At 40.6% G+C, this 121,896-nt stretch overlaps 4 protein-coding genes across 5 annotated transcripts; 2 read left to right on the top strand and 2 right to left on the bottom strand.

The window, feature by feature from the left end:
* Positions 1-265: 265 nt before the first annotated feature.
* LOC116066585 (2-iminobutanoate/2-iminopropanoate deaminase) lies at positions 266-4,721 on the bottom strand. Its single transcript, XM_031322749.2, has 6 exons — positions 4,431-4,721; positions 3,251-3,356; positions 2,815-2,869; positions 2,631-2,699; positions 862-917; positions 266-756 (listed from the first exon to the last, which is right to left on the bottom strand). The coding sequence occupies exons 1-6, from the start codon at positions 4,493-4,495 to the stop codon at positions 697-699; spliced, it is 411 nt and encodes a 136-aa protein (XP_031178609.1). The 5' UTR covers positions 4,496-4,721; the 3' UTR covers positions 266-696.
* A 112-nt stretch (positions 4,722-4,833) lies between these two features.
* Positions 4,834-16,669, top strand: pop1 (POP1 homolog, ribonuclease P/MRP subunit). 2 transcript variants are annotated; one of them, XM_031322705.2, is made up of 16 exons: positions 4,834-4,979; positions 5,231-5,362; positions 6,122-6,260; positions 6,595-6,770; positions 6,875-7,135; positions 7,259-7,346; positions 8,709-8,887; positions 9,580-9,854; positions 9,972-10,065; positions 10,164-10,272; positions 10,401-10,520; positions 11,203-11,324; positions 12,204-12,395; positions 13,428-13,582; positions 14,643-14,864; positions 15,567-16,669. In XM_031322705.2, the coding sequence occupies exons 2-16, from the start codon at positions 5,234-5,236 to the stop codon at positions 16,258-16,260; spliced, it is 2,955 nt and encodes a 984-aa protein (XP_031178565.1). In that variant the 5' UTR covers positions 4,834-4,979; positions 5,231-5,233; the 3' UTR covers positions 16,261-16,669. The 2 variants fall into 2 exon arrangements, with proteins under 2 accessions (XP_031178565.1, XP_031178566.1); XM_031322706.2 differs by having other exon boundaries at positions 5,231-5,360; positions 6,126-6,260; positions 15,567-16,647.
* A 1,368-nt stretch (positions 16,670-18,037) lies between these two features.
* Positions 18,038-62,457, bottom strand: LOC116066580 (NIPA-like protein 2). Its single transcript, XM_031322741.2, has 11 exons — positions 62,185-62,457; positions 37,662-37,730; positions 36,481-36,649; positions 26,869-26,928; positions 25,503-25,624; positions 22,393-22,489; positions 21,975-22,110; positions 21,664-21,752; positions 18,960-19,023; positions 18,768-18,865; positions 18,038-18,563 (listed from the first exon to the last, which is right to left on the bottom strand). The coding sequence occupies exons 1-11, from the start codon at positions 62,266-62,268 to the stop codon at positions 18,463-18,465; spliced, it is 1,089 nt and encodes a 362-aa protein (XP_031178601.1). The 5' UTR covers positions 62,269-62,457; the 3' UTR covers positions 18,038-18,462.
* Positions 62,458-72,901: 10,444 nt separating this feature from the next.
* Positions 72,902-75,879, top strand: LOC116066576 (potassium voltage-gated channel subfamily S member 2). Its single transcript, XM_031322734.2, has 2 exons — positions 72,902-73,374; positions 73,748-75,879. Exon 2 carries the CDS (start codon positions 73,750-73,752, stop codon positions 75,187-75,189), a length of 1,440 nt encoding a protein of 479 aa, XP_031178594.1. The 5' UTR covers positions 72,902-73,374; positions 73,748-73,749; the 3' UTR covers positions 75,190-75,879.
* Positions 75,880-121,896: the final 46,017 nt, after the last annotated feature.

Raw genomic sequence — 121,896 nt, 5'->3', positions numbered from 1 at the left:
AACGATCATCTGTAAAAAGAAAAAAAAAACTATTTATTTTTTTTAATTTTTTTTTACAGTTTTAAGTGGTAATCCAGAATGAAAATCTACGGAATTCAGCGGACTATTTTTCTGCTTGCAGTGGAGACGTGGTAACATTCAGAGTTTTATTTTTATTTATTTAAAATCTGCAGAAAACTCTGGAATTCTGCTTCCACAGATTCTGTGTTGCCCTGGTGATCATCTACAGTATAGTTATGTTGACATCAAGGAAACAAAGAATCACTTAAGCGAATTAAAACCATTTATTATTGAGTTGTATATGATCATCCATCCTCTGGCACAACGAGAGACGATACACTGCTGGCTGGTGACGCCACGGCTGCTAGTGTAATTCAATCAGAGCAAACAAGCTTAGACATACTTTTCAGCTATTGTAAGTGGAATGTGAGCAGAGGGAATTTAAAATGCAGTATTGTCTCCAAACATGTCTCATCAATGTTGATGAGAGAGGAGAAAGTGTACTGCTACTGGCTGCTGTTAATCTGCAAAGTGACCCACAACATGTGTATGACAGGGTAATAATAGAAATAATTAGTGCTCTACAGGAAATTAGTTTTTTCAATTCATGACTGCTCTAGAAAACAAGGCACATACTATTATTGTCAGTGATCATGGGGTTTCCAGTTTGTATTTTTTTTTTTATAGATGTACTTGTTAGGAAGCATCGGTCAGAGGGCCTAATGCAGCAACTGCTTCTATCTCAACCAGTCCACCCTAGGATAGAAGACACAGAGAGAACATACAGTTTTCAGTTTGCTTAAATCCACTACACAGAATCAATAGAAATGAGCATACTGTAAGTCTTCATCAAATACGTACTCTGGGGAGGGCAGCAACCTGGTATGCAGCTCTGGCTGGGTAGTTAGTGCTGAAAACTACAGAGCAGCATATTTAATGGTATCAGGTTACCAACACACATTTTTAAACATGTTGATATTAAAGAAGACACATGGCAGAGCTTTGGCAAAGTTTGACAACTAGTAAGTGAGTACAATCTGATATAAAGACAAGAGTGTAACTTGAGATTTCTAAGAAGGGTGTTTTTTTTTTTTAATAATTACTCCAAACATTAGGCACAGCCTGATCTTTTATCAAAACTCTAACACACCTCTGCTTGGAAGTTTTAATAAGCAGCATGATGATATGAAATGCTTATTTTGCCACTGACTAATATAAAGTCAAAATCCATTGTTGTCGCAGATATTTTGACTGTCAGCAAGGAAAGCACAGGTGTAACTCATAACACTAATTAGAGGCTCCGCTCCATTGTCCCAGTGAGTGTGCACAAGCAATCGTTACCGTTATTATTTACACCTGTGCTTTCCCCGCTGAGACACGGCAGTGAAAAGGGTCTCTTGTTTCTAAACCTACATCCAGTTTATGAAAGCTTTTGTACTTGTTGTTCCTGACATTGAGTGTCTGGTAGATGTTAATTAAAAAAAATCCTCTCTACAGAGGAAATTATGTGTTTTGAGGCAACACTAACAGCATGGGTGAACACACATGCAAAGTCAAAATATGAAATCTTTGGGAAAACAATTAGCTTTCTCTTTGTGAATTAGCAATAGCTTTTCAAAAGTACATTGATTTCTCTGCACACACAGTACACTGTAATATTATATAATATATAGTTTATAAGATTATAAGCTAGTAACTAACAGGCCCACTACAGAAACTCAAACTTCATCAGTAGAAAATCCAAACCATTCTTTTTGTTTATAAAAAATAAAAATAAAAACTACTTCAAATGACAGTGGCGCATATGGTGCATGTAGATGAAAGTCATATTCTCCAAATTAAATATTTCTGGGTTCCCATGCAGGCTTTGTAAGTACAGTTATAGGATTTCTGGGCGTCTTTGGAGCATCAGATGTGGCATGTTGTCTGACATTTACTTTAAGGGTTAAACCACTGGCAGCAGCAGCTCAGGTTTCACTCTGCTGAGGGACCGCCTTTAGTGACATTGAGCAAACATCGGCAGTGTGGTGACAAAGTCAGCTTGTTTCTGAATATTTGTTTTATACTAAGTGTACTCTCTTCGCATATTTACAATATGAAGAGGCAAATTCAAGGATAATTCTCTTCTCAAGGATGTGGCCAGACAAATATAGTACTAAGATTGCTTGATGTTAACGCATATACAGTGAATGAATAAAGAGTAGATAGATAGATGATAGATAGATAGATGATAGATAGATGATAGATGATAGATAGATAGATAGATAGATGATAGATAGATAGATAGATACTTTATTGATCCCCAAGGGGAAATTCAAGGTATATAACCATAGCTGAGCAATCAAAACATGAATAAGGCAGGTTGAGAATAAGGCAAGGATGCACAAAGACAATGAATAGAAAGCTTAGCTTCAAGCCAACCAAGTAAATGGCACCTATTTACAGTGGTAACAAGCATGTTTGCCTGGTTAATGCAGGTTCCCTGAATTTTGCTGACACCCAGTGGCAAAGTCTATATTGCAAGATGCAAGTGATGGTCCTAACAAGGCCTATTACAACACATTTTTATTTTACCATGGCTTTTAGCAGCAATAAAAAATCCCACTGATGAGTGAATCCATGATACTTACACTGCTTGTAAATGTCGTTGACATTGGTGAAGTCATTCATGTCAGCTAAGAGCACTGTAGTTTTGACAACTGCAGGAAATGAAAGTGTATATGAAGACCTGTGATAAAAGAATTCTCCCCCATGTAAACTTTACGTGATCAATTCAAAATGCAGTACTTTTCGGACAGCGACGGTTTTTCTCACCATTCTCATAACCACACCCAGCTGCTTTAAGGATTTCACCCATATTTACAAGAGCCTGTGAAAAAAGAATTTCCAAATGAAGGTGCTCTGTCCTTTAGACATTCATTTTGATTTGCTCGTTTGTAAGACAAAGCAGACAGAGTGATGAAATGAGATTAAAATGAAATGAGATGAAGCTCCTGAAGAAAGGATACATTTAATCACAATAATACATTCTAATCATACACTGCATTTATTCAAACTGTAGCAGCCTCTTGATGAATAGAATATGAGAAACCTAAAAAAGATCGACTTAGTGAACAGAATAAAGTGGAATAACAAGCAACCACATCATTACAGTAAACACCTTAAATAATATCTCAGATAGTTTCTAATTTTACATTGCTCTTGGTTTATGAATGACTGAATGACAGGAGGGTATTTTATGGTGGGTCACCTGTCTGGTTTGAGCCTGAACGCCCCCTTCCACCAACTGTCCACTGGCAGGATCCATCCCCAGCTGTCCTGAGATGTACATGGTCCGGTCTACCACCACTGCTTGGCTGGGAGGCACACAAACAGGAACAAAGAATCATTTAAATGGGATTAAAGGCTGGGTTTGAAATCTTCTTGTCCTTTCGAGTGTTTTTTGTTTGTTACAGGACAGCAGACAGACAGTATGCAGTCATTTGGTTAGAATTGCCAAAGTTACTGATAATGCAGCCCTTTTGGGGTTATCTTTATTGTTACTATAAGTGCCACGGCGCATCATGCCAACTGCTATAATTATTATGAATCATATTTCTGTATATCTGTATCAGTGTCTCTGTGTCCCAACCGGCAGCGGCAGATGGCCACCCACCTAGAGCCAGGGTCTGTCCGAGGTTTCTGCCTGTAAAAAGGACATTTCCTCACCAAATGCTTGCTCGTGGGAAATTGAAATTGTTGGGTCATTGTAAATGACAAAGTGTGGTCTAGACCTACTCTATCTGTAAAGTGTCCTGAGATAACGCCTGTTGTGATTTGACACTATAAATAAAATTGAATTAAAAATCTATTTGTATTTGTATTTATTGTTGTACTTTGTAATATCACCATTTGATTTGCTTTTCTTTCTTATCAACTCCCAGAGTTTATATAGTTTAACTGCTTCCACAACTGCAAGTCTAGGTGTAGAAGCTGTAACCTACATTTTGACCAAACATTTTAATGCAAAGTTATACTAAAGATACAATTTAGTATAACTTCCCTTATAAGGATAACTGCATGAAGAACACTTTTAACACTAAACTATGTCCATAGTTTACTGTTGATCTTAATAGTTTAGCCTTTCAATGGTTTTCAAAGTTTAAAGTACAATCCAAAAAACGTGTACTTCGCTCCCAAACCATGCAGTCTCATTCATTGAGTGACTACTGGCCTACCTCCAACTACTACTGGACGACACACTGCACTCCCCAGTGCACAAAACACAACTAGGCTATGTGCTTAAATTGAGGGCAAATATGAATAGCCACAACTTTCTAAACATCTTACCAACACTGTTAAAATATGGTTTATGAATGTTATTCGGACTACTGCGTCAGCTGTGTGCCAGTTGTAACTTGTTCCGACTTCAGAGCTCTTCTCATTCTCACCTGTACGGGCCGATAGCAGCAGGAGCTTTTGTTGTACTGATAATCCTCCTGATTAATGCAGCCATTTTATTAGGAATATCTGTGTAATCAAAGTCAAACCAAAACAACTGCTGTGACAGAGCTGCTGTAGAACGAAAAGCTGCAAGAGCACTGGATGACGTAACGAGAGCTGCCTTACTGTAAGTTACGTTTTAGACGCGCAAAAACATTTTTTTTCTTCCATTTTTTTGTACGAGTGAGTGCATACTATTGAAATAGTGTATGCTCAAGTCAAGACTAGTCATGCCCGTTGTTATTATTATTAAACACCCATGGTCGTGACCAAAGAGGACATAATATAAGAGAAATTAGGTTGGTTGACAGTATAAGTTTTTGTTGCGCCGATATATTACGTATCCGGAAGCAAACATTAGGCCAGGCCAATCAGCGTGAGAAAAGCAAAAGACATGGAGAAAACTCACATGTGGTAGCAAACTGGAAAAAGAGCAAGAGTGGGACGCACATTTGGAACAAAGTTTCTGACGTACAATCATACTGGGGAATCTAAAGGTGAACACGAGCTATGTAACCAGTCTGTACCTTTATTTCTTTTCTTTTTTCTAGAGATGTTGTATTGCTGTTGTTAATTAAACCAACATCCCAGCTAAACGCGGAGTAAAGTAGCTAGCTAGCTAACGTTAGCAACAGCGGATATTGGCAAGTCATGTAATGTTAGCTAGGTCAGCTAGTGTCAGCTTTTTGGTTAGCAATCAGGAAGACTGTCAGCTGGCGTCTAAAACGTGCCTTCTTGGTTTCTATAGAAAATGTCTGCAGCTAAAGTGAAGATGCGGGGGAAGAAGATGAGGAACCAGCCCGCCAGTGTTCAGTATCCATCTTCTCTCCTTAATGCGGAGAGCAGCCCAAAGAACGGAGGAGACACCCCTGTCACCGGTAACGATTCTATGCTGTAATGGTCCAATAGTTAGTTCTTGGGATGCTGTAACGTTATGCGTCCTTTTCACTCCTCTCTCTCCATGACCTCGTCTCCTCTTGCTACTGCATGGTCAGCAAACTTCAGTCAGTATCCTGTCTGACATCCTCAATTATTCCTATCTCTGTCAAGTAATTAACGTATTATTATTATTATTATTATTATTATTATTATTATTATTAACAAACACATCGCTACAGGACACAGTCCTTGTAAGCTCACTGCCAAATATACTTTCTTCAACTTATTCAAACCATGCGGAGGCTGAGTAAACAAAAGGGAATAATGCTTGTATGAGCAACATTTATGGTCGAATGAATGCATTAGGGGGGACTCTGGGTAAAAATGAGGTGTGGGCTCCTATGCTGTAATAATAGTCTATCCTAGGTTCACTGCGTCAGTTATATAATCTCTTTTTTTTGAGTGTGCAAATATTGTGTAAGCATAATAATAAGAGAAATTAAAGGTTAAAGCCAGATTTTGACACAAGGCTCTTTTTAAAGTCAGAACCACAGGTTAAATATACTGTATAGGAGCCACCTTAAGACCTTATTTCTAATTTTATCGTGCATTATTAACGGACACATTTTTAAATAATGCGCTTAAGACAAAGTTATGGCTATAGAGACGACAGCCCCTGAGGGTCTGTGGCCCAAGAGCAGTTGTTTCCTTATTTTTTTTACCTGTGATGGCCCTGAAATGACAAAATAATGACCTTCCCAAAGGTGTCCATGAGGGTCCATCTGATGTCCATCCATTTACAGCAAGGCCAAAGAACCCTCACCAACGGGGTGGGTGGGTCCGAGGACACCAGAAAGATGGTGGAGGCTACGCCAAGGAGATGTCCAAGTACATCACTGGTAAAGACACCTTGTCCTACTCTTACTAATTCACACTGTACTGCCTACTGTAAATAAGGTGTTTTTGTTTTGAAAGATTGCATAATGACTTCACTACCCTGTGTGATTGTCCAATAAGAAATCCTGATAGCTATTGAGATCCATCTTTCACCATTTATTAGACTGCAGGGCATGGAGAAGTGATGAGATTTTACTTTTTAGATCCATTGCTTTCGTGTGGTGCAGATCTTCAAGTCGTCCTTCAAGTAAACATTAAGTTATTGCAGTGTCACAGTGACGTGACATTTAAAATTCAGCGCAGTCACCCATCTTTCCTGCTCCCATTCCTATTCAGCTGGACCTTTTGCTAGGGCCAGGGCGGCAGAGGTGAGCACCATGCTGAAAGCTGTCACCAAGACAACGGGCAGCTGCCATGTGTTTGGAGCCCTGCCCAAACACATGAGGAGACGGGCCATGAGCCACAACACCAAGCGGCTCCCTCGCCGACTGAGAGATGCAGCCAACAGAATGGTAAAGCTTAGGATAGTTTTTCTTGAAGCATCTTAATGTCCTACTTCAGATTTGATGTTTCGTGTTCCATAGACAGTGACATTTCTGTTCCCCTCCTCCTCCAGCGGGAGAAGAGCCTCCAGGCCGGCTCAAAGAAGAAGAAGGAACAGGCAAAGAGCAAGAGTCGCAAGGCCCGCCGCCGGCACGGGAATCTGCTGCTGGAGTTCAACCGCCGCCAGAGGAAGAACGTGTGGCTGGAAACGCACATTTGGCACGCCAAGCGCTTCCACATGGTTAAAAAGTGGGGCTACTGCCTCGGGGACAGACCCACATACAAATGCTACCGGCCTAGCTACAGGGCAATGAGCAGCCACTGCCTGCTACAGGTAACCATCACAAAATTAGAGTGTGTGTTGTGTAATTGTTTTGTCACAAAATTAGGATCGTAATGGAACAGGATTACACTGCCAGTAAAATGAGCCTGACCTCCTCCTTTTTCCCCAACACAGGACCTTTCTTACTACTGCTGCATAGAGCTGCAGGGAGAGGAAGACAAGCTGCTGGCTTCTCTGTCACAGCTATGCAGCAAGGAGGCCGGTGAGAATATGCCCTACCGCAACCGCAAATACTTACATTTTGTCTTTGAGCAACGCGTCATACTCTGAAAGCCATGCTCACCGGAGGGGAAAAAGAATCGGCACCATGATATTCAACAAAGGGCTAAAAACGCTAAAGAAATGCCTTTTAAAGCATGTCAGAGGATTATTTTAGCAACCTATGTCTACCAGAGATAATAAGTTAGCTGACAGTAAGCTGATGTTAGCAATGTGTTAGCAAGCTAAGGCACTTGCAAACACAATACTGCAGAGATCTTCAACAGGAGGCTCGGGACCCCTAGGGGGTCCTCAGAGTTACTGCAGGGGGACCACCAAATTATTGTTAATAAAAAAAAAAAAAGTCTAACACGAATCCAACCTATTATTATAAGCAAATATAAATCAGTCTATTTGTGAAAAAACACATTGATGATAGGCTTACTAGCCTATAGGTAAGGTAGTCATCCACAGATGCAGTTATTCCTACAGATCTAACATTACTGTGCCCAATTTAACAATGAAACATGATTAATACAATCATGCCAACAGTTTCTTTTATTTTAATAGCTTTGTATTTTTTGCACTAAAAAGAAATATATAAAAAGTCTTTAGGCCACCCACATGTTATTGTAGGCCCAATTTAATATGCAACTTAATTTTGAATAATATATGTAGTAGGGGGTCCCTGCTCCATCTCTCTCTCTCAGTTCAGGGGTCCTTGGCTTAAAAAATGTTGAAGACCCCTGCAATACTGCATAGCTTTCTGATTTATCCACATTCCACTATAACACAAGTTGCATCCTGTCAAAATGCTGACATTTGTCATCACATGTCAGTGCACGTCACATTAGGCATACTGAGTGTCATGATCCCACAGTTTTCCTGTTCTATCTGCTGATGCGCAACGTTTTATTGCCTTTGTCCACATTGTTTCTTGCATGTTTTCTTAAATGCTCAGTTTTTCGGTTCGCCAGCTTATAAAAACGTAGTTATGGGTTCTCTACCCTGTTGTCAGTGCATCCCATCACACAGCAGCTTGTAGGCATTTTTGTGTTTGCTACCAGAGGGAATTGATAAGGAGGCACCTACACGCAATACAAAGTCAATGGAGAGTGGTGAATTGTTTTCCCTTCCGGTGTGGGCGGGACTTAAATGTGTATGTCTGCGTATGTCGACCTATTTTAAACATGCATCCTTCCTCTGTGAGTTTTCAGTGGTAATCTGTGTACTGTTAAGAACCGCACAATTGAAAGACGAGTAGATCAGTACTTAATATCTAAAAGTTTAAAATTCAGAATTAATTTCAATGATAACAGTTTAATTTGAATGTTTAGAGTAATATGGAAGTGGTGTATGATTCCAGGTCCTACATTTGCTGCAGCAGTGTGTCTATCAGGGCGAAGACAGGGCAGTGTGGTGGTGTACCGAGCAGGACTGTACCCCTCGCAGCCCCTGGGCCCTGTCACCTTCCTCTGGAGACCCCGTACACAGGGCTCAGCTCACAGGCAGCTGTGGATTTGGGCTCATCCCAATATGAAACAGGTACGGTGGAATGTAGGGGTGGACGAGACATGAGATTGGGTTCACGAAACGAAATTTAAACACTAAGAACTTAAATGGTGAAATATGACTAGAAAAATACAAAATGAAAAATGAACACTGTGAAAGGTTTTGCCACAAACTCAAATGGTTTCTCTCCTGTATAACTAACCTCTTCAGACCTAATAGCTGTGGCACCCATAAATTGCTCTTCTTTAATGTTGTATGTAAAGCACTTTAAATTGCCTTGTTGCTAAAAGGTGCTATAGAAATGAAGTTCTCTTGGCTTGCCCTACAACCTCAGCCAGTCAGTCAGACACCAGGGCATATGAACACTTATCTTTTGCCTGTCAGTCAGTCACCAGGGCAGTAGAGAACACCTGTCTGTCTCCGAAGTGTAACATTAACTGCACGGCGATCTCGCTATTATATTATATTGCAGCAAGCGGTGTCTGCGTGAAGTTTTGAAAAGTGTAACCATACTTGTGTCCGCTTTACCGGCATTGCATTACTGAGGCACTAAAATTTGGCACAGATTGATTTATGAATTGGTCCTCGTTAGTACCGACATAATTCTGCACTTGTGTAAGAAATATTGTTACGTTTTAATCTCGTGGGACAAGATCTTGTCACACCTCTATATGCTAGTGCATGTAGAGACTGTTAACTCCAGTAACTGTGTGTGCTCCTTGCAGGACCTTCTGCCCGAGTTACAGGCTGTGTGCCAGTGTTGTGAGGCTGTAGTTCCCCCAGTTCTTCCAGTGGTGACACCTGCTGAGGTTGTTCCGACCGTAGAACCAGAGCCAAAGCCTGAAAAAACTGCTGAGGCCAAGCAGGTGACTGGAACCAAGAGAAAGCGAACATTCAAGGATGCCGGTGGACCTCCTGCCAAGAAAATCCTGGGAGATGGAACCAGATCTCCCACCACCTCAGTCACCTGGAAGTCCAGCTCAAATGGAATAGTTATAAAGTTAGTAGTTAGTGAATTTTGACTTGGAAGAATTGTTTTCACTCCAAATGGGAATGGTGATTATTCATTTATTATTTTATTTGACATTTCTGTATTCCACTTGTGGATCTGTTGCAGTGATCTCACCATGGAGATTGTACGCTATCGCCTGATTGGACCACAGTCCCATTCTGTTCTGGCAGAAACTATGGAACCCGCTACAGACTGTGATGTAAGAATTATGGTGTTGACAACATGAAAAGCAGAAAGCCTCTGGCACATACTTGCACTTCACTCTGAAGAACCCTGTCGTCGTTGTTTTTCTTTAAGGAAATGAATAAATCCCAGCCCTCTTCCCTCTGGTGGCCTGAGCACTGCAAAAACCAGAGCAAGATGAATCTGCATCGAGAACAAGCGGATGTCTTTCACATACTGAAAGGTCTTTCGTTATTTTATCGTCAATGTGAATGAGAATACTTTTGCTTTTTGTCACCTAGTACTTTATTTTTGCTATGTGGTTAGGTATGTGTATGCTTGTTAATCTAATCATGACTGTAATTCATCCAGGCCTCTATTCCACTGGAGAGCTCCCCTCAGGCACAGTGCTGGGTCTGACTGTAGATGACCCCAGGCTGACTTTACCAACAAAGAAGGTCAAAGCTTTGCCCTGTGTAAAGCAGGCACAAGGTAAACTCTGACCTACCAGACAGACTGTGGAGGAGTGTGGGCACTGAGCAGTTAGTTTACAGATACACATAGTTAAAAGCACTTTTGACTTTGTCATATGTCATAGTGTGCAGATTGATCTAATGTTCCTTTTTACTTATGCCAGCCCAGTAATACGTTTAATTATATAGCACATATCAAGAGCAGGTAACAGTAAGTGCTTTACAACAGAAAACAAAATAGCAAGGCGGTCATATCTGTAGTTGAGCATAGAATCAGTCTGTCGTTTCTGGTCATGAGGTCGTTTCAGTGAGTACACATCTGGTTCTGTGCTCCAGGGGGCCTCTGCCTGGCCATGCAGATGTTCCAGGTTCGAATCCTGGCAGGACCCTGTACTCCAAACACACCCTCAGTGACAGACAACAGCTGATTCAGTGGCTATGAGAAGATACTGAAAAGATAAGGGATTGGTTTCAACCAGGGCCTTTTATGTTTCTAGTTTGCACGTTTCTAGTTTGTTAGCCTCAATTTGCTCAATTCTGATTTTATAAAAAAAAAAAAGAAAAGTGTCAATCCCTTCACTGTAGAGCTTTTCTGTTTGCACATTTCTAGTTTACAATAATGTTGGGCCAAAAGAAATCCAGTCAAACTAGGGATGCTGGTCATACAGGAGCGTGCCATGTGTGTGCTGTGTTTGTTTCAGAGGTGGACGAGGAGAAGACGAGGGAGCTGATGTTGCGAGGAGTACCAGAACACTGCTGTCAGAGCTACCTGTGGGAGCAGTCTGTCCGGGACAACGTCACTGAAAACAAGATATCCGAGCAGGTAGTTTATCATTTCCTTACAACCATAAATGTCATACAGCACTTTTCAGAAATTGGTATCGTACTTTTGCTTACAGTGTATGTGCCTTATTTACTATCTTAATGCTTTTTCTATGTCTTAGCCCAACAGCTCTATTTCTAGAAGCAGAGATAAGTAGGGTTAAGTACTGAACTTTGATACTTTTTAGGCACCGACCGAATTGCCTCCATAGTCTCGGGGAGAAAAAAAAGCCTCGTCATTCAATACCAAATTTCAATACTTAATGTATTGTACAGTATGTGTCAATATTACTATTTGTCTACTGAATGTTTACCACTGCATGTCTATTTGTTGAATGTATAGAGAGTTAACACCTACCAAAGTCCAATTCCTTGTGTATCTAAGTATCCTTGGCCAATAAAACTGATTCTGATTCTGAAAAATCTCATCAGCCTCAGTGAGCCAATAAGCTTGCAGCATGCTTCTACCAAGATTTAATAATGCTGATGATTGGCTGTCTAATTTTACACGTCAAAGAGGCATGCAGGAAAAACTACGCTACGCACAGAGACAGGGCTAAAATACAGCACAGAGACGTGTGCTGCTGTTGTATTTTGAGAGGCTTGACTACACTGTGTGTCACACAGGTGTAAAGGAGCTGCTGAACAACAACAAAAAAGATTTGTACCATAATGTGTAATGTAATTTCTTTTTGTTAAAATGGATTTTTATAAAATTGCTATCGAAAAAAGTATTGTTCAGGAACCGGTATCAATGTCATGATAGCGGTAATGGTATCGGTACTTATACCGGTATCGAAAATCTTTAAACAATACCCAGCCCTATAGATGAGCTTAGATGTTGCTCTTACCTCCAGCATTTTCTCTGTATTGCCTACAGGAGTTGAACCGTATGAGGAGCGAGGTGCTGGTGCCGGGCTCTAGGCTGAGCCCCACCCCCCTGCAGGGCAGAGTCCCCGTCCTGCTGGTTCACCAGCCGGGCAAGCAGCTGGGACATGAGATGAGCTCCTGGGGTGCTGGGTGGGACCTGCTGCTTCCTAAAGGATGGGGCATGGCCTTCTGGGTCCCACTAGTACGTAGCATGGACAGTTCCTTTTTTTGGATTGAATTTCACTTCATCTTTTCATTTCTGCCAGGAAGTAGCCGTTTTGTAACTATTTTATTTTCCCTACAGTAGTAGCAGTACGTTTGGTTTAAAGGGGCAATAGAATGATTATATAGGGTATTTCACACTGTTCCTTAAGGTCTCCTAATAGGGTATGTAACATTGGTTGGGCTGAAAATGGCCCGGGTGCTGGTCTATGCTCACTAATGCAACCCTGTGAAAGAGACCTGAATGAAACGAGAGGTTTTCTCCCTTATGCCTATGACTATGTTCAGAAGATTGTGGCGTCCGGCGACTTTCCCGCTGAGAAACTTGAGTGACGATAATGACCTCTTCTGAAGAGTCCATCATGTTTTTTTAATCCTCCGTGTCCTCCTTAGCTACTAGCAACTGTGTGGAGGAGGGGTGGGGGTACGTGCGCGATCACAGAAGGCTTGTATCATGTGGACGCGCCGACAGTGTTGTTGTCATTACTTAGAATTCCTCATGGGGGCGACAGAAACTACTCACTATAGCTTTAACTTTGGTCAAAACATTTTTAAAATAGCCATTTCATTCTGATGAGCTGTGATGTTGAAACCAGCATAATTTCACATATACTGGCTGATTTAGACAATAATACATATCAGCCATATAATATCAGGTAGAGGGAAAAGGCCTAATCAGTAAGAAGATCTGGGGGATATGGATTTTTATAAAACAAATGTGTAGGTTTCCCTGTATTTCACAGCAGGTGCTGTGAGGCTGCATGTACAGTCTACAAGCCAGGGTATAATACAGTGGATGTCAGAATAGAAAGCTCTGTGAAAGATGTTTTCATTATTTAGTTGCCCCTGTCCATGTTTTGAGGCAGTCCCATTTTGTTTGGACAAGCACTGTGAAATGTTAAATGTACCTTGAAATTTAAAGGCGGACTAGAAGCCTTCAGGTTTGCTTTATTTGGCAAGTTCCCTAAAATCCAGTGTGTACTCTGTCGTGTCTTGTTTCTCCCCCTGCCAGGTGTACAGAGGAGTTCACATTGGAGGGCTGAACATGAGTCTGAAACACTCTCAGAATAAAGGAGCCCCCCACTTCCCCCATGATTACCCAGACTGCCCTGCAGGCGTTCGTTTTCAGGAGGAGCAGGAGACACAGCTCCTGGACAAGTTCAAAAGGTCAGCTGTAAACTGAGCAGGAAAGGAACCAAAAGAGTGTGTGTGTGTGTGTGTTGATTATTATTATCTTATATTATTATATATGATTTTCTGTGGGGACATTTTGTGCTGCCAAAACTTTATCTTGTAATATTATTTTGGCATGTCAGCCTGCTGATAGAAAACAGAATCTTAAGAACTTTCCCAGAATATAGAAGGTCCAATTTACTGATGGATGTGTTGCAACAATATATTTTAATCAACCATTGGCAAACTTTAAATGATCCTTTTTTAAACTGTGTTAAACATTAATTCATAGCATGAAAAAAACATAAAAAGTAAGGTGATAATGAGACGGTGTTGGAACTAAAGATGCTTTGTAGTGGCCTTTACTGTATGACTGTACAATCGTCTGCTAGGAAAAGTATAATATAATATTCACTAGCCTGAATGCATGTACATTACACATTTTATCATGATACCATATGTCGATTCTTTGGACAACGATATCATATTTGCTTATATCACAAAGTCTGCCACACAACCATTTTGATTTGAGTCAATTCAAGGGGCCTGCGATCGATATTAGATTATATCATATCATTTCTATCAACTCACAAAGAACAACTAAAATATGATTGGCAATTTTTATTACTGAGACATTTAAATTAAAAACAAACTATTCTTTTTAATAAAATAATTGTATATATTAATAAATGTAAAGTGGAAATTTCAAAATAAAGGCGCATCTCAAAGAAGATGTGTATCAATATTTTCACTTTAAAGCAACGATATTGGATCGTTAATCATTTAATCGATACATCGATCTGGATTGATGTATCGTTCCTAGCCTGCAGCCTAAGTGGTGAGAACATCAGTGGATTAGAGGTTTAGATAAAGGGAAGCACTCCAAAGCTCTGACCCCACTAGATATTACCCAGCATGCAGACGAGATGGTAACGAGGCTGCATGCTTCTCATCCACTACTATGTGCTGCGCAGCAGTTGTGATCCGTTTCATAAATTGGCGGGGTTGCGCCCAACGTTCTGACAAGGGTTTCACCTTCTGACCTCTCCTGTAGGCGTCCGCCCGCCAAAAGGACCAATTACATTAAACATGGCTGTCTGGCTCCGTTCTGTTGCCCGTGGCAACAGCTGGCTGAGGAATGGGAGCTTATCTCGAGGCAAGGAGGAGAGGAGAGGAAAGGAGACCAGACCCAAACTACAGCAGAGGCTGATGCGCTGATGACATCACATGGAGATATCCCTGTAACCAAGCCTCCGAGCCGAGTCACCGTACTGAGGTAAATGATTGTCTTTACTTCTTTTATATACATGTTTGTTATATATATATGCGCATGCGCGGAAGATTTATTCCTTTTTTTTATCCCCCTACATGTCATTATTAACTCAAAACACACATCCACTTCAGTTTTACGCCAAACTCCCTTCAGACATTTTTAACATCCTGCACATCTAAATCACACTTCTAACAATATTAATGTAGTTGACTTTTAAAGGTCCCTTGAGCATGAATGTGCTCTTTTTTTGTTTTTTCTGGGGCTGGGGGGGTGTTGTGCTCCAATCATCACGCCGTTCCTATTTTTTATTAAGAGACGCCAGCGCAGCTTTTGACAGGCTTGATGCATGGTGCTTCTCCAGTTTACCTCCCTTTCATCATAATGTCCCTGATGAGAATACCCAAAGTCCATCCAGCCTCAAATTGCTGCAATACATCACAGAGATTAGTATGGGGGAAGAGTTGCATCTATCCTCATAAAACCATCACACAAGCTTTGAGTAATGACTTACTTTATGAGAAAAAAAAATATTGGATTGATTTTCCCTGTCCATTGGCTGCCTTTTTGTTTTCAGCATTAGAACTTAAAAATGGGCTTCAACCAAATTTTATGTCTCTCAGGGTGCTTAATGGGGCCACTGCAACTTTTCTTTTGAATATGAATCATTTGATATGAATGGATATTGGTTGTTTTTATGCTTCCTAGGAACAGAAAGTCACTGAGGGTGCTCTCCGGTTGGTGCAGACCCACAACCTCCAAAGGCCAGAGGCGGTGCCGTGTCGGGGAGGTGCCCCCTCTCGACCGTTTGGCTCTGACATCGTTTCTTACGGCGCATGGGATGAGTCTGGTGTGGGTGCGTCTGTCAATACTGTCCAAGGGCAAACCAGAGCTCCACGCCATGGTGTGTGCACCAACCGCAGAGGACCTGAAGCTGCTGAAGAAAGAATCGTTCAGTGGCCCCCAGGAGCCCACGCACAAAGATCACTTTAAAAGTAGAATCAGGCGCCGAAAGAAGGCCCCCAAGAAAGCCGCTACGTCATCTTTGTGTCGTGATAAGGCTGAGGGCAAAGAGTCAGAGCTTCCCTCTGCCTCCGAACCCAACCCCGCTACATCCGAAGACGCCAAATCCTCCTCCCAGTCTCCTTCGCACCTCGTCGTCGGGCTGTGGCCGGATCCTCTGCCGAGTGTCACCGCTCACTGCTCCCGGGTGACTCTAGGCTGGGTCACTCAGGGCGACTTCTCCCTGTCTGCAGGCTGTGGGGAGGCTCTGGGGTTCGTCAGTGTCGCCGGTCTCCTTAACACCCTCCTCAACCAGCCGATGGAACACAGAGGAATGCTGCTGCTGCGCGACCCCACATCCCTGCACTACCGCTTTGCTAAAATCAACATAGAGGTCTGATAGAAACATCTGAACACTTCTACTTAACTTCCAAAAACCTCTGAATTCTTGGGTAACGGAGAAAGATCGACACGACTTCTGGCCTGCAAAGGCCTGAAATTATATGTAATTAAGTCGCATGATTCCTGATTCACTAAGTGATCCCTGTGCCTTGGTAGTCTACGTTGGCTGAAGACTGATGACTTCAAGCTACCTGGTGGTGGTGTTGAAAAGAGAATTTTTAGTTGTGCGCAATTTACTCTGGGAAGAGGCACCCTTATTGTTTTAAAGTGCTCATATTATGTTAATTTTCAGGTTCATAATTGTATTTAGAGGTTGTACCAGAATAGGTTTACATGGTTTAATTTTCAAAAAACACCATATTTGTGTTGTACTGCACATTGCTGCAGCTCCTCTTTTCACCCTGTGTGTTGAGCTCTCTGTTTTAGCTACAGAGTGAGACCTCTCACTTCTGTTCCATCTTTGTTGGGAGTCGCACATGCTCAGTAGCTAGGTAAGGACTACTAGCCAGTCAGAAGCAGAGTATGAGGGCGTGCCCTGACAGTACCTAGGTAAGGACTACTAGCCAGTCAGAAGCAGAGTATGAGGGAGTGCCCTGACAGTACCTAGGTAAGGACTACTAGCCAGTCAGAAGCAGAGTATGAGGGCGTGCTACACTAGCAGCTAGGTGAGCATTATAACGTGTTACAAAGTGACCACATTTGTCTCTGAAGTAAAGGCTGGACTACAATAGAGCTGTTTGGAGCAGTTTGTGAACAGTGTTTTCTGTTGGAGATGGTAAGTCCCTTTGGGGTGGACTTTGGGCTTTTTCATTTTGTAAACCTATAACATGCACAAAAAAGATATATAACACAATAAAGGAAAGGGGAAAAAAAGCCAAAAAGCATAATATGAGCACTTTAAGAAAGGTTGGTTGTTTTCATACTAATGCCTTTGTCAGAGGGATGCTCCACAAAGCGATCAGTTAAATACAGTTTTCTTTTATCAACTGGGTTTTCAAAATGAATGAATTAATGATTATTTAACATCCCTCTATATCCATGTTAATAATGTCAGGAGTATTTGTTGGTGCCATTCTGTTATTTTTAATAAGTCAAAATAATGGCTTTGAATTTGAGAAGAGTGTCAGTTTCTGTTAAAAACGGCCCTGCATGAAAAGGTTTGGTTTGAACATAAGCTAATAAAATACCCATACTGCACCTGACAGAATTGTTGGTCTGTGGGTAATTACTGTCCATTACTGGACCATACAGGTGTTAGATCACACTGAGTAATTAAACCTCCATTAGTGAAGAATGCATTATGGCCTGGCCTTTATAAGGACATGCATTGAACAACTGACACTTTAACATGCATTCTTTTTAAAGTTGCACTGGCATGAAAACTGGTTTCCCACACATCCCATAATGTGTAGGCGGCAGATAAGTTTTGTTGCTTAGCAACGCTAAAGTTTGGTAGCAGTTGAGTAGTCTGAGGTTACTCTGAGGTAAAGAAGGGCGAGCGTTAGTGTTTTATAGACTAATAATATTACGGCTTTCAGAGTGAAGCATGCTTAAGTACACACAAATTCAAACCTGCCAGAGAAGTGTGAGCAATTAAAAAATCTAATTAGCCACAAGGGAAGGTTTATATAAGTACTAACTACAAACTGCTCTTGTGTTTGTCATTTCATATTAAGTGAATTCACTTCACAGATCAACACATACAAAGAGCTTCCCCTGCCATTAGAGGGCAGTAGTGCACTTACTTTCCTGTATGACATGGAATCTCCAGACTGTTGAAATGTCAGATATATTGTCCTCATTTATTGACAACTGATCGCACATAGATACATTTATTCAATTGATTAACATAACACGTTATATTGGAAGGCCTACTGGACCTTTGGCATTTGATGTTGCACTGTGATCCTGAGGTGTTTCATTGCATTCAGTACATTTTTCCTCATCAGTTACTCCCAAAAACCCTGCTGGAAATACTGTTAACTCAAGAGATTTCTAGGATATTGAAAGAGATACTTGCCATTTTTGACATAAATCTAAAACCAATATGGCCACCAATACTGCCGCTCAGCTGGCACTGGTTTGTATTGATGCCATGCATTTATTTCTATAAATAGAGATATTATTGAAGTACCCGGGAGGAATGATGCACGTGCGCACACACACACCAAAATGAACCTCCCAACAGATGGAGCTGGTCCTATGAATCGTCTGTCTGGCCAGCTCTGTTGCACATGAGTTTGGCTGCCAGCGATCCGTATGTCGTTGCCTCAGGCTGCACTTTGTCTGTGTGCCCTCTCCCTGTGAACACAGACAGCAGACCTCATTAGATGGAGCCTGCTGCCAGGGCTGTAGACATTGGCAGTCAGATAAATTCAGGGTCACTGCCAGCAGATCCATAGTGTCAACGCTGGCTAATCAATACACCATACTTGATACAAGTAGGTCAGTAACAAACATACTGTATTATGAAGAAAGCTGATTAAAAGTTGATCAAAAACTTACTAGGGATCTTATCCATTGCGAGAAAATTGGGATCTTGTTGCTTTATTTTTGGCCTGTTTCGGGCTATCAGGAAAACTCCAAGGAAAGACAGAAGACAACTGGGAAGAGAGTTTCAGGGAGGACTGATGCCATCTTACAGTAAATACCACATTTGAATGAGCTGCACATACTGGTGTGTTATTGATTACTTACCCAAAAAGAAACATAAAAATGTTTAGTAAAGCCAAGCCTTCAAATTCCTGGTAAAATACTATCCCTGCAAAATGACAAAGCACAGTGAAAAGTATTTTACTTTCTATAGAATAGCAGAAAAAGTAGATCATTTCAAGTGCGTTGTTTATGAAACAAAGCCCTGAAAATCCTGAGCACACGTTACACTGGGATGCTGAGAGGAAAGAGTTTGATTATTAACTGAAGAGTGTAGTACCTACAGGTAAGTAGCAACACTGAAAATGTTGGATGGATCACGGACGAAGCCTCAGAGTATCCTAATAGAAAACATTTTCCTCTCTGTGACCGTTTAATTGGGTGGAAGTGTACCTTCACTTTTGCTGTGCTCACTTCACTGTCCACAAGTCTACTGCTGTGACCACCTCCCACCAAAAACAATCATTTTCTTTAATGCGGAACAAAACTAATCCTAAAGGAGTCCACCCCCAGATGTTCTTAAGCTGCCAGATATAATACATCAGCAATTTGTTGTTCAATGCAGTCAATTGTGGGTTATATGTGTAGGTGGAGAGAGCAATAGTAATACCGAGAGCACTATCAGAGCAGGAGATTCTCAGAAAAAGGTGAGAGTAACTCAAATCATCAGATGCCTTGTGGCTCTGCCTCCTCTATGATGGATGTCAACCTGGATGATTATAGGACATCAGTGCAAATGGTGGAAAGAGACTGACACCATAAGATGATGTTTACTGTTGATGTTTTGGACCACTGGGACATTTTCTGTTATCACACTCCACTGAAGCTGAATTGGAAATAGCTAGAAATGATGTCATGTCACCTGCAATTTATCTATTAGAAGAATAACAATAAAGATAAGGGATTTAGTAAAGTAAGGTCCATTGTCAAACATGCTATAAACACTGCGGGGCTTTTGCTGAACAAAGACTCCTAAGTGGTTCACATATACAGGAGTGAATCACCATCTTACTGTGGATTATGATCCACTGTTTAGCGTCATCATGAATCAATTTCATCTACTGTTAGACAAACATCTTTATCAGAAAGAGGGTTGAGTTTGAGTTGGGATTTGTTTTTCATATTGCCAACAAATCAAGATCAAAAGCAACGATGCATATTTGTCTCGCAATACTTTCTGACTACCCTTCCCTGTTTGTGACACTCAGCCCATTGGTTACTACTGAAGACATGAGTCTTATTCTTATCGGTCATAATTTATGAGTCATTTCATAGAATTTTACTGGAAAGAACAATGTAATTTAGTCCAAATTATAGGGAAAATTGGAATGTCCTTGAAAGTAAAGCTCATTTTAAACCCAATTAAATCTTCATTCATTATTGATTTATAACTGGAAACTTTATTTATATGTTGAATAGTGTGCTTTCCTGTAGGTACATTTTGCATGTTCAGATGACCACACTAAAAGACTAATGCTGCTAATTGTAATTCATTCATTAAAAGTATACCAATTTGTCTCCTTTTTAACCTGTTATAGTGAAATACACACTCATTAAAAAAAACTTTAGCCACGCAGCAATGTTGGCCTGTTGGTTAGGTCAACCACTTGGGTCCAAACTAAATATCTTAAAAGTTATAATATGCAGTGTTCCTAATGAACAATGTATAGACTAATACAAAAAAAACCTGTCAATCATCAAATATTAGAAGTGTGTTTGTATTTGCAGAGACCCTGCCCTCTGCCTGTATTTTCTCTTTTCTTCTTATATTTCTGAATGTGGGACGTTTCTGGGCGTCAGCAAAGAGCTTTTTTTTTTTTTTTAGCACTGCTGCATTGCCCCTCATCATCTCGTTGACACACACGTCTAACTGACACACACACAGAAACGGACAGGATGAAGCTCTGCATTCACTCATTATCCGACAATGTGCCACCTGCCCGCGGACGTGTGGGTGTGTTTATTTGGGCTTTAGAACATAACTGCCGTGAAACTAATTTTATAGTGGTATTCCTCTGATCCACTTTGTTTGCGCTCCCTCTTTTCATTCACACTCTAGCTCGCTCGACCTCTCTCTCTGGCTCTGAGCCAGGGAGGAGGGGCCAACTTTGAACACTGTGTTTACAGACTGACAGTAAAGCGATAGTCACATCTTACACCTTTAACAATCACATACTCATTTGTCCAATACCTGAAAAACTGACATTCCCATCAGCCTCAGTTGTACTTAGTGCTAATTAGCAAATGTTAGCATGCTAAACAAGGATGGTAGACATATGCTTACTAAACATCAGCATGTTAGCATTGATATTGGGAAATATAAGCATGACATCAGCATTTAGCTCAAAACACCATTGTGCCTAATCCAGACAAGGCCGTGAGCATATCTTATCTAATAACGGGGCACTGTCATTTTTAATGAACACTACTCAACATGAATCAGTTATGCATTTGTTGGGGACTATTCAGCCACAGATTAATACATATTTAGTTTGCTAGTATTTGTGGCGCCAGGACAATGTATGTGGGATTGACTCAAAATAAACTACAGTGGCTATAAAGGATACATGTCACCTGTTTGGACGACAATGTTATATCAGGCTATGCAGAATACCAGTATTGGATCAATTCATAAGTTGGTGTTGGTCTTTTCATAGGATTTGTTGACAATTAGAAACATGTTATTTAAATGGGAAAACAGAAGGCAGTGAGTAAAACACAGAAAGTGACAGCTTTATGGTTGACATACCTGCAACAATGGCACTTGCGGTGAAAAACACAAAGTTGATAGGAACCACCTCTGTCGCATCAAACATTTTCATTGCCTGATTGAGAAATCTGTAGAGAGAGGAGAAAAGAAGACTTGAGAGAAGCAGTGAATAAAATCACCTTGGTTTTAGAGACACCATAACGGCCTATTCATTGATATCATTGATCATAATAATGTAGGAGCGCTGCAGGTTCAAAGTCTCCATATCCAATTGGAAAGTCAAAATTAAACATGAAGGATTTGAGCAATAAAAAGGTACACAGAGCAAGAGAGAGAAAACCTTGACTAACTTGATCTGGAAGGCACAGGTGGCGATCATGATGACAAGCATGACATAGAAGATGGGGTAGATGAGCTGCAGCTGGCCTTTTATCGACTCTGTGATCATCCCTGACACAGCTTTGACTGAGATGACTGTCTGAGAGGCTGCAGCGACACAGAAGCAACAGATCACCTCAGCATTTAGTTGTACAACTTGGAGCGATAAAGGACTTCCTCATTGGTTCATGGTGATTTGTAGGGGTGGTAGTGGTTTGTAAATTGTGAGTTTTAGTGAATTATTTTCTTCCATCACGCTCCACTCAGCTCAAACGATAACAGACCAAGAGTCCATTTTTGGTAGCCAGGCAACAAAGCAACCTCTGACTACATAAAATGGTTTATTCCATAACCTCTGCCCTCAATCAGACAGCTTGTATTTGGTCATACCTAGCAGGGCCACCAGCAGCATCACAATGATGATGTGCTTCACATTCCTCCTCTTGTACACATAGAGCAGGATACAGAAAACGACAATCTCTAAGAACTGTTGAGAGAGCGTGAGAGAGAGAGAGAGAGAGAGAGAGAGGATACACATTAATTCATTCCATTACCTCAAACTTTGCACAGAAAATGAAAATCTGAAATTGTTCTTTTACTGACCATCTTATCTATGTAACAAAGTGCTGTATGCAGGCAGTGAGCAGCGTGCTGTAATTGAAACAAATGACCGTGGCAGAAAAATGAAATGAATTGCTAGCTTTAATGAGGGCAGCCTAGGGCTGTCCTTGTGAGTCCAATAGCATTTAGTCATTCAAGGACCTCTGATATTACACCACACACAGCTCCAACAGATGGAGAATAAGAAAGAAGAAAAGTAGAATTTAGGGAAAGGGGCAAGCTGACCTTTTAAATGTCTCTTAAAAACCACCTGTATCTCTGTAAACATGTTAAATAGAGGGCTTATTTAAATGGATTTAGAAAGAGCTGGGTCATTTGCTATACCATTTAACACTACACACACTGTTAATAAATCACTGTTGATGAGAAGACAGTGATAGATATTTCTTTTCCTGTGATTAATCCCCAATTAGAGTTTTGCCCGTACAGTTGGAGGTTTGTTTCTCCGCAGGCTGATAAGTATTCACCATGCATCGCCGGAAATGGAAAACAGCATACCCTTTTACACAGCATCAATCACTGCAGCCAGAGGCAGCAAGACTATCTCATTCTGAAAACATCTGTTCGTCCATCTGTATTTTCCTAAAATCAGCTTGGACATTTCTCTTTTTTTGTTTTTCATCCAGCAGTTTTTTGTTTTGTTTCAGCACAGCATAGAAGAATAGATTCAAGAGTGAAATGTGGTTGAGGTAAATGCTGTGCCCTGAATAATAATGGCACACATTGACTGTTTATACTATTGGCTAGCACCCCTGATGAGCATCCCCGTTATCCTTTTAGGTTCATCTCTGGCTGCCTGGTTTGATGGATTATGTGCAGATAATCGGTTGTTCCACAAACAGTAAAAGGAATATTTAGAGTGTTTTGGTGTGATAAAAAACAGTTTGTGGCTGACAAAATAACAAGTTGAATCAACACCTCTCAAAAATGACTATGTGCTTCATAGAAGGATATTTTTTTACTCAGGGGTGACTTTGTACATCTAATGGTTTATAGAAGTAAATACCGTATAAAATGAAAAAAATATATCAATATTAGAACTGCAATAGGCTACATATCTTCAGTGGTGTTCAGGACTTCTACTAGTAGTTTCCTGAATAACAGATCAAAGGTGTTAAACTTTATAGCGCAGAATATAGTGATTCTCTTTACACCTCATTCTTGAATTACACAGAGCGCTGTATTTCTACAAGAGAAGTTTAACCTGAAAAGTGGAAAACACAGAGCTCCCTCTCTTGCTGGGAGTCCTGGCATCAATGGAAAAGCAGCAGGATATGACCTTCTACTGCACAAATCTTCCTTTAAAAAAGTCAAAGTTGTTATCGACAGAGACTAGTGTTACCATTTGCATTTTTGTAATGAGCAGGTTTTGAGAAAAACACTTTGGTTCAGCTCTGTACCAGATCCGTGACTATGGTAACAGCTATGTTTATGCCATCCCTGCCTGCGGCGAAATTGGAGTAGGAGAGCATAAGGGGGAGTGTTAATGCACTTGCAGACCTTGAGGTTGGACCAGTGTTTTTTTAATACTAAGTGCAAAAACATAGACAATCTTAGTTTTAATGGACTTGCTCCCCACATGACAAACTCCATAAAACACACCAGCCGTACAGAGAACTGACCTCATCCATATTAGTCACAAGAACAAGAAAAACAGGAGATATTTCCTGGGGGCAAGGATTAATTACATCATTCTCTGAGGTCAGGGCATTCATCAACTTTACTTCAGCTCTTTGACAGAGGATTAATAAAAATTCAATACTTTAATTAACCCTTAAAAGTAGGCTAACCCTCCTCTTGCTCCTCTCCACAGGGAGGTTAACGGTATGGATAAGGTAACCAACAGCAGGACAGGAGCTAGTATGTATACTGTGACAGCTGAGGACATTTCAGTGGTGTGATGCTATAAGTAAAATATACAGCAACCATAGCCTGTAAAATAATGGATAAAGCTTCTGGGCCTAAAAAGTGAAGTCAATGCTGAAGTGCCTTAAAACCCGCATTCTATCTCATTTCCAGCAGGGGGGGCGACTCCACTGGTTGCAAAAAGAAGTCCGTTGCTATACAAGTCTATGGAAAATGGCCCTACTTCTCACTTGATTTATTACCTCAGTAAATATATTGAGTTTATGGCCTCATTTGCTAGTTTCAATTCTTCTTAAATTGAGCATGATGTTCATTTTGTAAATTATGGTCCCATTTATTTTAAAATGGAAGATAACGCAGGGGATGCTTTAGGGCCCAGCTACACACTGACCTGTCAATCATGATAGAGGCTAAGCAATGCTACCCATGGCACTGTGTACATTTAAATAGACCTGAACTTGTTTTTGGGTGTTGTCCGTGTTTTCGTTTTAAATTTTGACCCTCTCACTGTGTGTTTTCACTTTATCAAAGTTAGCTGGGACATTTTGATCACCCAGAAATGCCTTATTCAGTGTTCTGCTAACCAAGCTAGCTAGCTGTTGCTAGCATTAGCTGGTAACTTAAGGGAATGTTTTCTTCTTTTCTGTAGCCTACTGCCGTACATGCAGATGAACGGCGCCAGTGGAAAACTGGGAGGTCCGCGTTTACTCTCTTTAGTGTTTAGCTTAGCGCTGTGCTATGGAAACTCAAACAACTCTGGCTTGGCCGCGTCATCCTCCCCAGCTCCAACCTCTTGCCATAAATCGTCGCATCTGGTTCCAAAAAACCAAGATCGCCAAACTCGAGGCTTTAAAACGGCAGTCCTCAAACCAATGGGTGACGTCACGGATGCTATGTCTACTATTTTTATGTCTATGACAGCAATCCATTTGGACATACAAAAAGTAGCTCCAAGGAAAGAAAGAACATGCTTACACATTACTAGACTAAGGCAGTTCTAAAGGGTTACGTACAAGGTAAAGCAGGAAGTGCCAGCTGACGGCGTAGTACTGGACCAGATGGGCTGTGATGTGTGTGGAAGTGTGGGGGGCAAAGGTCACCAGAACATATGTCCCTGTTATTGCCAGGGTGCCACCTATAGGAGAAGGAGAGCGGAGAGTGATGAGATTGTAGTGAAATAGTTTTGTTTCAAATTCATATGTGATTGCAGAACTAGTCGCAAAGAATTTAAACTTGCCTGTTTTAGCAGGCAATATTCTCAGATTCTGGACAGCAAATATATGGCTGTTTATAATGAAGGTAATACAAGTGATATAAACCGTCACTCTAAAATAGAAAAAGATTTTTCAGATAGGTTGGTTCAACCTTTGAAACTGGCACTAGCCAACAGATGATCAGTGCCCTTCTTTTTAGTAATTGAATAGTTTTAAATGAAATATGACTTGACCAAGAAGCATACACTCAAACATTTGTTTTAGAAACAAAGTATTTTACTTAAAAAGTTAAAACATCCAGTCTACATGTCTGCTAGTTTGGACTATGCTGATGTCATTAACCACATTCCTTTGCCTGGTACAGCCCCTATATCACAGTGACATTCATTCTATTATTGGTGATATCACTATATGTGATACATATTTACATCCTGTCCAATGGGCATGAACAACCCTTTTTTCTCATAACCATAATTGAAAACTTACGTACATATTTTACCAGCCTCCCTCAGTAAAAAAAAATTCTAAAACTTTAGAATTAAAACTAACCTTCAAAAGTGAGCTGGTAGTTACTTACTCTGTCAAAAGAATGACCTTTAATGAGTTTAAATCCTTTACTCTCGGGCTTGGAAAACTCAGTTTACCTCATTCACTGAAACACTACCACAAGCTGAATGGAGCTGTCATTTTTAGTTTTCATCCGTTTTTGTCACTCATCTTTTACATCTTATCTGTTGGTTTGTATAATCCTTTGCAAACGAGGCACTGCTGAAAAACAAAGCTTGCTCAGTGATTTCCCCCTGTATAAATAAATGTTTCCAATATGTGGCTGCAATTACAAGACAATAGTGAGGCAGGCAAAACAATTGCTGATGATTTATCCAGGAAACCAACAGTATGCAGGGTTGTGGGGTGCTGATATAAATGTCCAATCTAGCGGTTGTGACTCATAATGACCATGTCATTTTGGAGCAGACTTTACAAATTGTTATGAAAAACAATATTATATATATGAAATAGATTTCCTCTGTCACAAGATTTTTTTTCTTCACACTGACATAATCTTTAAAGTACCTTTGATATATCTGAATGTTACTTTTCAAGTCACAGCAGCAATCTGAGGGGACACGTACTGTATGTCCTTAATGATTGAGTGTTTGCTTACCAACAATGTCAGAGGCGCGCACCGTCTCCTTGAGGAAAACCACGGATATGACAGCGCTGGCTGGGAAATGAAAATATATTCCTGTTAGTTTAACCACCAACAGAACATGCCACAGTTCAAATTCAGTCTACTAGAATATAATCTGACCTGGAACACAGTTTTATCTCGCATTTAACACGGTCTCGACGTCAAATAATTTGCTCAACTTGCTCTCTTTGGTTTATCACAATAACATACCAAACACGGCTTGTCCCTGGAGAATTAAATCATAATTGTTGTTCAGACATTTTTTTTGTTGTTGTCATAGTCTGGATTGATTTCTTTTTTGATGCAACAAGTCAGTTTAATCACAAGCAAGATCAGATAATTAACTGAATATTGACTTGATAAAAATACCAATTACATTAATAGTGTTGCAGACAGACTGGCTGTATGCATTATTATTGGATAATAGTAATTAGATTTTACTGTGCAGAGTGAGAATATCACTGTCATTTCTCACATATATATTGTATGTACACACAAATCATATGCATTTACACATACACACAAAGCACTACTACTTACAAGTGCATGTCTGCATAAATAGATACACACACAATACTTGACATGTTTATATTGATGAGCCTGATGGAATCTGTCAGCTTGCTTAGATAAATGGAGCTCATTAGGACATCATAACACCAGCATCAAATTATGGCAAGATGTTGTTCCATGCACATTTTTCACCAACTCATTTATCAATATCATTGTCAAAAACTGAAACGCTGAAAAGCAATCAGTTTCACATGAGCTAAGGCTCAGATTAGTCTTCTTAATGTTTCCACGGGATATGCAATGAACCAAGGGGGGACGCATAAACATACAGCATTTGGCTGTCACAGAGACAGATAGTGAGACAGGCAGATACGCATGCCAACACACAGACATGCAGATAAACAGGCAGGTACACAGATGGATGGCCACACAGGCGGACTAACTGGCTGAGACAGAAAAACAAACTAGAAGACAAATAGGCAGTGGACAGACTGACAGGGAGCCAAATAGATATGCAGGTGATGGCAGCCTGTCAGCGAAGAGGTCAGTTTACATAACACACTGTGGCTGACATGTTGGAGGTGCTCAACACTTAACAACACTATTGAGTACCACTTTTTCTTTTTTAAATAATTTTCTGTCGTATTGTTTGTTATATATTCCACCAATATTTCAGCAAAGCCAGCTGTGGCAGCTTAATTTGCTGGGAGAATTTGGAGACACCTGCAATGAAGGACTGCCAGCCAGCCAGGCAGCCAGACGGGCGTGCAGGTGATGGCACGCAGACAGAGACAAATTGAACGGGAACATGACTGGAAAATACAAAAAAATAGACAGGCAGGCAGTTTGAGTGTGTGTACAGGCTTTGCCACCATCATAAGGAGATTGGCTACAGAACACAGATAGCTCAATATGCCAGAGACACACAGCGTGTCACGTATTGGATTACTGTGGTGTTGCGGCATGACAGACAGGTTCTCAATGTGGATGTTAAACATTGACTGTAGAGCACATTAGCAAATGCTTCCACCTGAGGGTCGATTTTAGGCAACGCTAATAAACCCTAGCCCAAAAACCAAGCTTTACTTTAACACAAAAATAGATTTATTATAATAATAATGTTCCTCAAGTATGCTCATTGTCTGTAACTATAAACAAAATATTGCTGATAGAGTGTCTTTAGGAACAAATGTGTGAAACTAGGCAAGGGTGTGCATGATGCCCCGGGGACATTACTGCCAAATTGGAAGTTTATAAAGACTCTCCATGAAACAGTCAGTTGTTTCATACATTTCATACAGCGAGCGTGTTCGCATATACATTTATGACTCCTCCTTTGCCTCTGGGACCAGCTGGATCTAACACGTAACCATAGCAACTCTGTACAAAGAGAGATTCACACAGCTAGATAAAATGAGAAATTTGTGTTTCTCTCTCTCTCTCTCTCTCTCTCTCTCTCTAATAGGAACCTCCCTTTGGGAAAACACACCATGTCAAACATTCCTTTACCACACGGATACAACGTAAACTTATGAAAGCAGCGAAAGCTGAGCTGGCATCTTCCAGAGAAGCTCAAATAAAAGAACTGTTGCCACATTGCAAATATTGTGTTCACAATGTCACAAAATATGGTGACTTTTAAACACTCTCTTCTCCCGTTAAAATGCTGGTTTCAGAAATTCGCAAACAATATATATCATGAGTTTGAACATGTAATATTAGTTATTATAAAATCAAAAGTTCTTGTTCTGACCTGGAATGACAAACCAAACTTTCTACAATACTTTAACAACCATGGTGAAACGTGATTTTTCACAATTTTCCGATGTACATTTCCTTAATTAAAGCCAAATATCTATTTAAATAAATAAAAACTTCACACAGTGATAACACATCTAAGTCAATGATACAGTGCTGCAGGTCTGACATCTACAAGCAATGCTGATGGAGTGTGTGAATCAGGTCTCTGTTTATTTTCACCATTCCAGCCTCCCTCCGTTTTTGCATGTGATGACATGGTATCTGACGGAAAGAGCTGATGCTCTGCTCCATATAACAGCATTTGGGATGAAGCTAATAGAGACCGATGGGCTCTTTGGATGGAGACAGTAGTTATTGCTCTCCATGGAGTGTCAGTGTGTGTGTGACATGCAGGGACAGGCGGATGACAGCAGCGTCATCAGTTCTCCCGATCCCGTCCCTTTCCTCCTCTGCCTCGGCCGTCTCTGTATATATCTCTGCCTGTTGTCTTATTTGTCATATCCTTATTCTTTCCTCTTCCTTTTCTTCCTATCACCTCACCATCTTAGTATCCAAGATCACAGAGAAAGTGGTAACTGAACAATTACCTGGCATAAACTAAGGACAAGCCTCACTCCATCCCATGCTATTCGGTTTTGGAACAAACCTTGAACTGAAACGGCTAATTGATACTAATATTCATTGGAAAAAATAATTAAAAAAATAGACAGTGGGAGTGCTGTAGGGGCTGTATTTATGGACTTGATAAAGCATTTCATACAGTAAATCACAATGTTCTTCTAAACTGTCCAATTTTAATTTATCTTTAGATGTAATCAAATGGGTGGAATATGCACCATAGTTAAAAACAAGACTTCATCGTTTGTTGATTGGTCTGTTGGTGTCCCGCAAGGCTCAATTCTAAGATCTCTTGTATTTAGCTCATATGTGAACGACCTGCCACTTGTATGCTGTTGGGTACACGTAGGGGTACAGATCAGATTATTGGCATATTATCAAAGATGTTTATCAATATTAATAAAGTTATGAATATGGTTATTAATAACTTTATCAAATCAACAAACAATCAAAACGGGGCACCACCCTGAAACTTCAGGGGCCAATATTGAACTGTGGAATAGTCTCATTTGTCAGTGGAAGGGTGAAATCCGAGCACTGACCTGTGTTTAACCAGCAGTTAATACAATAATACACAAATAATCACAAACAACTGCTAATTAACGTATAGTAGAATTTATTAACTTCAAAATTATCAATGGCCAATCAATAATCCTTTGATCAATTAAAACCAATATACGTTTCTTTTAAGTACAACAAAACAAAGCAAAAACAAAACAGCATGTGGGGAGACCCTCTGTGTGTGTGTGTGTGTGTGTGTGTGTGTGTGTGTGTGGGTGTGAAAGATTAGGGGGGGTTGACGAGGTGTAGTCTAGCCAAAGACTACAAAAATGGCTACTCCTGTGAGCTGAACAAAACTGTTTCACCCCAAGAGGGCGGTATTGATAGGCTAGGCCCAAGATTAGCCGTTAGCTCATTCAGGCTAAGCTATGTGCTACCAACAATAGGCTAGCTGCTAAGCTAACGTGTCTGCACACGTGTGGTTGACAAGAGGGAGACACCGGAGCGCAGAACTGTGGAGCGGTGCGCGCTCTGCAGTTTATGTGACTCGCTGTTTGGCCAGCTGTTCACCTTAGCGCGTGTGTGTAACTAGCTATGTGTTCATATATGTGTGTGTGAGAGAAAGGTTAGAGAAGTAGGAAAGAAAGATATATATATACTTGGATCTAACAGTACCTAAAACTCCTCAGCAGTGGGAGAAGCAGAAAATAGCATTTACAGCCTGAACAAGCTAGCTACATATTCAACACAACATATCAACAATGCACCGTGATCAGAGTACATTCACAGAATAGATTTGACTCAGCGGTCACAATCATAGATTAATACATTACACGCGCAGCAGTAGCGCTGTATTAATCAGATCACATTAATGGTAACACAAAGTAACAGCAATAGCAAATTACTCATTAATAAAACACACTATGTATCTCTGCCCAGACGTAAGCCTTCTTACTGTGTGTTCAGTCCGTTTGTCCGTAGGTTTCCACGAAAGAAACGGGGGTCCGTGTCTGCTCGTCAGCAGATCAGAGGAAGCTTTCCTTCCAAAAAGAGCAGACGGAAGGGAGCTAGAGTCGACTTGAGAAGACAAACGTTGTTTCCTTCTCCTGCAGATATGAAAACACTGGCGAGTGGTTTCAGAGGATCCACGGTGCTCCCAGCACCGAAATTAAATCCACTTTGTTTCAAAAATGGAAGTTTTAGCACAAACTTGTCGTGCTGACCTGTTGTCAACTGGAGTTGAGGTGGAAAGCATTTGTTTCTGCGTGTCATGCTGTAGTGACCAAAGTCACAGGGCAAAGACGAGAAGTGGGGGGTGACATGGAGTTTTATAGCTCAGGCCACCAGACCTGGCTCCATGCTGGTTTTATGGTACCTCTGAACCAATGGGAGAGTCAAAGTGACGCTGAAAGTGTCGAACCTTATCTGCAGGCCCCTCCCTGACGCCATTTTGCGTCTTTCTTAGCTCCTTTCCTTCATTTAGGAGTTTGGAGCAAGGGATGTGGACTTTACCGTAGGCCAAGATCCTTTGTCTGAAAGACCACATGGTCTCTGGGTCTTTTGTCTTTGAGTCACATGTTGACTGAAAACCCTTTGCTTGAAAAAGATAATGTTTAACCTCCTCGACGGTCCCAACAATGCCTTGTCGAAACCCAAATGTATGCTGATGACACTGTTATATTTGCACATGGTAAAGACAGAGACGAAGTGGCAGCTAAATTAACATCAGCAATGGCCAAAATTTCCGATTGGCTCTCAGAGTTTTGCTTGACACTTAGTGTGAGTAAAACCGCTTATACAGTATGAACTTTTATATAAGGAAAAATGGAAGTCAACCAGATATTTTAAAGGGTGAAAGGATTCAGATTGTTTCACATTTTAAATATCTGGGAATCTTTATGAGTCTGAGCTGTCCTTTAAAAAACATGTGAAGCAGGTGAGTAGCACTATAACATTCAATCTAAGTTTTATCTGAAACCAGCTACCCTTACATGCAGCAAAACTGTACATGCACTCAATGATTTTTTCACACATCTCATACTGTAACATAAGCTGGAAAAACAATACTTGCTCCGGTTCAAACACCAACTCTCAATCATGTACCCATCACGCATAAACGAAAAGACTCTTAATTTTGGGAAATGTTGCTGTTGTTGCTGATGATGTTATTGTTGTTGTGCATTGGATATGTACTGTCTTGTAATTGTGTTTTTATTCTATAGTTAATCTTCTAAATAGAGATTGTATTTTCTGTTTCCTGCCAAGAGACTACAGACGTAAATTAGCTTATAGCAAATTCTGGTACAGCTAAGAAGCTGTGCACTGTCCCTGTTAAAGGCAGAGTTGGTAAAGTTGAAAAGCTAGCAAGATATCAAAGTCTCCTCGGGCCTCCGACCCACACACAGATGTAGACGAGCACCGCTGCGTCGCTGCTCCAGAGCAGAACGAAGGAAAGACCGCAATTTTACTTCATGTCTTATTCACCAGTAAGCAAACACCTCATATTATTATACCGAATGTTTAAACCAAACATAACTACTGTTAGCAATGCGAGCTCAGGCTCGGGGCATGGAGGCATTTCATTGGTTCTTTCCAAGCGGATCGCGAGGCAGTGATTGGTGGGCGTTTTTACAGGATTACAGCAGCTACAGGTGACGGATCTTTTTCGCCCCTTTTTCAGAGCCCATAAGTTATTTATTGCTGTCAGGGTGTAAAGACCATTTCATACTATATATTAGTGCTGTCAAACGATTAAAATATTTAATCGCGATTAATCGCATTAATTTCATAGTTAACTCACAATTAATCGCACATTTTTATCTATTCTAAATGTCCCTTGATTTCTTTTTGTCCCATTATTTTTTCTCATTTTAATGCTCTTATCAACATGATACGATACTTTTAAAACGGTGCCTGAACCGAAAGATTTATATATATATATATATATATATATATATATATATAATAAAAAGGAGCACCTTGTTCAATTGTATTTGTCTGTTCTGTATGTTCAAAAATATAAAACAATAAAAAGTTAATCTAAAAAAAAAGGAGCACAAAATGGCGAAAACATCCACTGGATGGGAAAAGAGTATTTTACAATAATTTTGAATATACCACGAGGCTGGCGAGGTGAGGCTGAGTCTGCGTTTTTCAGACAACGGTAGCTACAGTCTGGTGTTCGAATCCTCTCCAGTGAAATACAGACACACTTTACACCGTTTAGCTGTCAGCATTTTAACCGTGTTTACTCCAGCTGCTAGCTAACGGTAGGCTAACGTTAGCTGCTGCTAAGTGTAGTGTTGACTAGCGTCACGTGCAATGTTTCAATTCCCTCTAACGTCCGTTTTCGGAGCATCAGAGAGAAGCGCAGGCATTTCAGTGGCACCGAAATCCGCGTTGCTATTCGGTCCGGTAGATAACAGTCGTTAAGGCACCAGTGCCGTATTAGCACTGGGTCTTGGCCCCCCCCCCCCCCCCCTTTCACGTGGATGACATTTTACCATTCAAAACAGCGATTTTCGCCGAAAAGTGACTAGTTTGCAGGTATGTACTACTCTTTGGCCGGCTCGCAAGCCCAAACAAGTGTGTGCGGCGTGCCTGTTGTTTAGTTTCCGGTCTAGCTAGATCCGGTGTGGTGTTGTAGTTTTTCTAACGTTACTAGTTGTTGCAACAGCATGTGAAAAAAACTACAAAGTTTGCTAGGCCAAAAAGAACGTTAATTTTGTGATAAAAAATTTGACGCCGTTAAATTGGGTTTGCGTTAATGCCGTTAATAACGCGTTTAACTGACAGCACTAATATATATAAAAGTGTATATTGGAAAATGTTACCAACCCTGCCTTTAAATAAACAAACAAACAAATAAATAAATACATATTTTCCTCTCAGCATCCTACCTCCTTTCTCCTCTCTTCTACCCAGCCAACCACTTGCCTACCTCGTGTTTACTCACCCAAGGCCCCCTGTTGGAAAACAGGCACAACAGCACCACAGGAGGGGTGTGTGTGTGGGTGTGTGTGTGTGTGTGTAGCATCTCTGGTGGGAAAAATCTGCTAGACCTGGGTCTTTTTACACACCACTACAGTTACGAATGCATTTGTGTGTGTGTTTGCTCATTTGCCTACAGTGTGAGTCAGCGTGAGGTGAGAATGGAGTCATGATGGCAGACAGCAACCAGCACGTTTTCTCCTCAGCTCCACTTGTCAGCTCTGAGGAGGACAGACTGTGTCACAGCTGCAGGCATCTTCCTCTCCGTCCTTCCCTCCTTTCACCTCTTCATCTCTACCTTCATTAATTCTTCAAGACATCCAGCTGCATTTTATTCATGCCCACTCCAATGCAACACTAGTGTCTAGCAATTAGTGTTTTTTGTAGGGATGATAGTAATGATAGTAGAAAGGAAATAAGGTCGTGGCTTTAAAAATACCCATCATGTCAGCTTTACACACACCGGCGTAGCAGTGAGAGGTAGAGACTGCTCACTGGAGCAAGTACGACACCACGCAAAACAGCAATGAACAAGAGGTTCCGCCTTCTTAACGAGATTTGTGGTTTCATGCAGGGCTTTATTTAAACCATTCATCCACTTGTGAGACGTGACTATAGGAAAATCATTTAAAGCGTTGGGGTAATAGCTGTCATTTATATCCATGACTCACCACCACCTCCAGCGCGGTGAGTGATGGTTGGCGGGAGGTAAGACGTGAATCTGCTCAATATTTAACCTGCGTTTAGAGTGTTTGCCCTGAGCAGCTGCTAGCTGTAGCAACCAGGCAGGCTTTGTTTTGATTGGCTAATGGTAGTTCATGACAGCTTTAGTTCACACTGTGGGCTGTACAAATGATCATTGTTGGATTTATAATGTCAGAAGTAATTGGGACTTCTTTAATCACCCATACAATTTGAAGTGTGGAAATGTATTCATCTTCCGGGTCCAGTGCTTGATATAAACTAGGAATTGGAAGATTAAACATTGGAAGATATATAAGCTACACACAGACTTGCTGTGTAAGGCTGTAAAGCAACAGTTGGAAGTTTCTTTTTGAGAGCAAGTCTGTGCGTCAGAGACTTCACTGAATGAGGTGAAGACCCATCAGCCTCGTCAGCGAAGGTAGATGTGCAGTCGTGATACACAGGATGGAAATAGCACTGCTACTGCAAATACCACTACTACTGCAAACACAGAACTTCATTAATGCACTTCATTTTCATGTCATGTTATTTGAAGAAGGTGCTGATAAGATTTTGATTTGTCCATATCTATTAACCAGGAGATGTACTGATATTTAAAACCATATAAGAGTTCCACCACAAAAAGAACAGAGGCATGGTTGCAGTTTCAAGCTTTTGGTTGTCAACTCTCAACATCATGTAAACACATTCAGTTCTATAGAAACTGTAAGACCACTGCTCAGGGAAGGCTTATATTATAGATGTCCTAATATTTACGCCGATCATTTAGGTATTAGGTTGTATTTTCGTATATTGTCGATTACCACCCTGGGGGTCGGGACCCTTTCAAGAGGTTGTGTGATATATATGAGGGGCCATGAGATGATTAATGGGACAGAAAAGCAGATTCATTTTTTATTTATTTTATGTTTCTTTTTAATTAGATACTTCCAAATTTTTTGACACAGATCTTTTAAGGATCTGTTCTCCCAGTATGTTTCAGTAAATGGTAAATGGATATTGGTATTGTACTGATATGAAAATTCCCAATGAAAAGGTTGTGATCAAATTATGGTTCAGAAAAACCTTGCAGTATAAACATGATAAACATGCTGTTTACATGCCCCTCTGTTACTGCTAATGTGTTTGAAGAAAAACTGAAAGCTTGTAACTGCAACAATGGCTCTTTTTCATTATTTTTTGGAGTGGCCATATCTATAAAAAAAACTACATCACTGAGACTTTGTATGGAAATTTTGGAAATGTGCAGTATCTGTACTGCACTAGCTCCAATACTGTATGCATTTGAGTGAGTCACACAGTGAGTCACACACAAGAGTAAAACCTGTCAGACATTCAGCTCATAATGTAAGTGCTTGGCATAGAGAGGACTGTTTATGGCAAGATCAGAAGAAAAACCCAGACTTCACGTGGCAATGCTTCCTGTTATTCCCAGAGAAAGCCACCTTTCTCCTGCCTTCATGCATGGATAATGTATGAGGGGAAAAAGGTCGTACTTACCTATGACAGACACACAGCCTAGCGGGGCTATGAGTGATGCTGGGGCAAAGCCGTAAGCTGCAAAGTTCCCCAGCTCCCCGACACCCATGAGAGCCACACCGCACCACCACATCACAGAGGTGTAGTAAGGCTTGGAGCCACGCTGAGATTGACGGACGTGGGCATATTTCTGTCAGGAACAGAGGGAACAGGAGCCGGAGGCATCAGTCAGATTAAGCAGCTCTAATAACTGGAGAGCTGCACAAGACAAACATACACCATACAAATCATTTTACAGCCTTACAAAGCCAAATATATAACACTTGAAAAATAATGTGCACTTTAAGCGATAATACAGCATTACAAGCCGTAACACTGTATGCTGATGAGCATATCATCTCAGAAGAGGCATGACACCAATTAAGCAAATCGATGAGGTGGGAAGCTGTACAAGGCAAACACAAATGTATACTTCATAATCATTAACAATTCTGTCTTTGCAAGCTTACACTGGCTAATGAACAATGGTTAATAGCCTTTTTCAGCACTTTTTCACATTAAGTTGATGCTGTCACGCCTGCTCAGTCTTACACACCCTGTTTGTCGCTGCCACAAACACCCCAGTTTCTGCACCTGCATCAAAAGAGGTTTTGCATGTGCTAAGCACAGTGTAATTTAGCAACAGACATTATTTTGTATTATCTGAATCACAGTGGAAAAAAAGACATGATCATACCTCAGCCTCTAAAAGCTCTGTCTGGTAGAGGCTATAGAGGGTGTATGCTTGTAGTTAATGAATGCATTTACTCTCTAAATTAGTGCTGATAAGGCATCAGGGAGCATCATTAGTATTACCATCAGGTACAGACAAGTGCAACAAATTTGCAGTTTGTTTGCAGTAATTAACTGAACAATTGTATTGCTACTCACAATAATAGACTGAAATACATTTCTGATGTTTAAACATTCACTTCTATTAATTCTAGTTCAAACTGGCTTTATTTATTATAAAATACAAAGCCATTTGTGCCGTCAGCTGCCTACGTTTACAAAGATCCTGATGAAAACATAGTCTGCTAAACAGAGCCAACTGTCAGGAAAAAGCACTTCTTCGAGAGTAGAAAAAAAAGAGTCTTTACAGCCATTAAGTGCCTGCTGTGTGCAGAGTGCCTGCCGTACAGCTGGATTCCAGCGCTTCCTACCTGAATGTTGAGTGAAATGCTGATGAGGATGTTGCCACATATGGAGATTATGATTCCCAGGAGATAGGTCTGTGGGAACAAACAGTAAACAGGCACAAGATTAGGTAACGCTCTACTTGTCAAACAACAACTCCAAACACCCCATAATACTCCCTGAAGTCTTCTCTCCAGCTGTCACATCTGTCATTTCCATGACAACCACAGATACTGTTGTTCCATTGGTGCTCTGTTCAAAGGCACTAGTGTGTGTGTGTGTGTGTGTTAGCATGTGTGTGTGTGTGTGTGTGCACATGGTGTGTGCTCCTGTGGAACAGAGGCTTTTAGCGTTTTACAGTATGATATCAAACATTCATTTCTCACACACTCATGCAGTAAAAGCAACAGACACATACACACAAGCAAAAACACAAACACTCCCTCACCCTCTTAACTCTCACACTATATACAACACCTCACAAAGGTCATGATGCAGGTTGGTTGGTACACACCTTGCACCCTGAATCATGACCCATAAGCATAGTTTTGGGAATAGAAGGCAAGGTAATGTAGCATGCATTGTTGGTAGAAGTTGATAATGTGGACAAGATTAAAGTTTCACAGCTTTAAATCAACAAAACTAAGAGTCTACCAGTGGCTCTGTGAGGCTGCACTTACAGGCACAGCTAAATGATATAATGTCAGCATGCTAACAGGCTGACAACAACAATGCTAAGATGCTGATGGTTGGCAGGTAAAATATTTACCAGGTTCACCATCTAAGTATATCATGTTATAATGCTAATAATGCTATAATTTCCCAGTTAGCACTAAACACAAAGTACAGCTAAGGCTGATGGGAATGGCATTAGTTTTGCAGGTATTTGGTTAGAAAGCAAAGTATTGGACAAATTACAATTTTGACCTGATGATGGCGCTAGATGGAAAGTTAAAGATCACAAAATTCAGTAGGGCTTTATCCTTTGTAGACCGTGAATGTCTGTATAGAGTTTCATGGCAATCCATCCAATAGCTCTTAAGGTATTTCGGTCTGGACTAAAGTGATGGGGCGACACTGCCATCCCTGAAGCCCCGCAGCTAGTAAAGTTCTGGAGAAATGATGCCCTCCAAAAATGCCTTGTATAATGAGATTCTTGGGCAATATGGGCATCTTTTTGTAGCCAACTCTCAGCAGGAATGCATAATTGGTGTTTAAGTGATAGAAGGAGAAACAGGATCCATTCCCTTTAAGTGTTTCAAGAATACGCCAGGCTACTTTCCCCCATATGCTTGGAAAATTATTGCCAAGAGGAAATTTAATTTTAGGTCATAAACATACCGGTGGCTGTGGGCGGACAAAGTTTACAAAGAAATGAAAGCGTGCAGTGGGGGTAGAATGTGAATGATGAAAACCTAAAGAAAGAAACTCAATCAGTGTAGAAGAAGTAACAGCAGCCAAGCACATCCAAGTATTCATCCCTTGAAAAAGCATTATGCAAGAGAGAGGGAGGGTAGAGAGAAAAGAGAGAGGGGATATACAGTGATGGGAATTAAAACAAAGGAATAGAGGGGCGGAGGAGCTGCAAAATGAGTGGGAGGGAGAAAGAAAAAGTAAGAAAAAGATGGGAAAGAGGGCATCAACACTAGATAAAAAAAATAGAAAGAGAGGAGAGAGAGTCAATTCTCAGGTCCAGCGGTCTATTCCAAGAGATAAGACGGGCAGTCAATAATATCCATCTGATATTGTTGACAATGAGATACTAACAGCACTGTGGTCAAAGGCTACCAGAATGAATGGAGTGTAAATTAATTCCCCTGGTATCCAAACACTGATCACTATCACACAATCCAGAGGTTGTCTAGCGTTTTCTCAGGGCACATTATTAGACATCCTTAGGGAAAAAACGAAACCACCACTGAGGGGAAGGAGCTGTCATTATAGCATACTCTTAAAGTCATTAAGCAAAGACCAAAGTCCATTCTTTGAACAAGAAAAATAACTGTAATAGTCCTCTGATCTTTCTGTCAGCCCCAGAAACCACCACGCATACAAAGGAACGCCAGATGAAATAATGATGGTAAAGTTTCTCGGAACACAGTTTGGTAACCTTCCTTTTAATGAGACCAGCAGTATAACAGGATTGCATCCTCAGGTGTGCTCTATCACAGGTGCAAAATAGGAGTTTGGAACTGTGTGGATTAGGTGCAGGTCTGACACTGAACTTCAAGATCTCACATCCCAGCTACAGAACTGTTGTGTACTTCATACTTTTAAACACTCCCCCGCCCAGATAGCTCAGTTGGTAGAGCAGGTGCCCATATATAGAGGTTTACTCCTCGATGCAGTGGGCCTGGGTTCGACTCCGACCTGCGGCCCTTTGCTGCACGTCATTCCCCCTCTCTCTCCCCTTTCATGTCTTCAACTGTCCTGTCAATAAAGGCCTAAAAATGGCCAAAAAAATCTTAAAAAAAAAACTCAGATCATGTATTTTGTTTTTACTTGAAACTTACAAATTGTTAAATAATATTGTGTAGAACACTTGCATTGCTTATTTGGGTGTATTAACTTTCACTAGGGACATATCAAGATAACCACATTTCTACTTGTTGGCAGCTCAGGATCAACTAAAATCAACATTTGCACTTCCTCAAGACCTCCAAGGTCTTCGGGATACTGCCCTTTACTGCTTACATGGGATATTTATGTAACTGACAGGGCTCAAAGTGAAAAAAAATCCTGAGCCTGAAACTTGCTCATTGCGCAGTATGCAATATGCAATATGCGCAGACTGTTTTTTCATGTTGACTGTGTTATTCCAGATCTGCATCACTAACTAGACCACAACCTGCACTAACTGTATATTGGCTCTTGACTACGTTTTAGCTTCTTACAGACTGTCTATCTATGCATATTGCGTTATAACTGTTCTAAATCACTAACTGGTCCACAATTTGCAATATCTGTATTTTGACCCTTTAAGAGATGATACAGACTGTCTATTAATGTATACTGTGTTATCACCATATCACTTTCGCATATCCTTCGGCTTACTTACACCACATGTTTGTGCCAGCTTTGTAATGCCTACTTAAACTGCACTTTATGTAGCCTTTATGTAGCATATTGTATTCTGTACTCCTGTATTGTATTGAATATGAAACTGTATGTTGTTTCGCACGCTTACTCTTTTCTTGGCCAGGTCGTCATTTCAAATGACAACCTGTTCTCAACGTCCTACCTGGTTAAATAAAAAAAATAAAATAAAAAAATGTAAGTGAATTTGACTGTCAAAATAGTTAATGTCCTTCTTACATTACACAATAATAAAAGTCATAATTTTTAAGAAGTAAAAAGTTTTGGATCCATTTTTACTTCTTCCAACCATACATAAATTCAATGTAGATTTACATATTGCAATAATATCATAATCCTACAATGAATGCTTGTGAAAACAAAACTTTCTAGATATTGTGTTGATGCTTTGGCCAGGTCATCATCAAAAAAGCAAACAAGTACATTTATGATTTTGTCCATGTTGAGATTAGTTGCTTCATGTATGTTTATTGAAAACTTAAATATTTTTAGCTTTTGATATAGACTCTAAACTCTGGGACAAGGCTGTTATGTTTAAATACCTGCCATGCTGATTCCAAACAGACAGCTTTATTAAGGCAGTTTGGTCTTCAGATAGCTTTTACACAGCGGCCATCGTTAATGACAAATCGTGTTCCGCTATGAACATGCACACGTGTATTGTTTTTATCACAAACACGGTCGGTCAGTGAAGGCGGAGTCGCAGCGGTAGCGTTGGCCGTCCTTTCTGGTAACGTACTTGTTTGATAGAGTGCACGGACCGAAGCTTTGTGACTAGCATCTAGCTAATGCCTAGCAAGCATTTTATTAACACTGCTGCTATAAAGTGTCTTCCTTGAACATACGCTGCAGAAGTAAGCACCCGGCTCCCTCAATTTGAGGCACCAGTGCTGAACGGCTTCCCATCTCCACCCTTCTCCTCTCGTCTTCTTTTCATGCCCAGCACCATTTGTCTTTCTCAACTAAAGCTGTTTCTACATGCTCCAAATTTGATAAACTTTGCCTCCATTTTTTTTAGCCACTTTACCACAGAGACCACACCCATAGACTGTATATAAGAATGGACCAACAGATCCCGTTGCTCTGGATGGAGACCAGTGAAGGATATTAGTATGGAGCTAAAAGAGTCTCAATAAAGATAAATGCACACACTACATTCACATATGCACACACAGGATTCATACATGCACACACATGATTCATAAATGCACACACATGATACACAAATGCACACAGAATTCACAAATACACACACAAAATTTAAAAAGCACAGAAGATTCACAAATGCACACAAAATTCATAAATGCACACAAAATTCATAAATGCACACAAAATTCAGAAATGCAAACAACATTTACAAATGCACACAAGATTCAGAAATGCACAGGACAAGATTCAGAAATGTATTTCTGATGCACACACAAATATATCTTCATTTACAAACTGCTTGCGGTCTGTGAACTTCACTGCATTTGTGTGTGTGTGTTTTTTAAACAGGGAATGTTCTGCAACCAATCAGATATCTCCCTTGTTTTAGCCAATCACAGGAACGCACCCAAGCCAATCACATGAACGCATTCACACAGCGCTATATTAATGTGGTGTAGGAGTCATTGATCGAACTTATAAGTCACGCCCACTGCCAACTCGGAACTTGCAGACGGAGCAACAACCAACAATGGGACATTTTTAACAATTTTCACCATCTTATTCATTATTAAATTCACTTCTGGCAACATTTTAGGCGAGAAATCAACTACGTAGAGGTCAAATATGGGCCGTTTTACGAAAATTGATGGCTAATTGCAAATTTTGTCCGACTATGTGTCGGGAGTTCAGCGGCCAGTGCTGCCTGTGTTGCTGCCTCGCCACCCGGCCTGCTGGGAGGTAGATGGAGCTCCGTCACGGCTGGCAGCCCACGGTGCTCCATACCCGCGCAAAGTCACTGTTTTTTGGGTTAATGGACTACCAAACGCCGCTGCCCTGACAGAGCTCCTCTCTTCCTGCTAAATGGCCACTGTGTGTGAGTGAGAGCGCGGTCAGTGAGCTTGTTACGCCCGCAATCTCTTACCACAGGTTCCAGTTAATCTCATAATGGATATGTGTGTTGAGTTATTTAAACAAACGATCATGGAAATAAACGCCTTTTGTCCGCGAGTCTCATTGATAGAGCCTGCGGCTGGATTGAGCTCTATCAATGAGAGCTAGCTAGCCTCCTCTTAGACCTCTGAAACGAAACACCTAATGTTGACAAAAAAGCATTACATTGAAATCGGACACCATTGTTAGCTTTATAAGACCTTGGGGTAGATGTTCTATAAGTGGCATAACGAAATTCAAACTGTAAATATACGAAAATTATGCCGAAAGTGTAGCAACGATCGTTCCCATAAAATTAAATGGGACACATAGCTAGCCTAGCTAGCAGCTCCTCCTAAGGATTCCCCTAATGTTCACAAAAATGCATTAAATTGAAATCGGACACCATAGTTAGCTTTATAAGACCTTGGGGTATATGTTCTATAAGTGGCATGACGAAATTCAAACTGTAAATATACGAAAATTATGCCGAAAGTGTAGCAACGATCTTTCCCATAGGATTAAATGGGACACATAGCTAGCCTAGCTAGCAGCACCTCCCAAGGAGAGCCCTAATGTTCACAAAAATGCATTCAATTGAAATCGGACACCATAGTTAGCTTTATAAGACTTTGGGGTAGATGTTCTATAAGTGGCGTGACAAAATTCAAACTGTAAATATACGAAAGGTATGCTGGCAGCTGGCAGCCAGCCAGCTCCGGAGCTCCGCGGAGCCCCGGTCGTCCAATAACCGAGAAACGGTGACTTTCACTGGGTATGGAGTTTGCTGCTTTCTCGTCAGACTGTGTGGAGCTCCTAAAGTTGAGCAAAACATTACGTGAATTACTACGAGAATGGATGACTCCACCCACATTCATATAGCGCTGTGTGAACGCGTTCATGTGATTGGCTTATAAGTTAACAATCCCCCACGTGGGGTGCGTTCTTGTGATTGGCTAAAACAAGGGCATTTGTGTATCCTGTGTGTGTATTTATGAATCATGTGTGTGCATGTATGAATCCTGTGTGTGCATATGTGAATGTAGTGTGTGCATTTATCTTTATTGAGACTCTTTTAGCTCCATATATTAGAAGCACTTTTCCGGTGATGGCTGAGCGTTACTGAGCAGCCTCCAACTGAGAGAGACGACGTAAATGTGACATGAGCAACCTGTCTGAAAGTTGGAAGTCTTCTGGTAGCTGTGCCAAGAGAAATCTCAATCATTCCGAATATTGCAGAGACGGAGAGCGTAGGTCAGTGGTGTAGTCCAGGGTATACGCTGGTATACGGCGTATACCTACTTATTTTTCAGTCAGCATTGCGTATACCCACTTCTAAATCCCCCCTGATGCGCACCATTCAGTAATATCTGTGAGCCAGATTGCCCATTTTTTCCTCAAGGATAGTGAAGCCATGACCCACCCTCCTCTGCCTCTAATTGGCGGGTACTCGCTGCTTTCACTGATTAGATTGGTTAACTTTAGGCATGAGGACTGATGAGCCAATCAGAGGCAGAGTAGGGCGGGTCATGCCGAGGAAAATATCGCTAATACCTCAGGTGCCAGTGAAAAAAAACAAAAAAAAACCTCAGGTGCCGGTGCCACTTGACTACGATAACGGCAGCAGACCAAACAACAGCTGAAGAAATAACACAAGCGGCGGTGTGCCACCCCAGTTGATGGAAGACATAATTCTGAGGTAAGTTTTAAGATGGTTTCCAAATGAATCATTATTTTAAACTACTGGCAAATTGCCAGTGGCAATATGACTGCACATTTAGAGGAGAAGAGATAACACCATGTTTGCCTCATGATAAATACATTTTACATTCATCCAGGCTGCTTGTGTGACCAGTAGTAACTACAAACTGCTCCTAATCAAGTCATGATCATTTTATAATAGTGAGCAAGTAGAAATGACAGATTTTTGGGTAAACTAAATCATAGTCTTACATGTCACTGTTTCTAAAACAGGGCTTTTTTCTGGACTACTTTAAAAAAAAAAAAAAAAAAAAAAAAAAAAAGGTGAAAACTGAGAGTATACCCACTTCTCCAGGGACCACTACACCACTGGCGTAGGTATATGTAAGGAGATAACATAGGCACAGGCTAATTATTGCTAACTAAAATGCTAGTTAACATTAGTAATTACACTTAAACAGCTAATGTGAGACGAAACTGCCTGCGCGCTTCTCCTGTACTATACGGTAATTCCTCTACTGTGCGACAGTAAGTCCCGTGGTAATGACACAATTGTTAGCCTATTTTTATAAAAACGTCTGCTACGGAGCCATAACGTGAGGTACAAGATAATGGAGCCTTTTATACATTGTCGTGTTTCTTTAGAAATAAACAATGGACAAATAAAGTCTTTAAACGCTTCAGATGTAAAGTTATTCGCTGTCAAAGTGACGTCAAAATGAATGGCAGTCAGTGGGATGCTAACGCGAGGTGATGGCTTGGTAGCATCAAAATGGCGCCATAGGAGGTTCACGGTCCGAGGAGAAGCTTACCCCCTTGCAGAGACCACACTGCACCAAGCCCCCAGGAAGAGCGCTGAGTATAAAAGCCACCATGGGCTTAGCGGATAACGGTGGTACTGCACCCCATGGCCCAGAAAGACTTTTCACATAGACTTTGCATGGCGAAAGAAACGTCTATATTTCAGTGGATCATTTGTTTCTGGGTATATCAACCTACCACCCGAACACTGAAAGGGTCCTTGTTTAAAACGTTACATTTTTAACATTTTTAACATTCACTAGAAGCGAATCCAGAATTATTAAATTTGGCATGATGAACGCGCATAGTGGACGCGAGCAGAGCCGCGGGACTGCGCCCGCCCGCTCACATGACTGTTCTCCCAAGCTCATGTAGCTAGCTGTAATAATGGATATAGCTAATGGTTGTAGTTCACCATGTGTTCTATTAATACGTCCATGGTGTTATCTTATGAAGTCATGATACATCCCAGGGATGTATGTAGCTGCTGTAAAGCCTGTTAGCTACGTGGATGTAACGTCATTAGCGTTTCCCAAACTGGCAGGCTATCGGCTAGCTAGCTAGTTGCTAACATCAGGGGTAGCTAGCATGGCTGTATTAAGATCTATAGCTACATAGCTAACTATATGCCTACATAACGTTACTACAGACATAGTGATTACATCGCCTTGGTTCTCTCTTATGATACATCCGAGGGCTGTATGCTGTAAAGCTTGTAACGTGGATGAGAGCTGAAGCCATGGATGAGCTCTGTTCACGAAACTGCAGGCTAACTGCTAGCTAGTAGCACAACATAATTATTAAATCTCCTTGGTTGTCTAGCTAAATACATCTATCGTTTATTTAGCTAAGCATGTAAACGATCGGGAACAACGAAAACAGTGTTTAACGTTAGTGAATATTTTAGACAATGAAATGGCGAGTTCATGAGTTCGCCACTTGTAAGAGACACGACAGAGAAGCACGAACGCGCATGTTGCTACCGGTTGCTACGACAACGCAAACAAATTGTTGCTAGTGCGCATGCCCATCGTGAGCCAACCAGCGTTATGGGCCAACAATGCGGAAGAGCCGAGCTCCATGTTTGCTTTATGCGCTTTTGAGCACTCTCATTGGAACGTACGGGGCTTCCCGCCGAACACTGTATCCAGTTCTCTTAATACATCCATGCACTGCACCAAAGCCCGTCTACGGAAAGCCGTTCCACTCCCTATTAAGCCCCATTGTACCTACTTTGGTTGCAGTTCCACCAGAGTTCCACTGGGGGTGATCACGGTCCAGTGCAAAATGAATGGGACCCTATGGAGCTAGATGGCAAAATTTGTCTCTTTCGCCTGATTGTCGTTGAGAAATCTCAGATTTGATTGTAGTTTTTGCAAGTTCAACATGGATTATAGGTCAAAAGTTGAATGAACGAGTACTTATGCCCTTTCGATTTGTTACAGGTTGAGTTGCCCATAACACGCTAGCATTCTGCTAATGAATGCTGATTGGTCAGTGAAGGACTGATTATGATCGGAGATCCCGCTTGACGGCATCCGAAGCAGAACCAGAATGCCAGAGTGAATATTTCGGCGTGGTCTTTAAAACATTAGCAAACCTCTTTCTAGCACGTGTATTGACAGGGAGAGCCTAATCTGTCAGCTGTGTTGTCGATGCCTCGAGAGAAAAAAGGAAGTGACTCAGAGCTCGCCGTAAAGCAGAATCTCTGGCCGTATATGTGTATGACGTCATTGACATTTTAAAAGGCTTTTTAGAACAAAAAAGCCACTTTAAAAAAATCTAACACCCAGCAGTGTGTATTTTCTTAGCCTCCCCTTTCAAATGCAACATTCAAATTACTAGACAAAAAATTATATTCTGAGAAAAGTGGATTTTGAGGGGTATAGCTCCATAGAGTCCCATTCATTCTGCACTGGCCTGTGAGCGCCCCCTATATGGAACTCTGGTGGAACTGCAACCAGTTCAGAAGCCGGAAGTAACGAGAGAGTGGAACTTCTTCCCATATTAGAAATTCTTTGACTGCACTCTCGCTTTTCGGCAAAGACCCGCCCTACTTTGCATCTGATTGGCTGATTAGAACTTGTTTCATTGGTAGTTGGAAGTACAATCATTGGTTAAACCCAGTGAATCAAAAACAAATCCCATGTGGACTTTTACATTTTTTTATTTTTGTTTTTTCTAAGCCCGACGGTCCGCCTGCGGCTGCAGGACCTGGAGCTCACTGCCAGTGTTTCAGTTTGACTGTTAAAAAGTGTTTAGATAATTAAAAGGTATTTATTTAGAAGTGGGCTGGCTGGTTAGTTAGCTAACGCTAGCATGCTATTCCACCAAGCTTCCATGCTACATAAATAAGTCCCTCATCTGGCGATAGAAACCCTGCTTCCCCGTTCTGTTGGCTCAGAGCACCACAGCCTAAGTCCACAGGTACAAATTAGTTTTGCACCAAATGTATCGCCAAAAGTGTTGCAAAAGTCGAGGCGCGCAGATTCACCACTTCGTGATGCGAGAGAGCACATATGTGAAGTTGCAGTGACAGATTCCAGAGGTTGTAATCACTGAGTTGTGGTTGTGATGGAAAATGAACCCGAGTAAGTATATAAGTAAATGTTGCATTACAAGTTTGCAGCTGTCATTGTGTTCATGTAAATATCAATCTACACATTCTGTGACTTCAGAATACAGGTGTGTGAACATTTTCTACGAGTGCAAATTTCAATTTACAATTTCAGATTTTTTTTTTTACAAGCTCTCATGTGTTTTTTTTCTTTGTGTGACTTCAAATTCAGATCACGTGTGTGAATATTTTCACACACGTGTGTTTAAGTGCAAATTTTAAAATACACGTTCCGATTTTTTGTTCTGCAAGTTCTCACATCGTATTTGACAAGCTCTCACATTTTGCACCATATTTACCTTCATACAGGTGGGGCCAGCTGGAGAAACATTAATGCACATATTCAGTGGACCGCATATCACATAAATAAACCTGGAAGCTTAGAAACTTTTTTGCCGTATGCGCCACTGAGCAACTCTCATAGGAATTAACCGGGCTCCGCCTCGAATCCAGGTCTTATTATACATCCATGGTACTTAGTCATAGAGTACTGGACAAATTGAACCTGATGATGGCGCTAGAGGGAAACTGAGAAGATCCCTAAAATGATTACAATTCACCCTGAGGGTGGCATTAAGGGGACTGAAATCCATCCAATAGTTGTTATCCAATAGATATTTCCACTTAAACCCACACGTCAGTCTCATGGTGGTGCTAGAGGAAGTCAGGGATTGCCAAAATCAGTAGATTTATCCTCTGCGGATAATAAATGTCTGTCCACAAAGAACAACGAACCGCTATTGCTATTCTTAGAGCCGTAGCCCACAATACCCGGCTAGTGTGGCAAAAGAATTGTGCCACCACAATTTTTTTCAAATAAAACCAAAACATAAAGTGATGTGTTTCATCAAACCCATTAAATAAAACCCAAGGTAGGTGGCCAGGGTTACCTAATATTCTATTGTCCAATATTGTCCAGAAAAATACAATGACAATGACCGAGTCCCACATTTGCATCTCATTTTGGAGTTTAATTAGGGTCTAATTTGCAGTCTTCTGTCAACATTTCTAAACATGACAGGAATACACACTATCACTGTAACCTGTGGCTATATGTTTGGTGATACATGATGTAACACACCACTACTGCCGGGGGGCAGGTAAAAAATTGCGAGGGGGCGATTTTTTTTCACAAAGTAGGATAAAATCAACTAATTTACCCAGGCTTTACCCGTGCTGCCGCAACATGGTCAGCACTCGCAAATATGGCATTTCTTAAAGCAGTTAAGGTGTCCATTTTTATCTATTTTTTAAATAAGTACGACTTGACAAAGTAACTATTTAAAAGTCAGTTTATGAGCTTTAGGCTTTCATTAACGTTACAGATCACACACACACACACCCACACACACACACACACACACACACACACACACGCGGCTGTGACTGCGCTCTCCCAGTGCGTGCTCCCGGTTGTAGACATTTCCGTCCAGTAATGGTTGAGCCGACACTTAAGAATAAAATTAAAGTCATAGACTTATTAATGAAGTGAGAGGACGGCTGGAGCGCTCACTCTCTGTGTCAAATATCGCCGCAGATGGGATTACATTGTAGTTAGTAGTTGAAAGCCCCCATGCGATGTAGACGCCAAGTAGAACTTGTAGCCTAATAGTAATTGTGTTGTTGTGTTTGTACGTTTTATGGATGTATGATGCTGAAACAAGGGGCCAGAAAATACAACTGAGGGGGAAAAGCCCCCTTGTGGCGCCGGGTGTGCTGCCACGGGATCCGTAGTCTGAAGAAAAGAATTACACAAGTCCTTTCCTCACTTCTAAGCACACAGTAGAGGTGAATAAATGACCAAAGACTTACCTACAGCCCATTTTCAATTGGTTTTGAATTATCTGATCATCACCCAACCTAATTCCACCCAAAAACCCACTTTAAAAGTAAAACCCCTTGTGTTGTTCCCTCTTTATTGCATAACACAACTCATCTTCTCCCTACCAGCCTAATAAAGAGTTTAAGCCTAGTGGATTTCTGGGTAATTTTAAATTGAAAACCACCACATACACTCCTCTATTTCAAAGTCTGTCTATCTTCTGCTCACCTTGATTCCAAGTCTGATGACTCCACTGACCTGTAGGTAAGCAGGATTTTGACTCCAGTGTGTGTGTGTGTGTGTGTGTGTGTGTCTGTATATATGTGTGTGTGTGTGTGTGTGTGTGTGTGTGTGTGTGTGTGTGTGAGAGAGAATGTGTGTGATGCTTGCAGTGCATCAGAGAGGTAAACAGGATTTAGGAGGAGGAGGTGGGGGAGCAGAGGGCCGGCTCGATGATGAGATTCCTAGGGGACTGATATCGCAGCAAGGTAAAAAGTGTGTTTGTGTGTGTGGGTGGGTGTGCAATCATAGATTCCATCCTCAATTGTGAAGCAGACAGACAGAGAGAGAGTGTGGTGGGCTGACAGTATTGTATAAGAGATGACTACGGCGCTGTGGTAATTCATGATCAGACAGATGGCGTCATCCATCAGGCCAGCTGTGCTCTGTTCACTAAACCAAGATCAATAACCTTGTCGAGCTTTACAGGAGAGAGTGTAAGTGGCCTGCTGCGCTGCTGTTACTGAGCCAACATGGAGGCTGCTGGTTAATACGGAGAGGGCCAGGGGGCAGAGAAACAGTGTGTTAAGAGTACAACGTGGTGGATGTACAGCCTGAGGATAGTTTATTCCGCAGACTTCACACAGGAGATGTAGCAATTTGAAGTGTGAGGAGGGATTCATCTCACCTTTCATTGGATTCATTTACGTTAGACTGAGCTTGCCAGCAAGTGAATTCAATCTAATTACAGTAACTTGTTACCCTGGAAATCCAGAGTTCTCGCGAGAGCACAATTTGAATTAGCTCAGCCAGTCACTCTGGCATTCAGTAATGATGCTCATTAACTATGCCCTTGTAGCCGAGCTGCACCAATCACATCGGTATATCTGATATAGGCGGGCCAGAGGCGAGCTAAACAGATGACGACAGTTTAATCTACCAGTTAGCTCCTCTGGTAGCTAAGAGTTTAATCTACCAGTTAGCTCCGCTGGTAGCTAAGAGTTTAATCTACCAGTTAGCTCCGCTGGTAGCTAAGAGTTTAATCTACCAGTTAGCTCCTCTGGTAGCTAAGAGTTTAATCTACCAGTTAGCTCCATTGGTAGCTAAGAGTTTAATCTACCAGTTAGCTCCGCTGGTAGCTAAGAGTTTAATCTACCAGTTAGCTCCGCTGGTAGCTAAGAGTTTAATCTACCAGTTAGCTCCTCTGGTAGCTAAGAGTATAATCTACCAGTTAGCTCCATTGGTAGCTAAGCGTATGGGGCTCTGGATACGTCACCCTGTGTATTGTTGTGATTGGTCGTAGTGTTATCCAATTGCGTGCAGTGAGATTTTCAAATGCATGCTTGGTGCTGCCCCTCGAGTTGGGCCATTTTCATTACTCAATGCCAGACCCTTAATCTTTCGGATTTGGTTCTGGATTTCCAGGCTAGTAACTGGTTATATTTTTGGTTTCTTTGTTGTCTAAGTGTTGGTGGGAGAGAGGGCGCATGCATATGTAGTGTATGGGTGGTCACAGCAGGAACCCCGCGCATCACCAAGCCAGCGGGAGCCTAATGCTCTACCCACCGAGGAAGACAAATCCACACAAGATAGTGTGTGAGAGAGGAAGATAAACAGGGAGAGGGAGGAAAAGAGTTTTCCTGTCACAGGAAGAGCAAACAAAGCAGGCAAGGCAGGCGAGGCTGGTACACTGGGAGTGCCTTTAGCTGGTGGCTTACTTAGCAAACATTACACACTTGACCTAAGAAAAGCATGAGACTTTACACAACAAAGCTCCCTGTGTTGCATTGTACTTTTTTTTGATTTTTCTTTCTTTGCTATTAGACTTTATTGTACAGTCGCTGCACGGGAAAGATTAGGCCACTTCATATATGCAATGGTGGAAAGTAACTGTGTACATTTACTTAACTACTGTACTTAGGTATTTACATGAGTATTTTCATTTTATGATGCATCCACCTGCAAGGTTGTCAGCTGTGTGTCTGCCTGGCATACTCTGTGTGTAGGTCAGTCCTGAAGGAATCCTAACCAGGAGAAACTGACAGCAATGACAGCATTGCTCCATCTTTTCTTTGTTTTGATTGAGAGAACCCTAGCGGCAGAAAATTAAACATATTGTATGTTTAAGTATCTATATTTCGACAGTTGTCCAGTTGGTTTAGGGTGGACTTTTACTTTACCAATCCAGTTTGTGCATTTGCAGTCTTCAGTAAATTGTAGGATTGTTTCAGGCCAACCACATGAGAAAGCTAATTATACTTTCTTTTAGCTTTGTCAAAATGTAATTAATTTGTTACAAAGGGGGGTTCAGTTGAACAAAATGTCACCAGAGAACAATTGACACTAAACAACTGACAGCTTAACTGGGAAACATCACAGCACACAATAATACAGACTGCAAAAGAGCATGGTTATTTTTAAAAGCTGCTGCCAGAGTCTTAACAAGAGAGAATCAGAGAATTGGATTCTTTAACCTGACATTGATAGGGATTGTGAGGAAACCAGGCAACAGATCAAAGAAAGATCCCAGTGTTTTTTTAGTCGGCATTTAAAGGTCATGATGACACAAACTCAAACAGGAGACAATTGTAGTCGAGCAAGTTTAATTGTTGAGCAGGTCAGTGCTCGAATTTCACCCTTCCCGTTGACTTTATAAATATGAGATAAATTAATCAACTTAATTAAGATCTGTATTTTCAAAGAGAACACCACCTATGAGACAGGGTGGTGCCCCGTTTTGATTGTTTGTCAATCTGGTAAAGTTATTAATACACATATTCATAACTTTATTAATATTGATAAACATCTTTGATTAATTGTGTTATATGTGTATATATGTGTGTTAGTGTGTGTGTGTGTGTGTGCCACATTTTTATGTATGAAAAGTGCTATATAAATAAAGTCTGATTGATTGATTGATTGATCTACAAGTGCAAGTTAAAACTCTACCATGCAAAGCGAAAGCCATATATCAACAACACCCAGAAATGCTGCCGGCTTCTCTGGGCCCGAGCTCATCTGAGATGGACTGACACAAAGTGGAAAAGTGTTCTGTGGTCTGACGAGTCCACATTTCAAATTGGTTTTGGAAATCATGGACGTCATGTCCTCCGGGCCAAAAAGGAAAAGGACCATCCAGATTGTTATCAGCGCTAAGTTCAAAAGACAGCATCTGTGACAGTATGGAGGTGTGTTAATGCCCATGACATGGGTAACTTGCACATCTGTGAAGGCACCATTAATGCTGAAAGGTACATACAGGTTTTGGAGTAACATATGCTGTCATCCAAGCAATGTCTTTTTCAGGGACGTCCCTGCTAATTTCAGTAAGACAATGCTAAGCCACATTCTGCATGTGTTACAACAGCGTGGCTTCATAGAAAAAGAGTGCAGGTCCTAGACTCTACTACTGTGGATGCTACTAGGAGTTATTTTTGATCAGGATATATCCTTTAGGTCAGTGTAACGCTTATCAGTTCAATTTTCTAAGCACAAACAGACATTTGGAAAAACAGAAAAATGGGTTAAAATATCCAATTTTTCCTTTTTTTCCACCTAGACAAATTTAAAAATTGGATCTTTAAACTGTTTTTCCAATTTTCTGTTTTTATTCAGAGGATCAGAAATTTAGAAAATTACAAAATTGCATCTGGGCTCCAATTATTGCAATATTCTCTCCCTTGTTCCACCTAGCTACGCCCCGCCCCCCACTCAAGCACAGCAGCCAGACCTAAAGACAGAATCTGCCTCGCTGTGTCTTCTCTCCTCATTTCAGTGTACACTGGAGTCATCTGTGCAAGTGCACGTCTGACACTTCTCTCACCTAACCGGAACCCTGCCGCTCTCAGTAAACCGGTCGTCATCCTCCGCCCATACACCGGACCACTTGAGACTGCCGCAGACGCGACAAGTTGATGTGTTCCTTCCCTTCCTAGTCTTGCATAATCAAGCCTGTGTATGTTGTGCTCTGTGCAAAACTTGTATACTGACGAGATGCTTGCCCCCCTGTTCAGTCCAAAGTTCGTCTGTAAGAGGTTTTGCACTTGCCCGCAAGTATAACCTAAATTCTCAACAAGATTCCAAATTATAGTCTCATAATTATCCAGCGTTAACATGACTGCCCCGAGTCTTCTTGAATACCCGCCTAAACACATCCAGACACACCCACGATAATAGCCAACCAATCGTTGGCAACTAGGTGGAACGAGGGAGAGAATATCATTGCAGTATTGAATAATTGGAGCCTAGACACAATTTTGTAATTTTCTAAATTTCTGATCCTCTGAATAACAACAGAAAATTGGAAAAACAGGTTAAAGTTCCAATTTTTGAATTTGTCAAGGTGGAAAAAAATGAAAAGTTGGATATTTGAACTAATTTTTCTGTTTTTCCAAATGTCCGTTTGTGCTTAGAAAATTGAACTGATAAGCATTACACGGACCCCTTTAACGCCCACTTAAAACAAACTTCAAGAACAGCCTTTTTTCACCTTCATAACATTGCCAAAATTAGGAACATCCCATCTCAACACGATGCAGAAAAACAAGTCCATGCATTTGTTACTTCCAGGCTGGACTATTGTAACTCCTTACTATCAGGATGCTCAAATAAAACCCTTAGGACTCTCCAGCTGATCCAGAATGCTGCAGCACGTGTTCTGACAAGAACTAAGAAAAGAGATCATATTTCTCCTGTATTAGCTTCTCTGCATTGGCTTCCTGTAAAATCCAGGATTGAATTTAAAATCCTTCTTCTGACCTACAAAGCTCTAAATGGTCAAGCACCATCATATCTTGAAGAGCTCATAGTACCTTATTGCCCCACTAGAGCACTACGCTCGCAGAATGCAGAGTAACTTGTGGTTCCTAGAGTCTCTAAAAGTAGAATGGGAGGCAGAGCCTTCAGCTATCAGGCTCCTCTCCTGTGGAACCAGCTCCCAGTCTGGGTTTGGGAGGCAGACACCATCACCACATTTAAGAGTAAACTTAAAACTCTCCTCTTCGATAAGCTTATAGTTAAGGAGTGAGGAGTTGCAGCGTTCAGCCAGACCGGCGGGGGAGGTTGTAACGCTACAGACATGGCACCCCTTCTCTTCTCTGCTTCTCTTTATAGTCGTCAGATTAATCTACCATATAATCAATGATATAATCAAAGTAGAGGGAGGCAGGCCAGTACAGCCCGATCCGGCAGGGGAGAGTTCTAGCCGGGGGACTTCCTTGTGTGCATTCATGTCCCAGAAATGCTTGTTACTAACCTAGCTCTGGGGAGCTTATTCCCCGGAGTCCTTATGTTTTTTTTTTTCTCCCAGCATGTTTCCTTGGATTAGGGTGGCACCTAAATCATGGTTGCAGCATGGTTGTCGCCGTGGTCCTGCTGCGCGCCCTGCCATGCCCTACTACACCCTGCTACGCTCTGCAGTGCCCTGCTACGTCCTGCTACGCCCTGCTACGTCCTACTATGCCCTGCTGTGCCCTGCTACGTTCTGTAATGCCCTGCAGTGCCCTGCTATGCCATGAACTACTACAACTACTATTTCTAGTCACTGTTCCATTATCTTTATTGTGACTATTACTGCCACTATTCATCACACCCCCAACCGGCACCGTCAGACACTGCCTATCAAAAGCCTGGGTCTGTCCGAGGTTTCTCCCTAAAAGGAAGTTTTTCTCACCACCAAGGTTTTTTCCTAAAAGGGAGTTTTTCCTCACCACTGTCACATTAAATGCTTGCTCTTGGGGGAATTACTGGAATTGTTGGGTCTTTGTAAATATTAAATATATATTGTAATATAGAGTGACCTACTCTATCTGTAAAGTGTCTTGAGATAACTCCTGTTATGATTTGATACTATAAATAAAATTGAATTGAATTGAATTCATTTGTAAATTACTAGTACAGAGCCCGTTGAAAATGTGCCTGTTTGGAATGGGTGATTGCTTGGCCTGTGGTATTGCTGCTTGTAGAATTCTTCAAAACCAAATTGTACCCCAAAATGACTTACAGAAGGACCCCAAACCACTTAATATGCAACTCCACTGTATAGCCTACTACTGACTTACAGGGTAGGCTACATCTACATCACTACATCAGAGGAAGACAGTGTACTACTTTATTTACCTGACAGAGAACGGGGCAGATTCAGAATGTAATCACAAAATATCACAATGAAAATATGGAGTAATCAGACATTAGCGTCAGGGACTCATGGCAGTGCGCTACCAACCCGGCCTGTTATGAGAGCTAATCAGCACATATCTGCATTCATCAACCACCAGAACCGGACCTTTTGTGTGTGTATGCAGAGAGAGAGAGAGAGAGAGAGAGACACAGAGAGACAGAGAGACAGAGAGAGAGAGACGGTCTCGTGTCGTATGATCGTTAACTAATTTAACATTTCAGCAGAGGTGTTAATTCCCATACATGTTTAGTGGCTTGACAGTTAACAGTGAAGTATGGATTTGATTCGTGGGGGTATTTTGGCGACGGTAATGTTATTAGTGTTGTAAGTTAGCAGTAGACTTAATTAACCCGACGCAGGGTGAGTCTGGATAGCAACAGCAGGAAAAGAGTCAAGTGTAAGGTTTGTAAGTTTTATTTTGTAATTGATGTTTATTTCTATTCTTTATTCTTTTTTAGTGCTTGTTCTTTTTACTGTTCTTTTGGTATTAGTTCTAGCAATTTTACTCTTTTCATTAAATAAAAGAATTAAATAAATGTATTACTATAATATCAGTATCAAGAAACGCAAAAGTCAGCAAAAACTCTGGGAACTGCATTTGCACAATCATCATAAGGGCACAATTAGGGACACGTGTCACATTTCGTCCACTACAGTTTTTTCTGTTTTCTGTCATGTGGTGGAATTACTCTACCTCTGTATCTTTTAAATCAAATTGCAGTCAGCGTATTGTGTAAATTCTATTTCATAAATGTCAGAGACAAAGTCAATTTGTCTTTTTAGTATTTTTTTCCCTGGAAGTTTTTCAACCTTAAGGTACAAACTTTACATAAGTCATGGAAAACTGAAAATGGTGTTTGGTGTATTACATACGGTGGCCAAGACAGTTCAACACAAAAGCTACAACACAAACACAAAAGCTACAACACAAACACAAAAGCTACAACACAAACACATAAGCAACAACGGAAGTGAGTGTGTTGTTGACAAACGGAGCCGGTGGATGAGCAGGAGGAAAGTTCTTGCATGTTTGAGAAGTGAAACATGGTTCCTTGCTAATTATGATTACTGTCGCTACGTGATTGTCACAAATAAGCAATGTTGTTCAATATCTTTTTTGTTTTCATATGTATGTACTCGGCCGTTTAGGCTACGAAGCTACAGCTATAACGTTATCTAAATGGCGCCCAGCGTCTTTTAACGCCCAAGTGCTACGTTTAAAGTCTATAGTTTGTCACGTTCAGTGAAGCTGTTTAAATCACACAAATATATATCCCACTGGTACGTGCTTGTAACTTGTTAACCATATCTACCTGGTTATTGATCAGCTCCCAGTGGCAAGTGTGTGTGTGTGTGTGTGTGTGTGTGTGTGTGTGTGTGGTTATGGTAAACAGATGTTTAAAGTGAATGCTAATTGTGTTACCTTCCGTATTCTGCCTATTACAGTGTTAGGGACGTAATATGTCATACATACACACATACACGGTTTTTACCATTTGTACAGTCTATGGTTTTGTTGCATGTCCTCAGTCTTACCCCTATAAATAGGCACACACACACGCACGCACGCACGCACGCACGTTTGTGTTGTAGCTTTTGTGTTTGTGTTGTAGCTTTTGTGTTTGTGTTGTAGCTTTTGTGTTTGTGTTGTAGCTTTTGCGTTTGTGTTGTAGCTTTTGCGTTGTAGCTTTTGTATTTGTGTTGTAGCTTTTGTATTTGTGTTGTAGCTTTTGTATTTGTGTTGTAGCTTTTGTATTTGTGTTGTAGCTTTTGCGTTTGTGTTGTAGCTTTTGCATTTGTGTTGAACCGTCTCGGCCACCGTAAATTACAGGGCTGGACTGAGCATCAGACCCTGAATACAAACAATAAATGTTTCACCTGAAACTTAATCTATATTTTTACTGTAACTTTAATCCTGCACCCCACATCTAACCTTTCAAAGACATTCATCATCCTTATAAAGGCATGTAAGGCAATGTAATACTAAACACACGCAACTTTAGTGACAAACAATTTTTCATAAGCGTGTACTTGCACAAAGCAAACTGGAATCACTGGATTAGAACAGAACACTAAACTTTGAACTCATCTGAAAAGCATGTATAGCTGCCAACGCAAGTCTGAATCTCCTGCCTAAATGTAAACTAAAGCTGAAGCAACTGACAGCACTGATCCTCCTCCTCCTTGCTAGGACACTGACCCAAAGACAGAGAGACAGACAAATACACAGCATGGCTCTTTGTGTCCACTGACAATGGGGATCTGTCCCTCCCCAGGATGGGCTGATCTCTGGATGAAGCCCGGCAGTTTCTGCTCAGATGTGATGGTGCAGAAGAAGCAGAGTCTCAGCTCTGAGACGTAGATAGGACGAGAAGGAGAACCATACAGAGAGAAGAATGAAGATGGACTATTTATGTTGACATCCTTATTATTATATTGTATTATATTTATGAGGTCAGTTTTAATGTTAGATTATAGAGCTGCAAAGTAGTAGTAGTAGTACTATTAAATTAATCACTTAACTATTTTGATAATCGATTAATCATTTTGAGTAAATATTCTTAGATTCCAGCTCCTTAAAATGTGAATATTTTCCATTTCCTTCACTTGACAGTAGACTGAATATCTTTGAGTTGTGGACAAAACAAGACATTTGAGGACAGCATCTTGAGCTTTGGGAAACACTGATCGACACTTTTAAACATTTTCGGACATTTTATAGACCAAACAACTAATCCATTAATCGAGAAAATAATCGACAATCAAAATAATTGTTACTGTCAACCCTATTAGATCATATCAAATGATTGGCCTGACAGCAAATGTAAGCAACATGCTCACAAATATCCTCAATGGGTCCCTCATAGATTGCATCAAACTTGCAATATAATGTACATCCAATAATACAAAGACCTTGGAGATGATGAAGAGCATACTAATAATTCTGCTAACCTTACAAGTAGTCAGGCTAAGAAGAGGAAGTGCAATGGGGTCTTTAAAATACAAATGATTTATTGGCCTGGGAACAAGACTGTACTCAGCCAATTATATGGCAAAATGCCCATTACATTTTCATATATCCTGCGTACAAGACATGTATCTTGGCTTGAAAATAGCATATTTAGTACTAACAGGGGATCATTAAAGGTATTTACATGAATCTTCTGGGGATTGTGAATATCCATGTAGTTCCTAGTAGTAAAGGAGGGAAAAAATGACCTGCTCCAAACCAAGGCGATGGACAGACAGACCGACTCCCATGTCTGTTACCTGGACAAATATTAACTCAGCACAGTGAGGTGGGGGGGGGGGGGGGGGGCAATACAGCATAGGATCAGGATTTTCCATTGCAATACTGTATTGGTACATGGATGCCAAGATTCAATCTTTTATTATATTAATTGCACATGACTATTTTCAATCAATCAATCAATCAAACTTTATTTATATAGCACTTTACAGCAACCAGCAGGTATCCAAAGTGCTTAACATCGAAACCAAGAATAAAAACACATATCATACAAAATAAAGAAAGAACATGTAAAATCAGAAATAGTTACAGAGAAACAGAAGAATGAAATTGTCACACCACTGCTACGTATTAAAAGCCTGACTAAACAGATGCGTTTTAAGGTTGGACCTAAAAAGAGCTACATCTGTAATAGTGCGGATATCAGGGGGTAACTTGTTCCAGAGTCTCGGAGCAGCAACTGCAAAAGCCTGGTCACCCCACCGTTTATATCTAGACCTTGGCACTTCTAAAAGTCACTGGTTTGAAGACCGCAATGAGCGGTTGTGCTCCCGCAAAGTTAAAATTTCGGACAAATACTCCGGGGCCAGACCATTTAAGGCCTTGAAAGCAAACAATAAAATCTTAAAATTGATTCTAAAACACAAAGGGAGCCAATGAAGGGTGTAGAGAACAGGAGTGATATGTGCACGTCTAGATGTGTTTGTTAAAAAGCGAGCGGCTGTATTTTGTCTAAATGACTAATTTCTTTACAACATTTATGACATTTTCATGACAGTGTTGGTCAGTTTGTCTCCTGCAATCCCATTTTGCAGCAATAAAAATGAAGTGAGATGAACAAATCTTATTACATCTACATCTTCTTAAAAGATAAAAAAAAAAGATGTTTGGGGAGATAATTTGAAGTTGGAAAAAAGGTAATAAATTGCAATATATATATAGCAGAATATCACAATTTGCTTAAAATCACTATAATATCGTATTGTGTTGCCTCTGGTGATTCCCACCCCTACAGGGATTTTATTGCAGTATTATTTTAGATAAACAGTTCACTGTCATGGTAAAGTTGCTTCACCCACCTTCTTCCCCTCCCATGGAAACCAGCAATGTGGTCTTTAGTAGCACAGTAGCTCTTCAAGCAAATTCTGCACAAATTTGACCCATTTGCACTAAAAACAAACTATCAGACTTAACCACATACCACACTGAAATGATAAACCATTGAGCTTTAGAGATGTTCCAACATTAGCGTGCATCACCAGAGCCAGTTTTATCTTGGGGACATGTGGATAACTTCTGTTCTATGTTCTCATCCTATAACAAGTGAGCCAACCAATGGGACAATCTCTCAGAACTTTGGTGTCCTCCTGAAACATCAACAACTTCAGTCCACCAGTGCAAACATTTTCAACTCTGGGAAGCAGTTAAAAGTGTGAGACAGACAGATATTGTCCCCTGGAAGTCGGGATGTTCTCTGGGATGGTGGGTAGCTGGGACCATTAGCCAGTTGCTCGGGACTCTTACAGTAGAGCTATTCTCTCACAACCCACCCATGAGCCATTACTCATTATTGACGCCTCCCATTCCGCCTCTGTTACTCTCTGTCTCTCTGCCCCCCACACACACACACACACACACACACACACACACACACACACACACACACACACACACACACACACACTGGTAATGTCACACAGAGGGAACATGGCAGAAAGAGAGAAACACTGAGAGGGAAAGATAAGCGTGAGGAGAATGTGTGTCTGCATACGAGAGTAGGAGGGCACACATAACCAGACATTAGCAAACCAACACACAGTGGAAGAGAGAGACTTTATATCAACGTACACAACAGATGTGCACATACTCAACTTAATGCATAGTCGGGAGAGTCCACTTACAAAGTTCAAAAGAAAGAAAAAGGCCTTTTTAACACAACGACTTAGTCATGATCATTTTCGAAAATAGTTGTTGTAGGTGCCAACCCCGATAGATCTCTGCACTGTCTGGCTTCCTCATCCACACTGAGTGCTCATTACCCAAAGGGCTTTGGATTATTTGGTTATTTTTTGACTTCTAACATTTTTTTTTCAGATTAACTTAATCCCCTCCTGGACATTAGTGTCCACTTTCCTTCTCCAAATTGAGTTTAAATTCCTGAAAGTTAACACACGCACGCACAAAAAACCACACAAACTTTCCTCTTATCTCTAAAGTCTCAGTTCTGCGTGTTGCAGTGAAGCTGGTTCAGCATGATTTACATCACACATAGGCTACAGTAAGCAAAGGAAATAACTCATCTACAATACAAATAGGCAAAAACCACTGCCCTTGTCCAGTGACATTTGGCAAACTAAAGTAGCCTACTTATGGATGAACCAGCACTCTCCAGAGATATTTATAGAAATAGTGCAGAGTACAAGTGTAGCCTACTGATTATTTTTGTCTTCGATTTAATATTTTTAGGAAATGTTTGTAACTTTTTTTTTAAATAGCGCAAAAGTTACTACACCCTGGAGTTGAAAAAACCCTCAAATCAAAACCCTTCAAATTATTTGATCAAAGAATTTATTTTGGTTTATCTCACAATTCATTCGTGGTTTTATAAATATTATTATTATTATTATTTATAAATATTATTATTATTAATCTATAATAAAATCTCAACTACAACTACTATGTGCTGTAGCGACGATAAATGCCTCACGTGACACTATTTATGCTCCACTTTGTAGCCTACCTATCTAGCGTTTCTCCTTTACATGAGCGAACAGTTGGGAACTCACCTGGAGTGGGTTTTCCAGGATCTCGGCGCTGTGAGGCTGAGGGGTCATCTGAGGAGCCGCATGTGAAGAACTTGAATTCGCCATGTTTTCCTTATCGTTTGATAAGGAAAAGAAAAATATGTTTCTGGATCACAACTCCCACTCTCTTCTCTTCACATCTTTTTCCGCTTCCATCCCACCGCATGCATCCCACGTCCCCTGTCGCTTCAGTGGAAACTCGGAAGGGAAAGTTCCTTATTGTTGCGAGGCGGATCAGGAGTTTGTGCTGACTTCAAGTGCGGTCGGAAAAATGCAACTTTTCAATTAAGTTGTGAATACATCTGGGGTACTGTTTTTAGTTTTTAAAAGCTATGTTTATTGGTTTAATAGAGGGGGTGTATTACAATGAAGATACTAAAATATCAAAAGCTTGCCTGATGAAAAAAATCTCTAACTTCTAACTTTGTCCGTATTCATTGTCGATCAACTGCTCCGATGTACGACATTATGAGGTGTACTTGAAGGCAGCATATGCGAACAGGTGCGTAGGTGCGGTTCCTGATGCGCATGTAAAGATCCGCCTATTGGCGTAATGAACTAAACATTTATTTGCCTGCCTAACATTTATTTGCCTGACGCAACACTTGTAAGAAAGAAGCCGTGCCAAGCCTTCCCAGACTTGACTTTGGGTACCAGCTTGCTGTAGTTGGTGTTAAACATGTTGCCTCCTGCTGGGCACATTCAGGATGACAGAGAGATCTGTCTGCAGTCTCCCAGATGGCTGGACCACACATCTGATTTAGAAGATAGTCTCACCTACAGCTGACAGGTGCAGCATAGAAAATATGCTTAGAAATATATATAAGAAATATTGGATAGGATAGAACAACATAATGTAATTCTGCTAAATAAAACATCACATTCATTAATAGTTTCACTTGTCTTCATTTTAAACAAATTGTATATCCGAGTACAATATATGCTCAGTCTGCCACTTAAAAAAAAAATCCTGTCCTGGCTCCATGGTATCAGAATTTTGGATAGTCATCATGTTAACATTAATTGGTCATGTGACAAGGGCTGGTAAAGGTGGCAGAACAGGCAGCCAAATGACAGACTCTGATCCAATGGAAATCACAATTGTCTGTGTGTGTGTGTGTGTGTGTGTGTGTGTGTGTGTGTGGTGGTGGGGTAGTGCCACTGGACAGGTGTTTCATTGTGTATGAATCTGCAAATGTATTACCATCCACTCCTCGTCATCGCTTTTGGAAACCTCATCAGCAGCTGAAAGGGAGATGGAAAATGAATCATCATAACAAGCGATGATACAAACAAGGCCGGCTTCATCAGGAAGACACTATGTGATCTCCATTCAGCGTTGGTCCAGCTGTGGGTATGTGACGTCCCAGACAGTCAAAGGAATGAACTGAGATACATTGTTGTGTTGTCTTTTATGGGAGCTCATTGATCCAGCTTCCTTTCTGTGAATAGATAAATGATGAATCCTTGTTTGTTCTTGTGTGCTGATCATGAACAAAATGATCATGTGCATTTCTTTCAAATATGAACAGCCAATGCTGACACACACACACACACACACACACACACACACACACACACACACACACACACCTACTGTACATTTGTATTACAACCAGATAACACCATTTCATATTCCAAGTAAATTTGCATAAGGATCGACATATAAAATGCATTTCAAATGATCTTCAGATTTATAGATTAATACATAATATTGTAAGGGACTCAATCTTCAGGTATACTGTACATGACAAACCTTTGTGAAATGAGTGAGAATTTCACAGGCATCTGTACTGCCCATGCAAGATGCTTGCGTGCAAGGGAGGGGTTGGAAACCTTTGAATTGAGGGGGCCAGGCCGAGGCATAGATTTAAGGGGGGGGGGGAGTAAAAATGCATTAAGACTCAAATTTATAGCCCTGATCCTTGGCAAAAATAAACTGTACATTATCGATAGTAACATTGTTTGTTCAGTGTAATAAATGAATGCCAAATAAACAAAATTAAATATTAAAGTAAATATAATATTATATAATATCAATTAATAGCTTTGTAACTCTAAATAGCCTACAGCCATGGACAGATTATGACACAATGGGCCCCTGTAAAAGGCCCTTAACACCCAGACTGGTCGTTTTGTATCTCTTTGTGGACATTTTGCATCATTTTGTAGTTGTTTTGCTTATCTTTTTAGTCGTTTTGTGTGGAAGATTTGCGTGTTTATGCAGTCATTGTGAATCTCTTTGTGGACGTTTTGTATCTCTATATTTTGTATTTCTTTGTGAATGTTTTGTGTGACTGTGTGGTCATTTTGTGTGTCTTTGTGGATGTTTTCTATCTCTTTGTAGTTATTTTGTGTGTATTTGTTGTCATTTTGCATCATTTTGTGGTCGTTTTGCGTGTTTTTTAAGTCATTGTGCATCTCTCTGTGGATTTTTAATTGACTTTCCAACAAGAAATCTTAACAGTCACTTTATTCAGAGATTTCTTGAAACTGTGTAGCAGTGGGATAACTCTGAGGAACAACTTTGATTCAGATGAAAAAGAAGAAGGTGAAAAGTCTGCAGTGTCTTAATGCTAGATGTCCTTTCATCCCCAGAGGGTAAAAGACAGTCAAAACAAGTTGTGTGTTCACACTAACCAGTGAATGTGAAGAACACAGTAGTCTGACTCTGAGTTCAGACCTGACTGTCAAAACTAGATGAAGCTGAACCACAGAAATAAATTGCCAGTAGCCATACAATGCAGTGCCATTTATTGTATGAGCAGACTCCTATACCTTTAACACAAGTTTATCTAATTCTAGTTCCAATTATCATGGAGCTGCCTCTGTGTTTAGGTCACCCTGTTGCTACTGTTACACAATATTGCTTGACATCAGAGGCAATTAGTGCACATCACTTCGAGCACAGACTCCAGTCAGATTGCCGTTGGCGTAATCATTTGTTAATATGTTATATGTTTAATTACTGTCCTGAAACTCATATTCCCACTCTCAGAGCTGGAAGCTGGAGAATCTGCTCCTCCAGTTTCAATCTATACTCATCCTGCTCCTTCTGTCTGCACTCTGTCCTGAGTGAGCCAGCTTTCTCTGGCATAATAATCTAGGCCCATTTGATGTGATTACCGTGGCGTGAAGGGCATCAGGAGAGACGAATGTAAGCACATTTTATGTCATGCATTTGAATAACATGACTAAACAGATTCCCCTTTTCTTTTCTTTTCTTTTCTTTTTTTTACTATTTCTATAAATCTCTCTGGAGAGTGCTGGATCATCCATCAGTGCTTGGCAGGAATTCAGAATGAGCTTTGACTGACAGCTTTTGTCATGGACAGCGTGCCGTGGCATTTTCCCCAGCAGTTTCAAGTCCCCTGGCAATGCTTCAGATGACACAATATTGTTTTCAGTCAAGGATGAGGTCAACATATTATTGAACCTTGACCTCATGTTGGAGGATTGAAGCAAGGAAGTATGAGACACACTGTAGGAGAGAGGATAAGTAGTGGATATAAAAAGTTAAGAGAGACACATAAAGACAGCGAGGGAGTGGGAAAGAAAGCAAGGGAAGGAGAGAGAACGATGAAGGCAGCCGTACAAAAGATAGGGAGCAGCAGATTTAGTCGACACAAAAAACTCCTACACACTCTCACTTGCGCCCTCAGGCTTTGAAGGAGAGAGAGATAACCACATCCTCTTCCTACTTTCTCTCTTCTTGGCTGTCTCTTTCTCATTCTGCCCTCTCCATCCACCCTTTATCTACCCCTTCCTCTATCTCTCTCATTCACACTTACTAAAAGTCTGAGGAAAATATCATCTTTACTCTCTGAAGGGGATAAATGGGCTGATTGATTGTTTCCTCTTGACCGTGTGGGTCTGATAATAAAATGTGAAATTTGAAAATGGAGGAGTGAAACTGTTAGGATGATTAAAAACTCTGCAATTGATTGCACCCTTTAGAACTCAGAGCAGTTTCTCATCGAACGACGTTAACTCCATATCTCAGTCTCAACACACCTACTATAAATTGTCTTAAAAGTTCCTTTTAAAAATCAACTTAACTGAAATTTATTGGCACCAAAGCTTCAGTTTAACTGTGTTTGACCCCACTAATGCATTGTTCAATTTAAAATCTACGTTGTTTAACGGGGGCCAACACAATGGTGTGTTTCTTATGATTTAAGGTCAGAGCTTGAAATGTGTGCGATACATCATTTGAATACTGGGGACATTTTATTTCCTGTATCTACTCTTCAGCTGTCGGGGCTGAGACACAACAATAAAGCTGGCTATTGCTTCATAGTTACATCTATACTGGGGTTCTGAAAAGGTCTTCATCAAAAGATATGAGTTGGGAATGAAAATCAGCCAAGAGTGTGCAGAATCTAAATGATGGTGATTAATAATGCAGGAGGTATTTTACTGTGACCAAAAAGGTTCTGGATACACATTTCTGTCACAGTTTTTGCAGCCAAGAGTGCAAAAGCATGATTAGTACAGTCGTTGATTGAATTGAACTTGAGTAGAAAAAGTTAAAATAATTGGGACTCTATTGTTTTGAACATTACATTGTTGGTTGCAATGGTAAAAAGTTACTACATACATTAATTCAAGTACTCTTAAGCCCAATTGGAGATACTTTACTTGAGTATGTACATTTTATGTTACTTCATGAATTTACTTCACTACATTTATTAGTAGTTTATTTTACATAAAATCAACATATGATAAACATATGAAATATAATGCATTGTTAAAGCTGTTGTTCCCAACATTTCTGTCATGTTTTAAATGTCTGAGTTGTTAGCAATTTCACCAAAGAGACATGTTCCCTCTAAACTTCTTAAGTGCAGGGTTTCAAAAAATGGTACAAGGCCCAAAGAGGTCAATATATACAATATTTCACACAAAAACATAAAAGCCCCCAAAAGGAATACAAATCAGAGTTGTTTGTATTTATTTTCTACCCCTCAGATTTATCTGGACTAAACTACCTAAATAGATAGATAGTTATTGTCTATCTATCTATTTAGGTAGACAATAACTAGAGATTTGTTTTTATAGTCTGTTTCATGCACATGACAATATACACGGACAAATGCATCAACAGATAACATAAAGACAGGTAGATAGACACATAGAAACAACCACATTTACGATAAAGACACCGGATCTATACAAAGTCAGCAAGATGGTTTGTTCAGCAGCGCTATGGCAGAAGCAACAAAACTTCTGCCAAAGCAAGTCCTTCTACACCTCAGTACAGCAGGATGGGTTGGATTATGCTTTTGTAAAGTAATGACAAAAGAAAGGTCTGGGGCAACAGAAAGTGCTCTGAGTATACAGATGACATCTAACCTCTGCTGAGATCGTTTGTGGAAATCGGTGATGTGTTGATGAGATTATTGTCTAAAAGGTATTTTAATTTCTTGACCTGTTCTGCTATCTTTTGATGGATGGTGATGGGAAACAGTCCAGTGTTTGGTGCATTGAAGACCAGTTCTTTTGTTTTCTCTCTGTTCAGATGGAGGTAGTTGTCAGTGCACCACTGTGTGAAACGAGAGATGGAGTGTTGATAGGCTGTAATGGAGTTGTTATCACTGAGTAGACCCAGTATGGCAGTGTCATCTGAATAATTATAGTATGTGGTGATGGGTGAGGGTCTGATTTGTGTACAGGGTGTAGAGAAAGGGACTGAGAACACAGCCTTGAGGGGCTCCGGTGTTGGTGATGATGGTTGGTGAAGTGACAGCTCCATTTCTTACAGCCTGTGGTTGGAGCCAGTGGAAGCCAGTGGAAGAGAAGAGGTGGGATGTTGAGCTGGTGAAGTTTCTTGATCATCTGGTGGCATTGAATCGTGTTGAAGGCGGAGCTAAAGTCAATGATTAGGATTGATGCCAAGTTGCCAGGGGAGTCCAGATGTTGGAGGAGGAAGTGAAGGAGCCATGCCACAGTATCCTCTGTTCCTCGCTTGGCCCTGTAAGCAAAACTGATAGGGGTCCAGCTGTGGTCCAACAGCTGACAGGATGGTGTGCAGTATCAGTTTCTCCAGGCATTTCATCGTTATGGGAGTGAGTGCAACAGGCCGGTAATGGTTAGGTTCAGAGGGGCGGGATTTCTTGGATACCAGTATAATGGTAGATATCTTCCAGAGGGTAGGAAATGAAGCTGTCCTGTAGGAGTCCCAGACGATGGAGAAGAGGATTGGGGAGAGTTCCATGGGACAGAGCTTGAGCAACCTGGGTGGGATGCCATCCGGGCCCGGGCCGGATGCCAGATTTACATCTGCTCAGCTGTAGTCGGACATCCTCCATTGTGAAGGGTTAGGGTGTGAGGGCTCAAGACATGGAAGAGAGCAGTACATGAAGTAGTTCAAACTAGCTCCACCTATCAGCTAGTAATATGATACTTGCAATAACTTTTGCTTAAATAAAGGGTTTGAGAACTTCTACCACTAGTTGTTTATAATACATAGCAAACGTGTCATGATAAAGTGAGCCAGAAGGATTTATTTGAAAACCAAGGCCAGCTATCAATAAGACAACAGATCTAAGGAAACTTGTTGAGGAATCAGCTATGAGGAATAGTTCCTCCTCCACAAAGCAGCACATTAAACTCAACCATGTGGGAGAAGAATTAATCAAAAGCAGCCAGGTTCAATGAAAAGCAGACAGTGAATAATCTGCAGATGATAGTCTGGTTAGCCCAAATCATTTAGAACTAACAGCCTCAGTAATCCTGAACAAAGTCCTGATGACATTCGTTATTACAAACATCAAGCTTCTTCACCCATGCTAATGAAATCTGAGGAGGTGTGTGCGTGTGCCATCAGAGATACCATTCAGGACTGATGAAGCTTGCAGAGCGAGAAGACACCCATAATGTTCACCTAAATCTTGCACAGAAAATGGATTCCCGGCAGGTAAAGGATAAACACTGACTGTCACCTAATAATGTAATCCTAAAAGATGTGATATCTGAACGCCTTCCAAATGTGCCATAGTAAAAGCACGTTGTTGCCTGCATGGGATTATAGGACATTCCTACACAGCAAGAGGAAATATGATGAGAAATTATCCGAATAATACAGATCCCAAACATCAAGGAATCTCAGTGAACAGAGGATGATACCCAGGCACTCAATAATACCCTGCTGGACGAGTATAATGATAGACTAAATAGGATTATAATCACTGAACGACATTCCCACACAACCACAGATGGATTTTTACAAGTGAGGGGCATTAATAAGAAAAAGTCTGTTATTTCACAACATTGTAATCAGCAGAGAGTGGTTGTGTGTGCTTTCAAGGCTCTTGTTAAGCTTCACAAATCCTACAAATCTGCTGTGTGAGGGTGTAGAGGATCTGTAGAGGCCCATGACATAATCTATTATACCATATTGGGAGCACCTGAAGAGCATAGGTTTTAGTTCTCATTAAACCCCTGAAAGCATCCAGAATAAGGAGATGCCCTGTATGAATACGACTGTAAAGACCCATTCTGTACAGGCAATCTCATGGGTTTACATGCTCATGGTAAACTCCAGTTGTTAGGAGAAAGAAATGTGATGAAATATTAATGTGCTGGCTGGCCGGGAGCAACAATCTGGGAGTGAAAGATCCTATTTAGGAGTAAACAGTTCCAGTGCTGCCTGCAGCCGTTGGTTACAAACAAGTACTGCAATACACTATAGCAAGTAGGAAATTGCTTCCAATGATTCAAATGTGTTTTCAAATGCAGCTAAAGCCTGGTGTCTCAAACAGGGTGGCCAGCAAATGATATGGGAAAGAAGAGATGATCACAGTAGCACAGCCTGAGGGAGGAATAGCTGCTATTAAAGCTTTCACTTTAGGTCTTCTCATAAAATAAAAATGAAGTGATGGTGACCACCTTTATCACGGCTCCTAAAAGGAGAATGTCATCCCCTCAAAAACGCCCACATAAGTCGTTTGTTCAAGCAGCAATTACGACCTATATTAAGCAAAGAGCAGGGCGCCAAATTTATGCAAAGGAAGTAGGTTATGGGGGTGGTGGTGGATGGGTCATACAACAACACTTTCACCCAGGAGACCAGGGTTCAAGTCCCATTTAAAAGTAAACAGTGAGTTCTTTTTTAACGTTACGTAAGAAACGGAGCTACGTCACGTTCTGTGTCACGTGCGTAACCAAAAGTGAAGTAGCGTCTGATTTTAACCCAAACCACGATCTTTTTCTAACCTTAATTAAACTTACACTATTAGTGTTAGTTCCGAAACACAACCAAATAGTTGTTGTGCCTAAACCCAACTAAACTGCAACTGTTTCACAAACCGCGACCGTTATGTTCTCGGATTTAGATATAAGGTTGCATTTCCTGCCATGCTCCTGTGGGTCTTACATTATTAGAGGGTAGGAATAAATGACTGGTTTGGAGGACTTTTTGCCTTAAAAGCGTGTGTTAAAGGAGAATTCCGGCCAATTGCCAAAGCCTACTACTCACCAACACCAGATCTATCACACAAAAAATGGATGAGGTACAAATACACACGGAACTGCTGCGTGATATTTGCTTGATGGTGTTTTAAGCCTCCAACGTCGCCTTCCAAGCAGCTAACCCTAACATTAACCGTAAACATAACCATTGTCGCGCTGCCTGGAAGGAGACATTGGGGGCAAAAAACACCAAAGACCGTGATATTTTGGCTGAACACACTTATCACGGACGGCAGCTAGCAGCTAACAGGGCGAGCTAGCTACCAGCAGAATCGAGACAGGGTAGGTGAATTAAAACAATGTCTGTGTTGAAAAAGCATCTTGTTGTCACGTAAGGGCCCTGTTCATGTTGCCCAGACATTTTAATTGCATTTTGTGTCTGTTAAGAGGCACAAAGGCACTCTAAAACCTGCCCCGACACCTGCCGTTTTAGCTAGAAGCTTGTACACATAGCTGCAGCTACTCCGTGTAGCCTGCACCGATTCGGGTCGGGTTTTTTTCAAATGAAAGTACACGCATACTTATAGCGATCAAGATTAATGTAAACATTGGCCGGAATTCTCCTTTAAGACCAAAAATGAGCTACTGTGTATTTCTGTATTTTTCAAATGCTCAAACAGCACAAACAAAGAGACCCCTAATTTTCTCTACAGATCAGACTTGCCATAAACTCATTCATCAACAACGGTATCAACATTTTTTTCAGCATCATACCTTTCTTTTGTGCACTAACAAGCATACACCCAAGATAATTTGTATAAGGCAGCTTTTGTCTGCAGCCGCTGTCACCTTCATTATAGACACATCGGGACATGACAAAACAAAACCTTCAGTGCTTAATCAATAAAAGCAAGGCTGTTCAAGGCTTTAACGCTGGCTTTATGTTCTGCCAGGCAGAGCTGTTAATGATGCAGCCACTGAGTTGATAAAAGGAAATGCAGGTGATGGTGGAGATGGTGGTTGTCAGCGTTGAAGGCACATACATTCTTTTCTTGGATCAAACAGCATCATGGTTCTGTAGTGAGAATTAGTAAAACAGTATTTTGTGAGGAGACATTGGCATGGCTTGAATGTCATTCTATTGATCGACAACATGACAGTGACTGTGTGGGATGGATGACCGTAGACTCCACAATCAATTGTAACCTTTACATGAAAGCATCTGTCTTCACATGTAGCACTTACAATTTTTACATAAAAACTGTAGTGTTTGTCACTGGTGCATCAAAGACATCACTATAAAACCTACGGGCATTCTCACAGGACACTTACACTGTTTCTATGCTACCTATTGGCTTCATTTGATGAGTAATATTAAAGAACACCAGTGATTTTAGACATAACAGTTAGAGGATTACTGAAGAGGAAACAGTTGTATAATGTCTCCTGTCCGAAAATAACCCCTGATGATGTCATCAGGGTTATCTCAGCGTAGGTTACACAGTTTTAACAGAAATCCTGCATTACAAACTGTAGAAGTCAGTTTCAAGGCGTTTACCAGGCAGGGTTCAGGTTCAGCCAGGAACACTATTTTATGTTACTCATTCATTTCCCCCCACCCTCCCTCTTCTCCTGCTTCCCCTTATCAGCTGATTAGGTGCATTTACTCTTTTAGTTAAATCAACCAGATTTAGCCAAAATCTGTATAGCCCCAATCACTTCTTTGCTGTCAATATTTAAATGTTCTCCTCTCCTGATTGAAATTAAAGATGCAACTGAGTTTTATCATGGGAATTGTAGGATTCAGATTTTTTGGAGCTTGATCCATACTAGGGATTTTAAAGTCAATATATCTCGACCTCTGCCGCACAGATTTTGACCATTCTTTTTTTTAAATCTCTCTTCTTCTTCTGAGTGAGTCCTTCAACTTTGTGGAAATGCAATATTAAATCGATGTAGTACCCAAGTAGTGGATCGTATTAGGCCAGTATAATGTTTGTTTGTTAAATCACTGTAATATATCATGCAGTAATATGCAGTTTATGGATCTAAGGTTTCTGGCATAAAGCCGTTATTTTACAGTTACAGAAACGCATCATTGTTTATATGTTCACTTGATGTCGTGCCAGTGCTTTCCGTGTGTTGGTTACTTGGTGACTCCTTCTCCTCCCGGAGCTGCGCCTCGCCCCTCAGCACCGTGATGCGGAGATCAGTTCGGGAGGGCGGTGCAGTGGGAGAGCTACGTGTTGCTGCGCAGCAACAGATAGAAAGGAGAGAGAGAGAGAGAGAGAGAGAGAGAGAGAGAGAGAGAGAGAGAGAGAGAGAGAGAGAGAGAGAGAGAGAGAGAGAGAGAGAGGAATTCCCTAGCACAACCAAAAGCGGCTGCCAGGGTGTGCTTATCAGTTCCTATGGCTCCCAGAATTCACTGTTATAAATGTGGCCGTTACCTGCCACCGAAGGAGATGTAAAACCATGCGGATGCAGGATGTAAGGACTATACCAGCTACAACAAGCCTTCGGGTATATTTGAGGAGGGACCAATTTATTTCTGTCTGGAGGCAACATCATATGTGCGCCGACTCCCTTTGGAAGAGACTTCCTCCTCTTCTGCCCAAGCTGAGAAAATCAACCTGACAGAGACGCTCCTGTCTGTTTTCCAGGGGACAAGCGTGTCTGCGTTTATTATAGGGCCACAACAGTATCCGGAGTTGAAATGCAGTCTTTTCGTAGTGGGGTTCAGTGAACTGGCAGCGCTTTAAAGTAAGTTCCTTGTTTGTTTTTAGTTTATTTAAAGCCAACGGTTTAGGTCTAAATCATTGCTTTTCATGTAAGTGTCTGTAATTTGGGAGAAAATACGTGGCTTTAACAAATCAGCATTTAGTCTTTTACTTTAAAAGCAAGTGTGGCATTAATTCAAAGGATAATAATACATCTAAAATAACTCCCTTTCTCATTTCTCTCTCTCTCTCTCTCTCTCTCTCTCTCTCTTTCTCTCTTTCTCTCTCTCTCTCTCTCTGAATGTGCGTGTCTCTCTTTGTGCTGACTGTCTCTTTCTCTTTGTGTCAATGTGTTTTTGTCTCCCACTCTTTTCTTTCTGTGCGCCGTGCGTCTCTGTGTGTGTCCCTCTCTCCAGACATGACAGGTCAGGCCCTGGGGAAACCAGGCAGCGGGGCTCACATGGATGACAACGCCGCCATCCGCATCAACGTGGGCGGCTTCAAGAAGCGTCTCCAGTCGGATACGCTCTCCCGGTTCCCTGAGACCAGGCTTGCGCGTTTACTCCACTGTCAGTCCAAAGAGTCCATACTGGAGCTGTGCGACGACTACGACGACACCGAGAAAGAGTTTTACTTCGACAGGAACCCAGCACTCTTCCCCTACGTGTTGAATTTCTACAACACGGGCAGGCTGCACGTCATGGCCGAGCTGTGCATCTTCTCCTTCAGCCAGGAGATCGAGTACTGGGGCATCAACGAGTTCTTTATTGACTCGTGCTGCAGCAGCGCCTACCACTGTAGGAAAATGGACCAGGACCGGGATGACTGGGAGGACAGGAGCGATGAAGGGAGTACTACTTCATCTTTCGACGAACTGTTGGAGTTTTACAGCGACGCCACCAAGTTTGACAAGCAGCTGCTCGGGAGCGCGCGGAGGCGCGTCTGGTTAATGCTGGATAACCCCGGCTACTCCGTGGCCAGCCGGATCATCAGCATCCTCTCTATCCTGGTGGTGCTTGGCTCCATCGCCACGATGTGCATGAACAGCATGAGCGAGTTCAGCCTGTTGGACAATGAGGGGCAACCCACAGAGGACCCCCGTTTCGAGACTGTCGAGCACTTTGGCATCGGCTGGTTCACTCTGGAGCTGCTCGCCAGGTTCACGGTGGCGCCGGATCTTCTGCATTTCTTCGAACACCCGTTAAATATGATCGACCTGGTGTCCATACTCCCGTTTTACCTGACACTGCTTATAAACCTGGTGGCGGAGAGCAGCCCGACGCTGGCCAACCTGGGCCGTGTTGCACAGGTGCTGAGGCTGATGAGGATTTTCCGCATCCTGAAGCTGGCCCGTCACTCCACGGGGCTGCGCTCTCTGGGGGCCACCCTCAGGAACAGCTACAAAGAAGTGGGCCTGCTGCTCCTCTACCTGGCCGTCGGTGTGTCGTTTTTCTCCGTCATGGCCTACACGGTGGAGAAAGAGGACAGCGAGGACCTCTCCACCATCCCGTCGTGCTGGTGGTGGGCCACCGTCAGCATGACCACCGTCGGGTACGGAGATGTTGTGCCGGTGTCCATAGCTGGCAAGCTGACCGCCTCGGCGTGCATCCTGGCCGGGATCTTAGTAGTTGTGCTTCCGATTACGCTCATTTTCAATAAGTTCTCTCTCTTCTACAAGAGACAAAAACAGCTGGAGGTCGCAATGAGAAGCTGTGATTTCGACGAGGGGATAAAAGAGGTTCCCTCGGTCAACCTGAGGAACTATTACGCACACAAAGTCAAATCCCTCATGGCGAGCTTGTCAAACATGAGCCGGAGTTCACCCAGTGAACACAGTCTGAATGAATCAATACACTGAAACAGTTGTATCAAGGACACGCGGTCAGGTTGGGTGACACTTCCATTGATGTGGCTGCATGAGGAGCTGTCCAGGGTGCTGAAACCTCTGTCTCAGAAGCCCACTTCCTTTCACTGATGTCTGACCGTTTGCCTCTCTGTAGCTCAGTGCAATAATGTGTTAATCTGTGTGTCAGTCACAATGAGAAAGTAAGCAAATGTACAGGACAGCCTGAATATGATAGTTCGCTGTGCATTATTATGGCCCCTCACCAAATAGGCCAAAATGTGACCGCGTACGATTCAAAAGATGTAGTTGTTTGCAGTCCTAGACGGTGTCACACTGTAGTCCATCCTCCAGCTATACTTGTTGTGATCAAATATGTCTGAAAGTAACTCCAGCTGTACCTCTTTGGAAAGAGTGTTGATGTGTAATTGTTATGTTGCAACAAGATTACTTCAGATGTGTGGTTAAAGCAAACTATTAAACAAAAAATGCATAACACACTTCCTTATGTTTTTCATGTGCAGAGCGAGGGTCTTGTGGCGTCTTCCTAAGTGTGTCTTACTGATAGAGATAACACATGTTAGCCCGAAGGGGGGAAGATGGATTCATAGTAGTGACTGACACAATATCTGAAACAGTTTGACAGGCATCGCATCAACCATTCAGAGATGACATGTTGAATAAATCTATTGCATTTGTTTGTCATTGGCATCACCATTTCAGTTTACAAAAACAGTTGTTTACTATTAATCAATATGTTTTGCTAATAAACTGTCAGGTATTTCGCAATTAATTGACAGCCACAAACATGGTATCATATTGGTAGCAAAAACAGATTATATATCTATGGCCATATTAGAAGTTACACGTCTTCATGCTTTCTGCATACTACATTTACCTTCAAGGAGAATTGAGTAGAAAATATTTGAAATAAAATGTAAGATGTGGCTACCACTGCCTGTTCGTATGATATCGTACGAAAACTTATGCACACCAATTTGTATGATATCCTTTGAAATTAGGTGACTGCCGGCTGGTCACGTGACGATTGGACACATGACAGTCAAGGTTAGCGTCTCTTCAGTTTAATTAAGCCGACAAATGGTTACTGGGAGCCGGCTACAGAGCACCGTGAGCTGCCGGTCGTTTCAGAGGCAGTTTCTAGTTAAGTTTAGCTGACAAACGGTGACTATGAGCTGGGTATGGGCACTACGAGGTGAGGGTCCTTTCAGGGGCCGTGGCAGTTAAAGCTGTGGTGCGCAACTATTTTTATATTAGTGAGCATCAGTTAAATTAAATCCTTTACCAAATGAGTTGATACAAAGCTAGTCTATATCGACGATGTTTCATTTCCGGGATTGTTCAGGTGCCGCCAGAAATTCCGCCGGATGTCCCTCATTTTAGCTGGATGTCCGTCACCTTCTGCTTTCTTTGTGATGTAATTTTAAACTCCGGTGGATTTGTGAGGACTATGGTTAACTGCTCCTCAGATCTCTGCAGGGTAAATCCAGACAGCTAGCTAGACTATCTGTCCAATCTGAGTTTTCTGTTGCACGACTAAAACTACTTTTGAACATACACGTTCCACCAAAACAAGTTCCTTCCTGAGGCTATTTTACAGCAGCACCATGGCTCTGTCCGGCGCTTAGCGATTGAAGACGATTGTGATTGGTTTAAAGAAATGCCAATAAACCAGAGCACATTTTACTCTTAAAAAAAACTAACCTCCTACTTCCCTTGCTCTCTGTGTATTGTTGCCATCCTTTGTTCCAAATAGGTAATCTGACCTTTGACCTATTCATAGGCGCATACTAAAGCAGTGGTTGGTTAGTGATAAGTTGAGCAATTAGTGTTTGCACCTGTGAGGAGAGTGTGTGTGACGCATGGCACGTTCAAACAGTGTGCAACATGACATGTTTTCTCAGAAAGGTGTTACAGTAAACGGCGTGCAACCACTTTGAGATATGTTTTCTGTCGTTTGGTGGCGTTGTCCCAGACTCACAGGTGATACCCAATCAGCAGAGACGTGTCTGTAAACTCATAGTAATAAAAAAGGCAGAGCGCTTGCACACTCAACAGGGTATTCAACGCACCCCCATTTCAGTTTAAAACAAACGTGTTGCTAGGTTTTATTGGGGCTGAACATGGCTATGGTGAATAGGTGTAGCATTTTGATTGGTTGTGTTTGGAAAAGGAAAGCAAGTCACTTCCTATTAGATTATTATTTTTTTGTGTCTTAGGTAGAGAATTGTGTAGTGTTTTGAAAAAAGTGTTTTATGCAATTGAAAACTGAGTGAAGGAAGGGCTGAGAAATAGCTTATGGTTTTGGAGATTTGGTGTGTAGTTTTGCTCTTTGAGTGAGAGGTTTCAAAAATCGTGTGACATGTAAAGATTTGGCTGTAAGAAGTTGTAAAAAACGGTAAATATGCAAATAAGGCATTCTCTTATTAAATATATGTTAATTTTGGACTTTTGGAAATATCTTTTTAATCACTCCATGAATCTGAAAATATTGTCACAGCCTTAAAAATATCAATTTGGCCTTCTGGAATAAAATGTTTCATAAAGCCGTCTATGAATGATATACATACAGTATAAACAAACCCTGTAAAAACCTTCAGAATAAAGACAGCAATACAACTACTTTGATGTAAGTGCTATTGAAGGTCAGATTTCTGGATCAGAAAAAAATCATTTTGAGAAAAAGGCCTTTAATGGCTTAAATATTGTAAAATATACTTATATTCTATACCTTTAGGAGAAATCTACAGACGCAAATAGACAAAGTGTAGATAAATAATCTAAACTTGTATTTTGATAGTTTTCAAGCGTCACGATTCAAAATCCTCCCACAATGAGGAAACTCACAATGTTGCAACAGCAAGGGATAGGGGGAAAAGTACAAGACACAGAAAATCAAACAATAAATAAATATATAAATATAATAATAGTCCAGAGGTGCCCAAATTTGTTCATATGAAGGGCCAAAAATGTATCAGGATGGAGGGCCATGGGCCAAAAATAAATGATGACATGAGAAAATGTAATATATTTTATAGAAAATGAACATTTTAAATCTAAAATAAAAATTTCTAAACTAACACTGTTCTACTAACTAACTGCTCTTTAATCTGCATACATCTTATATATTACCGACCTTTTACAGTCATTTATCACTTGCCACAGTGGGAGACATGAAGCCTGTCTTTGTTTTTCAAGTCTTTTACAGTAACATTAGGGCTCCAGCTGACTTAATAAATGTTCTTAAAAACATACGTACTGTACGTAATTTAATAGGGAAGTTTACCAGCACTGTGCTTTACATTGCAGTAAAATTTAGATTAAGTACTTTTTAGCTGCACAAAATGTACATTTCCTAGCCAGTATGGTTAGGATTTTACAGCAATTTCAAAATAAAAGGAGAATAGGCATGAGCATGTCAAATGCAGGCGGCCTTGCACTAGTCTGAAAGAAGACATGTAAGGGAAGCAAAATAACCCAACATTTTAAAATTTACCAGAGAATAAAAAAAAAAAAAATGTTTTTGCCTGCAGTGTCTGGCCTTAAAAATCCCAAATTCTCTGCGAACACATAAGAGCTTTTGGGTGTTGTTGAGGATTTATGTCTAAAATAAGGCCCTAAGGCCTGTCAAATCTGACTACAGTTTATGAATTTCCGCGCCTTCTTTCATCGGACTTAAGTTTACCAGAACACAAGGATCAATCTGAAACAAAGAGTTCAGTTAAGCAAGTTTACTGAAGTCCAGCATTTAAGTTAAAACACACGTGTGGGTACACAAAAAGGATCCTAAGTTTCCCTGGCTGCAGACAATAGTATATAGGGTTCAGGTCCACTCAGTCTCTCCCAAAATTGTGAAACCCCTCTTCTTCCTTGATGGCGTCTTCCTCTGTCTCCGGGCAGATTTCTTCAGTTCTCACACACACACACTGACCCAAGAGCCACCCCCTGCTGTTCCACCTCTCCGCCTGGTACTAAAACACAGTTTCTAACATACACTTCATATTCCTGAACTATAATGTAATCAAAGCTTAAGCTAGCCATCTGTGGTACGAGTCTATACATTGTACAGGGAATTCAAATGACTACACACAACTCACATATATTATACACTTTTATACAGAGAATAACACATCTAGATTATAGACATATTTCTACATATGAAAATCATAACACTGAGGTTTGATTCATTCAAGGGATGATTGGAGAAAAACTGAGTGGCACAGGGGTAATTTGTAATGTACTTCAGCAACAAGGTCATGCTCACTTGGAAAATACTAATGAGAAATTCACGTATTGCAGGTTGTTTTCAAAGTATATCTGGGGAGCTCATTTGAAATAATATTTACCCTCGGAGGCCAATTATATCAGTCTCCTTTTGTTTACTCCTAAACCTTTAAAGGCTTTCCCCCCAGGAGCAAATCCAAAACACCACGCAGTGCCAAACTAGCATGGAAAAATCAGTAAATGAGTTCACAGCGACAGTGGGTGACATTTACACATATCAATAGTGGCATACCAACACAGTCAATCTTTTCCAACTTAGGAAGAGGAAAGTAATCATAGAATTTTGAAGTTTGAAATCTACTTTAGGAGTGTAGGCATAGGAGAAACAGTAACAAAATTACAGCACTAGTAGATTTAGCCAATGTCATCCAAGTCCAAAAGGCAGAGCTGTGTTTGTGCATGTGTGTGTGTGTGTGTGTGTGTGTGTGTGTGTGTGTGTGTGTGTGTGTGTGTGTGTGTGTGTGCGTGTGTGTTTAGGTCACTGTGACTTCTGAGGTGGAAGATGGAGATGTCTGGCCCCTCTACAGCCTCGGTTGGCTCGCCTGTATCATTACCCTCTGACTGTGGTGATAGATGTGAAAAAGGCCCAGGGCCTGCCTGGCACACAGCTGAGTGCAGACGGCAGCAGCTCAGGTCATTAGAGGAAGGCCATGGCAAAAAGTCTGCTGTCCTCCTTTACACCAGTAACCAGCAAAGCTTAAATCCATTCCTACCATTTCTTTTGATCATTAAGACCCAAATGTGTGACTCATCATGCAGAAAGAAAAAGTGTTGAAAAGAGTTTTGGGGGAGTTTTTTTTTGAAAAAACGTGTCTCACATGTAATCATCAAAGCTTTTAGGGGTGCAATTTATAACCAGGATTGGTTAATTGTTTTATTTGAATGATTAATTACTAAATCAAAAAAGTTCATCTTGATCAAACTTACAAAAGTTAAAAGAGTCTGGTTCATTTGTTTTCTCTGTTTCTCAACAAAGGCAGGAGAGGAAGATCATGAAAAGATGCTGAAAATGTTGTAAGAATACTGAGCTCATTAAAGCAGAGCTGACAGGGAATACGAACTATACGGTGTACTTGCTTATGTGTGTGAAGGCATACTATACACACAAACATAGCAGACAGCGTGTCTAATGGGGAACTTATTGAAGCTGGCAGCACAAGCGTCATCTCCAGTCTGCTCTGTATTGGTGATATAAAACTGTTACTAAGCAGGCGTTCCGTGTTGTTGCACATTACCATCTGCTACTATCCCTTTGCTTTAAACAGTGTGGGAAGATTGGATCATTTCCGTATGCTTGTTTCTATCCCTCCCCCCTTTTCTGCCTCTTCCCACCATGTCTGATCTGTGAATATCTCCAAAAATAATCTCTCATTACATGGATCATGGCATAGCTAATTATCACCTACAGATCTGATGCAAATGCAGAATCCACATAATGCCCAACAAGGATGGCTGTTCCTATTGCTTAATGCCACCATTAGAAGTGGAAGACAATCGGGGCATACTTGTTTTTTTACATGCAAGTTTCGCATTATTCACCTGACATCTTTATTTAGAGTGAATACTTTAGTTCTAATGGGCATATTTTTCAGATAAAGTAGACTTTTGTGCTCATTAAAATTGCAAGGAATATTATGATGAAAAAACAAAAGCCATCTTGGATTCAAATTTCTTAGAACAAGACTAACAGCCTACAGCCATGCAAATGGCTCTGTGGGGCACATTGGTGCTAATTGAGCTAAATGCTACCATCAGCATGCTAACAAGCTCTAAATGCTACCATCATCATGCTAATAAGCACAAAATGACCACATGATTTGCAGCAGGTATTAAGTGTACCATGTTCACCATCTTAATTCAGTGTATTAAGTGTATTTCAGTCAAAACCACAAATGTTTGTTGGTGCTAAAAGAAAGTCAGTGAAGAATATATAATCTGGGAACCATGAATGTCTGTACAAACTATTATTCCAATCCTTCTGGTAGATATTGAGATATTTGAGTAGCTTTGACTGCTGCTCTTGATTGTAGAGGAAAGGTCTGGAGCTCACCAATGTCATTAGGCTTCGTCCTCTTGGGATCATGAATGTCTGTAAAATATTTCATGGCAATTAATCCAATGCTTATTGACTTGTTTCAGTCTGGGCCAAAGTGGGGGACCAACCAACAGACTGTCATGGTCATCCTTATAGCCACATAACAACAATGTGAGCACTACTTATGTCTTAAGCCAGTCTTATTTTAAATGTACTAACATCACAACGTATCAAATCATCAAACATCTTCAAATACTAGTTCACACTGAAACCACAGCATTAAACCTGTCACCCTGCACAAAACCTCCAGCAGGTAGCAAGGCAGCAAGTTGGCCCTTCACCAGAAACCACATGCACGTGATGATCAAAGAACTTCTGAAGGACAATAATTCTAGACAAACGGGAACATTCAAGCCCCCTTTTTTCTTTTAATGCAGCACTCTGTCTGTGCCCATTAAGTGACTCATCCGGAGAGACAGATGTTTTTGGATCTAAATCACAATAGTGTTCCCACAGGATTTGAATGGAAATGGCCCAATGCAACACTTAGCAAGTGCCATCCTACCTTTTATCAATGACTTTTATGAAAATCAGCTTTAAGATTTATATTGAAACTCTACAGCTAGTCCTGTTTAAACAGCCTGAAAAGGATGGAAATGCAATTTTGTTCTTACCAGCCAAGCAGAGTAATGTGTACTTTGGCAGTTTTGTTTGGATGGCACAGAGGTTTTAATTATAGGAGCCTGTATATTTCAGGACTTTCTAAGTGCAAGCAGAGGAGATGAGCTGAAGCTACATGCAAGTCGGATGCCTCAGTGATTTCAAAACACTTTACATCTAGGAAGGCTGACTTTACTTACGTTACCTATTGAGCTTGATGATTTAACAGTGGGAGCTCGACCAGAAGAAAACATTGTCTTGCAGTGTTTGCTGGAGTTTCTCTATATGTTCAGGTTTTAGTGCCTTACTCAATGGTAGTTTGACAATTTGGGCAAAAGCTTGTACAGTACATTCTCAACTGCTTAGAGGATTTACATGACCATCCAGCCCCAAACTTGCTTTCCAAGAAGTCAGGCTAGGGATTCTTAAACAATTTCAAATCAAGCGACTCATCAGCAGACCCAAACATAATTTGCGGATTTCTTTTTACAGTTTTCAGTGGTGATCCAGAATGAAAACCTGTGGAATTTAGCACACTATTTTTTTGCTTGGGGTGTAGATGTGTTAAGATAACAACAACAAGTTTTATTTTTAATTTGTTCAATATGTTTAAAATCTGTGGAAAATTGTGTGGAATTCTGTGGCCACAGATTCTGTTTGACCCTGCTCATCAGCTTCTATGGATTGCATAAAGGGCAAGTCGTCCACAGTGCACATGATCATACATTATAAGTGGGAGCAAAACCTACAGTAGGCTGAGACCAGTGTTGTAATATAACAAAGTACAAATACTTCACTACTGTACGTAGAATTTTTACATTTCTGTACTTTACTTCGTTATTTATATTTCCGGAAACTGTTACTTTTCCTCCACTACATTTCCCCTAAGCATCTTAGTTACTCGTTACTACAAAATATAATCAGAAGAAATGTGTTACACTGGAAAAAAGCAGGTTTGGTGAATCATTGCTCCTAGATTGCCAAGATAATGTACGCTCCGTTCCAGTTGGTGACCTGATGCCTGTTTGTTGCCAAGCAAAAAAAAAAGAAAAAAAAAAAAAACTAAAGAAGAAGAGGAGGAAGCATAATAAATGATAGTGTCATGGAAGCATCTGGTGCAGGCTCTGCCGCCATGGTAACAGACGATGATCACCTCGACGACAGTAATGAAGATAACGTTACACACCTTTGGCCATAAAGTTCATAATCTAAGTTTTTCTTTACTTTTACTTTGAATACTTAGGTACATTTAATATCAGAAAATTACTTTTGATACTTAAGTACAGTAAATATCAGATCCTTTAAGACTTTTACTCGAGTAATATTCTAAAAGGTGACTTTTTCTGCTACTTGTACTTTTACTCAAGTATTGCTTTCAAGTACTTTACACAAGACTGGCTGAGACCATATTTTTCCTACAGATTATCTGGAATGAGGAGTATGTACAATTTCCCCAGAGTCCTTCATAAACCACAGTAGTAGGCTGCACACACACACACACACACACACACACACACACACACACACACACACACACATCGGTGTGTGAATATATGTGTATGTTTATCTGTTTATCTGATGAGCAGGTGGCAGCCTCGGCAACAGTGTATGAATGTGTGTGAATGGCTCCTGTACTATGTAAAAGTGCTTTGAGTAGTCGTTAAGACTATAAAAGCACTATGTAAATACACACACACACACACACACAGCATGATCAGCGTTGTTATTATGTCATACATGAAATCATCCAGATCTGAAAAATGGTCTGCAAAAGAAAGATTTACAATGCCTCTTTACCTCACTGAAATGTTTCTACTCATAAGTCACACGTACTCCTCTGTACCTGGAGCATGACTTACTTAATTTCTGTAGCAGTGCAGCTAAACCAGTCCTGGTGGAAACATAACAAAGCGATGGTTGCCATGTGAGGGCTAAGAATGAGACAGAATCCCTATATGTATGTAGCGACCCTGTAACCCTGGCCTGACCCTCAGAGGAGAGGGAAGATATTCAGCAAGCACAATGCCAGGAACCCTTATGTCAATTACAGAAAAAGTCTCCTAAGTCCAGAATGGGGTTGTGAAGGAACATGCATGACAACACACACCCCCACACATACACATAGCTCAGAGTAATTTGAACTATTTTTTTTTTCAGACACTGCTGCTCCCACAGGTGACACAGACAGTCAGACTGACTCAGATTGGATCCATTATTATGCTGTTGGGGGGTCGAGTCAAGAGGACAGACATCATCAGTCTTTTCCAAAGTTCAAATTGAGAGGAGAAATGCTTGGGAGATACATACAGATCACGTATCTGTCGGTCTGCCTGCGTGTGTAATGTGTGTGGCTATGTATTTGCATGTGTATGCAGTTTGTGTATGCTTGTGTGTGTGTGAGTGGGTGTGTGTCATTACTTCCCTCCGGAATCAATTTCCTCTAGGATGTGCCAAGGACAGCGGTGCAGACAGTTTGATTTGTAAAGCTTGAACCGAATGTGTCTCTGTGGCAGTCCACCTGAGCCCAATGGGATGATGTCAACAATACCTTGAAAACCCCTGATATTTCATGGTGTGTACTTTCAGAAAAATAAACAATTACACTGTGGAAGGTTCTGCAACAATGATACAATATGAGCGAAGGTGTAGGACTATCAAGCTGCCTTCAACCACAAGGCTCATGACACTCCCGAGCGTGATGAAAAATGTCTGTAAAATGCACAGAGGCAAAAATACTATTCTTGACAAAAAACTGTTAAAGTCAGGGGCACAGGCACCAAGAAATATATGTTTTGATTACATCGAAGTGGGGACTATGCAGAAGAAAAGACAAGAATACAGATGCTGGTTCAAGAAGAATCAGTTGTTGGTAATATGTGTCATCTGTGTCAGGAGGCAACACACACAACATGTGAGAAACAGTGAAAACGGCCTTCCTAAAAGAAGCAGGGGCTGTGATAACATAGTGTGAGACATGATGTGAATATAATAGCACAATGAGTCTATTTCTGTTTCTTAGAACTGCAGCCCCACTCCCTTTTTTTTCTCTCCCACTATCTTCCTTTTACGGCATCGACCTTCCTGGATCATCAACTCGCTAAATACTAAGGGCTACATTCATCCCCCTATAGCATTGGGGAATGGTAAAAATTGCCTAATTTGTAATAATTGCAGCGCTGTACTTTGTCTGGTGTGGTTAATTGCCTTTGAAATCCACCTGGTGTTCGAATTATACCGTGCAAAGTGCTACAGCCGCCCCAGGGGGACTGCACTGTCTAAAGGAAACTGATTATGGAAACAAACTGAGCTTGAGCCTGGCGCTGTACAGTGGCCCTATGTTTTTCATTTGAGCTTATCCCAGGTTAGCTTGTGGTGGAAGCAGTTTGTTTACAGCTTTTTATTTTTTATTTTTTATTTCAGTTTATTTTAAAAATGTTAAAAAGAAAACAAACAAACAAAATCCTCAGCAGGCATATCTTTCAAAATTATAGTAAATTATTCAAATAAGGATTCCACGTTAAAAAAAGGAGTAGGAAGAAGACAGTAAAAACGTTTCTGGTCACAGTACTAAGGTATTCCTTCTGACAGATAAATGTGATCTGTGTGTTTCTTTGCTGGTGTGAACTACTGCTACTAAACAGCACTAGCCAGTTGCAGTTTCTGCATTTTAAGGCAAAAAACTACAAAAGGGTATAGCTTGCTAATTCTGACAAAATAGTACATCATTTGACTATTTGATTAAACAAACAAATAACAAATATTGCTCTTTTTTGAGGCTGCGAATGTGATTAATGTGGATAAATATGAACATTAACAGATGACTGTAGTACTTTGGGTTCCCTAAATGGCATGGCAATAACTACACAGGGATGGCTCAAAATAACTGACTGACTACCAAGTAAATTAGATGCAATTTCAATGTTATTGGAGTGACCAGTAATTATGGAGTAATATCTGTTAATTATAATAGCTTTCACCAGTTGTTATTATTATTATTACTTAGTAATATAAATCATTTTCAACAGTAATTAGGTTCTACAGTAATGCTAGTTGCATTCAATTATGTGTTTGGCCACTTGGGGGCAGTGCAACAAGCTGTAACAGCAATATTTAAATATTATCACCTTGTAAAGCTGTTATGGCTTATGCATCAGCAAACAATTAGGCTATGATCACACTTGGCGTCTTTTTTGACAAGAAAAAGTTGACTAGGATGCTTTTGTAGTAAAAAAAAAAAAGCTGGCAGCATTTTGGTTCCAAAAAGCACCCAAGTGCGCATTTTGTTGCTATAACAACAGCTACTGCTACAGTATATCTTGGTCTTGGCGTGGCCATAGTGGGATTTGTTATATCGCTATCTGGATGGTGCGATTTATCTGGATGGTTGTTTTTTTGTGTTTTTTTTTGTGATTGTGATTGGTTTAAAGAAATGCAAACAACTCACATCTTCTTTTTTTCCCCTATCCTAGAATATATGTTTGGTGTAGCCAGACCTTACTCCACAGCGCTGTTGAAATAGGTCTGGCAATGCGACCTATGCATCTTTTTTCTGCTACCCTAAAATAGGACAAATGACCAAATGCCCAGCACATGCAGCTGTAATTCACATAGAGGGATATGGCTTTTATTTGAGAGGAAGAGAGATAACTAGGAAAGAGCAAAGCATGCTTAAGTCAGGGAACTGGAGGATGGACAGAAAAAGCAAAAGCAAGGCATAGGCTGTAGAGAGAGAAAAGAGAGGGATTATGTTGATAACGATTAAAGGTGAAAAAACATTTTCAGTTTAAGTCATAGGATTCACTCAATGGGAGCGTTTTCGAACGGGATCTGGGTGATTCAGCAACCCAAGATGAAACAGGGACCAGCTGGGAGACACTGCCTCTTGTTTATCATTATCCCACTGAGGCAACAGGGGTGTGAATCTGAAAAATACAGATGGATGGCTTCCCATTATGGATCATTATAGCTTCCTGTGGGCCAAATATCTGCTAATGTGAGAGTGGAGCAGTGCTGTGTGTTTTTTATTGTGCTTATTATATTTTTATGGGGGCTGTAGCAGTTTGAAAGTCGTTAAAGTGACTTAATGTGGTTGTTCATAAACATTCTGTCTGTTTACTATCAAAATTAACCTATGCTACAAATCACAATTTACTACTGTGTCACTGTGAATGTGCGACGTGTCGATCCAACATATAAATTATTTGAAAAATAGTGTCGGTGCAGACAAGGTCACATCTATGTTTAAAATGCCAACTTCCAAGCTCTGTCACATCAAATAGAATCACTGGTGAGGAAGAAAATGAGCAATGGAGGGAACAAGGCAGAGAGATTTGCTCACCCCAGACACTTCTAATCTATTAGTCTGGGCTACATGTCAACTCCAATTGAGCAAACACACCTAAGCAAGACTCCATTGTGTCCCATAGAGACTGCTGCTGCTCGGCTGGTTTTTCGATGAGGTGTCTCCCCTAACAACCTATCTGGATTCCAGTCACATCTGTGTGTGCAGTGATGCACCGAATAGGCACCTATACCCCAAGCTGTGCTGAGGCTTATGGAGGGTGCAGTGGAGTGAAGATACAACAACAGGACCTTTGCGGCCCTATAAGCAACCCAACTTCAGGGGCACTTCCAAGATGGTATCACTTGCACTCTTGGGACCACAGGAGGAAGCACTGCTACCTTTGTAAAGCAGATGGTGGCTATTGCTTTCTGCAGAAATGTCACACCAAAATTCCTTGCCTAAAAGATTGGATTCCCCTGTATTTATTAGAGCTACTGGGGACTGATGCATCATTTGAAGGAGCTCATTAATCTTTCATGAAGGCTTCTCAGCACTCGAAACACAGATATACACACACATGCACGCATGCACACACACACGCACGCACACACACACACACACACACACACACACACACACACACACACACACACACACCTTTTACCAGTACAAGAGAGGACTCTTTCATATTCACTCTTAAGGTCACCATTAATTAAGCTTCTCACAACTGTGGAGATGGTGATGGATGGTTGATATTTCCTTAGAAAGCGCACTCCGTTGTGGATGCCAGGAAAAGGCTTTACTCCATCAGTCAGCCATGAATCACTTTTTTTTTTTATCCAGAGGCATGAATCTATTTACTTGTGTCTGGTGGTGGCACTGGGCTCTAAACACAACAAAGAAAATGGCGTCTGAGTGGGTGTGGAGTTAAAGACTTTCTGTCACTGCTGATGGGGTGTGGACAAAAGACTCATCTACCCCTTCAGACCTGATAGGCAAGAAGAATAAAAGGCATATTCTTTGATTACTGTAATTCTGTAATACATGTTTTTCTTTTCTCTCTACCTTTCTCTTTTTGGTTATTAATATGGTTCCTTTTTCTTTTTTATCCCTTTGTCACAAAAACTTTTTTTTCCTCACACCAATGTCACAGGAAGTAAAAATATAAAATGAGCATAAATGCTAAAGCTTTCATTATATGTTATTGGCACTGGGAGTTAAAGGAAAAGACCACAGTACTGTTGCATTACTGTCCATAATAGTAAATAGTTAGTTGTAACCGGTAGGCTACCGACAACATTATCATCACCTTAGCAGTTTAGATACCCTACACTCGACTGTCCTGCAGTTATTACAGACATGAACTAACCACTGACACTGGACTCACGGCTGTGCATCGCAGCAGTTCACCGCTTCTGCAGAATAAAACACTGATGTATGAAACTACAATCAGATTAATTTACTCATTAATCTAAGGTGCCACAACCCAGTTCCGGTAGTTTCGGCCCACTTTAACCCCTGGTCGTAAATTATTTGACAAATAAAAATGTTTTACCTGATGATGGTGCTTGATAAAAAGTTAAGAGTTCACCAAAGTGATTACAATTCATCCTGGAAAACATGAAACATGGAAACAAACAATGTCTGTAAGAAATGTCATGGCAACCCATCCAATAGTTTTGAGATATTTAACATAAAGACACATGCGAACCTCATGGTGGCTACGCAGGGGACCACCAAAGTCAGTAGGGTTCATCCTCTGGCCGCTAGCAAAGTTCATGGCAATCCATCCGATAGCTGTTGATATATTTAATTTTTATTATTATTCTTTTAGTTTGGGCCAAAGTGTTGGACCAACTGACAGACTGACAATGCCTTTCCAAGAGCCATGCTGCTTCTAAACTAATCTGAACGCCACATGGGATGAGGTTTATACCCACCCACAGACAACCATGCCTTTACTGGACATCAACATAGTTCTATGGCTTCTTTCTTTATCAAGTCATGTTTCTTTTGTACTGGATTACAAACCCATTTCTCTCACATTCCATGCATGAAGACACTGTTTCCATGTTAAGGCTGCCCGTACTTGCTTTTGATTTGCAACTTTAAATTTGCTTCTCTGCTCATAAAAGCTTGATGTCAGTGTTTCAAGGTAATGTTTTACTTGTCAGTACTAATGTGTTCATCAATTTGGTGTTGTGCTCTAATCACTGGGGGGGGGGAGAATAGATTCTGCACACTGCAGCTGCAACAGAAATTTAAATCTGTCAAGTTAATAACCTCTCAGTTTAGATGACAAAACAAAGAACTGCAAGAAAACTAATTAAGCTCTGTATAATTAGAGTAATAGAGTTACAATTGGTAACAACAATTTCTTCTCAGAAATAGAGCTGTAATTAAACTGAATAACTAAAGGTTGCAAGCGGCATTCTTAACCATCACTACATAACTGTCAAATTACCTGTGATACCTTTGCTGAAGAAAATGACACAACAAATAAGATGATGGCTGAAAAGATTAGCAGCCTCTCTCTCGCACTGGCGGTATTGTTAGTGCTAGTGTTTCTCTAAATTACTATAAAGTCACGTTTCCCTAAATCATCTGGCTTCCTGTCATAAAGACAATGTTGCCTTAGAGCTTTAGAGAATTAAAGCTGTGCTGCAATTGTGCTGGAGGTGATTAACCTGACAGCTATTCTCTTTCTACCTAAGCCTTAAACTCTAAAAGCTTAAACTCTGAGTACTGATAAATCAGTGCATATTTCACATTGTGTGCCATAAAGCAGCATATATTGTGGCATTAAAGCTTTCAAGGGTTTAGGCAAATGCCTTGATAGTTTATAATATTTTACTGTTAGCTTAGTGTCTCATAGTGTGGTCAAAATGCTACACATCAACTCCAATTATTTTCTGCACATGTTGACGTGTCCTTAAAGACCTCATTTAATGCACTTTTTCAGGTTCATAATTGTATTTATAGGTTTTACCAGAATATGTTTATATGGTTTAATTTTCATAAAAACACCATATTTTGTCCTCTTTTCACCCTGTGTGTTGAGCTCTCTGTTTTCAATTTCAATTTCAATTTCAAATCATATCAGTATTCAATCAGGAGAGACTTCGTTGCAGATATGCAAACATTTATTACTAACAATTAACCAAACAAGTACAAACAATTATTTGGAGATTAGACTCCATTGTAAAGGGAATCTATACAACTAATGTTTAGGAAAACCAAACACATCCCCCAAAACTTGAAAAGAATTTAAGTGATTAAATGACATGAATATAGCCTACATACCTTACAGCTGCCACAATCTGTATGATAATACAAACATGAATGTGTTAAATAATCAGTGAATAATCAGTGTAACAAAGACATTGAGCATTGACATTGAACAAACCCCAAAAGACATGAGAAGAATACGACGTTGCAAAAGAAAACCTTGGCGATTTAGGCCGGAACAAACAAAACTCGGCAATTCAGGCCGGAACAAAACAAAATCTCGGCAATTCAGGCCGGAACAAACAAAACCTCGGCAATTCAGGCCGGAACAAAACAAAATCTCGGCAATTCAGGCCGGAACAAACAAAACCTCGGCAATTCAGGCCGGAACAAAACAAAATCTCGGCAATTCAGGCCGGAACAAAACAAAATCTCGGCAATTCAGGCCGGAACAAAACAAAATCTCGGCAATTCAGGCCGGAACAAACAAAACTCGGCAATTCAGGCCGGAACAAACAAAATATCAGCAATTCAGCTGAACATGCACTCTGCAATCCAGACAGGAACAACCACAGACCTCTGCAGTTACAACGGCACCTGTAATTACAAAACAACCACATACCAGCAATTCAGGCCAGAACAAACAAAACCTCTGCAGATCTAAAACAAAAAATACATATCAGCAATTCAGGCTGAACACGAAATCTCAGCAATCCAGGCAGGAACAACCACAGACCTCTGCAGTTACAAAGGCACCTGTAATTATAAGGGCAATACACATCAGCAATTCAGGCTGAACATAACACAAAACATTGGGAATTCAGGCAGGAACAAACACAGAACCTGTAGTTATGATAGATGCAAAATAAAATCTAAATTGATGAAAACAGTTATAACAATACATCAGTACCATTGAGAACACCACCCATCCATTACACCACCACCAGTTATATGCAATCTTACCACAATCAAGGTTTAAGAGATCTCTGGTTATTGATGATGTCTTCTACATCAGAGCAAATATATGAAGAGTACACAGAGGAATCCCACCGTCCAAGTTGTTGTAGAGAAGTACTGTAGACCCCTCGACTAGCAGCAGTAGTAGCAGCCCCTATTCTAAATGAATGACTCGTAAAACGCTTTGGTGAAATGTTAGCTTTGATAAGAACTAGTTCCAAATGCTGTTTAAACCAACATTTTGACATAGGGAAATCTCCAGGAATACAAATAAGGGTGACAGGGTACTACTCTGTAAGATAGATACTCAATCATATCTTTAAATGGCAAAACTGTGTGTCAGTGCGGGCAACAATGATTGAACTAACGCATCCACATTAAGAAGGCTGAACACAAAACCAAACCTCGGCAATTCAGGCCGGAACAAACACAGAACCTCTGCAGACTTTATACTTTAATACTTAAAGTACATTAGAAACAGGTACTGTTACTAAAGGGTTATCATAGTACTTTTACTAAAATAAATATATGCCTGGTTATTTTACTGAGATGCAGTACTACATCCACCACTGTTAAGAGATCAATACACCACAACCAGTTATATGCACGCTTACCTGGATTATGCCTAAAAGATCTCTGGGTTGCGAAGACGTCACGAATGTAAGGGGAATAAACAGAGGAAGACCATATGCCGGGTTGTTGCAGGGACGTACATGAAATGCCTTGATTTCCCGCATTAGTAGCTGCCCCTATTCTGAATGAATGACCCAAATAAACTGAGTAAAGAAAACTAAATGATGGCTAAACCGAAATACACCCGGAAAACCTCTAGTATGAGCATAAGCAATGAGTAGTTAATCTTAGATTAAAAGCAATGAAAAGAAGCAGTGTCTGAGACTTAGAAGATTAGTGTTGTAAGGAGTACAACTTAATGAGGTCAAATGTCATGAGTTAGCTGTGTACAAGGTCAGTGATAACGTCACTTAATGCACTGCATAAATGAAGAGTTACAATAGAGAATTTACCCATCCTGCGAGAAAAACAGGTTAAACATGCTGCAATAAGAAGCTATTTAAACGTGCATAATATGAAGTATAGCTGGCCGTGCTGCAACGATATCGTGTAAAACATGCTCATAATGAGACATTGATATGAGGAGATCTATAGGGTGTAGCTATATGAGAATCCCATTGCAAAGGTGAATTATGTTTAAACATATTGCAGAGATGAACTGTACAACTAGCTGCTAAAATTCAATCAGTAACATAAGACAATAACGACTGCCTTTTGCCCAGTAAGATGGACTACCACCACCATACTTAGGATAGGGATTCCCCCAAAACTTAGCTCAGCAAAAGAAAACGAGTGCCACACATGTATTATTAATACAGTGCCTTAATAATACCCAGATACCAACTGACCTAGCGTGGTTAAGACAGAGAAGCCAACCGCACGACGACGATTATGCGAAACAAGTGATTACCAACCACAACAAAAATGTATTGTTCTTGACATGCCCAAAATAATATTTCATAAGTGATAGAAAGTGTCTGGGTAATACACAAAATACTTACCTTCAGAGGGCATCGCAGAATCTAGGTACAAAGTAACAAAGTCAGACATAGGATACCGCAAGAAGGATCCATGAAATAGGAGGATGCGATGACCATAATGCTGACACGCGACCCATATGCACCATGCGGTACTGTAATGATGCAAGACTAACCACCGAGACCAGCCATAACCGAAAGTGAATACACGTAGTGATTAGAAACCTGGGCTGCCACCGGTTCCAACACATCTACCGGGAATCAGTCAGAATCTGATTTGCAGGACTCACACCAATCTATTACCAACATAGGAAGCTTAGTGGAAATGAACAACACAACTTTGTAAATAGATTAAATAAAACGTAAAACACCAAGAGGCCCCCACAGATATGAGATGAAATAAAAGTAGGCTAAAGAGCTGATGCGAGCAATGCAGCTTGTTAGATAGTTTGTACAATATAAATATTATGCTGAGAATACTTGCTTTGAAAGACCATATATGAAACATAATGAGTGCGAGCTACCCACCATTACCCACCCAACGTTAGTAAGCAGGTGTAGTATGACCATTCTATAACTTTCTATAAACTTTGCTTAAAGGTTTGTTATAAGGGAGTCCTATGAACTTTACTCTACATTTACTGAGAACATCTGAAAATTGTTAACATGAGTAGGGGTCCCCCCAAGACAGAAGAGACCTTTTTTGGAGTTGTGCCAGATAACAGGCATTGATTGGTTAGTTATCCGTCCAATGATATACTTACAAAATTACGTCCTATGTTGATACAATGCATAGGATATATACGTTGCTCACACAAAGAAAAGTCAGAGCGACAAATTTTGAGGTTTGGGTTGGTCGTTCTCCAAGCTCTCTGCAGGAGTTTGTAAAATTGATGCTGAATCTTTGTTTGTAATAAACCTTTTTATAATCAAGAACAGTGTCGGCGGATTCCTCTTCATACAGCATCACAGCATTACTATTTAAGACACCACAATTTTGGCGACGAGGATGGGATCGGTTGCATCTCCCAGGTCATCGTTTCATCATGGGCACTCAGGGACTGACTCCCGCTTCATTGGTGGACTATGAGGTGAGCTTTCTCACTATTTGGGCGCTGGTCAGTTCATGTGTGGCTCTGTGTGTGCGTTGAGGGATTGCACCGTGTCGAACCTGTGTGTATTTTGTGTAGTGTTTGCTGTGTGAGGGGGAGGTTCGTCCTTAAATTATTTGTGTTAAAATCAACGCAGACAGAGGGAAGTGTGAGTTAACATATGAGAAATAAGAAGAAAACAAAGCAAATGCTTTAAGGAAGCTAGAGAAATAGAGAAAAAGAAATATGAGACAAATGAAGCAAATGCTTTAAGGAAGTTAGAGAAACAGAGGAAAAGGAAATTTAAGTGAAGAAATAGAGAAAAAGGGAGAAAAAAGTAAGGGATTAAGGAATATTCACATAGACGATGTGAAAAGGTTTTAAGGAATAGGCAAATTGGATTAAAGAAACAGTTGATAACCCTGGCCAGGGCAATTTGGCTTAAACAACATAAAGAAAAAGGAAACAAGAGAAAATAAAAACAAGAAGTAATAAGGAGAAGATAAAAGGAATACAGAAAATAACAGGAACAATAAAGAGAAAATAACAGGAACAATAAAGAGAAAACAACAGGAACAAAGAATACAGGATAACGCCGTTAATCTGATAAAAAGCCCTTTGAAAAAAGGCGATCATAGGATGGGCCGTAGTCTTGAACTTTTATTAGATGAAAAGTTTGAGCCAGTTCTGAGAACTGAGGTGTAGACTAACAGTTCAATGGTAGGTTTCCCAATCGATTCATTGTTGACGAATAATGTCCGAAACAGACTTCCCATTGGACGTCTATATCTAGGTAGCAAAATAACAAAAAAAAACAAAAAAAAAAAAAACAATACGGCGGAAAGCAGACTCTTTTTAGGAATTACATGCATGAATGATGTCGACTTTTGTGTGTATGAGAGAGAGTGTGTGTGAACAGCGGTGTGTGTGAACAGTGGTGTTTCTGCTGTGTGTGATAGGTTGTGCATGCGTCATAAGGATCCTATAGATATATATATATATATATATATATATATATATATATATATATATATACATATATGTTTTGGTTGAGAACAGGAGTTTTAGTTATCTGTAAGGAAAGATATTCTGTTCATTATGGCTAAAATTATGAGTCTCTTTTTGAAGAGAACGTTTTCTAAAGTGTTAAAATGTATGAGCCTTCTTTGGGAGGACTTTTGTTTAATAATCTTATGAGTCTTCTTCGAAGGAGAACGTTTTCAAAAATTGCTAAAAACTTATGAGCCCCTTTGGAGGACGTGAAAATAGATTAGGCTAACCTATAGTAAAAATAAGAAGCTTCAAATTAGTATTTGTGCTTTATGTGTTGTATTGGTTTGTTTTGTCCTGTGTCATTGTTGTTTTAATGTGGTCTGTTGAAGGGAAAAATGGAGAGACAATAGGTCTGTCTGTTGAGAGAATTTGTAAGAATCATTAAGTTCTCTCTGATTTCTTTGAGATCGTTTAAACTGCTTTATGATAGCATATTGCTATTTGCGTTATCTGCTGCTTTGAAACTAGTAAGATTAAGAAATTTTATGTTGAAGTAAGCTGAGTGATTCTTTAGTTATTCTTCTTGGTTGAGTGTGAGCCTAGGTGCTCTGGAGTTCCTCTCACTGTGAAATCACACTGTTGACTGATCTGCGCATGCCCAAGAATGCTAGGAATTCAAGTTTTCACAGAAAGTTTAGGCCACTCCTTACCTGCACTTAAGGGCAGAGACGGAGCGGCTGAAGGAGAAGGGGAGTTGAGTGCAGCTCAGTAAAACATTAAAGTGGCTATTGCTTGACTATGAAACTATGCGATTAAGATCCATCAAATTATAAATGAGAGTTATGTTGATAGATAAAAAAAAAGAGAGAAAAAATGTCATAAACACCTAGAGAAATGGCATTAGAATTTGAAATGTCCTTCTAATTAGGAAGCCTTAGTTATGCTTGCTTCTGAAGCATGAAAAGAAAAATTGGGAGAAAGATTTGAGGATAAAAGCAGGATAAATAAGGCTCAGGCCTGAAAGAAAAAGGAAAAAGAGAGATTAATAGTTGGCATAGGTGATTTGCTGGAACTCATATCAGTGATTGATCACCCTGGATTAAGAAAAGTCCAGCCTCTATACCTCTATTGAAAGTAAGAGATGAGAGGACTGATTGATGGGCTTCAGGATTGTCATCTCTGCCATTTTAAAATGTTGGACCACTTGTTTTGAGTGGTGAGGCATCTAAATGATTTTACTTTGAATAAAACAATTCAAAATTTGATAATACTATAAGGTTTTTGATTTTGCTAAGGTTCTCCACTGTCACATGTGGTTATGTCATTGCACCAAGGAAATGAGTGACATTTGTGAAGGTGGAAAACAGAATTAATGAATCTGATTCCTGTGAAGAAACAGCGAGTAATTCAATCCTAATGAAACAACAGACTACAAAGAGTTAAGAATGGGTAACAATTGTTACAAAAGATGGTCAGGAAAGCTGAGAGAAGATGTTAAGTGTATGCTGTAGAAAGAGAAAAGGAAGTTTTTTGGGACAATGGAAAAAAGGCATGACTTTAAGAGAAAGTTCAGGGTACAATAAGGTACTAAGGTGGTTAAAGACAGAAAGAGAGTGTTGTGAAAGTGACAGAAAGACAAAGAAAGAGATAAATGTACTTTTGAATTAGGATACTGGAGTTCATACTAATATTGTTGTTACAGAGACAACTGTAGCATTGGGGTTACAATCTACAGGAGGGTAAATGTTTAAATGAGAATAGTAAAAACTGCTATACCACAAGCACCAAAAACTTAGGGAAAAAGAGATAAATTATGTAATTTTCAGGAATGACTAATGGTAATTTTCAAGACAAATTGCTTTTGGATATTATTGTAATTTGACATAAATAAAAAATGAATTAGGATTTGTGTAGAACAAACATATGTTTCTGTGTTGTTACTTTGATACTTTAAGTACATATTTTATGATACTTTTCTTACTTAGGTAATATTTTTGTAGCAACATTTTGAATCAATGATGTCATAGGTTAGAAGCAAGAAAACTAAAATGAGTATGATTAAAAGTACAAGTAATGCTTCTTGGAGGTGTTGTGTTTTGTGTTTATTCAGTGTGCCTCGATGGATGTCAGAGCAGACCTGTCTTACTCCTCTACAAGCTGATTTGGTAGTCAACTTTGGCCCCATCCCCCACCCACTTGCACCAGAAACTGCATCTGGAGCTGGAGCAGCAGAGAAGGAGGGGCGACAGATTTACAACTGTCCATGGTTAAGTGACTGAAGTGGACACCCAGATGGCTCTCAGGGCATGACCAGAGACTGACATTAAAGAAGCAACGTCACACATGCCTACAAAGTACTTTGGTGAAACATTCACAGATTAACAATAATTGAGAGAGGACAAGCTGAAACAACCATAAAGATGAATCCAAGCTCCAAAAGTAAGAAGAAAATGAAACATCTGGAAACTAAGGACAGACTGAGGTTTAGCAAGACAAATGATGATGATGATGATGATGATGATCAGAGTGATTCAGAAGAGTGTGATGAAAGTGAAGATGGAGACAGCGATAAAGATTTGGAGAGCAGAGGAGCTACAGGATTTCATCCTGCAGCGTCTAGCATCGAAGAGATCGAAAGAGACATGGAGCGATGCATGTCATATTTGGAGAAGCTGAAGATACAGAGGGACAAATTGCTGAAAAAAGGGTCCCAAACAGTGAAAGAACAGGACCGAGAAACTCTTAGAAAACTCAATCGAATGCAGCTGGTTGAGAATAAGAAGGACAAGAAGCAGGTTTTGGTTGTGCAGAATCAATGCCCACCAAATCAACAATTATCACCACAATTCCAGTCAAGCCGGTTGCTTCAACCACCATTAGTGGTTCCAGTTGTTTTATATCCAGTTTGTGGACAGATACAGAACTGGAGAGGAAGAGGAAGAGGAAGCTTAGGCAGAGGAAGAGGAAGAAGATTTGATTCATACTCTATGCAATCACCACAAGCGTGTTTTAATTGTGGACAGGATGGACACTTTGCCCGTGATTGTAATAGACCAGGAAGAAACTCCAGAGGAAAGTACAGAGGAGGACCGGTGAACCCTTATAGGAGTCCGGAACCAGGATTCTAGAGATGCCCAGAAGATCTGAAAGGGGGGTGTCAGCTGGTGTCATCGGGCCGGAAAGAGATCCAACAATTGAGGACAAGGACAGTCACGAGTTGATACAGATCTGCACAGATGAGCATTGACATCAGCAGACTGACCAGAGAAAGAGGGAGGAGAGAGAGAGATCGGATTTGCTCTGACGCATCGACGCATCGACGCATTGACGCATCAACACATAAAAAGGAGGTAATGCACCGACAAACACACAATTTGAAAATACAATTACTCTAAAGAAGTAATTATTTTTGCTTTTAAAATAGAGTTACTCCTATGTGAACACGCCTATGTGAAGGGTTAAGACATCTAAATTAAGCAAATTGGTATGAAAACCTTACATTTTGTCAGTATCTGGTGAAATCTATTCTGTTAAATTTGTAATGATTTTCCTGTGACAGCTTCTAACAAGACTAGTGACAAATATGCTACTTTGGTTAGTGTGTCAGGAAATGTTAAAAGAACATTTCACTGTTTTATTTTTGTGGTCTAATGACATAGGCAACTTTTGAAGATGTTTCTATTATTTGAGTGTTGCCCAGATAATTTATTGGGAAGTGATCTCATGTATGAATTTGGATTGGATTGATGTAAAGTTGTTACAAACAGCAGATTGAGAGTGCTGTTCTCAGAATTTGCAACTATAAGTAAAATAGGGATGCATAGGGAATGCATAAAAACATTAGCAGTGATAATGTGAGAAAGGATAGGACAACTCCCAATCACAGATATAGTCTACTCAAATTAAAAGTTGTTTGCATTGGTTTATTTGTTGTTTATAGTGTACCAGTCATTTGTTCATGACTTCTCTCTAAGATTTGCGAATGGAAATCAGTTATTATAGCCCAATGATGGATCAGCATCTTTTGTTATTTATATAGCGGTTTAGAAATCTGATTTGAATTTCACTATTTTGCATAAGTTGCAGTGGTGTTACTTAAGCTTGTAAATGTTAAAGGGTAATAAATAAAGAATAATAACTTACAAAAACTCCAGAGTGAAGCTCTGTAGTTCATTGAATTTTGATATTGATTACAATTTTGGCTTATTAATTACTGAAACAATTTAATGGAGAGAACGATTGTTCTGCATATTACATTAGCAAGCAGACTTGGTTTGTCTTGTGTCTAATTTAAACAGGAATGTCACATAGATGAGGTTGACAGAGTTGGACATGAGGAGATTTATTACACCCACTATCTGGTAACCAAATAGTGAAGAAAGACTTTTGTGTGGTACTTTGTAGAAAGCAAGTAATTACATGCTACAAAATGATTGGCTAAATTTTGTTTAAACTGAGGGTTTGGTTTACTGTATGTCTTTTTCACATGTCTTTGGATTTTGTAGGGGTATTTAGTGTCTTCTTATTAGTCAAAGGGGGGAAATGGAATGTGATTCATATTATCATATATTATTTTTGATATTATTAATTTTTATTTTTATTTGATGTTTTTAATTTTCATGTGTTGTTTTGCAAACGATACTGGTCAGTGTTTTCTTTTCTTCCAGAGCATATGGGGTAATGTGCAGAGGGAGATTCAGATACAAATATGGACAATATGAAGGAACTAGGAGACTTCTGAACTAGGACGGTGTGGATCTGTTCAGATTTCACCACATCAACATTGCTGAGAAGCTGCAATGTAGTGGACTACATTCCTGTGTTTGTCTGATATATATACATGTTTGCAGAGTAATACATACTATGTATAATATTCTTGCATCGATTGTTTGAAGAATGATGTTTTCTGTCATGAAGTGAATATATGGAGACCTCAGATGTTTTTCTTTTTTTGACGCTTAGGGAAATGGGGTCTAGGAAATAGAAGTCCTTTTTCGGATCCGAAGGGTCGACCTGCCTGAATTTGGACATTGTTTTGATTTTATTTCATTTTCTGAGGTTTTCACATGTATTTGCTTAAACCATAATTCTACATAAATTGATAAAGATTTATTTTCTAATTGATCTGGAGTACTAAGGTGGTCGCCTAGGCAGAGGGACCGTGAGAGAGTTTTCCTATCTTGATTGATTGATGGCTATTTGGAAAGGAAGCTGCCAGATGGGTTTTTCGCTCTCACACTCCAACGATTTCATTTTGTTACACTCTATAAATTTGTTTACACTCCGAAAGTTATATTATAAGGAACATGTTATAATGAGAAATGTTATTCCTACTCTTCTTGTTTTTCGAGACTTTATTAAGTCTCGAAGGGGGGAAATGTAGTATATGACCATTCTATAACTTTCTATAAACTTTGCTTAAAGGTTTGTTATAAGGGAGTCCTATGAACTTTACTCTACATTTACTGAGAACATCTGGAAATTGTTAACATGAGCAGAGGTCCCCCCAAGACAGAAGAGACCTTTTTTGGAGTTGTGCCAGATAACAGGCATTGATTGGTTAGTTATCCGTCCAATGATATACTTACAAAATTACGTCCTATGTTGATACAATGCATAGGATATATACGTTGCTCACACAAAGAAAAGTCAGAGCGACAAATTTTGAGGTTTGGGTTGGTCGTTCTCCAAGCTCTCTGCAGGAGTTTGTAAAATTGATGCTGAATCTTTGTTTGTAATAAACCTTTTTATAATCAAGAACAGTGTCGGCGGATTCCTCTTCATACAGCATCACAGCATTACTATTTAAGACACCACACAGGCAACAACGGCGATGAGTATATTTATGTACAAATGCAGAATATAAGTGCCTTATGCATTTTGCTGACGTCAGCATGACTACTGACAAATATCACGACAGCTCCGAAGACAAACCTTAACAACGTGTCATTCCCTAACGAGAAAGAATCTTACACCTGCCCAAGTATTAGAACAGTACTTAAGCCCAGAAACATAACGAATATGGGACAAAACACTTACGTACCTCCTATGCCCATTATATGCTACCAAGTACTCACCCGCCGTAGCATCCTACAACTACGTAGGTAAACTCAGTTTGCAGCTGCGCAGTAGCGCTCAGCCCTAACATACTTCAGTGTCACCATCCAGCTAATGCATCCATGTCCAGAGCAACACCTGTTGAAAAACTGAATCCACCGTAAATGCGCATGTAAACGCGCACGTAAACGCGCACGTAAACGCGCACATAATTTTTTAGAACGTCAGCTGCAATGACAGCACACTAAATAAAATAAAAATGTCGGAAAAACTAAAAAGCAGTTTGCCTAGTGAGCCCATAGAGAAAAGACGTGCCAGTCTAAGTACACAATTAACCTTGATGCATGTATAGAAGTAAAACGACGTCCCCGGCTGTCTCTATCATAGAATTTACGGTAAATAGGCCCCAGAGATGCAGAGGAATCTGCGACAGAAGCCAGAGTTTAGACAGAGCCCGGAACTCCAGGCCACAGCAACCTGATCCGCATTACTGGTGGGCGGCAAACATGAATGAACAAAATATGCCCGATGAGATAACTTAACTACGAAGGGTTGGATTATCCAGCTGAGTTGACATGCCGGTTCCTCTGCCGTAATGAACCTGACCAAAACACGTACAACGCCACGGCTGAGAGTTGCGGCTGGAGGCCAGCTGCAGTTCAGAGCGGGCCGTGCGGAAAGTCGGGAGCTACGAACAAGGCAAAATCTCTGGGACTGCAGTCGTGTGAAAGTACTTCTGGAGTGATTTCTGCCTGCCAGGCTGCTACTGTTTGCACCCGCGTGCATGCGCCATGGCTACGGAAAACTGCTTGCAGGACAAGTGCGAGAGAGAAATCCTCTAGGATAGACATCATTTGCTACCACACGAGACACACCGGAAAAGGTGAATTGAAATGTGCTCTTAACCTGAAATGACACACACCCACGAACCAGACGCAACATAGAAAAACACTAATGCCATAAGCCAACAACTACTAGTCGCACTCGCACTCTCGTCTGAAAATACAACTGACAGAAACGGGAGAGAGAAGATATTTAAAACAAGGTAGTCATGCTGTGATTGGATAGAACATACGTGCCCGATTCTAATTGTTATACAGAACCGAAACACCCACTGCCCAGCTGATCAGTTAAAGAGAATAGAGACAACGTATTTGAAGTCTCCCTGACAGAATTTCCGCTGAGCTACATTAGTATAGTATCAAATCATAACAAGAGTTATCTCGAGATACTTTACAGATAGAGTAGGTCTAGACCACACTCTATAATTTACAAAGCCCCAACAATTCTAGTAATTCCCCCAAGAGCAAGCATTTAGTGTGACAGTGGCGAGGAAAAACTCCCTTTTAGGGAGAAACCTCGGACAGACCCAGGCTCTTGGTAGGTGGTGTCTGACGGTGCCGGTTGGGGGTGTGATGAACAGTGGCAATAATAGTCACAATAAAGATAATGGAACAGTGACTACAAATGGTAGTTTTAGCTACAGAGTGAGGCATCTCACTTCTGTTCCATCTTTTTTGGGAGTCGCACATGCGCAATGGCTAGGTAAGGACTACTAGCCAGTCAGAAGCAGAGTATGACGGCGTGCCCTGACAGTACCTAGGTAAGGACTACCAGCCAGTCAGAAGCAGAGTATGAGGGCGTGCCCTGACAGTAGCTAGGTAAGGACTATTAGCCAGTCAGAAACAGAGTAGGACGGGGCCTGACAAGTAAGCTAGTGTGATCCAAAACAAACCTGGTTCAGCCGGTAACCAAGGCTTTGGCTCAGCCAGACATGTTTGAACCCAAGTCTGATCCCGAAACACAGGCAGAACAACCCAAACCAGCTACACAACCTAGACTAGAACAAGACGTTTCAGAGTGGTAAGTTATTTAAATGTTAACAAATTAGTCTTTCATACGTAACGTTTTAAATTCTGCACTGTCTCCTGGACATGGCGATACAACTATCTGAACTCTTGGGGCCTCCACTCTAACTAGCTTGGTTTGAGGGTGTGCCACGCTAGCAACTAGCTATACACGTTATAATGCTAGCGAGCATTATTATAACGTGTGTTACAAAGTGACGCAAAATGATGCGCGTTTGTCTCTGAAGTAAAGGCTGGACTACAATAGAGCTGTTTGGAGCAGTTGGTGAACAGTGTTTTCTGTTGGAGATGGTAAGTCCCTTTGGGGTGGACTTTGGGCTTTTTCACTTTGTAAACCTATAACATGCACAAAAAAATATATATATATAAAACACAAAAAAGGAAATGGAAAAAGCCAAAAAGCATAATATGAGCACTATAAATGCCCCTACAGTAAAAACACATTTGGACATTAGAAGAATCTAAAAAACTAACAATGCAGCAGGAACTTTACTTATTTAGAGCGTAGTGGTTCTTACTGTGGGACTACTTGTCAGCAATCAATGATTAAAAAGGAAATTAACTGTGTGGTTGATTTATGACAAGTAGACACAAAGCCGACTTGAATGCTATAAAAAAAAAAAAAAATTGCCCCAGAGTTCTAACACAGATTTGGAAAAATGCTCTGCTTTCTATTGTGTTGGTAGAGTGCGTAGAGGAGGGAGTTGTTGGAGAAAAAAAAGCATTTATCCATCAAGTCAATCTGGCAAAATAACTAAATGAAAAAATAATAAGCCTGCACAGTCCCCTAGACAATGGAGTCATTAACAGGGGCCACAGTGAGTCACACTGTCAATGCTAATTTTCAGCTGAAGGGCTACAGGAATAATTGGACTCCCATCATCAAGACAGAAACAATATCCACACTCTATAATCAATATAAACAATTACAAACTACTTAAGATGGAGGTTAGAAAAGAGCTAAGAATAGATCCAGGTCAGCCAGGGGCAAAGGAGTCAAACCCCAGACAGCATCCCACACTCCAGGCTGTCTTTGACAATACCATCCTCAGGCAGGCCCAGAAGACAATTTCAGACCGCACCCATGTCCTCCACCCTGAATACCAGCTTCTCCCTTCAGGCAGACGCTTCAGAGTCCCTCGGTGCAGACTCAACTGCTTTAAGAACTCATCATCCATCAAAGCCCTGGATGGCAAGCCAGCCTCACCCCTGAAATGCTGTTTTTTTATCTTAAACACACATGTACATATTTACTTTTCTTTTTATCAGGATTATATGTTGATATGGCGGCTTACCCTTACTGCACATATTAGGACGACTATTATGATGTGTTGTACAACGGGCAGTGTGCAATTTTGTTGGCTAGTGGCAGTCTCTGCATGCAACATGAGCATGTCCGTGCAGTGTGATGCAGCAGTCTGTGTACTTTATGTTTGTATGTATGTTCCTTGTTGTGTTGAATCATTTAAACAGCAAATATTGTTTGTTTGTCCAAGACAAATGTCCTTCTGGATAACAAAAAATCCATCTTATCTAAGCATGGCATGGATGATAACAATGTCATCTAGAGTCGTATCAGTGAGACTGACAGAAACAGATGCTATCAGGCTCTTTCCAGACTTTTAAAGTTGCAGAGTGGGGTCGCTTTGAGGTTTGCAGGACTACTGGCAACACTAATCCGAGTTGTGGTGACACAGGTTTTGTTAGGTTGTCATCACTGTGACTTTTTACTCTGCACTATAGAAATCACTTGACCTGATTTGTCTTGTTCTTTGTCTGCTCAGACATATCATTGGTGACTAAACTATTCACTTATCCCATAAATATTTCAAACAAATGAGGTGTTGCTCTTGTAAGACCTGTCTAACATTAAATGTTCAGACCTATGTGAAATGTAATGCTCTTAAAGTGGAATCACTACTGTGTGCTATAATAGGCAGCAAAGCTGGGGTTTGTTTATACAGAAATGTTATAGATCACTACTTTAAGTGCAGAAGAAGGTTACAGAAAGACACTGTCATTGATTCACTGATTCTCATCCCCAGAAATCTATGTGTACAGCAGGGGTCTAGAGCCTCACTTTGGGTCATCTGATATATTCAGACAGGGTCATTGGAGATGTCTAAGACTGATACTATAATGACATCTGGTTAATATTGTTTTCGGTATGTTGGAGCTTTACCTTTGAAAATAGGATACAAAAGTATGCCATATGCAAATATTCATGACAACTTGGCAATGCACCAATTGCTGGGGCCATGAGAATATCTTGATTTGTTAACTTTAATTAACTAGTCTCTGAAGGCTGCAGAATGTGGACACCTTTGTATATTAGCAGGGCTGTAAGAGAAGTGGGATCACACAGCCCAGTCACACAAACAGAGTCAGACATCACACAACCGCCCCACTTTACACACACACACACACACACACACAGAGGCTCATTAAGGGAGAAATGTGGAGCAGTTGATCACTCTGAGTCCATGCAGATCTAAAGCATTATCGACCTAAAAATGGCACAGTCTGTCACTGCTCTGCCATGGCTATCGACGCGCTGTCTGCAGCTGGATGGATGTCTGCTTCCTGACTGTAATGGGCTGCTCTGATATCTAGAGAAAAGGCTTTAGGAGATTGATTGGTGGTTTTAGCTGTCTGCCTGCTCAGCCATTCACAGCTTACAGATGAATCCCACAGGAAGTCGCAGGATCAGCCACTTGTTGTCCGACACCTTCTCCACAAACTCTGATCACAGTAAGCCACACCAGGGACATCTCCTCCACTGAGATTTTTTTCAACATTCTAAAAGTCAGATTAAGTCCAAACTGTTGAACTGTTATTTTTATCTGAACTAAAAATAAGTTCACATGTTTATTTGTGGAAATAATAAGCGCCATACATTCTTTTAAAAAGATATAAAAAAAATAAAAAAAAAATACTATATTTTTCCGACATCATGTGCTTGAGAAGTTTTACACTATTTGATGTTTTCCCTTCAGATATGTCTTAGATACTGTAATATGCAATGGTCCATCTCAGAGGTAATGCTGTGAGAGTTCTTACACTTCATGATTATACTCAAATGTATCCTTCATCTGTGTTGTATCATGACACATTTGATGACTGTGACATATATTGTTTATCTCTTCTATAATCTGAACATACTGTAGTGGTTAGAAATACCACTTTACTTACACAAAAGGGTAAGTCATCATGAGAGACTCATGAAGTAATGAGGGACTACTTAGTAATACCCATAATGTATCGCTTTACTTGGGGGTACACAAAAAGAGTAACTAATGATTATGGTACTCATTCCAATTCACATATACTTATGAACAAACCATAACCAAATGATTAATATTGAATCTCCCAGTCTATGCATTTTTTTGCAATTATTAAAACCGGCTTGTACAACATCCAATAGGAGAGGAATTTTGACAGTGAATAAATAGAGAATGATTGGCTGTTGACTGTATCAACACAGTCCTTACCTTGCAATAGGCTGAAAGAAACTTTATACAGAATTCACCATCGATCACATATAACACCTTCTATTTGGAGCAGATGGATCATAGCTTTTCTTAGCGTAGCTTAGCTCTCTGTTTAAAATGTCACAGAGAAGAAGGGGATTATATTAATCTTTTTTTGGCTATGTAAATACATATCACGTTTTTGGAACTGTATAAGCTGAATCAAAATTTAAAAAAAGATCCTGGGATATATCTGCTGGGTCTCTAAAGATGTGTCACTGCCCGAAATTTAAATTGCTGAAAAAATTGCTTTTGGTAAGAAAATGCATTTTTGTTCAAATGGATCAAGGATACCCCTCCTACTGTTACTTTGTTGTATAAAGAGCTCTTTAATGTTTCACCACATGAGAGGATCACCACATGAGAGGATCACCTCTGCGCTCAAAGGTAATGACCAGCCATTTCTGAACATTTGGAAGCCGCTCATGTTGATCCTTAATGTCAAAGGGAGTTTCTGTCTTGACCTAGAAACCTTCAGGAGGGAGTACTGGTGCTGGACCCACACACTTAGACTAAGTCTACATCTACACTACTGCATTTTGGTTTTAAAAACTAATATCTTTTACTACTTTTACGTCTCGCATCCACACTACTCCGGCGCTTTCAAGCCCTTTAAATGGAGACATTTGGGAACACTGCTGCCCCGGCTTTAGTTAGAAAAGGTTGCTTTTGTAACAGGTCCCCGGGCGTGAGGCCTGTGGTCAGATTAAAATGTTCTGAAAAGAACAGGAAAAATGATCAGACTGGCAACAGGTATTGTGTTTCCTTCTCTCGTTTCTGACAGACTTTATTTTACACATAAACATGTACTTTAAATGTGTTCTCAATTTCACATTCCTTCTCATAAGAATATCAAGTAAGTTACCATAATCACCACATAACTTGAATTCAGTTTCCCAAATAAACATAATTTTCAGAATCCATGTGTTCTGTTTGTCTTCATATCCAAATGAAAGTAAAATACACTTTTTCCGAAACTTTTTTGGTCTGCTGCTTACAGCTTTGATAACTGCACTAATAACTAATAACTGCAACGTTACTCGTTAAAAATAAGATTCCAGATGCACAGGCTGAATGCTAACATATTAGCAGAATGCTGTTAATTCTATTAAAGTGCTCATATTATGCTTTTTGGCTTTTTCCTTTTCCTTTATTGTGTTGTATATCTTTTTTGTGCACGTTATAGGTTTACAAAGTAAAAAAGACCAAAGTCCACCCCAAAGGGACTTACCATCTCCAACAGAAAACACTGTTCACAAACTGCTCCAAACAGCTCTATTGTAGTCCAGCCTTTACTTCAGAGACAAACACGCGTCACTTTGTAACACACGTTATAATGCTCGCCTAGCTGCTAGCGTGGCACGCCCTCATACTCTGCTTCTGACTGGCTAGTAGTCCTTACCTAGGTACTGTCAGGGCACGTCCTCATACTCTGCTTCTGACTGGCTAGTAGTCCTTACCTAGGTACTGTCAGGGCACGCCCTCATACTCTGCTTCTGACTGGCTAGTAGTCCTTACCTAGGTACTGAGCATGTGCGACTCCCAACAAAGATGGAACAGAAGTGAGAGGTCTCACTCTGTAGCTAAAACAGAGAGCTCAACACACAGGGTGAAAAGAGGAGCTGCAGCTGTACAACAAAAATATGGTGTTTCTATTCTGATATATCCTCTAAATACAATTATGAACCTGAAAATTAACATAATATGAGCACTTTATAACAAAATAGTACAGCTAGCGGGAGACATTACACAATCAAAAGTTAACTCTGTACATGTTAACAGTATTTCAAACACACACTTTTCAGGGCTTTACGGAATAAAATCACATAGGAGCCTCAAAATAGGACAATATACCCGACGTGACACACACGTTCTGTAAGTGAAGCTAGCTTGCTCTAGCCTGGTCCTACCAGACTCTGGTACATTTCATTTGTACAGAGAGTCTGGCCACTCTCCATTGACAAGTGTTAACTTCCTCTGTTGAAGTTTAAAACTATTGGATCTCTGGATCTGCCATAACCAATCGCTAACGTTTGGTCATGACGTCGGCTTAGCTTCGCTAGCATTCGCCTTAGCCAACTCCTTCACCACTAACGGAGCGAGCTGGAAAATCAAACTTTTCCCGAACCCCGTGGAGAGAAGGGCCACAACATCATGGCCACCAACACAACTCAGCAAAGATTGTTCTTGCTCGGGCTTTAACTTCTGGATATTCAGCAGCGTTGTCACAACGGACCAAATGGCTTCGCTCACATCTTTCTCCGCCACCATTACGGAACTCGCCCAAGGTTACCGAACCTCAACGTCATCCTTCTCAGCCACTCCCTCTGTTCGCTGATTGGACCAGTAAAGATTGGCCGGAGAAAACCCAAGAATATACCGCAAACCCAGACGGAGTACTGAAGGAAAATGAAAATTGAGCTGAAGTACATAGGAGGGCGAATAACTTTACACTAAAGCGTTTAAAGACTATTTGTCCATTGTTTATTTCTAAAGAAACACAACAATGTTAAGACGTTTTTATAAAAATAGGCTAACGATTGTGTCATAACCACGCGACAGTAGAGGAATTACCGTACAGTACAGGAGAAGCTCACAGGCAGTTTCGACTTACATTAGCTGTTTAAGTTTAATTACTAATGTTAACTAGCATTTTAGTGATCAATAATTAGCCTGTGTCTATGTTATCTCCTTACATATACCTACGCTCTCAGTCTCTGCAAGATTCAGAATGATTGAGATTTCTCTTGGCACAGCTACCAGAAGACTTCCAACTTTCAGACAGGTTGCTCACGTCACATCTATGTCGTCAAGCTCAGTTGGAGGCTGCTCAGTAACGCTCAGCCATCACCGGGAAAGAGCTTCTAATAGACTTCACTGGTCTCCGTGGAAAACAGCGGCGTCACATGGTCCATCTATTTTACTGTCTATGCTAAAGATGAGCGTCAGCTACAGCCACAATATGCCGTCTCACTGGGAGGCGAGGCCCCCTTGTGGTGGAAATTTGGAATACAGCTTACAAAATGAATTTACACCAAATGAAAGAAATGAGGCCCTTATAACAGAAATGGGACTGACTCGAGTCGCACTTAAGTCGCACAAACAGTTGACTTCAGACTTGACTTGCGACTCGACCCAAAAGACTTCAGACTTGACTCGGATTCGAGCTTTGAGACTCGTCAACAACCTGTTTTCATGCAATTATTGCTTTTTAAATCTAAATTTATTCATGTATTTCTATTTTCTTTTATTGGCGCATATGCGTTGGGGAAACGTATGACGAGCTGCATGTCCCCTGCCCTTTGCCATAATTTGCAACATAACGCATGCGCTATGCCTTATGTGCACGCACTCACATATATAAAAATGCATTGACGATGGCGACACCAAGTCCTCCCAGAGTTGTGCCTTACGTTACATTTAGCATATATCGTCACAGATAACAAGCTAATCATCGCAAAGTGTTGTGCTAATGCTGGGAACAGGCAAACTGTATCTTTATAGTTAGTAGTTGCTGAGGCTCAGACATCCATGGCGCACAGGAGGCGGGACGCACGGATCCATCTCCCCAGTAACAAACGCTGTGTCGAAGGGGGCAAACTCAGGTGATGCGTAATTGATCCCGTGGGTGATTTGTAGGCTATTAAGTGAACAAGGTGTACCCGGTCCACCAAACACTGGGCCATCTTGACTGTCTTAATTCTGCACATATTTCTGTTACTGTACTCCTATTTACTATTTCATTATTTCATCCATGCGTGGCGCAGCGGATCCGTGCGCACTGTCACCTGCCGTGGAGACGCTGGCCTCACTAACCTCTCCTCCTCTGAGTCGGATCTCCCTCGCGCCCTCACTGAGCGTACTAACACTTAGAAAATAAATGGCATTACATCAGTGAGTTCAAACACTGAGATGCATGTTGTTCTGTAACTGGTGTGGCGCTGCCACTATTCTATTGATTTCCACTTCGACATTAGACATTTTTTTGAGTGAAAGAGACGTTACATTTAGCATATATCATCACAGGTAACAAGCTAACCATCGCAAAGTGTTGTATTAATGCTGGGAACGGGCACATTGTATCTTTATAGTTGTATCCATATGATGTGACAGACTTAGGTTCATATTTCACCAGGTCCGAGGGCTAGAGGGATGTGTTAAGTAGACCCCATAAAGTTATCCCACAACTGATTTTGATACTGTACTGTATGGATGGTAGCTACAGGACATGCTTGGAATTCATAAGATTTAACAATACAGTGTTAGGGACAGATCAGATGGCCAGAGACTTGAGACTTGACTTGGACTCGTTGCAAAAGACTTGAGACTTGAGACTTGACTTGAACTTGCCCCTCAAAGACTTGAGACTTGACTTGGACTCGAGCTCAAAGACTTGAGACTCGACTTGGACTTCCAAAAAATGACTTGTGAACATCTCTGCCTTATAAAGCAATATACATATGCCAACTATTCAAAATATACATAATTAAACCACATAATGTGACCACACATTGCTGGGTGTCACACTTTTTTAGCTTGGACGGGAACAAACAGACCTTTGGAAACGACGCCCGTCAGTCAGTCTTATCAGGTAGGTAGGCTCACATACCTTTCAGTAACAGTTTCACCTGGTCGAATGTCCAAGCAAATAAATCACTGGTCTAACTTTTTGCCATTGTTGTTGTATTTGCAACTTACACTTACACCGGAACGCATGCATACCCAGTGTATGCGAATGGTCATGTGATATGCATTGTCAGATGTGTTAATATGGATTTATTTATTATTATTAGTTCTTCAACTGGAGCTAAAACTCTTGTGTGGACAGAGATCATTTTTGTCTTAAAACACCACTTAAAAAAACAAAAACAAAAAAATATAGTATTGTAGATGCAACCTAAGGCTAGGTAAAAGGTGACACGGCCAATAGCGGAGGGTCCTGAACTATGGGGTCTTTATGTGAAAGAAACAGGGTGCTTTTTGTTGTCGTCTGGTTTGTTGTAACTGTTTAATGTTGCTTATCTTCCTGTGTATTTATAGTGTGATATACATTGTTCAGTCAGGAACACTCTCGTCATAGATTTAGCCATTTATTGCAACAAATACAGTTACACTTGGGGATGAAGGCTCTGTTCTTATTGATGCTCCCTGGATCAGCCAAGCAGCATGCTAAGATGGGAGCACGCTGCTGAGACCCCCCTGTACACAAGAGTAGGCCCAATCCAAGACATCAAAACTATTTCAGACATAGTTATGATGACACCCAAAACCGGGAAGGTAGAGGATGGGGTGGTGAAGGCAAGCTTTGCCAGCAGCAGCGGTATGAGGCAGCATTGGAGTAGCAGGCAGCAGAGAGGGATAGGGAGACATTTTAATGGACCGCCTGATGTAAAAATGACTGTGATTGGTTGTGACTGGCTGGAATGATAATGCCCTGCATGAACTAACGCAATGCTTAATTTGTACTTGTGCGTATTATTGTATTTGAAAAATGAATGAAAGAGTTTACGGAAAAACGTTTACAATAGAGTGTATGCTTGCCTCTGGGGTCATACATACATTCAAGTGTGCGTTGTGTAGCTCCATATAGAAATACATTAAATAATGCATGTGTGTTTGTGTGTGTGTTGGGCTCCTAGAGTCAGTGGGAGCAGAGAGGCAGTTAATCAGCCACCTCTCTCTTCTCACAGTTTCTCTAAAGGGATGTGCCAAGAGGCAAACAGCTGAGAGTGAGAGACAGTATCTTGATTACATTTTTCATCAAAACAATAGGCTCTCTCCAAGACTAGCAGCCGGCAGCAGCCCAACCACATAATTGAGAAGATGTAATATTGTCAGGTAGAGAAACCTCTTTCCCTGAGGGTTAGAGAAGCAGACAACAGGAATACGAGCATGAAAGGACAATTTTCAGGGACAAAGGACATGAGCCTAATTATTGAGCACGTTTATAAAAAGGGTTGCTATTTTGTGGCGACATAATAGTGAGATGAATAGGCAGATCAAGAGAAATTATACATGGACAGCTCTGTCTGAAAATGCATCTTCACTTACTCATAAATAAAAGATTACTCAAATTTGGGGAATTGGGAAAATGTATGACTCAGGGTCAGTAAAATCACAAATTTGGACCATTGTCTTACAGTGTGTGGAAAAATGTGGTTGAAAGTAGGAGTGGAAGAATGGAAATACAGTAATTGTGTAGCTCTGTATATATAGATTCTTGACAACATGAACACCACGCAGAGTTTCAGCCTTTAGGGAAAGCAGGAAATGACTGGATGGAGGCCTAAATTTGATTAATGGAAAATGATGCTGAAGGGATGGAAGCTGTCTTCTCCCAGACGGGGAAGGCTGCCTGTCTGGATGAGTGACTCGCTGATCCCTCGTTTTCAAACAAATTAGAGTGAAAACAAGCACCGGTGGAGAGCAGCTTAAAGATGGTCTGTGAAATCAATATGCTATTAAAACCTGTCTTTACCCGCATCTGCCCCCTGCTCGACCTAACTGACTGGCACAACGTGCTGTTTCCCGGAAAGTGCTGCATGCCCTGTTATTGCTGGCTCGCTGCAGGGCAGGGCAGAAGCTGTTGTGTAGGTGTGTGTGAAACCACTGTCACACTCGCATGTTCTGCATCTGGCCAGTTGTTTTGTAACTAGATTATCACACAAAATGCAATGATAATTACTTAAAATTCCTGTCATTTTCTTTTCTCAGGACAAATTCCATCTCTGGGTCATCATGACGGGCTGAAGTTTATAATCTTCAGCCCGTCATTATCATTTGATGGCCTATAGTTCTTGTGGAAGATGATTACTTTGCACTGAGGACATGGTAAAATGGAACACATGTGCCAAATAAAAGTAAATAAAATACAAAAGAGTGTTTTTAATGCGCATTGTTCTGTTTTTATTTGATAAAAAACAAGACCTAAAGCTATAATTTAAGCCGATGGTTATAAATATGTGACACATTTTACAGAAATTATTAGGAAGTAATTCATGGGGACAGAGATGTTGCTGCATAACAGGAATGACCCTTACAATACAGTAACTATACCTACAGTAACTATAAAGTAAGGAATCTCTGTCTGTCTGTACTTCGCAGATTTAGAGAAACATTCATACGATCTACTTCACACTTGGCAGGTGCATTGCTGGGGACCCAAGGACCTGTCATGTTGAATTTGGCACTATTTGGACGTGCGGCACGTTCAATATAAATAAACTTTGAATTAACGGTACATCGCTCGGTGCAGCAGCAGGGGTGGGGATTCAGGGCTCTGGGGACTGACTCGAGAATGTCTTCACGTGGCTGTCTTCTGCGGTTTGCTGTTTGTGAGCAGGCGGTCAAAAAATAAAAATAACCTAATAACCTTACTAGAAGGATGGAGTCAACAAATGAAGTTGAAAAGAACATTAAAGCAGTTCATTAACAGCTCAGCCAACTGCACAGTCCCACTCTGAGCTGGTGTTTGTATCAGCAGAATGTCAAAAAAACAAGGAAAATAACAATGCAGCTCCAATTACTGATAAAATTAGATTCACCATCTTTTTTGTATCTCCTGTAATACGGCAAACATATAATCCATCAAAAAGCACTTGTTAAAGCGTAACTCTCGCCAAAATGCAACCTAGGGTCTTTTTGTGAATGTACCCGAGTCAAACTTTTGTTTAAAAGCATATTTAGGACAGAATCGCCACTTTTAAGATTTACCGTATTCTAGTTTTTCGGTCAAATGGCCTTTTGAATGGGAGTCCTAGGGGCATTTTTATGCTAGCCTCAAAATAGCTATTTTTAAACCACTAAAAGGCTCGACACAACATGAGACTTTGCTCCAAGTATCACCAGGGGCTCTACACCTTAATGAAAGCATTGACAACATTGGTTGTGTACCCAGAGTTTACTAAAAAGAAAGGTTTTGAACAACTCACCGTAGCTCTTGAATAAAAAAAATAAAAAACTAGAATACGGTACATCTTAAAAGTGACGCTTCCGTCCTAAATATGCTTTTAAACAAAAGTTTGACTCAGGTACATTCACAAAAAGACCCTAGGTTGCATTTTGGCGAGAGTTACGCTTTAAAGAAGGCAATTAATTAAATTCTATCCAGGTATTCACCCCTCTGCTCACCAGACATCACCGCGTTTGTCATTAATGTGAAATGGACAAATGGACAGTGTGGCGAGAGTGACATTCTCTTCACACACATCACTTCGACACAACACAGCGCTTTCTACAGTTACTGTGGTATCATCCTGATTTTAGCAGCTTTTCCCTCATACATTTTTCACACAACTATCTGAATTTATTATCATTTTGTTGGTTTTTTATTTTGGAGAACTCTCACAGTGTCCTCTGCTGCGGCCAAAATACCTCTGCTACTTTATAACCGCAGTGATCATGTGAAAGCTAGCTACTAATAAGCTTTTTTTGTTTTGAACGGGCACTGCACTTGTAGTATTATTGTAAGAAAGAAAAGGAAACATCCTGGACTAGTTGCACAGGTAGACAGACTCTGAAAGTCTTACCTAAGGGACCGTTCGGTATTTATGGAATGGCCCACCGGAGGAAAATAGGGGAGGGTCATGTCTTTTTATATTTAGCTGAGGGGAGGGTCATCCAACATTTTTTAGTCTGGGCGGGGGGTCACCCAACTTTTTTATTCATGAAAAGAGCAAAATTTCAAAGTGGCTTGTTTGGTGCGTATTTATCCGTGTAGCTCTCAGTCTCGGCCCTCTAGCAGATGGTCTGACCGCATACACGGAGTTTGCTTGGGGGGGGGGCAGGAGGAGCACTGCCCCCCTGGTGGCTCAAATGGGTAATTGCATTGTTTAAAAAATTAGTGGAATAATTACATCTGGCATGACCAGATATTAAATAAATATCTTAAATAACACAAAACAACTAAATGGTGATAGGTAATACATCTGATTTCATATACTGCTTTGGTAAAAAAAATTATTACCTGGCTGATGATGGGAGCAGCAGGACGCAAAAAAATGAAAATTACTGTTGCACTAGTCTGGACATCTTGCCGTGCCAACCTTGCAATAAAGGTTTCCTAAATGCCATGTATATAAATGTGATGTCAGCTTACTAATTGATTGCGGGTTTTGTGTAGATTTGGACTTTTATACGATTATTCCACTTTGTTTAAACGGCGAGGTGGAGAGGCCTCGTATGTGACGCTCATATCGGCCTTGCTGGATACACCGTATCATTTACCTTTTTGTGGATCTACTTATCTCTGTGGATTACTTTTTTTTCGTGTCATTGGATTACGGCAAAATGCGGATCTTTTTTCTCAACGTGTCTTAACGTTTTATGGTGTGACTGCGCTTGGTTTCTGCGTTTGGAGAGGCATCTCAACAGACTGGAGGTCCAACACTGATTGTTCACTGTTACATTTTAGTTGAATTTAAGCGTCTGTCTATTGCGTTCCAAAACAGCCGTGCCGCGATTGGATTTCATAAGGGCGAATTGTTAAATTGATACAATGTAACTTAAAAACTTTAAAAATAAACATATGTGTTTTGGAATATAATGTTCAGCTTCGGCAGCTTTACCTACGTGCTAAAATATACAATGGCGATAGTGACAAGTCCATAGCAACCAGTGTTGAATTGGTTATATCCCAGCGTCCTTTGCTGAATGGTCTCAATGTTTTATTGTTTTATTTCATATGAATACTAGTTTACTAGAGGAGTAACTTAGTATTTGAAGTAATGCAGTAATGCAGGAAGTGTGCATTTAGTTTCCATGCTTATTGTGTTTCCACAACAATGTTAGTGACTAAATCTACTGAAATGGCCACTATACCATAACAGAGGAGTGTGATGTGTAAGATGAGAATGCAGAGGTTAACTCCTGCATGTCATGGCTGTAAAAATCAAATGGTATCTGTACTTCTTTGCTAAGTGCAAACTTGCATGCGAGGGGAGGGTCGTTTCTTTTTTTCAAATCATTTTGGAGGGTCATAGGAAAATTATTACTGACGAGGGGAGGGTCACGTCTTTTTAGGTTAGAGTCCACAAAACTCCTCCGGTGGCCCCTTAATTAAATAACGAACAGTCCCTAAGGGCATTTTACAGAGTCAAATTCCCATGGATTGTATGTCTTTGGACTGGATTCAAATTAGTGTTTTGACGACTACAAGCCAGCGTTACTACATTTGAATGTAACTGATTGGTTGCTCTGAGTACTCCAACAGTACAGACTGGCTGCTGGGTTACCAGCAGAAGGATTATACATGCATGTCTTATCTGACTCTGACAGAGCTCTTCTGACGGCCTCCAGTGCTCGCGTTCTGTCTCTGTCGGTGTGTGCCTTTTTCACATAGGGTAATATACAGGTGTTACTAATAACATCAATGAAGGCTCCGTTCTACCCATGTGTGACTGTGAGCCAGCTTGCACAATACCAGGACCCTGAAACCGAAGCAGCTAAATGGAATCCAGCCATCATTCATTTTTATCATTTACACCTCTGTTTTTCCTATTATAATTTTTAAACACTTCACCCTGCTTCATTGTGTCACAAATATGACACACATGTAAAAATGTCAGATATATCTCATTAATAAGTAACACTTATTTGTAGTTTCATCTTCAAATGTTACAGCATTTCTAGTCTCGCATTGTCAAACATTCCTCCACAGCGCTGCGGAGGAGGGTCTGGCTAGTCCACACAGCATTCCAGGATTGGAGAAAAACATGCTCTGGTTTATTGGCATTTCTTTAAACCAATCACAATCGTCATGGGCGGTGCAAAGCGCCAAGCGGAGCCTCAATGCCTCTGCAAAATAGCCTCGGGAAAAAACTTGTTTTGGTGGAACATGTGTACGTTCAAAAATAATTTTAGTCGTGCAACAGAAAACTCAGATTGGACAGATAGTCTAGCTAGCTGTCTGGATTTACCCTGCAGAGATCTGAGGAGCAGTTAACCATAGTACTCAGAAATTCACCGGAGGTTAGAACGCCAACACAAAGAAAGAGGAAGGTGACGGACATCCGGCCGAATTTCCTGAGGCAACGGAGCAATCCCGGAAGTGGAACGTCGTGAATATATACTAAATAATTTCCAAAACTGCAAAGACCCATCATGTCACTCAAAGGCTCTGCACACCCCCACACAATTCCTCTGGCTGATGAGGCCACTGTTCAGGTTGAAGGAGGGTGAAGCTAGACTAACACGTGCATGAGGTCACCATGACATGACTCTACATAACAACTGAGAGTTTAACTTGGCATAGCAGATAGAACACGGGCGTAAGCAATAACATTACTTATGACTTTGTTCCATTTAAGTGACCCAATTAGCCATACCATAGAGTCATGCATGCACAATAGCCTAATAATAATTAAATCAATAAATTAGAGTAATTGGCCAACCTAAATGAAATGCGGCCATTATCATTGTGTAAACGGCACCTGTGTTTTTTTCTTAGAATGACATGTCAAAATGACTGCTGTGAAAAAAGGTCTATTACAATATCTTTCCTCACTCAATTAGATCCAAAATAAAACAGGTAAGTTCAGAGGATGCCAATAAATCAGCCACTGTAAAAAAACACTTTCAACAATCAGAGATAAACATGTATAAAAATGTTCTTGTCACATCGAAAACAGTGTTATCATTAATGTTCCTGTGTTTATGTGTTTCTTACCAATAGATTGCTGGGAACATAGCCATCAGTATTTCCTTTGTGATTAGGTTGTTTGAAGAAACAAGCCCGATTTCCTGGCTGTGTTAACGTTTGTAACAGCCTGTTGCTGCTGTTGGACTATTTCCTAAAATTCCTGCCTCTCTGTTTCTGTCTTAGTCTTTAAACCTCTGCCTTTCCTCTTGGATGTATTCCAAAATATACAGATACAGTGTATACGTCTAAAAACACATCACAGTTTAGATATACTCATGGCAAAGTGCTGATAAATGACTGTGCTTTTTTTATCAGATGTATGTATAACTCCTATCATGCTGAGGTACAGTTCACTATGCTCAGCCGGCCAGAAAAAGCGAATGCAACGTGAAGGTGAACTGTCCTCTATGCATAAAAATGAGAAAACTCTCTTTTATTATGGCATCTCATCTTAAAAACTGCCCCCTCTAACTTTCACGGTTTTAAAAACAGCCTCAACCTTGAATTAGGTGTTCATATGTTATACAACAACCCAGATACTGAGGCCTTCAGCAGAGCAAAAATAGTAGTTCAATACACAGAAAAAAAGACTGTAAGAGACCACAACTTTCTAAGTTTTACAACATATGGTAACTTGTGAATATTTAAATTGTAATCTTCACCTACATGAGATTATGATCTAATCCTAAAATGATTCCCAGCCCTGTCCTTCGTCAGCATTATCCATAGGTAGATGATACGGTACATCATTCTCTGGCAGTCCCCAGAGCAAGTTCAAATAAGTGGTCATACATAACATAAAAGAGAAAGCAATTAAGGGCCTCTTTCAATTAATAAGACTCAGTCTATCCATCAGTGCAGCTGCATATATGACACACATTCAACCATCCCACAATACGCAGAAAGATAAGTCATTACAATCTGACACGTTCCCTAGGAAACCGCTTCCCACTCCGTTGCTGGGATGATTCTTTTTTAGCTTTATCTCTTCCCTTTTCTTATATAAAAGAAATATAGATCATGTCCATTATCTTTTACTGTGCTGTGTCTCACAACATAAAATATATCCTATAACATTCAGAGGAAACAGGATGAGAGATGTAAAGAGAGAGAAACAGAGACAGGAATAAAAAGAGAATTTTTTCATGCTTCCACGCAGACCATATCCAAAATGATTTAAAATCACATTTCTCTTGAGCATTTATCTCCATTCGGTGAACTCTCGGTTGGTTGAATTCCAATTTAGAATGATTCAACACTCAAATGACGGATGGCAAGTGTGGCTTTGGATCTATATACCACAGGAAAGGATGTGAGGAGATTTAATAGAGGGGCAGGAGAAAGCTGTGGACAAGACAGCTCATTAAGTTGATATTACAAGTGTGAATATGACAAGTGATTGTATATTTAGAGAATAAAACAGACAGCTTGCTTACTGACTGTGCTGCCTAACAACACTACTGTATATCATTAGTTACTTAGTATTTTTATGATATACAACAAACAACAGAACACATTGATTGAAGGGTATCCTGAGGCGTTCAAATCGTTTAAATTCACCTGATCAGCTGATATCCCATGTGAGGGGGGTCTGCTGTTATGCTTCCTATCCGTCAAGGTATGAAAAGTGTTCTAATGCCAGTTGACCAATGACCCCCATAGAGCTCATACAGGCCTTATCTTTGATCAGTGAACAAAGAGCTGGATGCCCTCTGTGTGCTGGACATCTCTTCTATATCCACACAGGAAATGTTAAGCGCAAGGGCCCCAAACAGCCCTTCAACTAACTTCAGTTACAATGACAAGAAGATATTGATATGAATCAAATCCCAAGTGCAGATTCAGAAACTGTGGAGTCACAAAAACCCTCAGTTGCGTGTAGACACTGATGTCAACACGATCTTTCACTTCTATTGTGCGAATCAGGGCCATTTGGTGCCTGATTAGAATTCACATGGTTCTCAGAAGGACCGTCTTAGTCAACTGATAAAGAAGGGAACATAATGAGCATTTATCTTTAGCTGGAAAGGTACATCCATGCTGCTGCACAAATTAGCTTCTGCTGCCTCAATGTTGTTTAAGAAGCATACAGCCATGCCTAAAAGATATATAAGAGATGGTTTTCCAGAGCTTTTAACAAATAGGCTATAAATTACTCTGAACTTGTACATAGCCCTCTTTTATGGATGCTTAAAGTGAGTCAGTAGTCATGTACATTTTATTGATATAGCCCAATGTCACAAATCCACACAGCTTCCTCTCCACAATGGAGACCTGTATAGAATTAGATTCGTGCCAATATATTCAAACAAAACTTCTTAAGCATCACACTAAAATTACTAACCCTAACCTCTAACGAAAGAGGATAGAGTACAGAAACACACAAGAGGCAAAGTTCAAGCACACTATTCACACAGATGGGAGGCACAAAACAAACAGAGAGAGGACAACATGCACACAAGGGAGAGCTGGAGACAACAGGAGACAGGAGGCTGAATCTCCAGATCCAAACATCTGGAATGAGGCAGCCAGGGGAGAGAGACAGGTCCCAGGATGGCTGATGGTTCAGCACCGACAAGCATGAGTGAAAAGACATGAGAAAAAGAGGCACACAGCTGTGATTGTAGGACACCAACAAACTGAGGAGACCGTCTTCCTCCGAAAAGTGCCCACATAAGTTGTTTGTTCGAACAGCAATTAGGACTTATATTTACGTTTAAAGTGGCAGCCATAGTAATTATGATGGAAACCAAAGCAGGAAGTAAGGTTACGAAGTATATCAGCGCCAAACTGGGATGGGTCAAACAAACAAACTGATTAAACGGAACAAATAAAAGTAACAGAACTATACATTATGTGTCATGTAACGTAACAAATGTACTGATTTGAACCCAAACCACAATCTTTTTCTAAGCCTCACCAAGTAGTTTTGGTGCCTATTCAAATCCAGACAAGACTGAGATACTCATTGGTCCTAAAAGTCAGACAGAAATGTATTTACATCTGGATTTTATTTCTCTGAAATACAGTGAGCAAGTCAGAAACCTTGGCATTGTTTTTGATAGTGATCTAAATTTTGAAAATCACATCACCAATATCACCAAAACAGCATTTTATCGCTCAAAAAAATCAAAACTTAGAGCATTCACATGCCCAACTAACTGAGAAACTGGTGCATGCATTCATCTCAAGCAGGATAGACTACTGGAACGCTTTACAATCAGTCGGATGCCTCCAACTTATTCAAAATGCAGCAGCCAGAGTCCTTACACCCACGTAAATTTGAACATATTACTCTGGTACTCAAATCACTTCATTGACTCACGGTACAATACAGAATCACTTTCAAAACCCTGCTAATAGTCTCTAAAGCACTTAGCGGTTTAGCTCCTCAGTACATCTGACTTGCTCAAGTTCATGAGACCTTCTAGCTGAACCCAGAATTAGATCCAGGTCCGGTGGGGGGGGGCCTTCAGTTACTGTGGTCTGGCTCTCTGGAACAAGCTGCCTGATGTCCTGCGGTCCA

Source organism: Sander lucioperca, chromosome 10, assembly GCF_008315115.2.
Source record: "Sander lucioperca isolate FBNREF2018 chromosome 10, SLUC_FBN_1.2, whole genome shotgun sequence".
Lineage (NCBI taxonomy): Eukaryota > Metazoa > Chordata > Actinopteri > Perciformes > Percidae > Sander > Sander lucioperca.
The sequence above is the reverse complement of the archived record's forward strand: the minus strand, read 5'-3'. Positions and strand labels throughout refer to the sequence as shown.

Bases quoted from the DNA above. Each gene is read 5' to 3' on its own strand.
- LOC116066585 (XM_031322749.2), bottom strand. From the start codon at position 4,495: ATGGCTGCATTAATCAGGAGGATTATCAGTACAACAAAAGCTCCTGCT. The intron at 2,870-3,250 runs GTGACCCACCAT...CTTTTTTCACAG, and splicing joins TTCAGGCTCAAACCAGACAG to GCTCTTGTAAATATGGGTGA. The intron at 2,700-2,814 runs GTGAGAAAAACC...CATTTCCTGCAG, and splicing joins TGGGTGTGGTTATGAGAATG to TTGTCAAAACTACAGTGCTC.
- pop1 (XM_031322705.2), top strand. From the start codon at position 5,234: ATGTCTGCAGCTAAAGTGAAGATGCGGGGGAAGAAGATGAGGAACCAG. The intron at 7,347-8,708 runs GTGAGAATATGC...GTATGATTCCAG, and splicing joins GCTATGCAGCAAGGAGGCCG to GTCCTACATTTGCTGCAGCA. The intron at 11,325-12,203 runs GTAGTTTATCAT...TATTGCCTACAG, and splicing joins AAAACAAGATATCCGAGCAG to GAGTTGAACCGTATGAGGAG.
- LOC116066580 (XM_031322741.2), bottom strand. From the start codon at position 62,268: ATGGCGAATTCAAGTTCTTCACATGCGGCTCCTCAGATGACCCCTCAG. The intron at 25,625-26,868 runs GTAAGCAAACAC...CTTCTCCTATAG, and splicing joins GCGCGCCTCTGACATTGTTG to GTGGCACCCTGGCAATAACA. The intron at 19,024-21,663 runs GTATGTCAACCA...GTCATTTTGCAG, and splicing joins CGCAAGTGCCATTGTTGCAG to GGATAGTATTTTACCAGGAA.
- LOC116066576 (XM_031322734.2), top strand. From the start codon at position 73,750: ATGACAGGTCAGGCCCTGGGGAAACCAGGCAGCGGGGCTCACATGGAT.